Source organism: Sander vitreus, chromosome 8, assembly GCF_031162955.1.
Source record: "Sander vitreus isolate 19-12246 chromosome 8, sanVit1, whole genome shotgun sequence".
Taxonomy (NCBI): Eukaryota; Metazoa; Chordata; class Actinopteri; order Perciformes; family Percidae; genus Sander; species Sander vitreus.
Window position 1 is genome coordinate 12,315,916 of NC_135862.1, and position 144,179 is coordinate 12,460,094.

Genomic DNA, 144,179 nt, shown 5'->3' on the forward strand with positions numbered 1-144,179 from the left:
GGCCACCAGTCACACTTAGATCTCTGCATGCAATCATCAGCCAACTGTGGCTGCATGTGAGAGTACCCTGCTACTTTGTTTAAATTTCAATCAACAGCCAGTCAGAGTTTTAGTTTGAAATTTATCAGGAAATGCCACATTTATCCATTACAACAACTCAGTCTGAGTTCACTGTTCGCTGTTAATGCACCCTTATATGAACAGAGGAGCTTGCGAGTTTTTGGGTACAAGCTGCACCTTGCCCCACTGTGTAGCAAACAACCATTCACCATACTAACAATTCATAGCTGTGATGCTACACATCTGTACCTGTCTCCCTTTAATCCTCAACCTGTCATATTACAGCACTGCAAATTAATTTATTTCTTGATTTTGTCTTTGCAAAATTTCCTTTTAACAGTTATGAGGAAGAAATTGCTTTTTGGAAATTGATTATTGTTCTAAATCATAACATAGGCTACCTAATTACTTTATTTTGGGACCACCAACAATGATACATCTGAAGAGGTTCATCGTGATATAAAATAATTTAGTATTTACAGTTTGACTTATTAACACACAATATAATTGTAAACACATTTGCAATTAAGTCACTTTGGTAAATTGGACTACACACCAAAAGACAGCCTTTTGGTTCATGAGTTAATGTGCATCTCAGTCTGTTCTCTTTTTATCACTCTCTTGCACACATACATACACACACACACACACACACACACACACACAAAATGCTTTCTTGACAACCTGAACAGACCTGACACAAGCAATGTTCTCTGGATCATTAGCCTCATGTATGCTGTAGATCTCACGGTGCACTGAGCCAGGGTCAAGTCAGCCACTCTGTGTGTGTGTGTGTGTGTGTGTGTGTGTGTGTGTGTGTGTGTGTGTGTCTGTGTGTGTGTGCAGTTGTCCTTCCATCTGTCTTCTTGTTTATGTCTACATTTTCTGTCCATCCAGCAGATGAAAGCAAACTTCTTACACTTCATCTCCCTTTGATGCTTCTACAGTATCTGTTATCACAGAGTGCTCTATTCGTGTGCCGGTGTGTGTGTGTGTGTGTGTGTGTGTGTGTGTGTGTGTGTGTGTGTGTGTGTGTGTGTAGCCCACTGCATATGTGCGGGTTGTGTCAGCATCAGTGCAAACAGTGTGCATAGCAACAGAAAATGTCGATCTCCATGTATTTTCTGCTTGCTCCAGAAGTTCCTTAATACAGCATCAATGGATTCACAATTAATCTCCAGTTCTCAGTCCCCCGCTCTTCTGCACTCTTTTACCTTCACTCACTCTGCTTTTCACCCCCCTCACACACACTTACACAAACTCACACATACACTCTTGTGCCCAGTCATATCTATCTTTCACTCCATTTTTATTAAAACGCTGAATAGAGTGAGAGCAGAATACTGCCATTCTGTTGTAGTATTTGATCAAGGACAGCTTCAAGGCTGAATGGGTGGTATGTGTAGGTATGTGTGCCTGTGTGCATGTAAATGGATTAGAGTGTGACTAAAGATGTGGAAATGTGTGTGTGTGTGTGTGTGTGTGTGTGTGTGTGTGTGTGTGTGTGTGTGTGAGAGAGAGAGAGAGAGAGAGAGAGAGAGAGAGAGAGAGAGAGAGAGAGAGAGAGATTAAGATTACCAAAATGTCTTTATAGTCTCTGTGCTACTGTGGTGCCATCTTCTGGTAGGGAAGCACAACAGCTTTGACTTAACTATACAGCAAGCAGGAGAAATGGCTGAGACAGTGCACATTTTGCATTCAGAACAATCAACAGGGCGTTCAAAGAATGCAACATTTAAAACATGAAGTGAAAACAATACCCATAGATTAAAAAAACATTTAATATAGTGACAGGCATCATAAAACATTTCAAATACAGTAATTGCTGAAATTGGGTTTAACATTTAACATATTGGATATGATGACATGAGATTTATAGTGAATGTACATTATACAGAGAGAACAGGACAGTATTGTACAACCTGTAGAATATAGCAGCTTGCAGCATATTTCAGTGCACACACATACACACAGAAACATTTTCTCGATCTTACACAAACATAATGCAGTTGTTCTATAAAGCCATCTCAATCATTTACACTGCTAAAAGAGATGTGTTAATTTGTTTCAAGGGCCATTTCAGTCATCTCAGTGAAGCATCCATTACAGACAATGCAGTTACAAAGAGCATCCCTTAATTTCCATGACAAAGTTTGAAGTGACAGACTTTGTGACTCTAATATCCAGAGTGGATTGAAATTGGAGGTCTGCCAAGGTCTGAATGTGGGGAGAGGATAATTCATTCAGCTCAGGCTCAAACACACACATGCACACACACACACACACACACACACACACACACACACACTCCATCTGCAGTTTTATTTTTGCATACTGACACTGCTGCAGAAAAACTTACAAAAACTGATGCACACACTTGCACGATGAATTAACACAACAGGAAATATTCGATTTTGTATAGAAAGAACTTGTGTGTACACGTGAATGTGACATTTTCTGCTTTTTTTCAAATCCTATAAAGCTGACCAACCATGCATTCCTTTCATCTACACAGAATGCAAAGAGCATAATCATATACACAGCCAGTGGCTTTGTGGTAAACATTAAAATACTGAAAATGGTGTTCATTTTGGTGTTTCTCTACAGCTGATATGATTATGAGACAGACACTTGGCTGAAAGCTGAAATGTATGTAACGCTGTACATCATTTATCTGCCTACCACAACATTGATTTCTCTTGTCATAGATCTATAAGACCCAAATAACCTTTGGAGTGTCACAAATACACTCATTAAAATACTATGTACAGTAAGGACCACTTTGTCTAAGCCCTCTGGAGATGCATGGAGCTTGACAAGAGTGCCCTTAGCATTGCCCTACCACTGGATAGTTTTCTAAGTGGCCCATTGATGTACTCTACAAAAGGAGCTGCTGAACCACTGCACTTTGGTGTTAAAACATTCAAGTAATGCCAGGAATCAAGAGTATTCACATACACACATACCACTCTGGTGGATTTACTACCAAAAGAAAACCATAAAGAAATGGAAGAAACCAAATGTTTGCCTGGTCTGCTCCCAACTCAATCAAATAATCAGTATGGTATCTGTTTATGATGTGTTTAAATCACAGTGTTTACATTCATATATTAAGAGTGCTCAGATCAGTTTCTTGTTGATCTGTTGGCTATGCAGGTATGAACAACAGAAAAACCAGGTTTCCTGAGTGCACAGCTGGATTTACAGAAGTAGAGGATCCAGGTTTGAGTTGGTTGTTTCATTCTCTATTGGGTCTCAGGGTTGGGGTAATATTTGAAGACCTTGTAGATCCACTGTGTGTAGAAGGGCACATTGATGAAGATGCCAGGCTGGTTGGCGCGAGCACAGCCTCTGCCATGGACGCTCACTCCCACAATAACCCTGAGCTCACCATCTTGACACACAAGAGGGCCGCCGTAATCCCTCTGCAAAAGAAGAAATAGATAGCACATTTTTCTACGTTGCTGGTTGAGAAATGGTTAAATGGAAGCGAAATGCATTTTAAGCTCTCAGTGACAGACAGCATCACCAGTATTTGTGAACATGGACAGCTCTCCTCCAAAGCTAGAAACCACAAAACCAAGGCTTTGATCGCTGATGAAATATAGTGAAACAGTCTCCAGCTGCTCTATTTACAACAGATTGAATACTAAGCCTATAGATTTAAAGAACATTTATTTGAGATGTGGATCAAACTGAGCTTTGAAAGCTCTATGTTTAACCAAGGCGCTAATATACTCATAGATTCACACTGGGAACAATTACTTTATCCAATATTCTAAAGGCCTTTACCAACAAGGACTAAATGCAACATATGAATTCTTATATAGTTTTCCTTCTGATCACTGAAACAGTTATTTCGGCTCAATTTAAATGGTAAAACAACTCACTGGGAAAAGAATATGAATAAGTAACAGTTTACCTCACAAACTCCCTCATTCCTCCTGCCTCCTGCACAGATCTTGGTGTTGGTGATGTGGAGGTTTCCTCTGTGCATCTCTCTACACCTCACATTACTGACAATGGGCAGGTCGACTGCCTTCAATACGTCATCATGGCCAGTGCCTGAAAGAGTTGAAGGTTGCACTCGTTATGCCTCTGTTCTGTTGTAGCATATGCAGTACAAATTCCACCATTGTATTGTAGAACGCCTACACTTTTGGCATGGTCTTATATAATATTGATTTTGTTATTATAAGTATGAATGGCTTATACAGAAATCATGGCACATTTGAACTTTTATTAAAAAATATCAATCTTCCGTGGTCCCGTCTGTATATCAAGCCACCCAACAAGCAGTTCTGACCCAGAGTTAAAGAAACTTATGGCTTAAGCTAGACAGTAACCAATTATTTGAGTGTTACAATATACTCTGGCACCTCCATAATTTATAAAATAACCCAGGACTGCTGCAGTAGAAATGCAATATTTATGTAATATAGTGCAGACCTGGAGAGTAGATACAGCAGCTGTAGTGAATATAGAATATCAGTACCTTTGGTCTCCCCCCATCCATACATTTTACATATTGTTCCCTCTGGGATGGAGCACCCAGCCACGGGTAGCTGAAGTGTATGGACATTGTCTGCAGGAAGAGCAGGCCTAGACGTATTGTAATGAACACAGAAAGTACAAAGCATGATTAACATCACACACACAAAAGTATATCAATATATCTTTGAGATTATTTTTCCAGGAACTCACTTAGACAGTCTTATGAGTGCTAAACTGGAGCCCTCAGGACCACATATCACATGAGCTATGTTCACTTCCTGTCTCCTGGACCAGTCAGGAGCACCCTCTTGAATATCTGAGACTCCCAGCCACACCCGATACTCACTTAGGTCTGGAACACTGAAGAAGAGTTAATACTTAATGAAAATATTCCACATTTATTACTCTCTACAAACTCAGACCAACCAGGACAGACATGAGCGAGTGAAGAGAGTCAGTTAGGTACTTAATAAAGAGAAATACATACTGAACAAATAAATCTTACATTTAATACACTGAGGGTAAAAAAAAATGCAAAATGCACTCACAGTCCAAGGTTCAAACAAAAGGAAAGAAATGACATTAACAGACAGCGAGCATTGAAGTTACCATGAGGAGAAGCACTGTCTGTCAGTGAGTACCCAGTCATCTCGTATTAGTGAACCCCCACACCAGTGCTGTGACCTGAGAAGAGCACAAGACACAAATAAGACATCAAGGAAAGCTGTGAAATATCGTAAACAAGTCAAGAAGTTACAGAAATCCAGTTGTTCCCCAAGTATGTAAAATTTGAGGAGAGGGACATCCAGTAGTACAATAAAAACATTGCAATACAATGTTAGTCCATATGATCTCTATATAATATCTAAACTAACTAAAATATCCAGTGAATGTGGAACTCAAAATTCATCTTTAGAACAGGTAATTGGCTTCTTACAATTAGGCGAGTTCTGCTGCTCTTTGAAGCTACTGATGAATAAATAAATGTTTGGAATGAAGGAAACTACTCTATCTAAAAATATTTGCCTGCACGTGTTTCTATCTAGGCATGGTGGGAGGGCCTCTGAAACAGCATTTTAACCCTCCACAGAAAACAAAGAGAAAAACTATTCCAGTGAATTGTGTTATGAATTCAAAGGTGGTCTGGGTAGGATGACCTACTGTTCTTCAGTGGTAGAGGAAAATGTGTAGAATATGAAATGCAGCACCGTACCCTCTCTGTATGCTGACCATCCAGCTGCCGTCTGATATGCCCACCGGACCTCCTCCCACGATCCTTGTTCTTTTATGGATAAAACACGCCACAATGGACAGCTCACCTGGAAAAGCAGAGAGACACAAACACACACAGATAGTTTTATATATCTCATGTCATATAATACGCATATTATTTAAGACATAAATATGCATTCACAGGCACAGACATACTGTAGTTAGTGGTGAAATATTGTTTACACAGTCACAATAGAAGAGGCACTTGAGCAGCCTAATGATCCGCCATAATTGTTCATATAACACATGGGTGTCATTTAAACTCTATATGTCAAGAGATTGAGGGGTTCATCCTCTGTTTTTGAGTTATTATGTTCAGAAGAGAAACAGAAGCCACCATGACAACATAATATCCTGCATTCTGTACCTTAATAGCTGGACATAAAAAGGAGGTTTTGAAAACACCACTACTTGTCTAGGCTATCAAATACAGATCAGCAGCTGAGCCACAGGCAAACACAGACAGACATAGACACTCACCCAGTGGAATGGTGTTCTGCAAAGCCTCACCTGCAGAAAGAAGAGGAGACAAACAAGGGATCAGGGAGTAATAACCGATGCAAGATAAGACTCCACCTCACACAGTGATGCATACATAACGGTGACCACCAGGACACTTTTGTTTGTCTGCCACGACACGGTCAGCATTGTTTTTGAATATGGAGGGCTTTAATTGAATGTAACAAGCGGACCATGCCACAGTATGTGTTTTTTAATTCCACACCGACAATTGGTTCATTTCTGTACAATCTGAATCCGTAAATTTAAACATCAAGGTTCCACTAATTTGTTGTCAACGTCATATTATTCTTGCATGTTTATGCAGTTTAAATGACTGTATTTCGTCCACGCAGTATTAGTGGAACTTTGAACAGATGTCAGTAGACAGCATATATTAAAATGTCTTAAACACAGCAGCACTGTTTGCTAAATGAATAGCTGTGATGTAAAGACACACACACACACACACACACACACACACACACACACACACACACACACACACACACACAGTCATGATGCCTCTGGCTCTTGGTCCATGTGGTAATAGTTAGAAGAAGCCCTCCCCTGTCTTCCTGATGAGTTGTGAATCTCCTCTGACACACACTGACCTGCGAGTGTAGACAGATCTACACACTGCAAATAAAGTGTGTGTGTGTGTGTGTGTGTGTGTGTGTGTGTGTGTGTGTGTGTGTGTGTGTGTAAGTGTGTAAGTGTAAGTAAGACAGACAACCAGACAGAGTGCAAACACATCTACACTAGCTCTTAAACCAAGAAGAATGAAAAACTTTCATAATTTCACACAGTCTCACAGATTGTTTTCCCCTAACTGTGTGCCTCTATGTGTGATTGTGTGTGACTGGTATGTACACACTCTTGTCCACTCACATGGTTTTACATTGCAGTAGTCCCAGGGAATGGCAGTATTGTTGGTGTAACACCAGGGACCATGTTTGTCTTTATCAGGGTTTCTGCAGTAGCTTCCCTCCAGGCCAGCCATCAGCATGCCCCTCTCGCCACTGGACAAACACACACACAAAAGATCCAATAACTTATCTTTCATCAACATTCCGTAAGCCCAAAAGACAATTTTCAAAACAAAAGGAAGTTTTTTTCCCCCTTTAAGCAGATAATCCTGCTGTTGATGAAAGTTAAAGGATTTGCTAGTGATTTATAACCATTAGTAAAAGCTGAACAAATTTTGCCAGATAGGATCTGGACAGTCAAACTACACAGCTGTGTAGGCGCTGTCCCTCTGGACAAGATAAGGAGGTGATTTGCAGAGGAATTACTCACTGAGACAGTATGCACCCACCTACACTCACACATCTAATACATGCTCATGCAGACATATCCCACACATGAGGGTATTCTCGTAAGAATTTTAAAACCACGAACAGAACTCTTTCCCACAATGAATTCCTTGACCGATAAGGTGGACAATTGTTAAGGAAAAGGGAGACATAGGAGAGGGATGCTGGGTACCAAATCAAAGTAATCCAGAGTGTGTTGTGTTTCTAGCAGCTAGCATAACAGCCAGCTCTCACTGGGACTCCCTAACCCTGACTTTTGACCCTTGGGCAGGAGCCAAGCAATGGAGCTGACTGGCTTTGAAGTGTTGCTACAAAGGAGAGGTTTGGGGTCAAAGCTGAGGAGTGAAGTGTATATCCCCCAGCCAAGTTATCACTCTGAGTCATTCCTGCTGAGTTAGGTCATCTTCAAGGAAACACTTCTCTAGTCGTTAGGAGATGCTGGAGAGGCCAGTCACGGCACCCGCAGGAGCCATTTTCTCCTCTGAGGAACAAGAGGCCTGACTTGATCCGCTAACAACAATAAGAAGTAACTAGAGGTCAATAATAGGGCGCCTCCCCACACTAACCACCACGTCTCAGGTTCGCACACATGGTTCTCGAAAACACAGACACATTTCCCTGCACACTGAGGCTGTCATGCACAAGTAATTTCTCAAGAATTATTCCACCTGTTGAATGCATCAAATTAGCATATTTTCTGCTGATAATGATTTCCTTTGATCGCATTGAGCTTTTTAAAAAAAAAAAAACTACACTATGTTAGACTACCTGTGTGACCTCTTGATCTCTGTTTTAGGCAGATCCGCTTGTCTGCAGTATAGTGATGGTGCAGGTCTGTTTTGCACATCATTGGAGGAGTTTGGGAAAGTTATTAGGTTAGAAAGTAGCAGGGATCCAGTGTGCTGACCTGTTGTTGTGGTCTCTCCAGGGAGCACAAGGCAGGTTTGATCTAGTCCTTGACTGCTCTCCTTGGTAGTTCTCTCCAAAGCCTTTGTAGCAGTCTGTATTTGGACAAAAGATTAGACAGTCATACTTCATGTCTGTATGAACAAACAGCTTTGAACAAAAAACATGCATAACAGGCAGTGCTCAACATCACAAAACCACAACAATAGTTTTAGTTGTTGTACATTCTTTGTATTGTTGTACTACAAACTACTAAAAAACAAAACGAGTAAATTATACGCAGAATAATAAAAACAACCCTGAGTTTCTGAGATATCGTGGTTGTCATTGGATCTAGAATATACAGAGCTGGGAACACAAAAAAAGTCGTCCACAATGATGCCTAGAAAAACAGGGGTCATAAAAAAAGGTTTTGAAACTGTCTGTCACCCTGCATCTCATTTCTATATGGGAACGTATTCAACACTCAAGGGTAGACCACAACACAACCTCAAAGGGGGTTTATATTCCCAATGCAAGGGCACATACTCTAAAAGACATGTCCCTAAGATCCCTTGGGAAATTTGCATTTGTGTACTCAGCCATAGATCTACATCTTTTACTTCCAAATCTCTTGCTACCCCAGTAAGACTCCCATTCAGCAATAATCCTTCTACTCCATCTTTCACTGTCCAGTGAGACCTGACAATCCTGAGCTGCTGTCAGAGTTTGTTTATTTGAGGCGAGGTGGTCAGTCCTTCCCACAGTCCTATAGGGCTATAGTATCCCGCAGGGACGGAGAATACGTGGTTACAAGCCAATGTCACAGGGTCTCATGTGAACTCGTCCACAAAATATAAAAATGTAGGCTATTTCTCTGCTTGGGATGTAGTGAAGATCAGCTTTCTCATTGCTGTTTTGAGTGTGAAATAAAGCTGTCGAGTCTCTCACCACTGACAGGCTTGTTTTGGGTGCCACACTGGGGAATGTTGGTGCAGAACATTGTGCGGACTCTTGGGTCCGTAGTGAAGCACCACGGGAATTCTTGGCCATCTGGATTCCGACAGTAGTTTTCTCTCAGGTCTCTGGAAAACACAGAGCAAGTCATTCTGTAATCTGATTGGATATCAATGCATGCAGGTGGGTGAGTAAGTTGTGTATGACTCACTTGCAGGGGTAGGCTTGTGGTATGAATGTGTGGTTATGGGGATACTGAGAGTCCCAGCGTTGACAGATGAGTCCATTGGGCATCACGTCTACTGTCCCTCTATAACCCTCTCCTCTGCCCTGGTAACACTCGGTTGTTTCCACCACATTACTTTTAGGAGATGTTTCTGTGAATGTGCAAAATATATGAAGGGGTGGGTGACCGGTCAAGGTAACATACAGCATGTTTATATTCACCCAAATTACTTGTGTGAATATCCAGATGAAGGAAATAGTTTGAATAAGCGTTGAACAACATAAGAGCGAGGCGGACTTCAGATTAACTGTGGCACTGCACTGAAACCTTGATGAACGATAGATTATAGAATAATATGCTGCAAGCATAGCACACCACACATTTCTATCTGCCTGCCCTTCTATTGTTATTTCTCCCACTCACGCACAAAATGTAGTAAAAATTAGTAGTAAAAATCACAAAATGCTGAATTTTGTCTCCCAACTGTTAACACCAAATGGTCCATACTGTAACAATTTGCTCCAGTCCAGAGTGATGCCCAAATGAATTGTCCAAAACATTTCTAGCGTGTCCGCACCCTTGGGTTATAAAGTGTTTACATGAGAATGGCAAATACTTCCCTTTATCCAGTTATAATCAAGTTATTGTAGAACAAGTACGAACAATTACAAGCAATGATGAATAGTAAATCATTTAGCTCTGAGAAAGTAGAGAGTGTGACAGTGCTTTTGACATGATGGATGGCTAAACAGGCTCAATGTATTGGCCACCTGCTTTCCACGAAACAGCTCACTCTATGGGTTTAAAACACTCACAGTATAATGAGGCTAATATGGCCAAAATAAAAAAAAGGCAGGAAATCTTATCTGCTCTACTTTTCTTTATAGAAGGGCTGCTCATTACACAATGAACACAAGTTCATTAGCCTGAACAATGTGCGTCATTGTATCCAACAATGTGCAAAGCTGCAGATCTTCAAGACTCTAAAACAGAAATTTTCTGTCCATACAATATGTCTAAAAATAGATATGCACTAGTTGTGACAGTAAACAAAAGAGCAGGTCTTGACAAAAGAACACTTTGTCTCTCTCCTCTCTGCCTTGTTTTGATTAAGACTAACTGGGTCATAAACTTGGTCTGCTCCCAACAAACTCCCATATCAGAGAGAGAGACAGAGAGAGAGAGTGGGGGAACAGTGAATCACTGGGTCCACATGGAGGAGTGCCATCTAGTAAACATGGTGCCAGGAGTGCTGATGATTCTAACAGGCAAACAGGCCAGTCACAGACCCAGAAGAAAGAAGCTAAGCCCAACAATAACACCAGCGCTCTCTCTGTTTTATGTTCTTGAGGACCACAGTGGTGTTCTCAGTGATTATAGGTCAACTACAGTAAGAGTTTGCATTATTTGCTGATGTTCTACTAAGTATAGACACCCAAAACACAAAGTCAGACGTGCACCTAGCTCTTACACACCAATCACACTGCTTACGCTAAGTGTATGAGATGTAATGAAAGCAATCTGCGTGTATTGTGTGCGACCCTCGTGTTGTGTCTGTATGTGTAACAGGAGGTTAATGTGGAGCAGTAACTGAGCCCAGTGCAGTTTCACCACCACACATAAGAGCTGGCATAGAACAATAAACAGCAGTCCAGTGGCGCAGGGGAAAAATAAACATTCTGGCTATTAAGGAAGACATAACAGAGAGTCAAACCAAAGAGTGTGTGTGTGTGTGTGTGTGTGTGTGTGTGTGTGTGTGTGTGTGTGTGTGTGTGTGTGTGTGTGTGTGTCTTCCATAGTATAAGCCAATGAGAGTGAGAGGAGTGGTAAAATAGAAGGTACAGGAAGTTGTACATTTTGGTGCCGTCAATCACACTTACCCGTACAGAACACACCCATACACAGACATGCATAGACTTGATGCATACGATGCAGAAACTTGACATTCAAACAAACATGTATGCATGCTTACCACAAACTTTGATGTTGCAGTACTCCCAGGGTGTGTTTGGGTCCGTGGTAAAGCACCAGGGTCTGTGGCGTCCATCTGGGTTCCTACAATAGTTATCATTCAGGCCCTTGTCAGGGTACCTAATACAAAACATGCAGTACAACCTTAGTGTATAGACAAAAGCGATATAAGAGTAAAAATAAAAGCACAAAACAACTAACATAGTGTTGCATCACCGGTAGCACAATCATATTTTAATTTTCTTTCAAATTCCTTAGGAGAACTGTGTAGAAGTGGAGAGATAATTCACTCTTGCATGCAACTAAAGCATTAATAACTGGAATGGTGCAAGGACTCCATCTGTGAATCTGTTCAGAGCTCAGGGGAGTGAGGAGGATAATAAGCTGCACCACTACAGGTGTTCTACAGTAAGTCATCCCAAATTCCAACATCCCTTCAAGCCTCCAGCCTCCAGGCGTGCAGTATCAAGCTGTGGGACCCTCTCATTACATTAGTGCTATGAGCAGTCTGGGACCTCGTTTACACAAACACTGGGATGATTAAGGATGTGTTAACGAGTCCCCACTAATCCAGACCACCTGCCATCCAACTTGCTGGAACACTCTCCTGACACAGAGGCACACAGCAGACATACACATACACAAACAAGGATCATGTAAGGAATACTAATACAGACTAAAATATATGTCCTCCCTATAATAGGTATAAGCTTATCTCATGGCTGGACACCAGTCTGCTTCTTAATCTATTGAGAGCTTAAAGGAATTTGGGCCAATTAAGTGAGAATGAAGAGTATTCCCAGCTTACTGTAGTGCTGCTAAAAACATACAATTACACACTGGATTCTGATGGTATTCCTTCAGGGAAAGGCACACTGGCTGACTCCAAATCACTCCAGAGTTAGTGCACCACAACCATAGGAAATGATTATGTGAACGTGTTATTACATCAAGCATTCTCATGCTTTTTTGCTATAAAATGATGTGTGTCCATGTGTGTGGGCCTAAGTGTGATCGAGCATGCACAATTTAGTGTGATGCTAAGTGATGCAGATGCATGTGTGTGTGTGTGTGTGTGTGTGTGTGTGTGTGTGTTACCTCTTGGGGTGGTACAGGTGTTTGTGTGGATCATCCAGGTCCCAGCGCTGGCATTCCTTTCCACTTTCTGTGTGGTCCATGGGTCCTCTGTAATCTTCCCCATTACAGTTCATACACTCAACTATGCAGCAAAGAAACGCACAGACACACACACACACACACACACACACACACACACACACACACACACACACACACACACACAACCACAAACACAAACACAAAGAGCAACAACTTAGAGAAACACAAAATCAAAAATTCACTTAAAAAAAAAGAATCTCCCAAAATATTTAGACCATGGAATGAATGTAAATCATGATACTTTTAGTAATATAGCTGTGAGTTGACACATTTTAAGTCATGATATTTTGCTATATCTCCGTTAAGTTCACACGTTATACACATACACTTAATGTATGGACGCACATATTATGTATCACCCTAACTGCAATGTTCTCTTTGATGTAGAGAAGGCATCATGTTTTGCATAGTGACTAGTACACACTGTCAGTGTAAACAACAGAGAGTGATTCAGATTAGAAACAGATGGTTATGAGTCCACTGCTGTCATGACACTTGTAATACCACTAGCTGCATGAGTATGTGTGTTTGCACACGCCATGTTTGCGTGACTGTGTATATGTTTCCTATTAGGATAAGCTAATTTGGAGAAACCCTTCCAGTCATTATTTTCTGAATGAACGCAGGCTCTCTATCAAAATAAAAAGTAATTATCTCTGTTGTACAACTTGTGATAACCCAGTGGGACACCATATGTGAGTTGGAGAGCAAGAAGGATTCCCATACTGTCTTATCGAGCCACAGCCTGGTTCCTCATTAAGGTGATCCAGTGTCATACATGCAGAAGAAACAACCTCTCTGACAGCATGACTCCCCAGGGATTAGATAACAGAGGTCATTATCATCCCTTCCTTTAGGAAGACACCAGTGCCTGACAGTAATATTGTGTGATATAACATAGAGGTTGAAACATTGGTGGGAAAGTGTTTTTCTTTCATCACAAGTTTTACTTTTACAGACCCATCACTCAAACTCAGCAGTTACCTTCTACGTGTGCCACAGGGATGAATGAAATAGCTAACAATTTATCTATAGGAGACGACAGGGGATTAAGATCCTCTAACATTCCAACACCATCCTCTTTAGGTACAAACCATTTACAAAAGCTGAACCTGATGGAATAAGAGAGGACAGCATAAACTGAACCTCACACCTGGAAACGGCTGCAGCTGGCCTCAGCAAATAAATGTCTGTGCCCCATACACATATGCACACACATGTAAAGTAGAGCACAGTTAGAGCCAGCGTTGCTTAGTCCAAGGCACTATGTGATTGCCTACTTTGCTGCAGCTCATTTAAGACTATCAAGCCTCAATTGGTGAGGCAATTTGCAACGTGGAATGGGCATTACAGTATTTAAGATAAATGTCTGCTAAGATACACACAGACATATACACGTGTGTGTGTGTGTGTGTGTGTGTGTGTGTGTGTGTGTGTGTGTGTGTGTGTGTGTGTGTGTGTGTGTGTGTGTGTGGCCTACCCTGTGAACACTGTGGTATGCCACACTCCTGGTGTCTGAGGTGTGGCCGGGGGTCGGTGGTAAAGCACCATGGGCCAACAGTGGAGTTGTCTGGATTGCGACAAAAGTTTTCTCTGAGGTCCTTCTTCCTAAACCTCTTAGACATGAATCTGTCAGGAGCAGAGCTGCAGTTACACAAACAGGCACATGCACTCTATCAAGACTGGTTGCCAAATATTTCACTGTCATACAGAGCAACTTCTTTTTGAAAAACACCCAAGGTCACAGTTTCTGTTGTCGTTTTATATATCTCTTTGACAGAATGATGAATCCTCTACTAATTTATGAGACAGCTGCTGCTTCACTTTGAGGGCCAAAACCTGCCTGTAAACATGACCAGTGAAAATTAGAAAGTAATTGATGGCAAAGCTAAAGGGTTAAACCATTGATGACATGATGTTATTAATGAGAGGAATCACATTAATATGTTGAAGCAATGTTAGTTTTCCATGAGGCAGGTTCTGTGTAAACACACAAATGACTCATAACTTCTACATCAGGCAAGCATATGGCTGTGGTCACCAGTTGCGATGTTAGACAAAGTGTAGTCTTTGAGTCAGGCTGTGTTTTTTCACATAATGATGAAAAGATAGCGTTCTGAAGCAGTCTTTCTGTCTGCCGTAATGACAGGTACAGAAACGAGAAGGACTTTGCTGGGCAATCATAAATGAGGAGGAACCTTTCACGGATAAGAATGCAATTTGTTCTTGTGTGTGTGTGTGTATGTGTGTGTGAGAGAGAGAGTTTCCCATGCCTGTAAGCTAACTGATAAAACAACACAAAGCGCCTGGGTTTAATTACCCGATCTGCCGAGACATTAATAGCAGTCTGATAAAGCAGGTTCACTGGAGGTACAAACGTATACTGCCCTCTTTGATTCGTCTGCTGCAGCAATATCTCACTACAAAGCCTTTCAAAGTCATTAAATACCTCTATGTAGAGGGGAGTGAAGAAGGAAGGAGGTAGCATGTAGTTCAAATATAATAAGACAAGGTGTATGTGTTATTTCTGTGGTTCTCTGATGGTTATTAAAATATCTGGCAAGTGATAAACTTTGTTCTTATTGTACTCGTATTTTCTCCTCAGTTCTCCTGACTTTTTTCTAACATTGTCCTCCCTTGACACAAAATATTGCAGTATTTTTTTATTTTAACAAAGCTGATGGGATGTGTCATATTGACATGTTTCAGAAACCTAAACTACATCTACAGTAGACTGAATATGAGACTGAATACTTTGTTAGATATTTTGTAAAGGATAAATTCAGTTATCTTGTTTCTTACCAGTTAATTACTAAAGATCAGTGCTGATTTAACTTCCATAATCCTACAGAAGAAAATGCTTCACTTGAATCCTTCTTCTTTAAATTCCACTTAATTGGCCCTTTTTTCTATTGGGAGCTACATTGCATCAGAAAGTATGCCTGCATATTGAACAATTAGCTTTATCTGGGAATTTAGCAGGGGGATGTACCTAAAGCTTAACCATATTAGATATGATCCTAATCCCAGTAAAACACACACACACACACACACACACACACACACACACACACACACACACACACACACACACACACACACACACACACACACGCACACACACACACACACACCTAGATTAACAGTAGGGCCACAGCAGGAAATGATCTGTGACTCTGTAACGCGTTACAATGAGGTCAGTTCTGATAAATGACTGCTCCCAGGAGCCTAATCAACCTCTAATATATCATACTCATATACACACACAGACACATACAGACTAGCCCCTAGCTATTAGCTAATTTCATCACTAACATACCACCAACACTAACACTAAGAAGCAGCTTTAACACTACTTTGTTTGACATTGTGGTGAAAAAGTTCATCGGATTCTTACTTGTGTTCATGAGGTACAGGAGAGGCCCAGGCCTGGCACAGGATGCCGCTCACCGTCACCGTCCTCCGCCCCCTGTAGCTCTGACCTGTACCCACAATGCACTCCCTCACATAGTCTAAACGAGAGACAGAGAGAGTAAGGATGAGGAGAGACAGAGAGACAAGATTACAGCAAAAGAGAGTGTGTGAGTGGGATGAGCCAACAAACTGATCACAGTGTTGTGTACACAGAGCCAGTATGGATGATGAAGAAAACAGACAGAAGGATATGTTCAGCTAAAATGCAGAGCTTCACAAAGACACCAAAAGCCGAATCTGTTTTCCTAATCTTCTGCAAAACATTTGGATCCAGTAAAATAGGTTACACAGCTTGCAAGATCACTGTTGTGGTCAGTCAGAGTCAAGTTGGGTGGGGGTTTCCATCGTTTACACAAACTTAATGACAGAAAATGAACCATAATGTGCTGCGACACAATAAACACGACAATGGTCTTCGCCCTTCCTTGTCTTGCTCATGAGAGATTACAAAGCTACAATCACTCTGAAAATAGGTATTCACAGTACAGGGTTATAAAACATATATGCATACAAAAGAACATGCATATATAACAACAACAAGGAGTATGCTGCTGATTAGAAGTGAGACTACATGTAGGGACATTTTTTGTCAGATGGAAAGGTCTGGTGACTTTAGTATCAGCTGGTTGAATGAAAAGTTGGAACAGTAGAGGGCACCTTTCTTTTGATAGAGTTGGTAGTTGAAGTCCTGTTGGCTCTGAGCTCCTGGTGAGTTCCTGTCGAACGACAGCCACTGGCATTTCCTGTTTTTATGATCATAGAGGAATGCTCTAGAGAATAAGAAGGACAGGAAAGGACCAAGAAAGAACAAGGGAAGAGTGAAGTGTATAATGTCAGGGCAATTAACACAGCTGTGACATGAGTATGTAAAGCAGCTAGAAGGCCTACAGTGAACCAGACAGGCAGCATTATACATGTGGAATGTGTTATTAAGGAACCTCAGGAACCACCACTTTGCTCTTTGTGTGTATTGACAGCCATGCACTCACAGTGTGGGTGAGTTACTTTAACAGGTTACATTAAAAGAAAATCCTGCAGTTAAAAGGATGAAGCCATAAGAGCAGACATACCTGCAGCTGAAGGGGAGTCGTCTGTTGCGGCTGCAGGCTTTGGCACACTTGGCCATGCTCAGCTTCTTGCTTTTGGTCAGGTGGGAGGAATCGGGAGACACGACAACCAGCTGTATACCATCAGTCTTCTGGTAGTCCTGGAGCGCATTTCTTTTGCCCTCTGATACACACATCACATAACATGACCATTCAGCAGTATTTATGTCTAGTTTGCCATCATCTCAAGGCCTATGGCTCTGATGAGAATAATGTTTACTAGCCTCACCATTGCAGCAGTCTGCCTACTTTATGGATTGTTTTATTTAACCTTTATCCTTACTATGTTCTCATATAATGAACATTGAATTGCGCTTGAAAGGTAAACAAGCTTAATAAGGCCTATTATTATTATTGTTATTATTATGAATAATTAACATCCACACCAACCAACACACAAGCAAACCCTTCTCTGTGGTCTGGGAAGCAATCCCTAATAATAATCTGCTAATGAGCCCAGCTAGACTGAGAACACTGTGCAACAGCAAACAATGTGTGAATTAGTCTGATTTAACTGTTATTAATCTGCAGGACATAATAGGATGCACATGTCATTTATCACTGCCCCTAATGAAACCACACACACACACACACACACACACACACACACACACACACACACAGTGGGGAAGCAGGGTTGTGTCTGTATGTTGCTTCATTTGTTGGCAGGTTCTCTTTGCAAAATCGACATTAGACATGTCTAATGTCAAATAGACATTTACATTTATCATGAAAAGCTGCCCGACAATCTTTCGATTCTTGGAATCACGTAAGCAACATGAAGACATCTTCAAGAGCTTCAGATTCAGTATTTGGGTGTTTGGGGATGCGGTGAGCAACCTGAGGATCGCGGAGGCATATTATGTTAGTCCGATCCTCAACTTGAGTTCACCGTCTCGTTTCTCTGCCTGAGTGCCGGAGCAATGAGCCGCAAAAACGCACTCTGTCAGGACAACAGGATGACTCACGCACTTATTTGATTTTAATATAGGTCATTTTTGGGACAATGGGTTGTAGGTATCGGTTCACTTTATCATAGAATGTATTTATCTCGTGATCCATTCAGATAATGTCTTAATGCGGTGCAATGCGCTCTTGCAATTGCAATTGCGTTGCAATAATAGCCTACTACAGCAAGAGTTTAGATTAAAAAGTCTCTGCTAGATCGTCATTAATGATAAAAACATCGTTTTCATATTTCTTCCAGGAATGACCAACTTAAGAAATGTTCTCATGACTAACAATCACTTTTACTACTCTATCTTGTTAGAATTACAACGAAAATAACTGAAATAGGCATATCACAATTAACAAAACACGAGGCTACACATAATAAAGACAAGATAGGGATTGTATGAATATTCGGCTACAACATAACATAATAAAGGTATGTGAATAAAGCATTGGTTAACTGTCTGTTTACACGGAGCGCAAACCAACGCGTTGTGACACCAGCTCCAGCCCAGTGGCAGACGTACGGGAGCAATATGCTTTTATCCAAAACTTACCCGAACAAGAAATGACGAAGAGTCCGAAAATGAGCTTGTAAATCCACATCGCCGCTTAAAAGAACACAAGTTTCAGAAACAAATCGGCAAATGCTGCTTGCTGTGCTGTCAGTCTGCGACCAGGAGATGTTGCTTCCACCACTGCACAGATGATGCGTCTCCTCTCTAAGTACTTCCTCGCCTCCCTCCTCTCCCTCCCTCTCCGTGCGTGCGTGTGTATGACTTTATCTCTCGCTCCCTCTGTCGCCTTTTTCTCTCTCTCTTTTCAATTAAGTGTTCTTTATTGGCCTGAATGTGACACACACTATTGCCAGAATTTTCCTGTATGATCTTTATGTCACTGTGTATGTTTATGCGTTTGTGTGTGTGTGTGTGTGTGTGTGTGTGTGTGTGTGTGTGTGTGTGTGTGTGTGTGTGTGTGTCATTAGGCTACTGTGTTACTATAACTTCCCACTCCATACCAAAATACTTCCTATTAAACAAAATATATTACATAATAAGCAGATTGTGGTCCTTTCTCTCTTCTTTCTTAATTTCTTTGTCTAACCTTTTCCTCCGCCTAATTTCTTCCCATCTATACTATTCAAACCCTACAGAAAACCTATACAACAGCATGCTGTACAAATATACAAGTTATAAGCCCTCCTCACAATGTACATAAATATATATATACATATATATATATATATATATAGTTCTTCAATGAATTAACAGAGATGCATAAAACACAAAAACTTCTGACAGAGGCACACTATAAATCTCTGTGCAAAAACTAGAGGAATATAATAATAATTGTATTTATTCAACAAATTGTGTCCATCCCTCCCTGTCACACAGCATCATCCCACTCAATCATCTTCTTGAACCTTTTTTTTTCACTCCCCCAAATCACCAAGCCGCACAGTGTGCACAATGAAACAGATATTGGCAGGCACTTGTCAGTGCCGGGAAACTCAGTGGGGATGTAAAAGAGGAGGGGGAGGATTGTGTGGCATTGTTTATGCTACTTTACTTCTTCCCCCCTGTCTCAGATAAGAAGTGAAGTTGGGGGGGAGGGGATGAGGACAAGACATCCCAATCCATCTCCTGGGTGTCATCTCTATTTTCAGCGATGACAGCATGAGATAGGAGATGTGACACTTAGCTGGCCTTAGCATTTTCTCTAAACATCTCTGATGCAGCAGTCACCAAACAGCGCTCCGATGGGGTGCACACTAAATAAAAAAAATCCCATTAGTTATCACGGCGCAGATTGGCACTTAATGCACTGTGGGGATTCCCGGTATTTTCTTTAAACAGAGGAATAGATGGATAAATATGTTGGAGGAGACAGACTCCATCTCTATCTCCTCTCTGGTTCAATGAGTAATGCTCCCGTGGCTTCCTGAAAGGACCACAGATTCATTCGCAATAATAAACAATCAGCCATGAGTCAGATACTTTCACTGGAGTGGAGCACAAGCCTCTTTCTCTCTCTCTCTCTTTCTCTCTGTTTCTCTCTCTCTCTCTATCTCTCTACCTTCCTTTACGTACATACACATGCAATGCAACCACACACACTGTCTCATGCAGAAAAACATGTATTCAGACTCTCTTTCTTCTGTCTCATTCAAAAACACGCATGCTCATACGTAATGAGCAGCAGATGAGGGCTCCAACCTTCACCAGTTTTAGCCCTCATCACCACAATCTCATTACTGACTCTCCTAGCAAGAATCCAGTGGGTGTTTTTTCTGCGTCTGAGAGCCACAGCTTCTGCTAAAAGATGGAAATTAGAGAGACCTGGTAGCCCACTACTCGCTCAACCACTCAAGTCCTACTCCTCACATCTGTGGCTAGTTATTGCCAGAAACTTCATATCTTCATGCAGCTTGTAATTGAGGGAGGAAGTTCGGTGGGAGATGGAGATGATATGGAGAATGAAGAAGTTGATACAGAGAGAGTGTAGATGAAGAGCAAAGTAAGTAAAATGGATAGACTGTTGCAGGGAGGCACAATACAGACCAGTGTGCTGAAGGCTGGGCTGTCTGAGTGCACATTTGGGGAGTGCGTGGCGTATTAATAGACTTCCTGCAGATTTGTTTGGAAGTTTTTTGTGCATTGTGTGAGTCATGTGAGGTATACTGTTATTTCTCTGTGCATGTGTATGTATGCATCCACATGTGTTTTCATCTGCAGCAAATTAGTTAGACCTCCTTGTGACCTCTAATCGTTGCAGCCTCTCATCCAGATGTTAGCCATATGACCTTTGGAGTGTGATGTAAAATTGAAAGAAGGGATGACAGCGATAGGGGACAGAAGAGTGTGATCATTTGAGTGATATGGGAGAGATAAGGAAAGTGGAAAGGGACTCAGATTGAGGAAGTGTGGGAGTGAGAAACAAAATCCATTTAGGTGTGTGTGTGTGTGTGTGTGTGTGTGTGTGTGTGTGTGTGTGTGTGTGTGTGTGTGTGGATTTGTTGGGGTTAGTGATGACAGTGGTAGGACTAGATGCTGTAAACACAGATACTCTGTCAAGAGGTCCTCCGTTAAACAAACACACACTTCCTGTTGTCAGTGCATGCGATTGTAGTCACTGCTCGTAATTGAGATGTGCTGACATTTACGGCTAACAAAAATAAACTACGCACACGCACTATCTGTCCACACAAACAGTTAAAAATGCGGCTTCTCGGATAAAACGTGTTTAAAAAAAAAAGAAGACTGTTTGGTTTTCTTTTAGCCCGGTTGTCTGCCTTCATGTCACATTTCCATTTGATTTTCCAGAATGGTGAAAAAGGGCTGGAGAGTACAAAACTGGAGTTTTAACACATCAGTTTATTATCATTCACATTATAGCAGACTCAGTCACCAACACATCACCAAAAATAGGCAGCTTCTATAGCGGCAGAGCGGTTCATTTCATTCCCTATGAGAACAGTGGTATAACGAAATAACGTTGTAGGTGCCCGGATCAGCTCCCTCAGAGAGACTGAGGGAGGGAAGGAGCACCCCCCCCCCCCCATTTGAAGTTTCCTGAAATAAATAAATGTTTACTTATGAAATGAAAGTCCCCTGAAATAAATAAATGTGTACTTATGACATAAAATGTCCTATAATATAATCATTTGAAAAAAAAAAGTTGCCTGTGACATCCCAGCGTTAGACTGCAACTTTTTAAACTCAAACTTTAACAAGATAATTGATAATTGAGTCTTAACACACTAACCATTTCAACTCAACAGAACATATCCGGTTCACAGGCCACAGACCTTATTCAGCCTTTTGTCTGTACCTCCTCCTGTGTTTATGGGTGTTGATGTGAACGTTTGAGGCAGAACCTTGGAACAATTCATCAACAACATGGCCTGGTGAGTTTGTATATCCACACAAGCCATAACTGTTTAAATGACACATCCTTTAGCATGGTACACATGAAGTCACATCAACCTCCCACACGCACTCTATTGTGCTGGCCCTTTGACAGTAAATGTCAGTCACTCAAAAGCGCCCAACACTGAAACAAACTGGAAAACACACACAAATAGGTCATGTTTACATACCCAAGCTATGTTGTAAAGGAGGGTTTTATTTTGTACTATTGTCTATCTTTCAAATACAAATGTTTATTTTTGAAACAACCTTCCTGGACACAGTGGTTTAACATATACTACCTGGTCATTAAAGCTTAAAATTTGATCAGAATTACTCAAAATAACATCTGTTCCGCACAATGAATTGAACTCCATAACAATCCAGTGTAACCACCATAGATATTTAATACAGTAAAGTGTTTAAACATTTTATAATTTCAATTTCTCAACTACCACATGGACACAAAATACAGCCAAGTTAAGAAACCAAACACTGTCTGAGGACAAGTCGAAAAGGGGAGAGGGGGTCTAAAAATAGTGCCCAAACCTGTGTTCCCTCATTTCTTACACATCTGCTAACAGTCAGCTTGTCTTGTCTGCTGCTTACTGCTAATTTACCCCCACATGACTTAGAACTGAGACACACAGGGGAGGGAGGGTGGTCGGTAAAATTAGAAAAGAACAGAGGGGGAAAAACTGCTCTGGGGCAGCAGGTACATTTCATCCCACATGTGTCGGTGTCAGACCTCATACATGTAATTAACATGTTGATAGTGAACACGGCGTAGGGCAAGCGGGACAGTGTGCAACCTGGTCTAGAGCCCACCTGAGTGATTCGCCAGGCACTCACACAGGTAACTTGATGCATTTCAACAAACAAACATGTTCTGTGGGGTCTTTAGGATCCAGCTGCAAAAGTTTTACCAGTCCACCCACTCATAGTGGAGGGCTGGCACAGCAAAGATGCCGCCTCCCCCGGCCTCCTCGCTCTCTCTTTCTCTGTAGATCTATCTTGTTTCCATGTGTATCTAATTTTCTCTTTTGGGAGAAGTCTTGTGAGTACATTTTTGTCGCACATGGCAAAAAAAACAAGACAAACAAGCACTAGTTTCTGGCCCAAGTATCTTTTTTTTTATAGCTGAATAATGTCTTTATTAATCAATCAATCAATCAACCAATTTGTATAGCACCTAACCAGTAGGTTAGTGCAATTCAAAGTGCTTTACAGATGACTCACACACTGATATTTATTTTAATAAATATTTTTGTAATACTAATTCAGTAATAAGCCATTACGAGCAACAACATTTGAGTTGGCAGGTTGTCAAAAAAAGCTTTGGCTGGCGTAATCTTATTCCAGTATCTTATACTTTATCTTTTGAGCCAGCAATTTAACTTGATGAATTATTGTAGTGAAATATCTCGACATCTACTAGAAGGACAGCGACAAAGTTGGGACATTCATTATCCCAAGATGATGAATCTCAATAACTTTGGGGATTCTCTGACTTTTCCTCTAGCACCACCATCATCATCATCATCATCATCATCATCATCATCATTATCATCATCATCATCTTCATTGCTGATCCCATGAAGACTGAATGACAAATACTCTTTAACCTTGGTGAATGTGCGTGGCCCCCACAAATCGAACACCTAATGTTACCAGTTAATGTTAGGCGCCACTCTAAACACAGACAAAATCCACAAATCAATCCCCAATCTGGGCTGGAATGGAATGTGTCCCGTGGAGACTGTTCACCTGGACGGAGTTTTCTAGCATTACGCCTGCCAATCACACAGAGCACACACACTCAGACCCACGTGCAGCATGTTTACAATCTGAGACGAGAGGAGAGAGAAAAACCAAGGTAGTGAGAACAGACAAGTGTGTGGTCATGTTTATGTGTTTGGAAAAAAACCTGTGGCATTTCCTGATAATCCATGCCAAGTGTGTGTTTGGTGTTCTTTCCAACCCTCAGTTTGTCTAACACCAATCTTTCTTGCTCTCCCCATTTTGCAAATATAATTTAAGGGTTTCTTTGGCTTACGTTGTTGCCAGATTGAGTGGGGGTTTGTAAGGTGCCAAAAAATTTGAACAATTGCAGGAAAATATCTGAAGCCTATTTAGGTTCCTTTTCTGTGATTAAGAACTTATTTGACGCCATCTGTATTTTCCTTTTGCAGCAAACAAAACCCATTAAGAGTTCCATAATGGTTAGCAAAAACATTACGATTTATCTACAAATACTTTTTGATCCAAGTCTAGGGAGAAAGACTGTGTCTCATACAGGAAAACCCACTGCAGATCAGCCAGGGAGCAGTCACTGGCAATACTGAATGACTTCAATGCACAGTAAAGAATCGGTTTAGGTTTTCTACGGGATGTCAGAGCTACACCACAGAACCTCAGTGACCCTGATGCCCTTGCCCGGCTGTCTTTTATGGTGATGGAAAAACGGTGACCTCTTTGTTGCTGCTTACAGGAAGTGTACACTTATTTCAGTATTAGAAAAATAACAAATGGTGCCAATTAAAAATCTTGCAGCTAGTGTAAACCACACTATATTTACCAGATTGAGGGAAGTTTATACTGACTTGGGTTGATTGGCCCGGGGTGTCATGACCCAGAGGCTGCTGAGAGTGTTGGGACTAAATTTAGGGCTAATGGTACAATCAAAGTGTCCTTAATCTGCAATACTGTTCCAAAAATAGCCTTCACTGGTAAAACTACGCAAATGGATGTTACTTTATTACTATCAAATGAACTTTAGAGGGATTTATAATGACATGTTGATCCTTGGAGTTCCAGTCACGGGTCATGTTGTTGATGCAGCATCAACCTCATGTGTCACTTCCTGCAATTAGTGGAAAAAACTCAAAAAGGCGCTCTCCGACTTTAACTTCCAGCTTTGAGGGCTTTATATTGGGTGGAATGTTCTGTCTTGGGGAACATAACACTAATGGTGTTCTGCAAAAATGCGTGTGTTGGATCAGTGGGTAAACAGAAGTTGATGTGCAGAAAAAAACATCAGGACATCACATGTTTGAAAAGTGGGACTTTTCCATTGTTCTGTTTTACATCACAACAGTGGAACAGCTGCATCAACATCTTGATGGAAGTCAGAATGGAGTTTTCCAATCAGACAAGTTTGAAACAAATCCCTAATTTCATGCAGTTTTCTAAACCATTTATTTGGATAGAAAAATGAGGGTGAACCAAAAGTCCATTAATCATCATGTGCACGTTTGCTATACTGTAAGTACTGTACTGTATGATACATCAAAGGTACACCAGAAAATAAAATGTTTGACAGATAAGGTAATTATTTTAATGTTCAACTTTATTTAAATACCATGGTAAAAATATGGACTTGTTTTGTGTTTGGCCAGCGGTCTAAGACACATGCCATAACTGTGATCCCACGGTTTGATTCTGGCCTGCAAGCTTTATTGCATTTCACCCCCCCCCCTTTCTCTTTTACCATGACTCCATGTTGACTTGACTGTCAACTGTCCAGTAAAGGAAAAATAAGAAGACAGAATAGAACAGAGAAAAATGGGAAGCTGTTGCATGTCCTTAATTGAGTCAGTTTAGCCGTGATTAGCACAGTCACTTTGGTCCCTTATGTCAGCATTGAAGTTGCTAAGTTTTCGCAATTAAAGTGATCCATGCCATGACCTACAACAATAAAAACCAAATGCAATTATTCTCTTATTGTGGGTTTTTGACTTTGACTATTCCAAATTCCAAATTGAAAAGAGATGTAGAACTTGCTTTTCCTGCGTCTGTAACTTCTTAAGCCAGGCATGTTAAAGGGTATGACCTCGTCCCCATTTACAAGAGTATCCTGTTACAACCTCCCTTCTAAATAGTGCTATATAGCACACATACGAAGACCTCCCAGTCTGAAACATTTCCAAGAAAAACAAACGCCTTTATACTCTCCACTTCAACTGTGGCCATTGATTCTTAGATTACCATCAGATAAACACAAATACCATCAAGTTAAGCACTTGTAATGTGCAACTGTATCTGTGGTGTTAGCATCTGGCTTTCTACTGCTGCTCTGAGCAGGAGATGGCTGAGTTGTCTCTGTTAATAATGTTGCCAGATGTGTCACAAAATAAGAAACATGGATAAGACCTCAGTCAGAGCTCACTGGGACAAACATGTGTGTGTGTGTGTGTGTGTGTGTGTGTGTGTGTGTGTGTGTGTGTGTGTGTGTGTGTGTGTGTGTGTGTGTGAGTTTGTATACTCCAGGCTGGAGGAGGAAAAACTCAACAGGAAATAACTAATTCATGGATTATTAAAAAAGAGCAATTACAGGGTAGATATTCTCCGGGTTGGCCATTTCTAATGTATATTAATGTGTGTATGTAGTATATGCATTTTCATTTTTGGCCAAATGTGTTTTTATGCTGACATGAATTGTTTTAAATAGGAGGTAACTTAACAACCCCCTGAATATTTTGTTTTTGCTGACTGCCATTGGCTTAACATCTCACCTTCCTGCAGTGACGTAGAAGTCTACTTTAGGGTGTGTTAGTACTCTGTGACATTACTGTTTGTTGGCCTTTAATAATGGCATAAACATAACAAAAAGAAAAAAAGGAAGTTACATTTATTTGATAATTTATTTAAAAAGAAAAAAAGGGGCTGTCAGCATTAACGCCTTGATCGCGATGCGTCGTGCATAACAGGCTACTATTTTGACCCTTTGCTGCACTTTGCCATACTTCCTTGTAACAGAAAAACAGCAGCAACGCAATTCTGAATGGCGCTTTTTATTTTCCAAAATTCCTGGATGGGTCAAAAGCCATGTGCACATTGTGTAAAGCCAAATTAAAATATCACCGAAGCACGTCAAGCTTGAGCTACCACCTACGAGCTAAGCATAGTAGTACAGTTAACGTGACTCAGGTTGATACTAGCGGGCTCAGGCAAAGCACTATTATGGAGAGTGGTACTTGCCGACCTGTGGATGAAACCAACTCCAAAAAAATGACTATCGCTTTTGTCACATCCCCGCTCTTATTGTGTTTTCTGTTTGTTTCATGGACTTCCTGTTTTATTTTGAAATGTACTATCTGTCTGTATACCAGTTCACTTGTCTTCCTGTCTTTGTTTGTTTCCTGCCTTTTGTGATTACCTGTCTCCTCCCTAATGTGATTCACCTGTGTGTTGTTGTCTTCCCATCCCCCGTGTATATATACTCACCTTGTGTCACTTACCCTTTGCCAGATTGTTGTAGCTCCTCGTGTGTCTCTCTTTCCAGTGTTTCCTTGTGTATGTATCCAATGTTACCAGACCTACCGCTTGTATCCCTGACTACGTCTTTTGCCTGTTGTTTCTGTACCGTTGCCTGCATTGTTCGTCGAACAATAAATCCTCTTACCTTTTACCTCTGTATACCTCCACAGTAGTTTCACGCATGTATACACAGCCTGTACGACACGGAGAAAGCAGCCCAAATGGAACTGCTGCAAAGTGATGCAAGGTAATCACTGGACGTCAGTGAGTAATCAAAATTATTTAGGAGTTACTGCACACTATATTGACTCTAGATTCAAATGTGTGACTAGATTCACACATTTTTCTTTTGTTTAAAGTAAATAAATAAATAATAAACAAATACAAACCTTAAAATCAAGTTCATAAAGTCACTTTCTTTGCATTCATTTGATTCCCAATCAAGATACACTGGTAAAAATTGCTTTCCATTGTTAATATGTACTTAAAAACTGTTCTGAAATGCAAAATAATAGAATTTTAATCGTGATAAAACATGCGATTAATCGTGATTAACTATAGAAATTCAGCGATTAATTGCGATTTAAAAAAAAAAATATAATTGTTTGATAATTCAACAGTTTCCTAAGGGAACACATGTAAATACAATACAGGAAAGAAATAATTTTGGCTGTAAATCATTCACACAAATAATTAGTTACATTTCACAAAGGTAAAACCAGTGGTGGATTGTAACAGCTTTACTTACTAGTGTTGCATTGAGTATTTTTACTTTTAAACTACTGAATGCTAAGCTCTTTGACAATATGTGCATCTTATCAACTTTATACGTTTTTACTCACTTGGGCTTCACAGAAGAGTGCAGGCCATCTTTATTTAAGTTCAGCAATGGGAGGAGCTGGATTCACAATTTCTTCACGCCTGAGTGCAAAGGTGCGCTGCATGAGTTGATGGACAATAATCATGTCCCTTTCTATCAACGTCTTCTTGAACTGCTCCACCATCTCAAGCCTCTGGGTCTCTTGTGTGTCCTTATTTTCACCTTGGGGATAATTGCGAAGGAAGTTGATTTCCCCTATTCTGGGTCTTTTGATGTTGGCCTTGGATGCTACACCCTATGGATAGGTCCTGCTGCGCTTTCCTGCATTCACAGCCACAACCTTTATGCTAGCCCTGCTCAGTGTTGTCCTGTAGTTGCCCATCTTGAAGTCAAGGCTGTTCTTCCAACCTTCATACCCTGTTTCTGAACCTTGCTCTGCGGCCTTGATTATATTTTTGGTACTAGAATATGCTGTGCTTATATATTTCAGCAGCCATTCCTTCCAGTGTTTTTGATCCCTCGTCAAGCTTACAGTTTTCCCCTCTTTCGCAAAGGCAGAGTTGCCCTCTCTTAATTAAAGCATACTCCATCTCGTATGAGAATGTTGGAATAACAAAGATCTTTGGCCATCGGCAAAAGCGCTCTGGTGAATCTGTGTTTTCAGACAGTAATACTGTCGTCTGTGCTGGTTGAACTCAGATCTAGTTCAACACATCTATCTTAAAGGTTGCCTTGGATGGTAGGTCGTCAATGTTGACCAAATTGCAGAGGGCACTGTCAAACTCTTGGTCTTGAAACTGAAGATGAAAGTCATAGGCTAGGTTCAAGTTATTTCTGATCTCTAATATGAGTGCATTTACAGTCTCAGGACGAGAGGGCAAAATAAACCTCTCAGCTTTAACATCATCAAGGATGACCCTTAGTTTCAGGACATCTGTCGCTTCCATTTACACTGTGTTAAGGAAACCTGTAATATGAAACAGACAGAGCTACTCCAGGTGCCGCTGCTATGTTTTTCACTAGCCTCCTAGACCACCCACACATTATCTATCTGAAGCTTAATATACCATACAGCGTGACATTGGTAGCAATATAAACGTCAGATTCTCCCAAAATGTCATAACAGGTAATGGTTAAACATTTTAGAACATAGTATGGTATAATTGGGATAGCCCAGTCCAAAGTGTATTCTAATTATTACTCACAGACAAATAACCACCTCCTTGCATGTATTTACCTTTGTGATGACACATGGGTCAAAGTGGGAAATAGACATTACCTTTAATTATTTTGTCCAGTGTGCCCATGAAGATGATTACTGGTGTTCCAGACAGATATTTAGCCTCCCTCAGGTCACTGGGAAACAGGCTGGGGATGTGCTGCTCTGTTACTCAGACATTGGAATGAAATGTTTAGTTGTTAGAATTAGCTTACTTGAAACCCTGTAGGCAAACGGTGGCATTTGGTCAGTTAGCTTACATACATATTTCACTTTATGGCCCTTGCTTTTATGATCTGTTAGCTCATACGACCGCAAATGCTGAATATACCAGGCCTCATAGTCTTTCAGTAGAAAGTCATTTCCGATAAGTAATGTTTCTGATCTCTTTAAACTCAGGCAAGGCATCATGTGCCCCAGTGCAAACAAGCATGCCCACCACAAAAGTTGTGCCTTCAATGGTTACCTGTTTTGTGCCATATACATGGTGCTGTCTGTTATGCTAGATATTAATGCATTTATATCAGTAGGCAATGACTCAACAAAGAGAGACTCCACTTTTGAAGTCTGTACTGATGGCTTGAAAAATCTTTGTGATGATAAATCGAATATCATGTTTTGGTGTCTCTCTCGCCAAAGTTTAACATATTTTTGTAGTTATGACTGCCATGGGCAACTGTCTTGAAAACTTTGTACTTCCCCTCAAATCGCATGGTCCACAGATGCCCCAGAGGAACAAAGCACTTAATGAGATGAGGATAATGCTCAATTGAATGATGCTTTGGTCGGAATTGTAAGTTGGGAAAGACTTCCTGAAGCAACTGCTTGTGATCTGAAGTCTTACAGTCCATGTACTGAATGGTATCATCTGTGAAAGTATGACACATAGCAAGCTCAACTATGTCTTTTACAGGGTATATACAGAAATCCTGGAGGTAAATTCAATACCTTTTAATACCTTCTCAGTATTTTTTAAAACCAACACGCAATTGAGTTGCAGCTTTATACGGCAACACGTTTCTAACCATTAAACTACATTCTCTTGGCCAATAGAACAATGCAGATAGGGAAAGTCAACAGAATAGATTGAGACTCACTGACTTTGGAAACATCTTGCATTTATTCCACCTTTAGAATTAAAATTAATACCTCGTAAAATGGCGATTAATACCCTTTAATACCTTTTAATGGCCTTAATTTTTAGTAATTTGATTTACTACCTTTTAATACTTTTTAAAACCCCGCGGACACCCTGTTTTAAGTCCATTTGCACCTCCAAGAATTTGTCCCCTTCAGGGACTCTGAAGCCAAAGTTGCAGTCTAAGCAGAATGTGGTTCTCATGCCCATTCCCGACAATTGTTCCCCGACTGGCAAAACTTTGAGGAATCGGGTGAGGGCGGTTACCTTAATAGAATGTTGGAAGGGAAAAGACAGTATGACCCTATTCAGCTCTTCCAAAGTAAAATATTTCCTTGCAATCAAACCTTTCAAAGAATGTACAACTCGACAGAAACCACACCTTCAAACAGGTCATGCAGGATGTCAGGTGGAAATCCTGTGATAGGATGGAAATAAGAGAGATGATCAGAGAGAACACAACTTTGTTTTACACTGTAATTCTCTACGTCATTGTTCTGCATTTCTCTAACGAGGTTATCATGCAGATTTTTGGTTCTCATCTCAAAACTACCAGTTACTGCATTTGATGTTTGCATTTCTGTCTGGGTGGAGAGACAAAATCTGCAGAAATATGTAGCTCTGAAACTCTCACTGAAACCAGCTAGCCCGTGGGCAGCAAGGTTAATAGCTGCAACAGAGTAGACTGTGCCTTTGAGACAGTGACCAAAAGTCTCAATGTAGACACCCACTTCTTCAAGAGTTGTTAGGTCACTCAAGAGAGTCGCGAAAACCTTTTCATATCCAAAGTGCAGTACATCATTTGAATTGCACAAAAGGGCCAGTTGAGAAGAGTGGAGGGCTGACCAATACTTTACTGGCAGGTTAGATAATGTCCAATACACTGCACATACTTTGTGTGATTTGCAATTTCAAAATCATCAACATAAAGAATTGATCATTTCTGAACCTCATCTGAGAGAAGCATATTTTCCTGGAAGTAGGAGCCATCACAGTATGAGGAATACTGTCCAGGCAACTGTGAAGTGATTTCTTGGACTTTCTCAAGTACATCTCTTTTTTTCAACAGCTGCAAAGATGTAAGAATAGGCACATACATAAAGGTATGCTGTGACGATTCAATAAGGTACTCTACAGGCTTTGCAAATGGAAACTTATCTTCATAATATGTTTTTCTCCTATTTGCTGTTGACAGTGGTCCTTCAGAGGTAACAGATTTATACAAAATATTACTCTCTGAAACTGCCTGGACAATCTCACTAACAAGTGTGTCAGTAAGTGTAAGTAAGTGTCAGTTGTGTTTTTCCAGTATCTTGATTAGATATCAGTGTTTCCCACAGAATTGGATTCTATTTGTGGTGGAAGCTGCCCCGGGGTGGGGGGTGCAAGCGCGGAAAGAGGTGCAGACTTGTTATATTAATTGTACTGCAAATATTTGTATACAAAATTCTGCAGGTAACGATTACATTTTTTATTTTTTATTTAATGGTATAATGCAGTAATGGAAGGGGGCTTTCACATCTGACTACACTTGACGACAAATTCAGGAGCATGTTTTGCTCCTCAGTTGAAAAATTTAGGAGTGACTTACATAAGGTAACTGCTATTACTGTTGTAGCTAATTTGTACAATAATACAATAGTGTTATGAATACAAAACATGAAGTGTAATGATTTCTATTTTGAAATATTGATAAATAAATTGTCCGTGATTAGTAGTAGTAGTTAGTTAGTGAGTAAAGCGTGTTTTACAGTAAGGGCAGCCCAGCTGGCGCGCGCATATGTGACATCATGAAATCGCTGTAACTATTTATACTTGCGCGTGGTGGTCGCGACACTAGTTGTAGCCTTCTCCTGAACAGAGGTGGCGCTAATGAGGAAAGGCTACCGACTTTGCATTTTCTCCGGAGTAGAAGAAGAAGAAAAAGAAACAATGGCAGAACTGGCAGCAGCATTGACGTCAATGCTTTGATTTGATTCGATGGCCTACTTCGTCGGATCAAGCCTTTCATTCGCCATAAAAGAACTCATCTTAACCCAGTAAGTTTACAAGAGAGACTTGCAGTCACTGTGAGAGCACCGCTAAAAAAAAAAAAAAAAGAGCCGTGCGCGACCTCTGCTCGCGCACCATAAATTGGGCGCGCCGGCAGGATATTACGTAATTTTGACATCACGATGGCGCGCGCCACCTTGAATGCGTCTAGTGTAAAAGAGCCTTGATGCGCTACCTCGGCTCGTGCGCTATAAATTTGGGTGCGCCGGCAAGATCAACGTCATTTTGACATCACGATGGCGCGCGCCAGGTTGGGAACGGCCATTATAATTCACCTTTAACAGACTGCCCTTACAGTTCAGCATGTATGCGAACTGCAGATTATTGCAAATGTAAACATATTAGTGTGAAATACAGTTTAACTGCTGCTGTTAAGTGAACGGGCCTCAGCAAAGAGGCATGTGTGATGCCTGAAAAACCCTGACTAAATACCGGTAATAACTTCATAATAGAGCAACAACTCAGTAAGGCAACGTTAGATTAGCTGTAATGTTACCTTAAAGTTAGAATTCAAACAGCAGGACAAACGATCAACGTTAATAAAATAACTGAACAACGTTACCTCTCACTTGGAAGACAAGAGTGTCCCATCACCTGTGGCAAATAAATTATGTCGCAACAAGAAACACACAGACAGCACGCTGGTGCAGGCAGTACAGGGGGTCGTTGCGAGCTTCTCCGTCAAGTGCTGAGTGCAAAGGGATACAAACTGGTCACGTGCTCTCTGTTTAGATCAAAGCGATGTCAAGATAAACTGTTCACTGAGCAGAATGCATCAAACTTGCCCAAAAGGAGTTTAGGTCTGCAACTAACTGATAAAACCGATAAATCTGCAGATTTTATTATCGATTTATTTTCTGGTCTAAAGACATCAGGAAGTTTCCGAGAGTCCAAAGCGATAGTCCTACCAACACTCCAAAACCAAAACAAATATTGAATTTACTAATGAGTCGAGCAAAAGTAACCCATTCTCACATTATAGAAACTGAAAACATAAAATGATAATCAGTTTTACTTGCAAATGTACTTAACACGCTCTTATGAAAATAGTTTGTATATGACTAACATCAAATATTTACGCTTAGGGGGATCATAAGGAATCATTGGGATTATGATATATGATTTATAAAATGAAATTGAAATGGAAAAATCCTAAACCACACTTGGCAGCAGGGCTTACATTTTTGTAATGATGATATGAAGTCAACTTAAAGAGAATAGCCTAAATTAATAGAACAAACTTGGAATCATATTACCATACTTAAAATATCCCACAAAGTTAGGTGCACTTAAACCAACTGAGTTATTAGTTCAACAATTCATTTTTGAGTGAAGTTAAATGTATGTGTATGAGTCACTCCAAATTCTGGGGAGGATAATGTTACGTTAACCCTCTGAACCCAAGCCATTGTTGAGCGTTTTTTTTGCTCCTGTCACATTATTACTCTCCCACATATATCCTCTACCACTGTACCTAAAGGAGGATTCGTCAGAGGTCTTCAAAACTTGCAAGGTACTTTTGTATTCTTCTTTTCCTGTTTCCATAGCCAAAATCACCATAAACCTGGTGTTTTTATTTTGAAATCCATTTTATTTTGTAAAGTACCCGGCCACCCTGGACATAAAGGCAAATTTAACAGATTATCTGATCCCATATTTGGAGCACAAGTTAAAAGTAAAAAAAAAAAAATAAACACCATAGACCTCCTACTCATTTCTTTTTGTATGTTGTTTGTGATTTTCTAAACTCAGAAAGCTTCTTCATTAAGTCCAGATCCTCACAGATATCAATAAAAAAAACAAAAAAACTTTAAGATGATCAGTTTATCAGCAATTCTGAACTCAACATTGGTAACAAGTAATTTCCGATTAGAGCTCTCCACTTTTTATATGGAAGGTTAAATTGAGGGTATGAATCCACTTAAATAATCTTGCATCTTATGACAAAGTCACCATTTGTCATAAGATCAAGTACAGTAAAACACCAAATTGTTGAAATAATACATGGAACGATGGCAAAGCATCTTTTTGGTCAAGCTTACACCTTGGCCTTTTTTGAAATTGCTTCTACCTGCATCTAAAACTGCATCTGAAACCAGTGGTGTAATGATGTTTTCTTTTACATCATTAGGCTTTTTGTAACTTGATGATTTAGTTACAGTTAAATTCACACACACTAAACATGTATCTCCTTTTCAGGATGATTTGGAGGCAATCCAGGAGAGAGCAGTGGCTCTTTTGGCAGCGCTCAATGAAGAGGAGGTGCCTGCAGGAGTGCCCTTCGAAACTCACCATCAGTCGTCCTCGAAGATCAGGTTGTAATGACTCACAGATCTTGGACAGATTTACTGGTGATTTTGTTTGTTTGTCTCTCCATTTGAGCTATCCGGAGAAGCTAAGTGCCTTCTTTGAATTCATCCAGGTTGTCCTCTTAACCATTGATGATGGGAAAAAGCAGCTTAAACCTAAGTTACAGGCCTTGAAATGAGCTAGAATAAAGGTGTCACCAGCTTGTGTTGTTAAAAGGGCAGCAGTGATCTGAAAATTATCCTTTGGCTTGCATGCCAAAAACTGCTTTCAGTTTTGATTTTTGGGTTGAAACAGCTACTTCTCTACAACAACTGGGTCAACTGGGTTAGTTGGCTGTCTATTTCAGATATAGTGAGAAACACAAGCACAAATGAATAGTGTTGTAATGCTTTCAGTTTAAAGGTATTTTTGTGCCAGTACAAACATTATGTACCATTATTGAACAATCAATATTTGTTCTGGCATGACATTTTGACACTACAGAGTGTTTAATGAGTCTAGCTATGTATACTGATGTCGTAATCTTAGTATTAAAACTCACTTCACACATACAACAAATATACTGTTAAAAGTTTCTCTAAATTTACTTTAACTGTTGTGAGGTTAATTTTTATTTCTTGTGTTGCCTCACAAATTACAAATTGTTAATTGGTACAACAACTTTGCCAGAACAGTGTAATACAGTTGTTGTGAAACATTGTGAGATGGTGCACTCTCATCACTGAGCTAAAATAACTGCATTTTTTGTTGAACAATCTTGAATTGCAACTTTTTGTTAATGGATATTTCAAACTTTGCAATTTGAAACATACTAGTACAGTATACAGTAGCACACTTGATCTTATGACAAACAATACAGTTACAAATAACTTGATAGGGATCAAGTTTATTTTTTGTCTTATACTAATGCATATCTGATAGATAGATAGATAGATAGATATATTTTTATTGATCCCAAAAAATCTGCACTGTTTCTGCACAATTTCTGCATTAAATCATGGGAATAACAATATGCAACTCTTATTTTCATAGTTTTTCCAACATATACACTTTCTTACTTTTGAGAACTGTGGACATTAAATTGTGTTAACATTAATATGTTATATATTTAGTCATGAGTAATCAGCATTCAACTAAATAAATAGTTTAAGTTGTGTCAGTCATGTGTGTTTCTATTACGTCAATGCAACTTAAAAGGTTTAAGGCAATTGGTTTCCTCAAATGAGTAGCCATAACAGAGTGTAAAGTTGTCACACCTGAAATGTTTTGCAACAATTTGCTTAAGTGGAAATGAACTGAGTAAATAAAACTTAAGTGGTAATATTTGTGTAAAGAAGATGGATTTAAGTTTGTCTTACTTAAATGAAATAAATGAACATGGTTGTAGGCAGGACAATGATCCTAAACACACCAGCAAGTCCACCACCGAATGGCTGAAGAAAAAACTAAATGAAGACTTTGGAGTGGCCTAGCCAAAGTCCTGACCTGAATCCTATTGAGATGTTGTGGTATGACCTTAAAAAGGCCGTTCATGCTCGAAAACCCTCTAATGTAACTGAATTAGGACAATTCTGCAAAGATGAGTGGGCCAAAATTCCTCCAGGACGCTGTAAAAGCCTCATTGCACGTTATCGCAAACGCTTGGTTGCAGTTGTTGCTGCTAAGGGTGGCCCAACCAGTTATTAGGTTTAGGGGGCAATCACTTTTTTCACACAGGGCCATGATGGTTTGGATTTTTTTTCACCTTTAATAATTAACACCTTCATTTACAAATTGCATTTTGTGTTTACTTGTGTTGTCCTTGACTATTGTTTAAATTGGTTTGATGTTCCGAAACACTTAAGTGTGACAAACATGCAAAGGAACAGGAAATGAGGAAGGGGGGCAAACACTTTTTCACACCACTGTACTTCTACAACAACTGGGTCAACTGGGTTAGTTGGCTGTCTATTTCAGATATAGTGAGAAACACAAGCACAAATTAATAGTGTTGTAATGCTTTCAGTTTAAAGGTATTTTTTGTGCCAGTACAAACATTATGTACCATTATTGAACAATCAATATTTGTTCTGGCATGACATTTTGACACTACAGAGTGTTTAATGAGTCTAGCTATGTATACTGATGTCGTAATCTTAGTATTAAAACTCACTTCACACATACAACAAATATACTGTTAAAAGTTTCTCTAAATTTACTTTAACTGTTGTGAGGTTAATTTTTTATTTCTTGTGTTGCCTCACAAATTACAAATTGTTAATTGGTACAACAACTTTGCCAGAACAGTGTAATACAGTTGTTGTGAAACATTGTGAGATGGTGCACTGTCATCACTGAGCTAAAATAACTGCATTTTTTGTTGAACAATCTTGAATTGCAACTTTTTGTTAATGGATATTTCAAACTTTGCAATTTGAAACATACTAGTACAGTATACAGTAGCACACTTGATCTTATGACAAACAATACAGTTACAAATAACTTGATAGGGATCAAGTTTATTTTTTGTCTTATACTAATGCATATCTGATAGATAGATAGATATATTTTTATTGATCCCAAAAAAATCTGCACTGTTTCTGCACAATTTCTGCATTAAATCATGGGAATAACAATATGCAACTCTTATTTTCATAGTTTTTCCAACATATACACTTTCTTACTTTTGAGAACTGTGGACATTAAATTGTGTTAACATTAATATGTTATATATTTAGTCATGAGTAATCAGCATTCAACTAAATAAATAGTTTAAGTTGTGTCAGTCATGTGTGTTTCTATTACGTCAATGCAACTTAAAAGGTTTAAGGCAATTGGTTTCCTCAAATGAGTAGCCATAACAGAGTGTAAAGTTGTCACACCTGAAATGTTTTGCAACAATTTGCTTAAGTGGAAATGAACTGAGTAAATAAAACTTAAGTGGTAATATTTGTGTAAAGAAGATGGATTTAAGTTTGTCTTACTTAAATGAAATAAATGAACATGGTTGTAGTAAGTTTGGAGAAATACATTTGAGTGAAAAAGAATGTATAGGTTTAAGTTCAATTAACTGAATGGAATTGATACTAATAACTTTATTTACCTACGTTACCTTAACAATAAGTACTTGAGTTACTTAGACACAAATCAAATATTTATTTATGCTTAAACTTAAATGGTTCAAGGAAATCGGTTTCCTCAAAGAGCCAAAGCAACTGGCCAGATGTGATAATAAAAACAAGCATCTCAGGTCATAACAATACAACACTTTTATTGTGAATATATTATATTTACACAATAATCAACACCATATTATAAACGTTTTTCTTTTCTTTCATTTTCTCTTTTATACAGTAAATAGTATTAGTGTACAAATGTATACAAAATGTATTCAGGCTAGTCAAGTTCCACAAAAGAGTAATTCATGTACAGTATTAAAGCACAATCAGATATCAGAGGGGCACACACATGCCTGCACATAGACACGGGACGCCCTTGGTAAAACACAAGTCAACACGCGACTTTGATAGACAGGCATAACCTGAACACTCAACAAGGTCACCATGAAGACGAGGTGGAGAGAACTCAACTTTAATTGTTAAAATAGCTAAAAAAATTAAACACTTAAGCGTGATTTGTATGACTTATGGTAATGTAAGGCAATGCAAAATTACCACTGGTAGTAGTATATTCTCAAAGTTCTCTCCAACAGGCCTTAATGCTGACCATAGGCATAGACAGCGTTCAAACACAGAAGAAGCTCATCCCATGACATTGCAGCGTTTCGACACTGAGCCCTCAGCGTCTGCGTCACAGCACTAAAACAAAGAGGAAACAAGCAAAAGGAGGAGAACAGCAAGAAGAAGAATACAAAGAAACAGTCATTTTGATATGCTGATCTCATTCACAAATCATCAAGTCACAAGGCGATCCAGAAAGGGAACAGAAACAGGTCTAAAAGAGAGGTGTTGGAACGCAAAGCTCAAGTCTGGTTTAGGTTTGTTTTGACCATGGAGGAACATGATATTCCTCTACTACAATCAAAACCACTGGTTGTTTCTACTGATGTCTTGACCAAATACATTAGAATAACTGCAGCAGTTTTGGCCCAATTCAAAACATATTACTACTACCCGCTCTGCTATACTGTAGAAAGTATTAGCATACACGCATACAGTACATGGTAAGAATACAACTCTGATTCATTGTTTCATTCAGATAACTACTATGTAGGCACTGGGAATTTGATGCATCAAATTGAAGACAACCAAAGCTGTCAGACCACGTACAAACATATTTGAAATTGTAATATCCTAATAGATTTTGATTCACATAATGTCACTTATTTCTGAGCGAGGTATCTAAGCTATCCGTCTAGCTATCTAGTTAATGTTGTAATATTAATGCTGGAGTACATCTGAGGAAGTGAGGAATCACTTAAAATAAACTAGCCTGAAGTAGGTTTGTATCTGTGGTCCTTGGTACTGTGTGAGCTTTGGTGTCAGAGTACTGGTGTTGTCTTTAGCGCTGTACTGAGCACATGCTGCTACAATACAACACCTCGCTTGTCATGTAATGCTAGTTGATTTTGAGTACAAAAGATTTAAATAGATAGGTACAGTACATTTAAAAAACATTTAAACAAAAGGGATATTCTTCATAGTTGCACTGGTTGGCAAAAATAAACAATCATTAAAGCATAATGATTCATACGCAATAAGTATAATAAGCAACAAACAATATCGACAACTACACAAATCAATGCTGTCAGTGAACATACAGTCTTTGAATATTTAGTTGGCATAGTGGGACTCTTCAACCTCCGCTTAATAAATCAGAGAAACAAATGAGGCAGAATTAAAGGGTTTGGTTAGCTCTTACTCTTGCACCATAAGAGAGTATAAAGGAGTATATCATGGAACTGAGTGCAGCTGAGCACAGTAAATGTGTCTCTATTTTTGAAGATGATAAGGAGGAAATGAATGAGCAACCTTTGGCACTGGAAAATGGAAATGCTCATACTGTCGTCAGAAAACGAAACGTCTTGTTGCAAATACTTTGCATACATCCTGGATGGCATAACTGGAGTGTCTTCTGGCCTCTTGTTTGATGAGATGATGATCAGTGTGTTTGTGTGTGTGTGTGTGTGTGTGTGTGTGTGTGTGTGTGTGTCTATGTGTAGGGTCATGAGTGTTGTAAAGATGTGACAAGCCACAGCAGCAGTAGTTGGAGCCCAAGCATTGGCCAAAGACACGGGCTTAGGCAGGTCCCACCTCCACAGTCAGAATCATCCTCCTGTTGGACAAATCAGTTGTCAATCAATCGGATAAACTACATCCAGTAGCTCTACTACGACTACCACCATTATCGCTACTTTTGCTACTAACAATAATGAGCAGTTCATGATTGTATTGTATCTTATCCTATGGTATTCTATCATATTATATCCTGTTGTGTTATATAATTTACCTAAGCCTACCTGTCATTTTTAAGGCACAGTTCTACATTTTGAGGAAACATGCTTATTCACTTTCTTGCCAAGAGTTAGATGAGAAGATTGATATTGATCTAACTCTTGACAGGAAAGAAAATTTATTTAAATTTGAATGCTCTGCTGCAGTTATAGAGGTATTCAGGACCTCATTCTGCTTTTCGTATATGTGTGTGTATGTGCATGCCCCTGCCTATGACAGTGTGTGGCTTTTTTTCGTATTTGATGGGAGTATTCAGGATATCCGTGCATGCCAAAGGCCTAGGGGAAGAAGGTGGGAGCCTTCTGTATTCAAAGGGCAGGAAAGCCACATGGAGTTTCCTCTGTTTACTCCAGTTACAAAATGGACTGGACTCAGACTGTCTTCCTATGAGGAGCTGAGCCAAAAGTAAAGGGACAGATGGGAAGAGGAAAAGGGACGCGGCCTACTTTTACTCTGTTCATCTACTTCCTCAGCCATTCCTCCCCTTGCCTTCGCTTCCAAGCACAGCCTCTCCACAATATAAACATGCAGGCACATGAATAAATGTCCCGTTATGTATGTGATCTACGCCTTTAGAACACAATGAATGGCTGAGTTCTCAAAGATATGGGAAATAATTTTTCCAAATATTTAGAAGTCTTGTAAACTGTTCAAAGTTGGGTGGTGATGCAATGAGCTCACACAGGAGTTATCCACCTTCCTCCTTTGTTTTAATGATTTACCTCAAATGGTACAATACATGAACTTCCATCCAATCTCTGCAAGGGAATCTACTTACATGTAAACACATCTGCTACTGTATCAGGTCTAAATATTGCATTGCAATCCCTAAAACCCGAAACTTCTCAGTTTGAGGCAAAATACATCAAAATGTACTTACATATTTGGTTGACAATGCATTTAACAACAATTATTGATTGGTGGTGGTGGAATGCTATATACAATTGATGTAACACTTTTAACGTAACTGCCAAGATTCAATCTGCTCTCCATCCAAACTGAAAAAAACTAAAGCCAAACAAGATGCCAAAGAAAAATGTAGCATTCTGTTAGGGATATAAGCATGCAACAAAGAAATGAATACCAGCTGCTTGTTATTACAGTGGGTTGTTCACTTAATTCTAGTGGGCCATTTCCATCTCAAATTATTTTAATGCTTATGAAAAAAATGGTAAAATGCATAGAAATAATGTGTAAATGTAAATAAATCGATGTGTTTGAGAGAGTTATTCAGGTGAACCAGTCTGAATAAACAAACATAACATCATAATTTTTTAGGTTGGTAAGAGTCTGTTGTTACTTGGATGGGGGGTGCTTGAATGTTCGTAAAATGAGTTAAATGAGTAATGATGACCCAGCAAATTTAAAAGAAATATTAATAAATAAATAAAATGTACATTACATTAAACAAACCATTGTAGTGCCTGATTTACCCTTGCCAAGCACATTGCGATGGCCGGAAAAAAAAAATCCTTGTGTTAATAAGTCTACATGGAGCTGTGTGAGGACACTGACCCTGAACTCAGCGCCAGAAACAATAAGAGACGTGTCGGGCTCAATGTAGAACCTCTGCTGATTGGACACAAGGGCTCATCCTACCAGACAAGAGCAGCAGCCATTGGGATGCAGAATAATAAAACAAAAATGACAGATGATGAGTGAAAAGGTCATTCAAAGCAAAATAAATAAAAACAATTGAGTGATAATTGCATGCGAAATTCATGAAATAAAAATAGTGAATATAAAAAGAATAAACTCAATGAATAAATAAAGTAGTTAAAGATCAAGCAGTGCTTCGAATCTCTGCAGAACGCTGATGAAAACCAGACAGAATTGACAGAGGCCAACTGTGAAGCCTCACTAATTGAGCTGTTTCCAGCAATGTTCTCTGCACGGAGGCATGTGTGGTTGTCTCTTACGTTTTCATTGTTGTCGAAACACACGTCCGGCCCTTTGCGGTATCTGGGATTCTGAGCCAGTTCGCATGGATCTGGACCTTCAGCTGCACAGACACTCTCAGGAAAAAGCGATTTACTGTCAGCAGTGCACATTTAATACTTTAAACAGCAACTATTAAATGATGTGCTGGCTTAATTTCCCTGCCAAAAAGCCTTATGTAGTTCTAATTCATCAGCCTTGCCTGGCGATGCCCTGATTTCTTTTCTTTTTTTTCTTATCTTCTATTAACATCTAAGAGAGATCAAAATAAAGGAATTCAGAAAGGCAGTCCTAGAAATAATTATACATGATACTTGTGGTCAAGCAGATTGCAACGCTGTATTCTTATGAAGACATTTAAATGAATCTTCATCATTAAACCATGCATGCCGTATGTTCAGTATGTGTGTATATATAGTGTGCTACAGCAGCATGTGTCATGCGCATATATGTTAGTGTTTGAGCGGGTTGAGTGGTGTCCTTATTAGCAACTGGAGGCACTTGTTGTGACCCTACGGTAGTGACCTCTGATGATGACATCTGTATTGTAAGAAGCCACACATCTGTCAAACAGATCCTGAGTATATATATACTGTACATGTATATAAACACACTTCTGCTCTTAACCTTAAATCATCCTGATGGCAGCACGCAGCCCAGATGAATTAAAACTACGACATCTAATCTGGGAGTAATGTCAGACAAGCTTTCATATGCCGTGCATCTGGTTTACTGTTCACCTGTGAACATTCAGGAGGGACCTACTGCAAACTCCTAAGGTGTGTGTCCTTGTATTGAGATTTTAAAGCCCCCCTGTCATAAGCGTGATGGATGGAGGGCTGGAGAGTAAAAAGGAAGTGTAACTCTATGTTCGATTTTTACGAGTTGAGTGAAAGGATACAGGGTTGTTCAGCCTGTCGAAGCGGCCTTGGGTCACACGACAAACACGTTGCCTTGGCATCAGTGATCAGGAACACTAGGTTGGTGTTTGGCAGCTTCTCGGCACGATACATCCTAGAAAGCATACATGGCCATAGGAACAAACTGGTAAACAGTGTATACAGTATTCATACACTGATATACCTGTGGTGTAAGGATATCATGCATCTCCAATTTACATGCAATAACAATCTACAATATATTACATTTGCATATATAGTATACAGTATATACTGCATACACACAGGTATATGTGCAGTTGTGCACATATATACACATTCATACCTCTTCTCTCCTCTTGGAATTGGCTTTTTATGGTGGTCATGAAAGTTTCTGTGTCTATAGTCGTTAACATCGGGGGGTAAAGCACCAGACACGTGGGACACTAATTACAGCCATATTTAACCCCCACTGACAAAAACGCAGGTTAAAGCAAAGTGGATGTGCAGTGGTCCGTGAATGTGTGTATTAGTGAGTTTGAAGTATAGCCAGAGAGCTAAGGAAGAAAAACAGATAAAAGAGCTTTTGTGCTTCCCTCTGCAATTCCGGTCACTGACAGATCAAGGTAATCTGCATCTGGTCAGAACTCATCAGAAAACAGCTGCCTGAAATCAGGCTGGAAAACAGAAAGAGGCCAGGAAACGAACAGTATTCTGGACCCATCCCTGCAGACCATTAAACACAAGGATGTCCAGGAAGAGAGGTGGAAAATCCTAAATAAAGTAAACCTTTTGCAGTACGAGTGAACAGAGCCATGGAAATGGAAGCGCATGCAGATTTGTACACATATGAAGAAACACCCATACCTGGAACAGTTTCCACAGTCCAGGACACCTGAGTAGGATCTTTCATCATTGTCAAAGAAGTACTGAGTCTGCTCTGTGATGCAGCTTTCCTTAAACATGGCATCTGGTATGTCATCATCTGCTGACTCAGCTGGAAAAAAGAGACAGCTTTAATAAAGAAAAACACAGTGGAATTAAAAATGCCCAATACTGTTTTCTCATCTAAATAAGGCTGATGGTTACAATGAATGAATGAATGAATTTTTTTATTTCCGTGTCTGCCTGCTTACACGACCTATCCATTATAGGATTATTCACACATTTTAAATAAACACTTTCCTAGTGCTGAGACAAACAAAATATATACATAAAGGTTACAGGTATAAAACAAAATAAACAAACAAACAAACAGATAAATAAAGAGTAAATACAGGTAGGGTACTCACATAAAGTTAACATTTCAACATAAAACCCTTTCAGACCAAAATAAATTATAGTAGAAGTTAGGGCTGCACAATATATCGTGTTATTTATTTATTTTTTGTGTGTTTTTTATACATTTTTTATATCATCGTCGAAATATCAACTGGCGCACCAAACACATTGCGAAAGCTGCGACACACCGCAACATTTTTACACAATCACAGCTTTTGTTGCTCACCTGCCTCTAGAAGGTTGGGGAACATGAGACCAAAGAAGAGCTGCTGGAGTATCGACCTAGACACAGAGAATGGAAAACAAAACTAAAATGATTCACATGAATGAGTCAATAGGCCATCTTTAACTTATTTACAACAAAACACTGTTTAATAACAGCCACACATCTGTTCAAGGCCATAGTCTGTGGTGATGAGAATGTCAAGGAAAGTATCAGTCATTCTACCTTAAAAAGCTGGTTGGATTGCAGTTGGACAGTCATACAGATATTGATGCAGTATAATGTTGTGTAACTGCCCTTGTCCTACACTGACCCAGCCAGCTGCATCCCCCAACAACATACAAGCCCACTCCCATACAAACTTCTACCCTAAATTACAAATGTACTCCCACTCTAAAACGCACATGCAAACAAACACAAAAAGTGCAAGACACAAAACACAAACACACAACCTGTACACTCACCAGGCAGCACTGGAGGCCCACCAGCCAATACTGAGCAGGTCTGCAATGGTAGGCTGGAGAGGTAAAAAGTCATGTAGAGTAAATTCCAAAATGAGGCAAATAGTAATGGTAAAAAATACAATTGAGTTAGGAACCCTAATTTCTTTCATTTGGCCATTTTTATATTACTATTATAAATCTAGAAATCCAAAAAACAAATGTATAGCAATCACAATGTTTGAAACTATAATAATCAAGAGTCAACAGTTTTGCCCTACCAGCATGTAGAATAAAGACAACATTACTGTAACTGCCTAAATGTGTAAATTATAGTTATTTGAAAGAGAGTGACTGCTGTCTGACAGCTTGTGTGAGTGAGTATCTAACCACATAGACGGAGCGGGGTCCTGCTGCGGCCTTGCTGTCTTTCTCTGGGTCGCAGACAGACTGGTAGTCATAGGTCTTGTTGAAGGAGTACAGGGAGGTGTTGACCAGGTTGATCATCAGCACAGGGTCCACCTCGCCAAAGAACTGACCTATCTAGACGAGTTCACACACACACACACACACACACACACACACACACACACACACACACACACACACACACACACACACACACACACACACACACAACAAAAACAGTCAATAAAAGCAGTGTAAGACTGCTTGTACAAACAGGAAATACAGCTGTGTACTATCTCCTCTGAAGGGGCTTTGTAGTCTTAGCCATTCACCGCTTCGCATCAGTGCACTGAAAATTGGCATTTACCTGCTTAGCCAATTAGGATGAGCCCATTGAAAGGTTCTGTGGCAGCCCAGATAAACAGACGCCAATCAACCTGTCACTCTTCCACTTTGCTTCTACAGTACTGCCATGCCCTTTCAACCTCTGATAAAGCAGTCTGCATAGGTGGAGAGTGGCAGTGTGCTCCAGTGTCACTGTTACATGTGTTGATGTTATTTTGCTGTCAGTGTCACAGCAGGTTTTGAGCAACAGTGGTTAGACTTTGCTCGCTGAACCAAAAGACCAGTTTAAAGGTGAAGCCTCTGTAACATCGAATGAAGGTTGCATATTTATAATCCTATGATTACAGTCAGAACAAGTAACTCTGTAAATGTATAAGTAGCTGAACACCTGTTGGATGACCAATTGGGTGATTGGTCTTTTGGTCTTTTGATCTTTTTTGTATAGTAGCATCCTTCATTGGGATGAAAAGCATATATATCACTGATAAAAGGGCTCTAGAACTATGGTTACTATACGTAACTGTTGTTCTACAATGGCACAAAGACAGTCAAAAAAGTCAGCATGATCCCAACGGACACCAAATGTATCATAAGATGCACAATGCTGAAGACCATGATCTGTATGCCAGACATTGCGATGGTAGAGTGGATCAAAGACAGCAGATGTCCTGTCTTTACTGACATGTAATGTTTCCAGACCCACTGCATGTCCTACTACTAATACACAGGGGCCTATAGCAGCCTGAAAGGAGTGGAGTTGACTTCTTGCATACACAGGGGACTCAACTATAGCGTCCATGATTGACTAAAACCCATCAGAACCTTCCCTTTGATCCTCCTCCAGTGGCTAGTGCTTTCCTGTCCTGGAGACATGAATGTACTGCTGTCCTACAGAAGCTTTCAAACAGCTCACAGGCTATTCTCATAACTGAGTCATAAGCCCTTTATCTGATCTCTATATGAGATTGATGGATCCCTGGGACAAAGAGGAGCTAGGTATGTAGAAAGTAGTGAAACGTAAGAAATATGAATGTTGGCAAAGTCTTTGATTTAAACCTTTCTGACTACATGTACATATGTGACTACATATGCTTTATTGTGTGATGGTTTGTCACGTACTGATCATCTGGAGAAAGACAGCCGATAAGTGAAGGATACATGGTCATGATAAGGTGAAGAAAACAGTTGCCAGTAACTCACCAGGGAGATATACTCATCCTGGTTGGACATGAGAAGAAATCCCCCATCATCCAGGATCACACAGTCTACATGCTGTAGGGCAAAAATATAAACAGTTTCAAACTATAGTGTGTAGTTTCTGTCTCCCCCATGAGGAATTCTAAGTAATGACAACAAAACTGTCGGCGCATCCACATGATACAAGCCTTCCATGATCGTGCATTGCTGTACCTTGTCATTCCTCAGACAGCCACAGATCTCATCCTTGCACTAAAAGGTAAAAAAAAAAAAAAATGAGCCTGACAAGAAATTAGTATTGTACACCAATAGATAGACGTGTCACAGATTGTATATACAACACAATGAAACTTATTTACACGACTTACATTCAGTTTCATTGTAGCATTCATGAAACTGTTCATCCAGAATGAAATATTGAGTTTCACTCCCACCACTACAGAACAAACCACAAAACAGGCAGATGCACAACTATTGAGTGTTTTCACTTGTGTTGCATCACAAGAAGCAATCAATCCTTGGATTAGCAAGACTGACCAGCTGGTTTGAGCGTGACTTCGTCAATCATGATGTCCACTGCTTTGCTCACTAGAATACCTGAGTCAGAAACAGGGTCCCTGCTTTCTGCTGCAATTGAGAAGGGATAATCAAAGAAAAGGGAGAAAAAAATGAATGATGGAAGTTTAACTTAAATCATGTCCAAAAAATCTTGGCCGAGAACATTTCAGGATGGCAATCACAGTAAAATGGGAATAATCGCTATCCAATGTGGGGAATTCCATACATTTTTAGCTGCTCGTAATTTATGTGAGTCGAGTGGAGACTGTGAGGCCTGTACATGTGTTAATCCAGTCAAGTGTAGCTGAAAGCGCAGCTACATTACACTGACATTTGCCTGTCCTGATGTCTGTTAGAGAGATCAGTGGAGATAACAGGATGTATACAGGGTGGGAGGGAGGGAGGGAGGGAGGGGATGAGTGCTGAAAGACACTGCGGGAAAAGGAGAAGGATAAAGAGAGTGATATCAGAGGCCTAAGAGTGTGATCTTTGACCATAGGATTGGGATGACGTCCAAAGGCAGAGAGCAGTATGGGCTCAGTGCCAGACCACACTGAAGATCCTCATACATACAAAAGTGCACACTCACACACATATATATTTGAACCTTTCAGAAAACTTACGGTTGAAAGACGGAGCTGTGAAAATATAAATTTCATTGTCCAGGGTCCTTTTGTAGAAGCTGGACTCATATGTCTCAGGATTCTCAGTCCACTCTTCCCCAGCACTGAAAACATTAATATAGTCACATAATAATTTACAATAAATGGACCATTATATCCATAAATCACCAAATATGTTTGAGCTATCTGGACAATTTATATTTTAATCTATAGCCAAATGTTAGTCATTGGAGTAAGAGTCACAAACAATGCACTTGATATATGTCAAGGCCATGATTCAATAAAAGCAATATCTGATTGTATTTCATGTTTTATAGGATTCATTCATCTTTAGTTGGAATATTTTCTGACCAAGTGGAGCCCCCAAATTTAGTTCAGACAAAAGTAGCAGCAAGGAAATTGAGGAAAATGAGCTGCATTTGGCTGCTGGATGTGTGGATTTGACCCATGTCCTGTACTGGCTTGGCAAGCTCTGGGAGTTCAGCTGAAAGTGTCTAATCCTCTATGTTCTGGAAAACAACCCAGTGGCGCAGGTGAGTAAAGCAGCCAAAAATGCTCAACCTAAGAGCATTACAGTCTGTATCCATTTTCATCTCACACATTTACACCACCAGACATTTGGACAAAGCTTGCCGTGCTGTTTCGCAACGCCAGCGCTAACGCTAGAAGTGAAACTGAGTAGAGAGAAAGGAGAGAGCACCTTCTTGGATAGACTCTTGTGATTCCTCCATCTGTGGCTACAAACCTGGCCACTATCCCATCCCTGAGAACATGGAAACAACAACCATCAGAGCCAATCACACTGACAAATATTAATATATAGTATAGTATAGTATTTGTGATCTGTGAGACCAAGCTGCAGACATGAGACAAATTGTTTTATGCACACATTCGCTTGCCTCTATATGTCCTAATGTTAAACAGATACCCTGCAGTGTGTAAGTGTGTTAAGATTATTTCAGACAAGTGGGCAAACCATGAAAGAAAACACAATGATGTAATTATTTTATTTTCCACTGAACACAGCATGTCTTGGCAGAACTTAGTACAGTTGGGTGTGATATGCATTTTGTGCTTTGCTTTCATCATGTTTCACTAGTGATCAAAGAGTAGAGTTGAAATAAATACAATTCTGGCTTGGTTAGTCAGTAAATTGTGCATGAAATAAGCATCAGCTATGCCAGTACAGAGCAATAGTGTGCACATGCAACATAAGTTTCCTTATAAGAAGACATACTTATTTTTAACAAGCACAGATACATATTGCAAGGTAAAAAGAGCAAAAAGTTTTGGTACTCACACTGTCTGCTCGTTCCAAAGTTTAACCAGTTCAGCTGTCAGACCTGCATCCAGGATTAGTCGATTCACCAGGGAAACATTACCTGTGGATTAAAGACAAGATACATTTTACATCTGCGGACATTACAGCACCATAGTAACAGTGCAGGGGAAATATGGCAATGGAAGCAAGGCCAGCCTATTGCGAACAAATCTTGGCAGGGAAGAAGAATATGTTACGCTTTTGGCTCACACAATAGTCACTACTGATGTGCCACTGAGCAATACTCTTAGCCCAGCATTTTTTTCAGCAGATCTGTTTCACTGTCTAGCAGTAGGAATACTGAAGAGACAAGTGATGTAGTGTCTCAAGGAAAAAGTCAGGCGGAAAAATAGAAGGTGTGTTCAGCAAAAACCTCTCCCCGGATAAATGAGGGATACATCATTGATCTCATGTCACTTGTTAGGAAATCATCCAACAGGTAGACATGCTATGGTAGGTCTTCTAGACTCTGAGTGACTATTAGACTGTCAGACAGCAGGAATTACTTTGTGAAGGATTGGCTGTTGCAGCTTTAGGAGAGAGATGATGCCATGGTATTGAGTTTGAACCCCATTGACAAGAAAAATTACTTTACAAAGAAATGTAAGCACACAGTTTCAAGACAGCTTCCCTTGACTGTTGTTTTAAATCATGTCAATAACTTTCTTTCTTCTGTCTTTTTATAAAGACTTAAGACTCAAGAACCTTGACCTTTTGTTAAAATGGATCAAGGATACCTAGATCCATTAGCTGGATGATGGTGCTAAGCGAGGGCGATCCATTAGATGATGACAAATCACACATCATGAGTCATTGAGTAGCATGACAACATCAGGTTTCTAGGAAACTCAGTCGATGGAGCTGATGTCACTCTGCTTAGACCATACTAATCTAATGACCAAAGTAATGCTCTGACCATCGTGATATCAGAGTGGAAAATCTCGCGGTGACTAACGGTAACACATACCATGCACATATACATTCACACAAACGCCATCTCTCATTATTGAAAATGGCGATGCGACACACTGTATATTGATTTCGGTGACATTGTGTGGGTCAGTGGTACTATAATACTCATATGAATACAAACAGGGCAGCAGACTGACATCACAACCTGTGCAAATGTGGAAAGTAAAAAACATTGCATGACTCACATGCTTCTGGAGTGTTCCTATCAATGTACTGGCTGAAGTCGAGGAGAAACTGGGTGTTGTTGAGTGACAACTTCAGCTCTTTGCAGTATGCCCTGAAGGAACAGTATTAATCAGTTTCAATCTCAGCCCTTTGTTTGTTCCTGTACAGTGAAAGCGGGTTGTACGACGTTGTGTTGGGATTTCTCACCTGGGAGCGATGTAGGTGTAACCAAACTCATCAAACCTCTCCTGCTGTATGGTTTCCATTGCTTTAAAAAAAAGGGTTTAGGCTGATAAGATTGTGAATATTAGATTAGGTCCTTAAAAGTGTGATCTCTGTTTATGAAATGATTTAAAAGCACTGGTATTTGTGCTGTGAGATGACTACATGAATCCAGGAACACTTGACAAGTGGATGGTCATATCACATGGAAATGGACACACACGCAAAGACACATGCAATATTGTACAGATATGAGGTGATGGATTAAGGTAGAGAGTGTGGATGGAGGTGCAGTGGGGGGGCATGAAAGAATAACTGAGTGAAAAACACTTGCCTTCTTGCCCTGTAGTGACCCCAGAGAGACAGAGATGAGGAGAGGAGACAGTAGGGAAGACAAAGCGTTATACAAATGCATTCATCATCTAACGTCATACCTTGGAAAATATGCTGAAAATTGTAAACATTTCCCACAGTAGGTAATAAAACAATATGCTGCAGTGAAAGAAGAGTAGCTATAATAGACAAACTTCACATAGATTAGGTGCACTTTCAAGAAATGCAGAGCAGGAAATGATCGAATGGGGGACTGCAGCATATGCTTTCTAAGGGGACAACATGTAAACACACAGTAGTAATAAAGAAAATTCCTTCCACTCTATGCTTTGTCTGCCCTGCCTCTGGATTTCATTTAAAATAGTGTCTGGTAATTCTTATCTCATAAATGACATGACAGGCATGGATGGCCATCATTCACCAGTCTCTTAAAATCAAGACATTTTGGACATTGCCTTTAAAATATATGAAGTCGTGTGGTGCAGTCTGCGAAAAAAATTACTGAGCGCTGAGTTTCCTCGGGGTCATGGAAATCTGGTGCAGGATGAAACAATGTCCTTCACATAAAACATAACGGGCAGATTAATTTTCCCTCTGTCTCTATAGACTGGGCAGGGTGTCTCTATGTCCAATTGCTTTCCACACCATACATTATTTCTCTTCTTTCTTGCTTTTTACTTCTCTGTCACCATCTCTTCAACCCCAGTATTAGGTCATTTATTCAATGCATGCAGCATTTCTGCTACATAGATGCAAAAAAATATATCCATCATACCCTTGACTAGGGACTCTCCATAATGTATTAGGAGGACAAGTGGCTGCAGGAGCACCTACTGCAGGAACGTGGTATGATGGATTGAGGTATTGGTGGTCTGGCTCCAGTGTGAAACTCTATATGACTGTACAGAGTCCCAAACTCCCTATCGGAGCAGTCTGTGGCAGCAAGGCATGGTGTGTTACTTGCTTTAACAGGCCTGTAAACGTTCTGGCAGTCTTTATGGCACAGTGACAGACTTGTTATGGCAGAGAGGGAGTGATACAGAGGCCGATATACTCAGTCAAAATCTCATCTGTTGGAATAACTGCACCATTAGCCGTTTATGCATTGTGGTGTCACATCAAAGTTATGAAAAATCCACTAAAGCCAGATGGTTATGTGCTGATTCCGTTGTTTTTTTCTTCATATTATATCCCGTGATCAAAGCGACTATTCACCCATGCGTCTAAAAAATCATAATAAAGCATTTATACTTCAGAGTCCATCCATCCATCTATTCATCCATCCGTATGTAATCATGCACATATATAGAAGACAAACATGCTTATGCAGTGTAAGCGCATCACATGGCAAGAGGAAGACACAGGATAAGGAGTACTTGCCCCAAGAAGAAGCTGTACGATTCCAGTGTGAAAGCACGACAGGGGAGAATAGCTTGGATCAGAATCAAAATGCAAAGAAATGTACAAAGAGTGACGGTTGCACAGTATGTGTGTGTATGAAAGAGTTTTGTCGTTGTGATTATTAGCTATGTTCTGAGCTGTTAGGAGAAGCAGACAGAGTGTGTCATACAGCGAGACAGCCTTGAGAGCACAAACACAGCAAAAAAAAATAAGCCAAAGAAAAATAAAAATGAGCGGAGGGGAGAGGGATAGTAGGGGGAATAAAGAGAACGAGGTGAGGACAGGTTTACAGATAGAGAGAGAGACAGGAAAACAGAGACAGAAAGAGAAAACGATCCAGAGTAAAGTCTGACTGATTCGTGTAGTCTGTAACCCCATGAAACATATAGGAAAGAAAAGACAGACTTAATGAGAGGGAGATAAAGAGATGTAATTGACCACTGAAACATTGCGTAAAGGGTGGAGTGCAAAAGAAGGGAAAAAAAGTTTGGTAGGAGACGTGATAATGAGCAGGGTGAGGAGGTGAGGGAGGTCTTCTCCTAAGCCAGAACGAGGGCCAGAAGAGGGGAAATGAAGAAGAGAAGAGCAAAATGTAGACAAGATCAAAAGAGTTAGTTCTTGAGCAGGGTGTGGGAGAAGAAAAGCAGGGGCGAGCAGTGCGGGGCGACTGACCAGTGGGTTACACTACAAAAGAAATGCACCGTGGGGATCCGCTGATCTGAGCAGCAAATACAAAGGAGTGGTTGTGGTTCCAGCTAGGAGCGAGTTATACAAAGCAAGAGGAGATACTTAAGAATACGGACCAAAGAAAGCATGCATGGGAGTTGGTTGTGAGGCACCAGCTAAATTAAATCTGATTGATTTGTTTGCACGCTGTTTATCATGAGGGTGTATGCTATACTTACACATAGCTTTTTTCATGTTGTCCCCCAGTTTAGCTTGAATAAAGTGTTCACTGTATGGAGGCAGAGCAAGAGCCAGGCTGCAGAAAAGACAATCACAGTCACACTGATGATGGCATTTTGTGGTTGGAGGTTATTTGAGTGAATCATTTGTTTTAGGAAGCTGAAACTAAAAGGTAATTCAAGGCATGACAATGTTTTTCAAAATGCTCTTTGAAGTGCTTTTACATACCCATTAGCATATGGTTATAGGGAATTTATATCAATCGAGGGAAACAATACACAGCTAATTAGGTTTTCATGTCTTTCAAGACAAGCACGCTTTTCTGCATGTTCAGTTAAAAGCAAAACACAATCTCCTAAATGTACTTCCCATTAACCACACAGAGCCTACTGTTAGAAACAAGACAGTGACCCCTGTTGGCTTACGTAGTGTCCTCCATCAGCTGGAGTGCTCTCAGTAGTTAGTGGCAGTGAATTGTCTTACATAGAGACAGCTCAGTGAACCATAAAGAAATATTACAAAATTGCTGAGATGGCTCACCTGTAATCTGTTCCATTGACCGGGGCAAATGTGTAGGTCCTGACTCCTCTATCGATGTACCTCTGCCAAAGATGATATGCACAGGAACTGGCACTCAGAATTGCTTTGTAATGGTGATGTATGAAGTAGTGCTCATTTTTGTATTGTTTATTGTTCAAAAACATATGAAGACATAATCCTTTTTTTTTTTATTTAAAAAAAATACAAATATGTGAAAACATTTGTAAAAATGAGATTATAAAAAGACAATTTTCAACTCAAACAAGGAAGTCTGGCACATACATGGGCAGCTCCTTTGTTTTCTATCTGTTATTTACTGCAAACAACAGTGAACAATGTATTATTGTAGGAAACATGACATCTATGAATATGTGGGGGCATAAAATGCAAGTGGAAAGTATAAGCTTTGCATTTTTTTTTTTAAATGTCTGTGAAAAGAAATCTGATAATAAATATTCAAACAAACTGCTGCTAATGATGTTAATGAAATAGCGGAATTACTTATAGTGCTGACAACAATTTATTTATATACTGTAACAGATGTTTTTCCTTTGTGCAATGGAAAATACTGCACTGAAAATATATTGTTATTCAGCCCCAGTTTGTTGATTTTACAATGTCTGAGAACATATCTGCAGCATTACTACAGAATATGAAGTTTCATAGCATATCATGATGAGAAACCTCTACAAAAGCATCCAAACAAGTTTAAAGTTCCTCAACATACTCCTGTGTAACATGTTAAGCACTTCCCAGTATTTTCTCTTACCTCATCCTGAGTTTTAACCAGAGTGTTAATGGTGCGTTCACCTGTCTCACCATCGATCATCATTCTTCTGATCTATAGGGAGAGACGAAGAAACAGACAGCACACATGTAGTTCAAGCCTTACTGGACCTGATTCACTGAGTATCAGCTGATTTGAAAACATTCTGTCTCCTAACCTCATGCTAATGAGTTAGGGACACTAAGTAAATCACTTACAGCAACTGGTCATGATAGCTTTATGAGGAGGTACCTGAATATCTGCCTGGATGTATATCCACCTCTGTACCTTTGAGTGTGTGTGTGTGTGTGTGTGTGTGTGTGTGTGTGTGTGTGTGTGTGTGTGTGTGTGTGTGTGTGTGTGTGTGGGCTTGTTTAACTATATTCGTGGGGTCCCACGAGTTAAAAGGGCTGTTTGAGGGTTAAGACTTGGTTGAAGGATTAGGGATAAAATTGGGTTATGGTTAGGGTGAGGGTAAGGGTTAAGGTTAAGCATTTAGTTGTAATGGTTAAGGTTAGGATAAGGGACTAGGGAATGCATTATGTCAATGACAGGTCCCCACAAAGAAACCTGTGTGTGTGTGTGTGCGTGTGTGTGTGTGTGTGTGTGTGTGTGTGTGTGTGTGTGTGTGTGTGTGTGTGTGTGTGTGTCTGTGTGTGTCTGTCTGTGTGTATGGCGGGCAGATTTCTATGTATCTGCACACTCTACCTCCACTTTGATGTCATTCTCCAGCTCAGCATCCAGGAAGTCTAGGGTAACAGGTTCCTGGAATTTAGGATTCTGTGGAAAGGATAATATTTCAGTCTGAAATGTGACAATTTAAGAATCCTACACACAAAGAAACCTAATGACAGACTTACAGTATTGATGTGAACAAGAACCCTTTACTTTAGGCTTATCCTGAGTCATTTGGCTGAAAGAAAAGTTGATTATGTAATAACCTACTTTCATATAACTTCATCTAAAGTCTGCTGAGTTGGTAGAGTAAAATGTCATAAAATTAAGTAGACCATTTTACAATTGTTATTCAGAGATTGGTTCTTACTATGGCAATCAGCCACAGAGAAGACAATATTGCTGCATCTCAGTACTGTCACCGAATGGAATAATATATAGTCAACTTTAATTATTAAAGCCACAATGTTCTTTTGTATTCAATTCAGGAGCAATGCCAATCATTTACCCAAACATATGAATCCAATCAAATCCATGGTATAAAAAATAAAGGGTACCATGTGGCAGCATTTTGACAACATATCTGTGACACCAGAGACAGCTGAATCAGATTTGATACAAAGTGACACTGGACCCTATTAATGTCCCCTCTTAAAAACCCTATACGTCTGAGTGGCTTTATGGTGGTATAAAATGGTAGCAGTAATCTAGTGCTTCTCTATAAAACAGCAGTACATGGAATCTGATCCCAGTCTGTCCTCCACAGCGTTTGTTCACTCGGTGACCCAAAATGTGGGGTGATGCGGTGAGAGCACATTAGTGTTTTCTGTAGTTTCTTGTTTTTTATCTTGACATGCAGTAAGTCCACAAATCCACAAATATGCATTTCAACTTTAAAGGAAGGAAGATAATTAGTAATAGACATTTAATGTAAAAATAAAATAAAGTGTGAATCAGTACATGGACAAGAAGAGCAAAAAGCAAAATACTCAAGCAATTAAAAAGCATGAGTTGGGTTCCTTACTTTTGATGGTACAGACAGTTAAATGAAATGAAGCAGCAAAGGAAGATGAAGCATCTCAACATGAAAATGAGAAAAGAAAAAATAAAAGATCAAGAGGTACAACACTGGGCGGTACTAAATGAAACATCAAACATACACAAGAAAAACAGGAGAAAATATTAAAAGAGCAAAATTGGAAACACTGGATGGAGTGAACAGCAAAATGAGAAAGATCAAATGAGAAATAATGAGTAAGAAGAGAAGAGCAACAAGATTAAAAACAAAGAATGAGAGAGTGAGAGAATACTGTATGTCAGGTGAGCTCCGGTGTGAGATCAAAATGAAAACGCTACTGCAACTGGGGAGATTTGTGTAATGAATATGAAATATGTACACACATAATCAAATACAGAAAGTGCCACTGCTGAGAAAGAGAGAGAGAGAGACAAGGGAAATGTTGAAAGGGCCGAAGGTCATCATCACTATTCAATGAGACAGTGAGTGATTGACAGGCAGTCCTCTCAGCCTTACACACGCACACACACACACACACACACACACACACACACACACGCGCACGGACACACGCAGAGACACACGCACGGACACACAGTACAAAGGGTTGATGCGAAAAAAATAACAATGCTACAAAGGCAAAAGGACAAGATTTTGGTATCACAAGCGTTCTGGTTTCCATTTGTAGTCTGAGTAGTATTGACCAATCATGTTTGAGCAGGCTTTGGTTGTATGTAGGTAAACAGTCCATATGAATGCAGACATCTGTTTATAGAGATTAGTCACCCCTTAACTCCAGCTTGATTCTCGTGTCTCAAGTTTCTAATTGGACCTGGCCCACGGAAGAGAGGCTAAATCGTCATCAGAGCGATGTGTTCTGAGATTGCATTATTAGTGATATCGACTACAACGCATGATCTCAATACAATCTGGTAACAACCCTGTCCTCTTTCAACTAGTGATAAGAAGACAGGTTCCTTTTAGTAACCCAGTTTTTGTCGTTCACCTGCCACTAGCGAACCAACTATTGCACAACTCTTCTGGTTAACCTACAACCACCATAATAAACAACTCCGTGACATGCCACAATTATATAAACATGAGCAAAATAGAGGTCAACCTGACAGACGTTTGGCTCAGTGTGTCTCTCAGTCTCAGTGTCTTCACAGCTCAGTTTGTGTTTGTAAAATGTTTCCATGACCAGAGCGATCATTACATGCAAATTAATTATGTACCAATTCTTCAGTTTGGGGGAATTCAGACATAGGGTTTTAGATCACATAATATATGACAATATCTAGCAAAATGTAATTATTAATGACTGCTACTAAATATTGAAAAAAAGCTATCTATGAGACTACAACACAGAAAACTCTACAGTGCTACGTTTAGGAACTTATTCTGCAATCTACACTACTTCTACTTTGTCTCACCTCATGAAAAGTGACAGCATACTTATTATTTAGCCTGAGCTTCCTGTTACGAATTCTTTCCTAGGAAAGTTATAAAAAAGATACACAGTGATGTATTTTGGTGTATCAAAAATGTCACTGTGGGGGTTTCAAAGTCCGTCAAAAAACAAACATACATACAACCATTTTGAGAAGTTACACACACACACACACACACACACACACACACACACACACACACACACACACACACACACACACACAGCTTTGAGCAGCATTACATGTTTCACTCTGGGTGAAAAGATTGTGAGGGGACAAAAAAGAAGAGACAAATACCAGTTATTCAAGAGAGAGAGAGAGAGAGAGAAAGATGCTATGCTATGCAATATTTCTTACCACTGCATTAAAAAGGTAAACCAGAAGGACGTAAACATATAGACATTTTTAAATAGCCTGCATGCCTATTTGCCATAAACTACTTAACAATACCAACACCTTACTTTTAGTGACATCTCTTTTCATTTAACTACCAAGAGCATAGTTGTAGTTATACAGTATATTATTAATATAATATTATAATATATATATTAATATGTGGTACCACTTCAAGTTTTAGTGAAATTGCTGAATATTACCTTTATATTTCAACTTTGAGCCTTGTTGTAAACATACTTAAAATTGTTATAAAAACAACAATGTTTAATAAATTGAATTGGATAAAAGTAAGTTAGTACAGTAAAGGCTCCACTACAAAAACATCTTACTCTTTTTATTTTACAAAACTTAATACAGTAAATAAGAAAATACAAACAGCAGTAGCATAATATATATGTGAATATATTATGCTACTGCTGTTTGTATTGTCTTATTTACTGTATGGTGGAGCATATTAAATTATATTCTGGGGTGTACTACTTTTACTTTAAAACACATTATATCTACTATATGCGACACAGCCTCTCTTCATCCTTAATTCTTAAACATATATGCCAGTTCGCTGCCAAGTCTAAATATCTATTTTATCTCACATGGTAATGAGTGACCTTCTAGCCGACATCTGAGGACTGATAATATGAAGTAATACTCTAACTGGAGAATTAATTATTTTTATGAAGATTGATGAAGTGACGGCACGTGGAAAAGTTTGAAAAGAACCTGCACCATCTGTTAGCCTGCATATTATTCACACAGCGCAAGCAGTTATTGTGTAATCATGTGGAATAACCAGATATGTAATGCAATGCTTCAAGACATGGACCTTCTGAGCCACATGAAGTGATGCATAGGGCCAGATGCCATACCTTTGGCTGGAGATTGGGGTGCAGCAGGACGTATCCATTGGGATCAATGGCAAAGTAGTATCCATTTGGACCAATCTGAAGCAAAAAATGACAGAGGAGAGGGAAATTAAATATTTGTGTCCAGAAAACCAAATGGTGACTGTACATATTATGTAGAGTGTAATGGAAAAAACAACTGGTAATGGTAATTTAAAAGTCTGTAAAAGAGGGGCCTCAGTTGTCCCCAAAAACAGGAGTAAAACATGCAACATAAGGGCTGTAATTAACGACAAGGACATTTTTTATTTGCGATGATTTTATATAGAAGCTCGAAAAGAACAACGAATCTAATGCAATCACATCACTCACACATTGCAACGGAGGGAAAAGTCTCAAGAGTTTTGGTTTGATGAATGTATTTGTCGCATGCATGTGATCAAATATGGGTGTTAAACTCACTGTGAAGCGCGGTGTGAGCTTCTTGATGTCATCCAGAGACACGTCAATCCCCATCACGCCAAGAATCAACTGATTCTGGTGCTGAGAGACAGTATGAGAGAAAAAAAATGAGGAAAACTTTATTCATCAGGACCTGCTACTGCTGTCTCCACTCATCATGTGTTCAAGCATTTATTTACTGCACCTCGCCATTCCTGTCATCTTTGGTCTTCGTTTTATTGAAGACAGGTAGTGTCCCAGTGATGACCAGACCCAGTTGCTGATGGAGAGACAAGCAAACGCACTATTCAACTCAGGAACTTTATCACATTAGAATTAACATGGCAGGAACAATATTTCTGTAATTGTGAATAGGGCTGCACAATATATTGTTTTCGTAATCACGATATCAACTGGTGCAATAAAAACATTGCGAAAGGCTGTGACATATCGCGAAAGACACTACGAGATTTTGTGTTCATTGAAAGAAAATATCAGTAGAAAACTGCACTTTAAAATGTAACTGTCATTCTTTTTTGTGGTGCCTTTTAGACTCAATTCAATGTTCACTTTGTTCAATAACATAATGTTGGAAATAATTTCCTTTCATTTGTTTTAAATTCAACAAGCAATTTGTTGTATTTTAGCAGGATACTTAAAGCAGAACTGAGCACATTTAATATCTGTTTATTTATTGCAAGTTATATATAATATATATAGCGATAATACAAGCCATATAACAATGTTATCGCACATCGCATATTTTCCTCATATTACTACATTACATGTCATTTAGCTGACACTTTTATCCAAAGTGACTGACAATTGCTATATGTGTCAGAAGTTGCACGCCCCTGGAGCAACTAGGGGTTAAGTGTCTTGCTTGTGGGAATCAAACCCAAATCTCCCACCTCAAAGGCATGTGTCATATCCACTGCGCCAACCCCCATATCATGCAGCCCTACACAAGTAGAAATATAGGACACAAAAAGTGTCATACCAAAGCATCAAGGTAAACATTAGTCCACTGGACTTGTTTGGCCTGCTTGTCTGCCAAAACCATTGGTCTGCCTAGGACATCCAGGTACTCCTAAATTGGACAAACAACACATTTTCCAAATGAATGCTTTCATGAAGGTTAATACTTAATAAATGTGACAAACAATATATCATGGTCTAACCTGTGTGTTTATTCTGATGGCTCCGATGGAAGGAATCTCATAGAAGTAACCTGGATAAATGATCAGACACAATCATTTAACCAAAAAATAAAGGAACACGCCGACTTATTGGGACTTTAGCTTATTCACGTATCCCCCAGAGTTAGATAAGTCCATACATATCCTTCTCATCTCCGTGCGTGTCGTGACTGTGTCTGGGCCTAATTTAGCACAGATCCTGGAGGTAACCGGCTCCAACTAGCCTACTGCTCCCAATAAGTGACAAAATAACGCCATCATTTTCCTATTTACATGTGGTGATTTGTATAGTCACAGCGTGTACAAATAACAAGGTCATATGAGACACAGCCACCTTCTAACCGTATACAAACTGGGAACTATATTCTCAGAAGATGAAGCACTGCTACTTGGGTGGTTGAGTGATTTGCTCGCAGCACACGAGAAGCCCCGTGGTGAGGAGCAGAGAGTAACAACGGTGCTTTTCAGGTGTTGTGCTAATCACTCCGCCCAAAGCTTCACCTTCTGAGAATATAGTTCCCAGTTTGTATACGGTTAGAAGATGGCTGTGTCTCATGTGATTTGTACACGCTGTGACTATACAAATCACAACATGTAAATAGGAAAATGTTGGGGTTATTTTGTCACTTATTGGGAGCAGTAGGCTAGATGGAGCTGGTTACCTCCAGGATCTGTGCTAAACTGGGTGGGTGGGTGCGCAGGCAGAGCTACAACACGCACGGAGATGAGAAGGGTATGTATGGACTTATCTAACTCTGAGAGATACGGTGAATAAGCTAAAGTCCCAATAAGGTGGCATGTTCCTTTAATGCCACGGTCACACATAGCAACAGGAGGAAATTGCACATCACAAAAACCCCAAGTGGTCTACTGCATTATGACACATGACACACAACAAAGTAAATTAACATCCAGACTTTTTGCTTCACTGTTGTGTAAGGAATTATTTACTGTTTCACATATAAAGAAAGTCCATCCAGTTGCATTGAGGTTCTTTGCATTGAGTTGCCCATGAAGGTTCTTTTATTTCTAAAATGATGTTACTTATCACTTCACCACCCGTCTTCTTTAAACAAATCGCTACCAAAATCTAGTCTTCTGTTTAGTACAACCTAATCTTATGCAAGGATTGTAACAAACTGATCACAATATTCAGTACGGATGTGTGTGAATAATCTGTGATATACCTTTGTTGGAACAGGCCATCCACTGAATGGGTCCTTTATCATAGTTGTGCTGTCCTACTGAGAAGGTGAAGATCCTCACCTGATGCACAAGATTCAATTCAACCATATTTATCATAACATAACCTCTTACAATGTAAAGCATATTCTTTATCATGTTGGTCAGTTAACTGATATGCTTTTGTCATTCCTCTTCATTAAATGTACTGTAAATCTTTAATTTAATTGATGATTGTCTTGTCTTACAATGTAATTATATTCAACAGACAGGTCCATTTACTGTAAATGTATTCAATTATGATTCACATAAAAATATTAAAAAAAACTATATAGAAAACAATCTATTTTCTTACACAATATTCTAACATGTTTTAACATATTGTGGTGCCCTAATAATATTTCAGATCAATTCGAATTAATATTCACACGATTTTCAGTCTATAAAAAGCACGTTCAATTGTATGTGCTGTTTTGACGGTGAAGTTGAAATATGTGTGCAACCTGCTCACATGTGTGGGTGTTCATGTTCATTAGTCTGCCTGTGAGTAGGTCTTTACACAAGATGCAGAAAAACTCATCTGCCGTTTGCATAAACCTTTGGGTAGGAAGGATATGCACACGGAAGTCTCAACCCAAAGGGAGCTCCAAAAAGCTGAGTCTAATAAAAACTACAACAGGAGCACATTCACATAGATAAAAACAAACAATTCACAGTGCGGTATCATACTCCCCAGTCTGTGTGTGTGTGTGTCACCAGTGTACCTTTTTGTCAGCATTGTACTTCTCCAGTATGGCCTGAGCTCTTTCCTCTCCTCCGTCAGTAAACAGCATGATGATCTTGTTGCAGTTTGCTCTACTCACATTGGTCTATTTAAAAAATAAAAGATTTTGTAATTAATCATTTATTTATACCCAGGTAGTGGCAAGGTTTTCACTTATTAATACCCAATGTATCTAAAAAATAATGATTCACAGCAATATTTTACTGTGAACATGCAAGGTCCCTAGAGGATAAAGCCAATAATATTTGCTGACCTCCAGACGTTTGCTTTTTTTTATCTTAAACACATTCACCCTCTCAAGGAATACAACCTTTCAATTTGGATGAGCCAATGTTCTTTCTTCTAGTGCCTCCCTTGTTCGTTCAATCCAAAACAATTAAACTTTGGAGTGTTATGAATGTTGCAGATCTTAGGAACTGCTGACAAAGGCCTCAGGCTTGTTAACAGTTCTTATCAAACCATAACATAATGTAATGAATACACATATCTTAAAGTATCAGTATAATTATGCGGAAGACCAAGTTCAGAGTTTATCAAAAATATTAGTCTTAGCAGTTTTGTTATATAACAACGTGAGGATGGTGCTTTGCCATTCCAGGGTTGTCATGCATCTGTAACAATATGTTTCCTTCCTTGTCTGGACAGTTGAGTTGAGGTAACATTGCCAACCAGCAGATGGCAGTGAGAGACAATGCTCTAGTAAATATGGAGGCATCAGACATAACATTCATTCAAAACTTGTTATAAGCCTCTCATCTTCTTAGTTACACTTAAGTGAGACAAAATGACATGTCTTTTTAAACAAAAATAGAAAAAAACTGGAAAATCTTACTGTTGAGAGCTGCTCAAAAGCAAACTCAAAGCCTTTTGTGTAGTTTGTAATTCCTTTAGCTGTGATGTTCTGAACAGCATCCTTCAGCAGCTTCTTGTTCCTCACATTGGCTTGAACCAGATGGTCGAAACACGCCGTCTTCTTCACCCTGGTGTTAAACTAGGAAAAAGAGGCAAGGAGTTACGACCTACAAAGTAATCATACAATTACAACATATGTAAAAAAAAACAATACAAATGCAGCACACACACACACACACACACACACACACACACACACACACACACACACACACACACACACACACACACACACACACACACACAAACACTTCCACCTGGCCTTGGCTGTTATCAGGCAGTGGTAAACAGATACATTCATCAAGCCGCACTAATTGCTTCACATCCTTTGAGCTCAAGGATTTGGTACCCATGGAAACAAGATTCTGCTATATAAGAACAAGGTTAGGCAGTAACACCATCTTTTTTTAAAGGTGAGACCTTCTCATTTCCACCCCACAGCACACATATGCACACACACTGCACCCAACATGAACCAAAAGCTAGTCTCCTTCTGTACTGAGCTGTGCTCCAAGTGTAACTGGTCGTCCATATTTTCATTGTTAAATACTGTATGAGTATGTGATATAAGTGTGTGTGTGTGTGTGTGTGTGTGTGTGTGTGTGTGTGTGTGTGTGTGTGTGTGTGTATTGCCAATGAGCCTGACAGCATTGAAGTTAATTTTAGATTAACAATAAAATACATACACATCTCCACTGAACTGAAAGGCAATACCACAGCGGCTGGGGTTTGACAAAAAGACTGAATCAAGGCGACAGCACATAAACACTGGAAACACGCACGCAAACACAATGGAAGTTCACATAATTGCCCCATAGAGCAGACAGGGATCGTTTATCACATAATCTATTAAAAGTAGAAGTGAGGAAGGTGAGGACATAAAAATAGAAGGGGGAGGGTGTGACTACAGGATTTAGAAGCAGTTAAGTGAGATGGTGTTTCTCTTATAAAAAACAATGAGCTCACATAGTGTATGTGAGGCATTAATCATAGGCTGATTAGAACTATTTTTGTTTTACCTTTTATACATTCTAGGGTAATTACTAAAAAACACATTCTTGCTTTGTAAAATAGTGTTACTGGTTTGCACAAAATGTGAATACAATCTTCTACAAATTCCACTGCTCCCTTGTGATCCTATTACAACAGCTCTTGTGTGTTGTTGTGATATGTCTAAGACATGTATAATGTGTAGTGCGCAGCGCGGAGTTATACGTGAATAAGTCGTAGTAAAGATAAAGATTCAGTTCTACTCTACGCTGTCTGCATTGTCATCAGTAATACTTTGCGTGTGTGTTATGGTGCAGGCCTTAGGAATGGATTAGTGATGACACAAGAGAGAAGGCTAATCTTCAAGCCCTAATCCCGCTGGACTGTCTGCTACTCTGGTTTGGTACTCTGGCTTGCCCACTGGACTGACACTGGCTAACAGTACTGACACCGGCTAACACGGCTGAACAGGCTGGATGAAAGAGACGGGGGGAGGGTGAGGGAAAGTGAGAACACAAGTGCGAAAAATAAATAAATAGAGAGGAAAAGGGCGGAAAGGGAAAGAATGAGCGGAAAGGAACAGCCATCAGCATTCTCCTGACCTACCGCAGCTGTTGAGGAAGTGTGTGAGCATCTTCCATGACCAAATGCCAATTTAGTCCCTGGGCTACTGTTACTGAGTAGAAATGTATGGGTAATATCAGAGATTAATGATTTAGTGTCAGGTTACAACACCCTCAGGGCCAGACATAGGACGCTGAGTGTGTGTGTGTGTGTGTGTGTGTCTGTGAGTAAGTGAGTCATTGACAGAAAGTAACAGATAGAAAGAGAGAGGGTGACAAAGAGAAAGAATATTGAGTTTTGGCAAATCAATTAAAGGATGATTCTGGTTTATTATAACTTATTGTCTTATTTTTGTAGCTTTGGAAACCCTTCCTACTGGTAATAATAACATTGTACTCACCACGTTACATTTCTGGGATCTGAAAATGTGCTAACACTGTTAAAAAAGAGTTCCAAGATGGAACTAGAATCAAAAGCGATCACTTGATCATACAGGTTGTAAAAAGACATCCCAGGATCAACTTTGACCTAATGTACTTGCCGTAGTTGTGCACACCTAGTTTTATTGTGCAGTAACGGATTAGTACCAACATTTCAGGTGCACTCGCTTAAAAAAGTGGTTTGGATAATATGGCTAAACTGTTGGCATGGGCAAAACCTGTGTGATAGTTTGACTGCTCATGTTTTTTACTCTGTTGAACTTCATTGCAGCAAGGTCTACGTATTCCCAGATTTCATAAATTACTTTGGTAAGGACAATGTTACTGTAAACCATCATTACACTATATCATCCTTTTAGTGCTTTCAACACATCCATGGGTGCCTTGCATCGTCCTCGGACCACTGACAGAAGTGGGTGTGATGCAGTTTTAGAGGATTAGCAGGAAAACAATTTAAAAACAAAGTTCTAAGTCAAAACTGAGTTGGACTCTTTGATTTAATCTCTCTCATTCTGTCTCACTTTCTAAGACACACTGGGCTCCCCGACAGATTCTGATAATTGCAATTCTTTGCAGAATCACAAGTTCGCCATGAAACAGAATACATTGTGTTCAAGACAAAGGGTCCCCAGAGAGAGGAAACAGAGTCTGAATGGCTGTCTGTGTGCAAGGAGAAAGAAGACAGCTTCAATCTCTATAAAGACACATCTCAATAAACACCTCCACGGGAACCCATCTAAGCATCACACGGTCTTCTGATTGGCCTGGAAGGCCTAGAATAGATTGTCAAAGAATGAAAAGGGGGAGAGATATGGAAGTGATTGTTTGGTGAGAAAACTAAAAATGAAGGGAAAAAAGTGGAGGGAGTAAAGGGAAGAAAGTTGGGGTATTGTATATAGAAGACGAGGAGCATACATTGTATGGGGATCATTCATTGACATAAAGAGATATACCTGGAGCTATACTGTATGGCAAAATGCTGAGAGGAATTGCATGACTCAATGATGAAAGGAAAGAGTGATGGAGAGATCAAGAGGGTGATGAATGAGTGTTTCCTGGGGTTCACTCCTTAGAAGTGGGAATGTGCACACACACACACACACACACACACACACACACACACACACACACACACACACACACACACACACACACACACACACACACACACACACACACGTAAGGAGGTTGGGCGGTGACATGTAGTGCAGTTTTAATCCTGTACACCAAATAGACCAGTGGGTATTTCATTAAAGGTCTGTTTCAGGGTAGCTAGACCTGAGAGAAATCCATATTTCATTACACTTCATCCATCTCTCTGTCTCCCTTGTGTTGTGTATGTGTGTGTATGTATGGGGATGTGTAGTTTATGTGTATGGACATGTGCACAATGTCTTCATGTGTGTATCTCCACTGAAATGTACATAAGCTTATTCATGTGCACGCTCTGAATCTGTGTGTGACTCTGCCCCTTTTCTCAGCATGCAACGCACTCCCCACCACTTCGCACAAACAGACCACCCAACATTCTGCAAGTGATGGGTTTAATAATACTCACATAAACTACGTTGACATAGTCGTCATCAGACAGAGTCTCCAGCATCTCACTAACAGAGGTCCTGATCAGTTTGAGAGTCAAGCCAGACACACTCCCGCTTCTGCAACAACAACAAAATACCTGACAGCTTCTTGCTGCAATCTGTCTGCTCGGTTCTTGTGCTGTGATATTTGACTCAATATAATTAGAAAAGCTTCTGCCTTGGGAAATGCATTACATTATGAAGCAAATCTAGGAAGGCATGTATTATAATCAGGGGAAATCATGACTGATGTGAGGAGGTTATGGATCAATGAGGTTATAAGGTAACTCACGCATCCACAAGGATTAGCATATCTTTGGGTGAGGCAGCTCCTTGAATGTACCTAGATGGACATTAATGAATGAAAAACAAACTGGTCTGAGACACACACACACACACACATACTCTGAGCCGTTTTCAAATATGTTGAAGGCCAAAAAGGTATAATTTATAATAATTTACTATGAACACAATATTACTTTAATACTTTGAGTTATATGAGATTTACATATATTTAGGGCTAGGGAATATTGCCGAAATGAATATTACAAAGTTAATAAGAATACTTTTCAGATATCGATATATATATATATATATATATATATATCGATATATATATATATATATATATATGGGAATATATTGTCACAATGCAATTACACTGTAAGTAAACAAGGAAATAGACAATAATGTTTAATTATCACCCAGCTTTCATATAAAGCCATATTTATTCATACGAACCTACAACCAAACAACCATACAAGCAAAGTAAACAAAACCTGAATATGTACAATATGCCATTTTAGACTTGAATTCTGACCAACATTGAATAAATGTTATGCTTATTGTAGTTTTTCTAGCAGTGTTCTTACCATGGCCTCCTGCGGACATCATACAGGTCAATTTTACTTGGGGTCTTGCGAGCATCCATCCAGGGAGAAGCTTTGCAGAGAAGATTAGATATGTGTTGGTCATACATTTTTCACAATTAAAGGAAATAAAACACATATTCCGATTTCTGACACCTCTGTCAGACGAAAGTGTGTATCTGCAAATATCTGGCAATATGCAGTGTCATATTCAGCCCAACAGTATCTAGTTGCTGTCAGTCATATTTGAAGTATATAAAAAAAGCTTACATTTTTGCCATAATGGCAGTTGGCTTGTTGGATGGAATCCCACATTTTGACACTATCTACTTTATGACATATTTCATGCTCTGTAAAATTGTTCTTGGTGAGATAAACAGCAGGGGAATATTCATCTATTCTTCTGAGATGCAAAGCACAAGAGCCCTGGATTCACTTACTATTCACTTACACTAATCAGCTGCTTTCTATGTGTATGCTATTAGTGAGGAGCACCATGAAAACAAGCCAGTAAGAGAGTGTGTGGCTGCCTATCATGCATGATAAGAGGTACAACATGGAACAAAGAGCAATAAATTCAGGGCCAGTGAAAATTCATGAATATTAGACATAAACTGTTCCCATAAAGCTATATAGTGTCTATGATGACAGGGAATCTCATGAATAGAAATAGCTTGGCAGAGAAAACACTCACGATAGCGATCAGCACTAGACTAATGCAGTTAATGATAGTATGACACTATCTATGTCACCACATATAAAATGAATGTACATTGAAATATGGGGGTTATTTATTGAATTTATTTGTTCAGTGATGTGTGAACAAAAGCAAACTCATGAGTATGTTCCCTGGCTGTTTGTAGTTATGATTCAAAGCCACATGCTGCATCTTATTGTAGGTCAACCAAATAATAATCGGCTGACAAGTGCACCTCAGCTCACCTTTGATATGGAAGGAAAAACACACACACACACACACACACACACACACACACACACACACACACACACACACACAAACACACAAACAATTTAGGAGGCGAAATAATCTACCAGGTTTTTTTGTCAATGTTAAATGTCAGGCAAAGACAACCACTTACCTGGGTAGTAGCGAGCCAGGCCCGTAGCGCTACCATACACCTGCCAAAGAAGGGTCGGGTCATCCTCGCTGTTCTTTCTAAACACGTCCTCCAGTGCCTCCGACCAGTTCAGTTCATTCAGCACAATGGTGGCTAGAAATCCACACACATACACAAACACATAGATTTCAAATAACAGCATAAATACTAGAAAGACAGACATACTGGCACAAAAAATACATTATTGTAATCAGATTTTTTGTGCATGTCTCTGTGTGTGTTCTGCAATAATGATCCATCGACATAGCGCTCCAGGTGAGTAGGCCAGTGTAGACTGTCCAAGACATGTGGACATCTCAGATTAACACATTCATTAAGATTCACACACAGGCCAACTCAGTGTCTGCCCACTCGCCCAGCATGATGCATGAACAAATATTAGGCCAGCACATCCAGCCAATCCTGGTATTTAGTAACAGATACTGAGGAGTGGTTTTCTGGCAAAAATGGGTTTGCAGTGAACTTTATTTAATTTTACCTGAAATACTCGATAACCAGTGTGTGCATGTGATTGAGTGTGTGATGTGAAGGCAACAGGCATTATGGATGTAATGACACAGCTGTGACACAACACATCCTGCCCTAACTCTATGTTTGCTCTGTCTGTCTCTCTACTGCTTTTCTTTTTTCCTTCATTCCTTCCTTTCTCTTTTTTCTACTATTGTAGTACTGCACATATGCTCTGTACATATATGTGTGCATGTGTGTGAGATAGATTGGTATCCTGTATTGAGTGTGACGTGGCTCATTGATGTGCAAAGCAAACACTGTTCATTTGCATGCATACCTCTAGAGGGGAGAGTTAATGAAGCCTTGGTTGCCAGGAGTGCATGTTTTTTATTATAGAAAGAGAGAGAGAGAGAGAAAGAGAGAGAGAGAGAGAGAGAGAGAGAGAGAGAGAATGCAGTGTGTGTGTGTGTGTGTGTGTGTTCTCAGTAATGTATTTCCCTCATTAAGGGTAGAATTTTAAAAGGGAAAGGGATAGAAATACCACAGCCCTTGTTAGATAATGATAAATTTACAAACTTTGTCATTTTTGAGTGAAGACTGATAATGACAAAGAGGTTGGTAGATAGCTATCAATACACAGGCCTGCTCATAGCTCTTTAGATAGCCAAATAGCTGGATAGTTAGATACACACACACAGAGGATATACACATACATACACCTCTATGCAAACAAACCAAAATACAGTCCTAAAAAAGCAACCAAAACATCTAACCTAGTGATAATATCCTGCTTTTTAATGTTTCCATTGGTTTTGAGTACTCCTGAGTTAGTAATAATTTTTAAGAAGCTAAACTCCACTTCTGCTTCATAAGTGATACGGTATCCTCTAGTTGCCCATATTGCCACTGACACTAATGAATTCCCTGGCTGCAGTTTGCATGGCTTTGATGTCACACTGAATCTGCACCCTATAATGACTTCATCTCAATGGGATATCAGGGGTGCAATAAACTTCACTAACATAACATGGATTAGTTTATTTTGAACATTAAAGAGTACATGATTTCTCACTGATAAGGTAGTCCATCCCTACACTCATCATATACTTTATGTCTAGAAAAGAATGCTAACTCCACTAAAGAACAACTCACTATGATACAGTTCTGTGTTTCATCCCATAGTGGGTTCAACAGCGTGTCAGTTACTAGATCATCAACATGTCATAAATGTTTAAAGGAATAGCTTGACATTTTGGGAAATATCTTTATTCACTTTTTTTTCTGGAGAGTTAGATGAGATACCACTCTTATGTCTGTACACAAACTCGAGACAGCGCCTGTTAGCTTAGCTTAGCACAAAGACTGTAAACAGGGGGAAACAGGTAGCCTGGCTCTGTCCAAACATAACAAAATCTGCCTAACAGCACCTATTAAATTCACAGTTAATATGTTACATGTTGTTTGTTAAATGTTTACAAAGGCTGAAGTTTAACCTGACTGTGATGGGAAGATCACAATGGGAAACCAAAGAGGAGTGGAGCCTGGGCAGGGTGATGTTGCAGGCAAGGCAGTGGCGTTTATAAAAGTTTTATAAATGGTATCCACAGCACTGTGGAATAAGGTCTGGCTACACCACATATATATTCTATAATAGGAGAAAAAACGCTCCGGGTTGTTTGCATTTTATTTTAAACCAATCACATTTGTCTTGGGCGGCGCTAAGTTCCAGAAGTAGCGATGTTGCCTCTGCAAAATGGTCTCGGGAAGGAACTTGTTTTGGTGGAACATTTGCACCCCGCAAAAGAAAAAGACGAAAAATATAAAGAAGAAAAATATTAAATGAAGTTAACTGTTCACATAATACAGTAATGTGAGCTATATAAATTACCTAAATGCAACCATAAACCTCCATAAACACATATACTACGCAGATACACATAAACGTAATTTGCTCTTACCAGTGTATCGCTGTTATGACCTTACTTCGTCCATAGCAATCGCGGCCAGATGCCGTAAACATCTTTACAACATAAATCTTTACAATGGTTCACCAAAAGAACCAAGCAGGCCTGCCTTATTGCACTTTTTTGAAACTTTCTAGCGTGTGGCTTGCTAGCTCGAAGGTTGTTGTTTCCTGTATAGAAGAGATTTTGAAAACAACAACACACAGAGAGCAGAAGCGGAGGTGCGTTGATCCAGACTATAACAACTGTAACTATTTGGGAATTAACATACTGTATCAGCCTGAATAAAATACTATAATATTTATTCTGTGAAATTTGAATGTTGCTGTATTTTTTGTCCACTGTTTTGTTCTGTTCTTCTGAAAAAGAAAAACATCATGCTATCCTGATGTTAATCATATATGCTCCTCACAATGTTGTCATATAGATTAAAATAAATAAATTAAATGGTTTTTTTAACTAGCCCTGGAGTATCATATAAATTGTATGCATACATTTTCAGCAAAAGCAACACCATTTCCTTTTCTTCTCTGTCACACGTGACCATGTCCTTCACTGGACAAAACAGATCTTTCTGTCAACCGAACGTCTGCTCCCTAACCTACACTCGTCTCACACACGTGACATGCTGCTGCCTATAGAAGGTGATTTCATAAACTTGCCTCCCACTTTACCCAGAAAATCTAATTTACTCCAGCTGAGCAAAAGCTATTCCTGGAACATTTATAGGGTGGAGATCAAATTGGAGAGTTGAAACCTCAACGTAGGGATCCTCTGTTTCTTTTCAGGCATAAAAAATACTCCTGCATGTGTGCCCATATCTGACACAGTACATGAGGTAGTGCACACTCAAAGACACATAATTATCTTGCTATATTAATGTGGGGACTCTTCTAATACCATTCATTCCCTATCGCATTTTCATCAGCACTACATGCTCAAACTTAACCCTTATTCTAACTCTAGCCTAATCCTTAAACCTAGTCTCAACCTTAAAATAAATGTATAGGGAATGAAAAGCCAGTCACCATAACAAAGATTGTTCCCCACTGTAAGTGTGCTATCAACTTTGGGTCCCTACACACACATATAGTTTTTTTATCTCGCTAAGATCAGACTTCACCTCTGGATATGTCCCAGCAGCTCAGCGTATCTATGCATACTCATTACAGGCTAGCAATAAACAGCATCCTTGAGAGAAAGGCAGTGTGAGGAATCATGGCACCCAGCCCAGATTATGGCCAGAGAGGCGTCTCAGGAAAAGTCACAATGAGTTGAAAAGCATGCTAATAAACCAGGCTTGCACTTTCTCAGATAACACACACTGACAACAGTGTGTGCCCATCCCTATCCCTCATTTATGCCCCTGTGTTTGGGGTCAACAGAAGTGTTTAACCTTGGAGCCAGACGGTTCCCCAGCAGGCTGAGGGCCATGCTGGGGAAGTCACTCCATTCTGCTTTCCCTCCCAGTCACTGCTGACGCACCACATTCTACTGTACACTAATTACTGAACATCTAAACACATACATACACACAGATACTCAGTGTCACACAGCCACAGATAACAAATACACAAACAAAGCAGCAACCAGCACAACCTGATGGTTAGAGAAACTATCCTGTAATTGGACTCATGTTCAAACTTACATGAAATAGGGCTGCATAATTAATCACAATTTTATCGAAAATGCAATATGGACTAGTGCAATATCCAGGGCGCAGCATTTGTTAAAGGCAACATGTGTCAAACCATTCTAATTTGAGTATTGTGGTGCTGCAGAGATGTCCAAGCCTACAAATCGTATCCTACAGACTAAAGAAAAAATGTTTGTTACGTAGGTACAGATCCTCGCAGGAATCATACGTTAATCATTTACATTTTTTAATTGTAATATTTTTCAGTGAAAATAAGAATAATGATACAACATGATCATTACCTCCAATATCATGAATCATATCGCAATCGCAATATCAGTCAAAAACAGTTAGATATTTTCTTCATATTGTGCAGCCCTAACGTAGTATCCTTGAGCAAGGCACTTTATTGCTCATTGAAAGTCACACTATGATAAGAGCACCACCCAAGTGCTTAAAATGTAAAAATAGAAAGGAAAAAAAACTGCTCAAATATAATACATAAATTAGTCCAATGTTAAAATATTCAACAGAGCATCCTTAAGTCATTGACATTCAACTTGAGCTGTGCTAATGTCACAGAGACTCTAGAGAATCAAATTACTGCAAACCACTGAATGTAAATGTTGCCACATGACGATGAAATGATCAGAAATGTACTTTTTTGACAAACAGGGCAAATACACTCTGTAACAGATGCACATATGTTTCATTATAGTCTTAAATTGTTTTGCAGACATGAACTTCAATGCCAGACAGTTCAAATACAACTGACAACATAAAGCATACACAAGGCAATCAAACAGATACTGGCCTATGATTTACAGTACAGAGAAATGATCCTTTCTTGTCTCTAACAATGCTAATAGAGCTAACACACTGATTGCTTTCAGCATTGATATTACCGTTTTATAATGACACCTAAGGATGTAGTGTAGGGAACACGTTTTTTTATTTTACGTTAGGTAAAAAATACTAAATTATCATACTGTGAAGAAAGACACATTTCCAAATAAAACCTTCCACTATGGGAAAATATAGAAAACTGACAGGATTATGTAGATAATATATGTTTAGTAGAAATGAAGTTGGATCACTGGCTAGAATTCATATCAATCAAACCTTTTATTTACAAATATGCTTCAAAGCTAATAATGTAAATCCTGAACAGGTTGAATAAAAATACTTATTACCAAAACCTTGATAGGTTTTTCTCGGACAAAGGCCAAAAAGCATCAGTTCATTTCATTCAGAGGATCCTCTATTTATTTATATCCCACAGACACATAGCTTAGCCACGAGGCAGAAGAGTACAGGAGAAGATCCTGTTGTGCTGTATTATTATTTTTTTTTTTAAACCATCATGTAACCATGGGCAAATTTGCCAGGGGCAAAATCTGTAAATAACATTTCCTAATGGGTTGGTGTGTCACTTGTATCCATGGTTACCACTTGGGTGTTTGTGTGTGTGTGTGTGTGTGTGTGTGTGTGTGTGTGTGTGTGTGTGTGTGTGTGTGTACTCACAGCCATCATAGATGTCAGTGGGGATGTGGACAGCCGTGTGGTTGTGATCAGTCAAACGTTTAAATGATGGATCCTCTATAAAGTCTGGTCGAATCCTGTTTTTTCTTCCCTCTGTCTCATTTGCATCCAGCTGAGGGGGGAAAAGAAAATCAAGATGCAGACAGTAATGCTGACCGTAGGTTTAAGATATCATACAAAGCCTCATTATTGTATTTGCTGAAGCACCTTTGCATGTTTGTGGGTTTATTAAAAGCACAAGACTGATTATACATCCTTATCAATGTCATCGCGGCACTTTTTACACCCTCCCAGCTCGTTTATGAATAGTTATCATCATTGACTGTATTCTTGATGATATCCTGCATTTTCGCCTTATAATCATATTTACTTGGGAGGAGTAGCAGGAGACAGCCAGATTGTCTAGGCCCCTTGTGGAGCTTTATAACTCCTTGTGTGCATTCACCAATTTACATCAATGAGAGCTGTACAGACAGGGAGATATATGAAGAAAAGCATGATGAGATATGAAGGAAAGAATGCAGAGTAGAGAGGGAGTGAGGTGGTGAGGTGGAGGGAGAGAGAAAATGCAAGAGGGGGGAGGGAGAGTGCGAGCAGTTGCTTCCTAATAAAGCAACAGTGTAGCCAGCTCATACATCTCATCTGTCAATTAGAGGAGAAACATGGCAGAAACCTCTGCACCTGAGAGAGGGTGGAGGGAGGACGGGGAGGAAGCGACACGCGGAGAAAAGCCTGGAGAAGAGGCAAAAGAGGGAGGGCTTGCAGTAAAAGGCTGAGGCAATGATATAAATTGAGGTAGAAAAAAAATATGATATGGATGTGGTGAAAAGGAGAAGCAAAACGTACGAGAGCAGGGAAGATGAGGAGGAGAAAGGGAGGACAAGAGAGAAAAAGTGGGTGCTGTGTAGTAAAACTATGTTACTGGCCCATGTCCGAGTGTGACCTGTGTGTTTGCCGGGGCAGAACAGCAAATAGGCGGAAGGAAAACAAAAAGCACACTCACATTGTCCTTTGCATTGTAGTAGGAGATTTCATCACCCTATAAACAAGTCACACAGAAGCACAAATATCACTTTGTGGCTGCTTTAGGGTGTTGTACAAAGAAGAGTAACATTTATGCAATCATGAAATGCTTAATCCATTTCTAAACAGTTCTTTATTTTGTTGGTAGCAAACTCCATTAGTAAATTCTCCAGTTTTATGTTAATGAATTCACTAGTCTGTGCTACCAATCAAATGAATACTTTATGAGTTAAGCTGAGTGTTCCTCTTTTTACATCTGTGTCTGTGTGCCTACAGCCATTTGCAAAGCTTCAGGGAAGCATATTCCTGCCATTGAGAATGCAATATGGTCATTCACAGATTAGACACATTTTTATCTGTCTCTGTGACAAGTATTTTTTCCTGACTACTGCTTTATAATTGCATGCCAGAGAAAGCACAGTATCTGTCATCTGAAATGAGGGGCATCACGCGTCATAACCCAGTGTATAATGTGCAATAAACCAATTTAGTAATGGACACACTACAGTATATAATACACACATTAAACTTACACATATGTAATATACTTATGCAGGTATTCCTGTATGCGTGTGTGTCTGTATTTTTGTGTCCCTCCGTTACCTCAAACTCGTCTTTCCAATTATGCTGCATCTGGAAATTCTCAGCAGCTGTGGCTAGTTTCTGGGGAGTGAAATATGACAGGGATTTAGATTTGAAACTGCACAAGGTATGCCTCCTTCACAGCGTCAGTCTAATTATAGAAAACCTGAGCAAACGAGAGTATGTTAAAAAGCATGATGGAGACCATCCGGGAGACTGTGAAGTAATGATCTCACGGTCTTACTGCACTGTCCGCTAAGGCCACACCACAGGGTGTCGTACTGTCAGAATGAAAAGGTTGTACTGTTGCCAGAGAGTAGTATTTGTGTGTGTATGTGCGAGTGAGAGAAAGAGAGCATGAAAGAAAATATAGAGAAAAGGGGGGTCAGCAGTGTAAGAAATATCAGATCACTGAATAAAGTCAAAATGGATTACCAACACAGAGGCTGTCAATCAATTTACATTCTACTAAATAACAGGGGGATATAAATGTATTTAACCTCACCTTTGCTCTCCACATCTCGCTAACATGCACACACACTCACACTGAGAAGTAATAGAGAAAATAGTGGTAAGAGTAATATATTTATCGCACAAACATTTCTTGCACACTGCAAGCAATAAAAAGGGCAAGCACAAACTAACCAGTGCGTATTTATCACACTGGGAACCAATGACTGCCTTAAGTGCTATGTAGACATCCAGGGTAGTGTTTGTTCATAAATGAACATCAATGAACAGTGGAATTGCATTTAAAAACAGTTTCCAATGACAGCTTTTAAGATGGTTCTGTGTTAACAAACCATCTGGCGCCTCAGGTTACTAGCAGTTCAAAGTTTGGACATATACTTTGAACTATTTCAACATATACTGCATGGATTGGGACTACATTTGGTACATTGTACTTGGGGACATTCATGGCCCCCAGAGGATACATTTCAATTACTTTACTGTTTCCCTGAATTTCCCCTAGTGCCATCAGCTGGCCAAACCTTTTACTTATCTACTGAACATCTCAACATGTACTAACTACGTAGATGGACTGGGACAAAATCTGGTACAGACATCTATGATCCCCAGAGGATTCATGTCATTGTACTTTGGTGATTTTCGTCTAACACCATAAGGTCAAAATTTCAATTCACTTCAATGTTCACCGAGGCAAATCCACACAGATCAAACCTTAGCCTGGCCCTTGCCTGCCCTTCTCCTACAAGATAATGACAACCCTGTGGAGGAAATCCTTTAAATGAACCCCCCTGTCTGAAACACTGACTTCCTTCACAACAGCAAAGTTACCATAGCCTCAGAGAAACTCAGGGATGTGTTTTTAATTAATCGATGCAATTAGAATGGATGACGTTAAAGTGTATTTATAGCTGAATCTCCGTCTGATACCCATCTGTTGAACTGCGCAAGTAAGGAAGTATAAAAAAGGCCATGTCAGATCTGTCCATGAGCAATAACTGGATGAGATGCTTATAGTATATGTCATTCTGTGCTTTTACTGTGTGTGGGTCTGAATGTGTATATGTGTGTCTATTGCCATGTGTCTGCTGTAGGCAATGATTCCATTCTTGATCAACAGTCCCATCCCTTTGGCCTCCAGTCCTGGGCTCTGTTCCAGACCTGTCTCCTCCTCCTCTGCTGCTGTCAGCAGCTAAATATACACCCCATTCGAGCCATAACACACACATACACATACCAACACAAAATAGTGATCATTAGGTTATTACGCTCCAAAAAAGTTCTGTCACTGCACATCTGTTTTCCATGTATAAATTGCGTCAATCATATGCTCGACGATGACGCTTGCTTTCACTAGACATTAGGGGAGGTTAGACTATTTTAGTGATTTCTTCTGGAGATTAACATCTGTATCAATAGCTCTAATTAAAGTAGAACAATTTAATGAGTAGTATGAAAACACGTCTGATTCAGACTCGTATAATGCCAACAGATATTTAGTGTCTCGTTATCCACTCTAAGAATCTGTACATGATACCAGAGCAGTAGATTCTACTTGAAATCATGTGCTGGTCATAAAAGCCACTGTGCGGCTGGTGACTTTGCACGAACAAGATCTAACTCACTGCCTACTTACTGCTTTACCAGAGCTTACTGTGAATTCAGAGGTAAGGAAACTGGGTGGTCGTATAAAATCCCATTTGTTTCTCATTAATAGTTAAATTCAGTGACACCTACGCTGCAAATCCAAAAACGCAAAAACGCTCAAAACAAAAAACCTGGTTCCTTATATTTGTGTTCCATTAGAAAAAAAAAAGGAAAACGATTTAAGAATGTCTTAATGTGCCACCTGAGGGAAAGTGGGAGCAGCAGTTCATATCCATGCTGAAAATGCCAAATGCAGAAGGTCTTGTCATTAGGTTAATGTCAACTAATGTCAATGTAACATGACATCACGTTAATGTCACACCATTGAACTAACTGCGTGTTATCACTTGTGCAGAAACCCAGACCATCTTTCAAAATATGTTCAATTTGCTAAATCTATAAAGTACCGTACCACCGTAAATGCATGCGGAAACACACACACATACAGCCATGCATGGACATGGATGTTGATTACAAATCTCTCCATGATGATGTATGTGATATGAGACAGGAGTATAAGCCCTTGATACATAATGCGTGATGCTGTAGCAATTTGTTAGACATTAATGGAGCATATAGGACTACAAGGATTTCGGGTCAACATACCCTTTTCCCTTACACACTTACTGTATATGAACAAATGCGCACACACACACACACACACACACACACACACTCACACACCGCCTAAGAGTGCAGACCGACAGGGTTGTTAAAAATTCATGACAGGGCTTTGACGAGGCTCCTCTCCCCTCTGGGAGATATGGAGGGGGGTGAGGAGGGTGTGTGTGAGGAAAGATACCTAATTACCCTTCTCTTTTTTCTCTATTTTTCTCTGTATCCCTTTATATCTCTCTCTTTGTCACCATAATCAAATCCACTCTAAACTATAGAGCCTTCATTTAATGAGACCACTCCCTGAGTGACAGCTAACCTCTCTAAACTAGCATAACAGTTCATTACAGAGCCACTGTAAGTTGCCCTCTCTGCCAATTGATTAGACGCCAGAGTTTCTCAATTGAAACAACAAATTTAGCACTACAACGGTTTAGTTATTAAGAGTGCATAACACAATCCCCATGCTTGATCGAACCGCTCATTAGTCTCTCTCTCTCTTATTGTGGTATAGATATCCCAGTTCCACACCATAATGAGTCAACTCTGTCACTGGATGACCACTGGAGACCTGAGGGTAGCCACCACCTCCCTGCAACCTTAATGGGGTCTAGATGGATACGAAGAGACTGGGAATTGGATCAATGGCGATGGTAAGTGGAGTGGTTTAAGGAATGAGGTGTTTTAGTGAGAAACAGGGAACTTATAAGAATCATGTTATCTAATACTAGGAGGAAGAAACGTCCAATACTATCTGCAGGCAGAATTGCTGATAGATGTTGGTTGGCTATATCTTACTCCCATTTGAACATGAGCACAGTCTAATGATGGCTGCAACAACAGTTGTGCCTATCAATATTCCAACAGCCAAATAGGGCCCATAATATAATATTTCTAATTTCATGCAACTTTCATCGTTCAAGAACACTGATGTATGAGATTATTACACAGCACCCATAGAGAGCACAGAAACATTTGGAGCTGGCACGAGTGTTGGATGGCTATTGGACTCGTACCTGCTTGCCCCACAGAGAGATATTTCTGCCCGGCTCTCACCAGTCTTAGTTGTCATTCTGCCAGGACAGCCCAGTAGCCCACCATGCATTTAGTGAGAAAGCAGAGCACAGCTTAAAGGATAGACAGGGAAGATGAGACAGGCTCTGCTAAACCTCACAGAGCCTCCCGGACTCCCTGTGTGTGTGTGTGTGTGTGTGTGTGTGTGTGTGTGTGTGTGTGTGTGTGTGTGTGTGTGTGTGTGTGTGTGTGTGTGTGTGTGTGTATGTGTGTCTAAAGTCTCCACACAACTAAAATCAATGGGCCATTCAGAGCACACTGCCTTCTCCCCTAGACAACAAAGCAATACTCACAAGAGTAGTGACGGTCTAAAAGATCATTAACACCTACATCCAGTCTCATCTTTCCCATCCTTGTTTCTGACAACGTGTCCACATTCATGAACGCTGGTTATCTATTCACCATAATGAGTCCCAACTCAAAGGGATGACATGAAAGTAAAAATGTGTGAGATGTGAAGGGTCAATATGAGAAGCAGAAAAGAAAAGAGTCTGAAAAGGGAAGAGGAAAATGCATAAATTATGAGCAGATGGATTAACGGAAAGGACAGTCCAGAGAGAGAAAAACAATACTCTGACTCAGCATGATCACAGTGTTCACACTTCTCATTAAAATGTAGCTTATAAGAATGAACAGTGAGATGATGACGATAGATATATACAAGGGTAGGTGGGGGTTGTTTAGTAAAGAATGATGGGAGCTTCAACCAGCAATGCATTAGTTTGTTTCATGTATGTAAGGAGTTATAACAGATTGAGAGTGGGAGATAAAAAGAGTAAGAAACAACAGGAGACTTGGGAGAAACAAGAAATGCAGAATAGGGAAGATGGACAAACAGAGTCAAATGGAGAAACAGATGACACAGGAAGTGTAAGAGAGGAGTGATACAAAAGGGGAGTTGAAGGGAGAGGGAAGAGACATGCAGTAGGAGAAAGGAGGGAGCATGATAATAGAGAGACAGAGGTCAGAAGAGATAAAGAAGGTTGATTTTAAATTCCAGTTTGACAGAGAACTGTGGCAAAAGGCCAGGAGCTGGACACAGGAGAGATACAGTAGACTGGAGAAGGAAGGTGACAGAAAGAGAGGGATACAAGGATCGAAGGAAAAGGAAGGGAGATGAGAAAAGGGAGAAAGGAAGCGTGAGACAGAGAGAAAGAGCAGATGAATCTGCAGCTGTGAGAGCCCATGGGGAGTGCCATACTGCTTCACATGACTTCATCCAGAGGCCAAAGCCTCCAATGGGAGCAGTAAATCCACAGCTGCTTCAAGTCGTATTCGCTTTCTTTGGCTCTTTTGCTCTCATCTCTGTGTATCTCTACTGTCCACTTCAGATATTGTATATTGTTTGTTCCCTGATAATATTTCACAGGGAATATGTTGGATTTCTTTACAACACAAATCGTGTTATGAAGCTATAAATGTTGGTAATTCATTGATCAGTCCTTTTTTTTTTTAACCTTTGACATTTTTCTATCTATGAATCATTATTAAAACCATTAGTAATAATGTATAACTCATTTACTTGGGTGCCCTTTCACAAAGTGGCATGAAGACAAATTGAGGGCAAAAGCAAAACTAAACAAATCTAAAAAGCTGTGATTTCCTGCAAGGCAAAAGGTAAAAAAACAAACGTGGAAAGACATGATGGAAATGTAACAGCAGCAGTGTCAGAAAGCAACAACGTTCATGTGGATTGTGACTGAGAAACAGTACCTCAAACTGGTGTAAGACAAAGGCCACTAATTATCTCATCACATCTCGATTACTGTAATTACAACAAAGTATCACAATATTGATTCTGAAAAAACTACATGTCACATTTAATTAATGTAGATTATTATTATATATGAAACAACTGCATCTCTTGACAGTGAAAGATTGAAACTGTCTCAAGTATTCCATTGTTATCTTTAGCATGTTGTTAGCCACCAACACAGTTTGGATCTCTTCGCGAAGAATGTATTAGATACTTGTCCCTGGCCTACCATGAGTCTAGTTAGAATTCTCCATCTGCACTGCTCCCTCCCACTCTCTCTCTCTCTCTCTCCCTCTCTTTCTGTCCATCACACACACATAAACAGGAATGCAAGCACACAGACAGACACATGCAGACACCTCTTGTCTGCTTAATATGATCAGCGCAGAGTGGAGATGGGAGGTTAAGTAACATCTGCTCAGGAGACTGCAATATCTCTGATCGTATCATGGTCTCTGTTCATTACTGCATTACGTTGGCACACACACATACACACACATGAAAACCGCCTAATGTCACATCTTGTGCTCATTATTATAACATTGTGACAGCAGGCAACAGATTAATAAAAATATGGTCCAACACCTGGGGCCCAAAGACTCTATCAAACACACCAAACACTTAACTCACTGATAACTGAACTGCACAACGTAGACATCAAGGTGAAATCAGGAAGGGAAAGCTACTTTGTACAATCCAAATTGGCAAAACAATAGAAAAAAAATGCTTTGTTTTTGAAGAGCTTTTTGATGACTATGACACTTAAAAGACATAGTTTGTGGGCACCTGGGTAGCTCACCTGGTAGAGCGGGCGCCCATATATAGGGGTTTACTCCTCGACGCAGCGGTCGCGGCTTCGACTCGGATCTGCTGCCCTTTGCTGCACATCATTCCCCTTCTCTCTCCCCTTTCAAGTCTAAACTGTCCTATACAAATAAAGGCCTGAAAAAATGCCCCAAAAAATAATCTTAAAAAAAAAAAGGATAAAAGAAAGACACAGTTTGCAAGATCCAGTAAGCCTAAATTATTTACACAAAATGTTTAATATCGCTGAGGAGAGAAAATATTTCAGAAAATGAAATATGATCAAAGTGTTAAAGTTGTAAAATTAAAAGTTATCACACAGAATTAAGTGTGCCAAACATACTGACCTTTTAAATAGCATAGAAATTGAGAGATGTAAATTGAAAGAAATATTCAATGTACAAGGGAAATATGCTGTGTCTATGGTATTATTCTGGAATATCTTATAGTGGCACCTGAAGCCTTTTAGAAATGTAAAAACAAAGTGTATAATTTTAAAGAACATGTGGCTGAACTAGACACTGCAGCAAAAGCCTGGATATTGTGGGTTGGACAAATGAGACAAGGGGCCTTGTCTGAGCGTAAAAATGTACCAGTGCAATGTTTAAATATGCTCCCTTTGATTTCAACAAAAGCAGAGAAGTGGATTCTTGGTTCTTGGTCAGGTTTGAGAATTTCAGTGGACATTTTGAAATATTTATCCTGCAGTGAAAATGGATCATCCTTGGAGGCAACTGTAGCTGGATTCTGAATTCAAGCTAACCACGATGCAAACTGGTAAGGTACATATTTAACAGTAACAATTGCCAAGAAGATACCTATTGCTAACGTCTGGCATATTTAATAATAGTAATCACTTCATGTCTATTTCTAATATTCAGATGATTGCATCCAGTAAAAATGTTCCTCGTTCATAAATGATAACTTTACTGAAGCCCATCATTCCAAGGGTTTTCAATAATGAACGTAACTTGCATGCCAGCAATCGTGATGCCGTCATTGGAAAAGAAAGATTAAATTTTTTTGTAAACACAAACATTAACCTACACACATATACAAGTTCACTCACTCACTCACACACACACACACACACACACACACACACACACACACACACACACACACACACACACACACACACACACACACACACACACACACACACACACACACTGGGCCACCTGTGTCCTGTAGAGTTTTAGTGGTGCTGGTTGAGGTATTACTCTAAGTAATGTTGTAGACTGGCTCATTAGTCACTGGACAGAGCCCTTCACCCCAGGAGAAGAGTGGAAATTGAACTCACACACACACAGACACACACACAGACACACACACACACACACACACACACACACACACACACACACACTCACTCACCTCATGCAGATTGTTCAAACAAAAGCAAACACCACACGGCTGCTGGTTGTTAGTAAGAGAGAGAGGTGGACTGTCGACAATACCTTGATGTGTGTGTGAGCGTGTGTGGATGTCTGTCTTCAGTGTTTTATCAGTTTGCCTTTTGCCATAACAGTTCTGCACCATCAATTATTAAGTGTTTACAGTAATTGCAGTGTACGTAGACAGCAAGACCAAGAGAGAACAGGCTGTGGATGGGGGCAAATTAAGTAAATGGATCTGGCATCCGGCACATCACACATTTTCACTATGTGGTCAATTGCTTTTTACAATCTCTCTCTCTCTCACACACACACACACACACACACACACACACACACACACACACACACACACACACACACACACACACACACACAACCACACACAGTTGTCTCTCTCTTTAAGTAGTAGAAGTATTTTCTGACTCAAATTAACACTGTTCATCCCAGTACTTTTTTAGGACAAGTAAACATGTCTATGTTAAAGTATGAATGTATATGTGTGTACTATAGAAGTGTGTCTTTTGTCATTGCCTACTGACATGACATGTTTCTTTACAGTAATAACAATGGCAACAAGGGTCCTCTGGAAATGTAGAGTGGCTGCTCTGTGTTGACATATACTGTATGAATGTGACTCTGAACTAAGAGGACACTCAACAGAAGTAAATATGCATATACCATGTGTAGCCTACAATAAAAACTAATGAATATGTGAATTAAGCTAATAGGTGTAGCAATAGACCTATTTGAAGCCTTATACCATTAGGCCACCCTACGTATCTTTACTTTACTTAGTTAACATAAAGCCACTTTAACCTTAGCTTACCACAAGGGAAACATGTGACAGGTGATTGTAATGTTCATTATTTGGTGAGAAAATGCAAGCCAGAAAGGGAAAAGAGGAATTGGCTTAGTAGGTGTGTGAGTGCTCCTTGTTGCGATCAAGCCCCAGTATACATTGTAAAACCTTTGATAAAGGAATCTTTCCTAACAGTGTGCAGCCAAGTACTCATTCATAATGCATGTTACACTCTGCCACACACCTATTTATGGAAGCATGTGTGGACACACATACACACACACCTGTGGCTCGGTAAACTGTGGCCTTTCAGAGGTCATCCATCATGCAGAGTTAGAGATCAGAGACGGAAAGACAGAGAGGACGAGAGAGAAAGAGAGAGAGAGAGAGAGAAAGAGAGAGAGAGAGAGAGAGGCAAAAGGAGGATTAAAGTTTTAAAGCAGTCAACAACTAAGAGAAAGTGGCTCAAGTGCCTTGGGCTATCTCCAATTATATTGACATTGAGAGTCACTCCCAACTTCATATCAAAGGCACTCAACAAGAAAGGATCTCCCAACTGCAATAAAGATTCTCTGTCTGTATTCTGTCTGATAAACAGCCAAATTTCTTCATTTAACTAAGATGATGATTGGTCAGCAAAAATCACGTCAAAGCACTAGTATAAAATCTACAGGGACAGTGTATGTAGTTCAGGTTTGAGTTTGCTGGTGTTTAGTGTCACTACTATGTGTTGTACCCTATAAGTCTTAAAAAGACCCCAAATAAATAGACTGTGCAGTCAATCTATCAATCACTCTATGTATTCATCACGTTCATGCATTTGCTCTTCTTTCACATCATCCCTTCATCCATTTATCTCCCCATCCATACATCTCAGAACAGAGAATTTAATATCAGTGTGCCTTGAGGTTACTCTTAGGAGAGGATGAGACGCAAAGAAACAATAAAGAGTAACAAGTTATGGATGTCCGGAGGTTGGATGGACTGTTAGCATCAGGCGAGATGACCCACCACCTACAATGTACCCTAACACACACACACACACACACACACACACACACACACACACACACACACACACACACACACACACACACACACACACACACACACCTGACCTATCACGTGGATAATGTGCCGTAGCCAATTTTCTCCTTGCTGCTTACGCATCTTATGGCACCAGTACTCGGAAAAATGATAAGAACACCAGGGTGTTTACTTAACATACACAAGACAGACACTTGGCAGGAGATGTGTTTATGGACATTCATAAATACTCCCTCTCCATTACTAATAAGACAACAATGGTGATGCCTTATAAAGGCAGAATAATGGGTGCTGTGAACTCTCTCTGAATGTATAAAAAGAGTTCAAACTCCTGATATAGATTAGAATCTCTGACCCACTTCTATGTTTAAAAAAGGGGAGGGAAAAGAGGGGGAGAAAGAGAGAACACCCTCAGGGTCAATGCTCTCATTATCACATTGGATACTGTAGAAGAAAGATCTCAGTCTTCGCTCTCTACTCTTTTGTGTGCATGCTTCACCCACCGTTGTTATCATCCAACAAGTCACACAATTAAGTGATCTGTTCTACACATATCACCTCACCACTGAAATATTAGTGTGCTTTTACAAAATAACCACAACGTTGGGACAACGCCCTCCAGAATTTTGAAGGTTGTTGAGTGATTTCTTCCTAATATTTGTTTCACTCACAGCAAGCCTTTTGATATGGAAAAGCCCCAAGGATGTTGTTGCCAGGTGATTATTACAGTAACATGTTTTGAACGTGACTTTAACGCAATTTAAAGGATAATTTCAACCAAACCCACAGCAATCCCACTTGGAAAACGAGTGTGAAACCTCAGCCAGATAAATAATGAATTAAATAAATACATTGCCAGATGGTGGTGCAATGGAATGCTTTGTGTTTTGAGCAATATCTTATAATCAGATTATTTAAAATCTAAATGTATTGCTTACATCATTTCACTATTAGGATTATAAACAATCATTTCCATTTACAACTATTATTCAATTTGGCCAAAAGGGGGATAATGTAGGCCTATAATGTATGCCCCAAATATGAATTTTTTGTTGATGCACGAGCTTCAAAGATCATTAAATATATATAAACAGATATTCAACTTCAACATTCATATCTTAATATAGCAATGATTAGTCCAAATGTGTGGTAAATCTGCCTTTCAAGTGCAAAATATAAAAAGACAAAAATAAAAAATAGAGGTATGAAATTTAAAAGATGTATTCAATCCTAATGCTTTGACTAGATTTCAGGATTACAACATTTCTCCCGTTAAATCTTCTCCAACACTAAACTATCACAGTTGTGGTTCTCTGCAGCTGAAGCCCTCAGGCCCTGTGTTGTAGTTTCATACCAGGTCTGTCCTTGTTTGAAGCCAAACTGCCATGAAGGCACATTTTCCATTGGAAAGTTTGAGCAATTAAATATCTTTTCTTAGTCTGTCCAGGAGTCTGGTAGGTGTCTGTCGGTCCACCAAAATCCACATGTAAATGCACTTAACTTGTTCATTTAAATAAGAATAACAATTAATTAATTCAATTATTAAATGGTGGATTAAACACTAGTTTGATCCACTTTTTTCTTTGGTTATTGAATATACTAGTCTACAATGTCTTTAAAAGAAGCAGATGGAAAACTTATTTTCGTCGCCATGGTTAAATAAGATCTTATCCTGTATACAGCTTTATAACCAAAGTAAAATTGCAAACTGACAGTTGGTTCCTCTAAGTGGAGTGAGTCTTACCTCCAAGGCAGCAGATCTCTTCCGCAGCAGCTGTTCAATTTTTGTGGCTGCTCTGGCCACCAGCTCCTCTGCGTCGTTTTGCTCAACACTGTACAGGTGCCGGTTTTTCTGAAAAATCTAGACACAAAGAGTAAAATCACGTATGTAATTGATGATTTACCAAATACCCATGTGTCAGAAATGTTTTTGTTTTATTCAACAAAAGAAGAATATAACTTTTAAACAAAAAAAAGTGCAACTTCTGTGATGCTATGGTATATGTGGTAGGGCCATAGCTATCTCTTGATGCATGTGTGTGCAGCGTGTGGGTGTTTACCTGAGTGAGGCTCTTCCCAGCTGTGGCTGTGTCTGCCAGGTTGACAAGCTCTTTCTGTATCTGATCAACCCATTCTTTAATCCTATGGGACAAAGCAATGCACACAACCAATCTTAAGGTAACTCAGATGTAACCGGTCTAGAAGAGACATCACAAACATTTCACAGTGCAATTAAACTGTCCATCATGTTACCTTAGATCTATCATCTAACAAGACCATCTGGACAGACAGTGTAAACACAAACAAGGCCCAAGAGAATCACTCTGATAGGTCAAGCAAAATGTCAACCAATCAAACTTCAATCACCGGGAACAAATACAATGTCATCTAATCAAACATGTGTCATTGAGTGTCAGCCAATACGATTACTTTCTAAGAGTTCAAACATGAAGTCAACCAATCAGATAAGTGTCAGCCAGTGTTGTGACCGGTGACAGTGATGTGAGTGGACAGGCAAGAGGTGGGAGGTGGCCAGGAGTCAGGCGACGTGCTCCTCTGTATAGCAAAGAGCTCTGGAGACATCAGGTCCAGCCTGCTGGTGCCACACATTTTTTTTACCTTCCTCTCATCCTCCTCCAATCATGTTGTCAAACCATAATAAACTCACAGCATGCATTATAATTAGGGATGCACCGAATCCAGATTTTTGGGGTTCGGCCAAATACCGAATCCACTGGTTAAGACTCAAAATACTTTTGTGCATGTGGATGCATTACTGTAATTCACCATGTATACTGCGATGCGTGCACACGCACACAGGCACATTGAGACAGTTCCATTAATATTGTATGAGAATGATCACAGGTTGGACATGGGATACAGATGCTCTCATTGCTATGCATTCATACAACACTCAGTTGCGATCCTCCCCAATGGCAAATAGACATATTATACTCACATATACACACTGAGATAAACATAGAAAACAGATATGCATACCCACAAAATATTCCTCAAAAATTGGTATTGCAGCAGTGTAATAAGTGGCATGCAAGTTACAATATGTGTGCAAAACATCAACCCTCAATACAGCTGAGAAAGGTGATAAGATGCAAACAAAGAAAGAAAGGTGCAAAAGATCAAGAAGCCAGACGAGATGTGGGAAAGATGCATCAGGGACACAAAATCCACAGTGTGTATGGAAAAATCTGAGCAGGCACGCTTGTGGAGAAATAGGAAACACTTCGCAAGAGCAAGAAAACTATTGGGGATAGCGTAGTTTAAAACAGTTTAGGAAAAGAGAGGGTAGGTGGAGATATTAGAGCAGGGTCAGCCATAATTCATGCTATACCTTAATTACCAAAGTCAGATGGTTTAGCGGTTGTGGACAACACTGTAGACTGAGGCTTGGCAGAGCTGTATGGCTATGTGAAGGAAAACTGACATAGATGTCCAGCTACTGTACTGTATGTTAGGATGATTTAGAGCCACCAACTGGTGTTTGGGTAATCATGTTTCATCTGCAAACAGGTTCAAAGGGATCAGTGGTGCTGGATGTAACAACAAATCCTTCAAACAAGATGACCATATAGGTTGTTTATTGCTACTACTGTATCTAATATGACCGTGACCGTGAGTGTGTTGTAAATGGTGATGTCCATAATGGAAAATTATATCTGCTGATGAAGATTGTGATATGATCAAAACCTCCAAAATAACTACGAAACAGACCTTGTGGTGAGATTGTTTTTATTTTATTTTTTCATATTTATATATATATATATATATATATATATATAAACCTGTATATTAACCCAATGCATAATCTGCTTAATATGCTTAAAATGATTTAATTTACTTTTTTTCTTATTCTACTGGGGATACAGGTACTGTATGTGCATTTGAGAGCAACACAGCCAGTCAGATTCCTCATATGTGAACATAGTTACAATTAGTCAAATTCTTTATGATTCTTGCTATATATTAGTTATACAAACTACAACTATGCATGAGATGTTGAGAAACTGACACTCTTCTCGTCTCCTCTTCTAAACTCTTTTTCACTCTCTTTGCTCCTCTTAAATTCTCTTCTCTTCATCATCTCTCCTCCTACCCTTTGTTGTCCCCAAATCTACGGACAGAAAACAGATTGTAAGGTATTTTAGTGCACCTTGGACCCCTAAACTCTCAAAGCCTGAAGCATGGACAGGTCAATTGTGAGTTAGAGTTGTACAGTGTATGTGTATATATACGTATTTTTGTGTGTGTGTGTGTGTGTGTGTGTGTGTGTGTGTGTGTGTGTGTGTGTGTGTGCGTGTGTGCGTGCGTGCGTGTGTGTGTGATTCCAGGGACTTGACATTGAGAGAAGAGGGCCTTTTCTCCAGAGTTTAGCTTCTGTGAAATCTACTGCTACCAGTGCAAATCTCTATAACAAAAACTCCCAGGTGCTGACAAATGGATGAGACAACCCTGGCTATGGTGCAGTATGTGGGCAATGTGTTTTTCTGCACATCCAATATGGATGACATAGACATTTTTTTATCTCCAAGATTTATTTCGAATATTTTGGCTTCATGAGAGTGTGATGCAGAATAGCTCATCCCCATTAGCACAACATTGAATCACTTGTATGTGCATTTGCTTTGTCTGTGTGCGTGTGTGTGTGTGTGTGTGTGTGTGTGTGTGTGTGTGTGTGTGTGTGTGTGTGTGTGTGTGTGTGTGTGTGTGTCTGTGTGCGTAAATACCAAACACTGCAATGTGCAGACAAAGAATTCTTGACTGCAAAGCACTCACTTGGCTCATTATATACAGTAATGGACCATAAAATAAAAGCTGTACACCTGTAGCTTTATATTAATATTCACAGTCAAGCTCCCAGCCTCTCATGGTTGGTCTACTGTATGTGATGTCACATCACCTGCTTCATGTAATGTATCTCATTTCACCTTTTTCCATACGTACACAAATAGGGGAAGTTCAACAATTATTATTTTATCATCATCACACTGTTATCACACGTATAATGTAAGCTGTTTGCAATGACTAAAATAACAGTGATTCAGTAATGAAGTCAGTTATTGAGCTGAGGTAGCTAATTTTTTCTGCTCTGGTTGCTGGGCTCTGATTACTGCAGCCTCTGGTACAACGCTGGATAATTAAACACACACACAAATGTACATGCAAATGGCAACTGGGTCAGACACTGCCCTACATTGTTTTTCAGACACAGGAAGAGCAAATGAGAGCCAAACAGAAAGAGAGGCAGAGAGAAAATACAAGAAAAATAGAGACAGATGATGCTATTACTTTGGCACTAGATAGAGTAATGAGCTGGCCATTAGTGTGTATTTGAGTGGGCCGCTGTGTTAAACTACAATCTAATTACACATCATTACAGAGGCTTGGACTGAAGTCCAGACAGCAAAGCGGAATGAGGCATGGAAACACCAACTGTGATGCACCAACACAACCTTTGGTGCTCTGCTCACTCTCTAAGCCTATTCTGTACACTCACACCCAAGTGACCAATTTAGACATTCTTCAGCCTAAAAAGTACCTTGATCTGAAGTGGAAGGTTTTTGGATCAAGGTCTGACCAGACCAGCACCCTTTGTCTTTTTTCACAACAATTGTCACCTTAGAATTGTAATTTTATTAGGCTTGGTGATCTGATTCTGAAATATTCCTGGCACAGCCAACATGAGTTGCAGTTTGCAAACCCCTTTTGCATTATGAATATTTTTCTGTCCATCCATGTAATCAGTATGATCCAGAAGAATGCGCTTGATGAAAGCCACTTTATTTTAATTGCTTTTGGCTCATTTTGTCTATGCCCAAACACTCTATTGTATCTAATCATCATCATGCCGTGCAGATAGACATGCATGGTCAGTAACTTACAGTTACAATCATGTATACTTTCTGATTACATTTATATACAGTATACTTACCAATAATTGCTTCTTATTTCACATTGATGTGCTTGTGAGGCAAGAAGCATTATCTTTTATCTTATTATCTTTATTTTGGAAAAAGGACTTGAAGATCAGTGTTTCTCGATTGGGGGTACGCATACCACAAGGAGTACTTTGGAATACTGCAGGGGGTATTTTTTGTAAATGTTAATTTAAAAAATATCATTCATGCATGGTTTCTAAAATACTTATACACTAATAATGAATGAATGTAGTGATTCTAAACATTTCAAATGTAGCATTTCAGTGTTTTTTTGTTACAATATTGTTGTTTTCTACATCGGACACTGATAGCGAAGCGTTGTGTTGTGCCTCTTTATATATAGGCTTTTTTTTCTACCAAAAATGTTTTGTGCTGGTCAGGAGGTACTTATGTAAGATATAAAACAGTATTTCAAAGTGGGTATATTATTGAAACAAGTTTGAGAACCACTGTAGATGAACCAGGCTGCACATTTTCTTCTCTGCAAATGTTTTAAAAAAGGAACCCTCCACAACCTCTAATAGAAATGAAATTCAGCAACCATTCAAAAAACAGTGAAGGCCATAGAAATATAAAGAAAGTGCTACTGAATGTTCACCATCACCATAGAAAACCCAAGGCAGACTGTCAGCTTCCAGTGTAAAGTGCATTTAGAATGCATGCTAGGGGAGCCTGCAAGTTTTTTAGCACTTGAATCCACAATATGCATTTGAGATTTCCATGCTACAACCTGGAGAACATGACATTAGACAGGAGCAATGTAGGTGAAAGGAACAGTCAAATGGTGTTTTGTGAACTAATTTAACCTGCAAGATGATGGAGGCCTTTTGTAAATACGAAGCACCGAACAGAATTAACTTTAAAACTAGGGCTGTCAATCAATAAAAAAATGTAATCTAATTAATTACGGGTAGTTTACCAGTTTCATTGAACGCACCGTCTGTGTTGTTTCTCCGACGGCAGCTGCAGATTGTTACATCCCGGTGTTGAATCCTCTACAGTAAAACACAGTCACACTTTACACCGTTTAGCGTTAGCTGTCAGCATTGTAACCGTGTTTAATCCAGTTACTAGCTAGCGGTAGGCTAACGTTAGCTGCTGTCGAGTATAGTGTTAACTAGCTAGCGGTAGGCTAACGTTAGCTTCTGTTGAGTATAGTGTTAACTAGCGTCACATGCAGCGGGGTTTGTGTTTCCTGTAACGTCTGTTTCAGAGCAGCAGAGAGAAGCGCAGACATATCAGTGGCACCAGATTTTCGTCTGTATGCAGACGTCAATGTGGAATGGATTAATCTGCGTTAATTTTTTTAACACGTTATTTTTTCTCAGATTAATTAATCGAAATTAATGCGTTATTTTGACAGCCCTATTTAAAACATATTCATACACATACTCACTCACTTATTCACAAATTCACAATGAGCATCCAGCAGATTGAGACTGTTATGTAGTTGAGTCCAATCTGCAGCGGTAGCTCTTTGACTTGAATTGGTGACATGTAGTCTCGCTCAGGGTTCGAATTACGTGGGAGCTGAGCTCCCATAGAGAGAGGATGAGGTCCCACGAAAGCAGTAAAATCATACACCTGTGGGGGTATCATCAGCACCATTATTTAAATCACAAATAAAGCACTTTTCCCAAACACACGGAGATCTGAAGCAGACCTGTGCGTCGCTTGGTGTCCACTCTCGCATAGTCTCAAACGGGGCTCTGAGTCTGTCAGAAGGTCTGAGATCTACCGTATCAGCAGAGCAATCACGTAATGCACAGCAGGCTATGGTGCAGGTAGATTATTTTCTGAAATATGACTTTATTCTTGTAATAGCCTATTACCATTTTATTTTTCTCAAAATATCACAACTCCTCCAAATCACAGCGAGCACAGATTAAATATATTTTGAATGTGCACAAAATTTTGAACATGAGCAGTAATCTTGCTCAAACACATCTGAAATATTACAGTCCAGGGCTTTATTAATCCATTAAAATGAATTAATGTATCATTGAGGTGAATAATTGTCATATGCACATTTAAGGAGGTTACTTCCTCAACAAAAGACGCAAAAGAGGAGGGAGGAGTACATGATGCCTCTAGGCTACATGTATGCTGACTCAGATATAATTAGAAAAGTCGATCTACAGGAGAATAAATAGCAATACAGAATGTCTGAGAGCCTTATTGTAATATATTCCATTATGTTTTTATATTTGGACTGTAATCTATGTTTCCCTTTACATAAAGATATTTCCAGCATACATTGATTCAGAAAAAGGTAAATAGGTGCATAAAAATTCACCAGAATGCAGGAAATGAAATGTTTAATGCTCAAAATTTGCTTCTTTTTTTTTTAAGAGACCCCCACAAAGATGAAATCATAATTCAAACCCTGATCTCGCTTTGCCAGACCATCCACATTTGCGGAGCGGAGCAGGGTCTGGCTAGTCGACATAGCATTTCGTGATGGGAGAAAAACGTGCTCTGGTTTATTGGCATTTCTTTAACCCAATCACAATCGTCTTGGGTGGCTCTAAGCTCCGCATGGACTGCTGTAAAATAGTTGTGCTAGAGAAAACTCAGATTGGACAGATAGTCTAGCTAGCTGTCTCAATTTACCATGCAGAGAACTGAGGAGCAGTTAACCTTAGTCCTCATACCATGGAGTTTAAAATTCCAACACAAAGAAAGTAGAAGGAAACAGACATCGGTGAAAAGACTTGCATCCGGCGGAATTTCCTGTGGCACCGGAGCAATCCCGGAAGTGGAACATCAAAGATATAGACTAGGTGACATGTAACTTCGGAGTTCGAATATCAGCAAAAGTGCTGGTGCTGTTGAATCGTATTGCATTATACTAAGAGGCTTTTGTAATATTTAGTCTACCTTGATATAAATGACAATACATTCGAAATGTCTGACATTCCAATGTCCGGGTCTGGTCCAGTGACCAAACTTTTCAAGTAAAAATCGAAGCAAAGCTGTGGCCGGGTTAGATTCGGTGGGTAGAGCAGGCGAACATATAATTAGAGGTTTATGCCTCGACGCAGAGGTCCAGGGTTCGAATCCGACCTGTGACTGTTTCCTGCATGTCTTCCCCCTCTCTCTCCCCTTTCTCACCTAGCTGTCCTGTCGAGTAAAGGTGGAAAAGCTCAAAAAAACAATCTAAGTAAAGCGACTAACAGATATATATGTGATAGCATGCAGACTTAGTAGGTAACTGAATAAATATGTGAGTATTTTCACTATTTTATTCTACGCTGCCACTTTGGGTATGTCTCTCTTGTAAAAGGGATAATGTATCTTAAAATGTCCTGGCTAGATAAATAAAAATAAAACAACTATTTATTTGTGCTTACCTGTAAATGTCAATAAAGGCCCCATTAAAATTATAAACACTAAAATCTGCAATTTTCCCCAAACATATTAATGCATTTTTAACACTTAAATAACCAACACATCCTCATACCTAACAACTGAATAGTTTGATTGCCCATGACTCCCAAAATGGCATATTTGTTATTTGTTGTTATTTACTGCTGCACGATAGCCGTGTTTAACACGTGACAGTAACACGTGACCATAACGAGTGGCCACGGTGGCTGTTACCAGTGTTGCCAACTTAGCGACTTTGTTGCTAGATTTAGCGACTTTTCAGACCCCCTTAGCGACTTTATTTCACAAAAGCGACTAGCAACAAATCTGGCAACTTTCTGTAGAAAAAACAGCGACTTTCTGTAAAAAAAGTCGCCAGTATTGTCCAGCGAGCACGCAAGGTATTTCTCTCCTGTGGCCGCCAACACAGCGGTTCTGTGACTGAGGAGCAGAGGAGCAGCCCCTCCCCTCTGTGCTCTCTCCTCATGTGCAGCAGCACTGCGCGCAGGCAGGTACAAAGGGGAGAAGTATATCAGCAACTGTAGGCCTACCATAATTATAAATAATGATATGATATATATATGTATTTATTTGTGTGGTCTAACTAATAGAACTCCTACCTGATGTCATCACTGGTCTCATCTCTACTTGATGCCATTGCCGACCTCATGTCTGTCTCATTCACTCCTTGCCTGTGTTCTTCTCCACTAAGACATATTGTCAAACAAACATTATGTAATAGATTTTCCATATTAGTTTTTCTATATTAATAACATTAAGAAATGAATCTGTTGGTATCAAGTGGCTCCCCCTACACTTCCACCTAATGTTAGACCTACCTGTTGCCTTCCCCTGTCTTTCCTGATCCACCATTCTCACACTTGAATGAAATGAACTCACTGTTAAATATAGCAGCCTAAATTCAATTCTTAAATCAGCCTAGTGATGGCATCAGATAAGACAACTATTATGCAGTAAGGTTGTACTGCTGTTGAAATTACATTCACATTTTGGATTTTAAAAGGTACAAATACGGACAGCCACTTAGCACAGACCTTTAAAGAGAGAGAGAGAGAGAGAGAGAGATGTAACCCTGTAATTACAGCTTCCATGTCACCCAACAGATGTAACTATAGTCTGTATGTCTGACAGCAAAGCTAACATGAACAGCTAATGGTAAAACAAAATATATTAATGATTCCATGGTAAACCAGAGTTATTGCATAAGTTATGTTTTCCAGCTTCTTGTCATTAATTGTGCATGCTACCTTATATTTACCAGTTGTTATTTTACATTAATAAAATTGCGATATGTCATGCATGGGATTGGTACCATAGGGGTTAACCCAGCAACAATGGTTTGCATTAAGCTAGCCGTAAACCCCACTTTAGCTGCTAGTGTTAGCAAATACTAGCTAGTCTGAGTACAGTCTGCTAACATGAATATTTGCAAGCCTCCAAGTTTGGTAACAAATCTATGCATGGTTCCATGGTAAACCAGAGTTATTGCATTAGTTATGTTTTCCAGATTCTTGTCATTTATTATACATGCTACCTTATATTTTCCAGTTTTCAGCTCAGCAACCTCGGTTTTACATATAACCTTGGTTTTACATATTCTAAGCTAGCCGTAAACCCCCATTTGGCTGCTACGTTCCCAGTGTTAGCAAACGCTAGCTAGTCTGTTAACATGAATATTTGCAAGCTTCCAAGCACAGACGTCACACTTTAAATCCTACCTGTTGCCTTTCACCATCCACTTATTTAACTGCTGTCACATCCCTTGACATGCCATCTCCTTTTCCCTCTTTCTTTTTATATGTTTAGCTCCTGACAGCTTTTTTGCTTTATCCATCTTTTTCCATAGACGACAACTCACTACTCGTACCTGCTCGTTCAGCGCTCACTGCGCCCCCCAACCCACACCCGCTCCCTCTTCTATGTAAAAATTCTATGATGGAATCTTATGAGATATGGCGCCTACTCTAGCCTATTAGTCCTCTAAAATGTTATATAACATGGAGCGAATGCAGAAATGATTTAGAAACGCACAACAGCAGCTACATAGAAAATACCAAAAAAATATTTTTTTATTATTTTTTTTTTTTACCATCGCTTTGGCGCCCCCATGATGCGGCGCCCTTATGCACCGCATATAGCGCATACCCACTTTTTGCGCCACTGGTAGGAGAGACAGCGGAACGCGATGAAGAAAGACGCCGCTGACCTGGCCTGCCCTGTGCAAGCCAGCTTTCTTTGAGAATTATTTATAGATCTTTTTCCCTCCCTTTGTAGAATTTCTTTTTTTACTTCAAAGATAGGCTACCTAAGTAATACTTATAACGTCGTATAACTTTTAGCGACTTTTGGAGCTGGTGCTAGCTACTACTAAGAGTTGGCATTCTATTTAACATAACGGGCACAGTTGCAAACACATAATTAATGTTGTGAAATGGAACAAGTTTTGGCAACAAAAATACTTTTTTTTAGGAAAATCATCAGTGATTGGCTTAAAATTAGTCACGTAAAACTACTAAAATGAGGACGTAACTGCGCCATGGAGGTCATTGCTATTGGTTGCCTTTTAGTTTTACATGGAACACGAACCCCGGACTCCTGAGTGAAAGTCCTGTGTTTACTTGTTTGCCACTCTGATGGTATGTGTCCACATAGGCATTTTTTGACAGCAATGATTGCCCAGCTTTCAAGTAGTGGATGCCTGGGGGTTAGCAGTTATCAATTTCTCTTCAATAACCAATGAAAAGCGAAGAAAACAGACAACACTCTCTGGACGAACTGATTGGGCTGTCTGCTCCCAGATTTCAAAACAGACCACCATGGTGGCTCGTTTAGATTTTCTCTTATTTTATGAAAATTGTTCACCGAAGTGTGTTTCTGAAAACATTTTATGTGAGAAATAGGCTATGCAGTTGCTAAATCTGTCTTAATTTTAGATCGACAACGCTCAGTTTAAAAGATTTTCATGAGTTTCGGAGAGGCGGTGAGTTGAGCTGGACGCTTGCCAGTGGACACATACCACAACACTTAGTCATCTAACTTACTTCTTTGCTCCTGTGATAATTACTACTGCCGTGAGATGTTGCCACCTAACAGAAAACATAAATATGGGTCGTTGCTTGTACAATCGACCTATAGACCCTTTGCACGTGACGTCACGCTCCACTTGCGCGAATTATGAACGCCATGACGGACGGCGGAAGAGTTATGCTGTAGACGGCAAGCTAAACGCGTTCGTTTTCTTTCGTGTTTATGTTCTCACATTCACAATCTGCAGAGTAATCATCACCAACACAAGCATGTGTATGTATTGCCTTTCTGTTTTAAATGAGTGATAAATAAAATGATCCTCAACCAGCTAGCTAGCTGCCGTGCTAACCAGCTGTTCCTGCTAATAGGTCCAACCCGATGATGACCCACATAACTAACATCGGTTATTCACTGACCAAGCTACATATCCAAAAAAGAAAGCCGTTCTCTTGATCATTTAACTTAACACACATACAAAAAATATCGGTTAAGTTAAAGATGGCATGGCACGGAAACTAGCTTCAAAAAGGCCAAAAAAACGGAGCACCTACCCACGGCTATAGCTGCAACTAGCTTTGGACTGCTCGCTAGCTGCTGCCCATCACGTCGTAATATCCACCGGTCAAGTCTTAACATAGGCTACAGCGAATATAAGCACAGATAAGAAGATGGCTAGATGTTACAATTATGTGTGGTTACTACTGATCATAGACACTACGTGATTTACTGCATGGATTAACGTGTGATAGATAATTAATAACTGCACTTCCCAGAGTTGGGATGCGTTCAGGCATCCATTAAGAAGTTGCATTGGCACACCCAGTGAACAACGGTATGTGGGTAGCCACGATCGACCATGTCCTCCAAAAACATGGGCTACATGTTATATAAATCTTTACTTAAGTAAAAAATATATATGAATACAAAATAAACCCTAGTTTGATGCCTCCACCCGCTGTTAGCGTAGCATCGCGTACCTGTAACCCAGCCAGCTACAAAGAACTGGTAAGCATCCAGACTTTTAAATGCTTTGAGATCAGCACCAGTATATGGGGATACCCTGTTTACCACATAGTGGTACAGAACATGTGGACTGAAGTCGGGCAGACTCGGCGATTTAATGAGGTCAGTGAAAACGGAGGGAGGAAGAATTAAGGGTCAGTATCCAATCCTGCTATCTCCAACTTCTCCAAATACCACTCTTTATGAGCACCTACCAGATGTCCTACCTTGACCGATAACGGCACGATAACTTGTTGTTCAATAGAAGAAGCCATAAAGCCATAAATACAATTTATTTAGTGTTATGTATTTCAAACTGATGGTGGTTCACGTGTTTGCAAAGGGTCTATACTGCCGTTTTCTGGGTGAGGACGGCCTGCAAATAACAGTTAAATCTATTATGATGTTGTTAACGTTTATAGTTGTAAACACAAGATGCTAATTTTTCATCTGACCCAAACTCTTGAATTAAATGTGAATATACTTTCACTTTATATTGTTAAAACATTGCTGTGCTGTTGGGTGGCTCTAACTATAAAAAGGTGTTCAGGTGAATAAGGCAGACATCCTAAATGTGAATTGGATTTTAAGATAACTTTGAATGGAATTACCCTTCTGAATGTAAGGGAACATATACAAGTCCTATAACTATGATTTTGCAAATGAATAATAGGATTGTTCTGTCGAATTTGGGCGGAACATTACAGGGGAAATAATAACCAAGACTTGACAAGATCGTTTCAACCAATCAGGGTAAGGGCCACAGACAAGGGCCAACTTTAGTCATTTTACATAAAGGAACAGGACCAGACGAAGCCACTGGAACTCCTCAACTTCATAGAGGAGCTGTCACGGAGCTCCGTGGCCACAGACATCCACCGACGAGAAAACCGATTACGGTAACCAAAATGAATCACCGCCTTAAGGCGAGCAGTCAGGAAAGCTGAAATATTGTATAGGCTACCTTCAAGATGACCACTGGTGCACGAATGAAATTACTTGCCCAGCCCTCTCTCACACCCCCAAGCGCCAATACACCGTGAGTGGCTCATTAATGTAGCCCAATACTTGTCTCCAAACGACGAGCACTTGAAACAAGGAGTCTGCAAACCAGAACATTAACTGCTCGAAATAGGATTATAGAGGCTATAGCCTACTTACATGAGCTGTGTGGGAAACTGCGATGCCAAAGTCCCGTTCTGCCATAATAGGACCAGAAACACCCAGGCATGTACCCTGCAGGTATTCATTGTAAAAAGAGGGGGGAAATTCCCCGACGCGCGTCAACACCAAATGTGCTCCGCTCCCCTTCGCTGCCGATGAATGGGAGCGGTGTGCAAGAAGCAGCGTGAGTAGCAGTCTGTCTCCCTCACAGATTAACGAACCCTGACACCTCTAATCTGAGCACCCGGCCATCCCGCGCTCTAACAGGTACTGAAGCTGGATATCCAGTCTCTCTCTCTCTCTCTCTCTCTCTCTCTCTCTCTCTCTCTCTCTCTCTCTCTGTCTGTCTGTCTGTCTGTCTCTCTGTCTTTCTGTCTCCCTGTTTGTCTCTCTGTCTTTCTCTCTCCCTGTTTGTCTCTCTGTCTTTCTCTCTCTCTCTCTCTCTCTCTCTCTCTCTCTCTCTCTCTCTCTCTCTCACACACACACACACACACACACACACACACCCGCCCCCCCTCCTTTTCAATTCAAAATAGTGAAAAAAATCACATATGATCCTTTTATCTTGCTATATGACTTTTGTCAGTGATACTCGTTAGTGACATGACCTAATGCAATTAAGAATATCCCCATATTATAAAACCTAATAATGGTAGTGTTAATAAATATAGCCTTACCACAACATTACTGTAAAATGTAATTAAATGTATTACATTTTAAAGAGATTTGTTTTGATCCAAAAAGCGTCACTCTAAATTAGTCATCCTTCCTTCAAGGTGTAGGCTACATCATTCCTTATTTGGAGCCACACATTTTTTTCTTACCTCCCTATAAAGAAACACTTGCTAAAAGGAGGGTCTGACCACAGGTACCACACACACACAAGGGCACGCACACTGAATACAGATGCAGGTTTGGCTCTAATGCCCTACAACCTTTCAATTCCTACAACCTGAAAGGATAGGAGAATATGAGCTTTGATAGCACAATCTTTGCCAGTCGCTGTCAGTCATCCTGGTAGCATGAGTGGCAGCGAGCAGAGAAACTGCCCCACATGGGAATCAGTGCTAGGGTGACATATCTATTGATTTCACACATAGTGTAAAATCTTATCTGCCAAGTACAGTAAGAGCCCAATAAATCTTAGTGCTGCACATCCAAACGGGAATTTATAAATTATAGAATATATAGAATATATACAAGCTCCTGCACCACTGTAGAATATAAAATCACAGTTTCTGTCATGATTTGGAATTAAGAGCATCAACACTTTGACTGAATACAACCTACTGTGTGTGTGTGTGTGTGTGTGTGTGTGTGTGTGTGTGTGTGTGTGTGTGTGTGTGTGTGTGTGTGTGTGTGTGTGTGTGTATGTGTGTAAGTAATTCAGGCCTGGAGGGAGGGCAGGGCAGCACAAGCAAGATGCTTGGGGATTTGGTTATCAATCGTTGCTTGGCAACCACACCATCACTTGTGTCTTCTCACCCTCCACTCCTTCCTTTCTCCCATTTCACTCTTTGTTTCTCCCATCCCCACCTCTCCCCCTGCTCTCACTGTACGGCACTGTTGTTCTTCCACGCTTACTTTCTCCACTATTCTCATCCCTTCACTCACTGTCACATCACCCTTTCCACATTCTCTCTCACTACACCTTTATCACACTCATTTCCCCAAGCAGCGGAACAGATGCACCTGCTGATGGGATGGAATAAAGTAAGTGAATAGTGAGGAGGAGGAACATAATAGCAAAGAGCAGTATGGAGAGGATAGAGGCTTCCTCTGCAGACATCCCCATTTAATGTTTTTTTTAAATCAATTGGGAAAAAGATCTCACACTCCCGAATAGGAAGAGGTGTCAGAAATGCCCTGTGCTGCTATACCTTTCCTTATGTATAATCTAAGATATGGATATAAGTAAAAGACCAGAATAAAAACTACTGACATCTGGCAGACAGACCCTGGCAGACTGTGTATCTCTGTCTAAAGCCTGAGACACTTGACAACACCAACATATTCCATAGACTTCATAGGTTACATGACCCTATTATAAAATTAATTTCACTTGTATAAAAACAATTTCATAATGCAACAGTTTTGATTTACATATAAGACTAAAAACCTGGTTTGCCCTATACTCTTACATTTGTCACTCCACACAAACTGGGAATTCCCAAATAATATAAACATAACTATTAAAAAAACAAAAACAAAAAAAAAACATATGAATGGGCCCAAAAATAATAAGCACATAATATCATTTTTAATATCAGCCAAATGGGCTAATCCTGACTTCAGAAGCGAAAACCACCTGTAGAAATGAATTTGAAATATCTGGTAACGATACTGATGTTAAAAATAAAACACTGGTTAAGGGTCAGTTATACTGTACAGTGAAGGTTGGGGTTATTTGATAGAGGATACTGCCATCTGCAGGTAATTCATTAAAATCACAAGAATCAGTTTCTGTTAAAGAATTATGATTTACATAAACTAGTTGCACTATGACCGCAACCTGGAATATAATAGTTTTACCTTTATGTTCAAGATGTTTGTTATGTTTTTTTTTCCTCTCTCTCTCTCTCTCTCTCTCTCTCTCTCTCTCTCTCTCTCTCTCTCTCTCTCTCTCTCTCTCTCTCTCTCTCTCTCTCTCTCTCTCTCTCTCTCTCTCTCTCTCTCTCACTCTCAATTCAATTCAATGTTGCTTTATTAGCATGACAGTGTTGCCAAAGCACAAGCAAAACAGCATAACATTGTTTTACAGTAACAATTAGAACATTAACAGCATTAAGGGAAACAGTAACATGTAACATGAAAATTGCATCTACACACACTTTCTCTGTCTTTCGCATACACACACACACACACACACACACACACACACACACACACACACACACACACACACACACACACACACACACACACACACACACACACACACACACACACACACACACACACACACATGCATACAATTTGGAATTTTGTTTGAGAATTGTAAAAAATATCCTTTTCTTATCTGTTCAAACTTTGGACAGTATAGGAGAAAGTGCATCTCTGTCTCAACCTCACCAGTCGTACAGTGACCACAGATCCGCTGCTCTTTTGGAAGCCATGCTTTTTTGTACCGGCCTTTCTCTATGGCAAGGCTGTGGTCACTTAGCTTGTACTTGGTAAGAATCTGTCTCTGCTTTGTATCTCTGACTGTGGAGAGGTATACTCTGCCAATTCATAATCTATTTTTAGTGACAAGTAGCATTCTAATTTGGATTGTGATTTTGTTTGATCATCCCAATGTTCCAGATATTTTTTTTTTACTTTGATTCATAATTTGTTTTAATTTGATCGGATTTTGGAAAGCAGTGCTGGTCTGAGATTGATGGGTTAGTATATTAGTTAACTTCAGAACCAACTGACAGAGGGGACTGGTTTCAGGGCTGACCTCTTGGGTTTTGATTGCTTGAAACTTTATGGTATTTTCTGCACTGGATTTCAGATGTATACAGAATTTTAATGATCAAAAAAGATCATTAAAATTCTGGAGTACATTTAAAGCCAATGGGAATCTGCCAAATTCTGTCCTGCGTGCATTTGTGGGTGTTTTCCTTTGGACCCTGAGAATATTTCTAATAAATTCTGCATGCAGGGATTCTATGGAGTGTTTATCCCATCTAGTGTAGTCGAGCTTACTGAGTGGACCCCATATCTCACATCCATACAGTGCAATTGGCATGATGAGACTGTCAAAAATGTTGCACCAGATGTTAATTGGAATTTGTATGTTACAAAAATTCCTTTTGATGGCATAGAGAGCTCTGCAAGCTTGCACTGGAAGGTCAAAGCTTCCTGAGGCACTGAGTTTCAGGCCTAGGTAATCATAACATTGTGAATGCTCTAGAACCATTTTTCCTAGAGTGAAACGGTGTCTGGTTGCCTGGGATCTGGCTTTCTTTTAGAAAATTACAATCTTGGTTTTTGCCAAGATATCTCTCTCTCTCTCGCTCTCTCTCTCTCTCTCTCTCTCTCTCTCTCTCTCTCTCTCTCTCTCTCACTCTCTCTCTCTCTGTATGTATATATATATATATAAATTTCACAAACATAAATACAATCTACTAAGTATGTCCATATCCATGCACACACATGTACATGTAGTACATATAGTACATATTCATATTTCAACACCTTATATATATATATACTCTTTTGAATCTCTCAAACCCCACCCACATGAGTCTTATTTGGAAACCCTTGTAAGCATGACCCACTATTGTAAACCATGTTTCAGTTCCTTCAGTTCCTCTGTTGATTCAACTGTTATACAAATATAAATCAATAAATACAATTTAGTCTAAAACAACTGCATCTATAGCCACCTTTAGATATCAAAGCCAGAAAAAATATATAATTTAAAATCAGAAATTACTTAACACCTGTGTGTTTATTGCTCTGCATTTATTTAAACATCATAGTGTAGTTGTTTGCCTTTACATAAAACAAGATGTCCAATATTTGATAGCAGAAAAGCAGGGTGTCCAGATGCAGGGTGTCCATATTAATTGGTGTGATCATTATAACAGATGATATACCGAGCATATCTGAATTCAATAAAAAATCAGCCAAGTATTGAGCTGTCAGCAGAAATTAAAAATGCCACCATATCTGACCAGCTTTCCACGATTCAATGATGTCCATGTTAACATATTATTGGGATTCTGTCATTGTGACTGTTTTTTGAATGAGTATTGTGCATCCATGTGCAGTATTTGTAACCACCAGCAGCATGAATCCAAATGGGGAGATCCTGTCCTACCTGTTATCGTGGGCCTGCATTTTATAATGGTTTAACTGTAAAATGCTTATGTTCCCATTTCAATTAAATTAGCTATTTATTTACAGTCAATCCCCATTTAAAGAAACACATCATAATAACATACACAGGGCAGAAGCTTTGGCTTTGTTTTCAGTGCTGACAAAAGTCACTGTGAAGTTCTTTATTGAAATGCAATGTCCTTTGCATCCTTCAGCAATGTTGTGTTTAAAACGTACATTTATTTGATCATAGTTAAATTCATCCAACTCTATAGAAACAGAAACACTAACGTTGGATTTCATTTCAAATGACGTGTTCGCCTTTGGCTCATCCTTTAAAATGTATCAATTCTTCATTTGTCATATCATGATCATCACAATCACAATTTAAAAAAGGAAAAATCCAACCATGATCAGTTATTTGCCTGCTTTGCTTGACCCTTGAACTCCTCCTTGCTTAGTAAATTGTTGTTGACTAATAGGTTGGGTTAAAACAGGGAAACGTTAACTACGTTATATCCGGGGATGGAAGAAATCATTAAATCCTTTACTTGAAAATAATAATACCACAGTGTAAAATATGCAAGTCCTGCACTCAAAACTCTTCTTAATTAAAAGTACAGTACATATAAGCTTCAATTTTATGTTACTTTATACCACTCCACCACATTTGGGGGAAAAGTTGTTCTTTTTACTCCACTACATTAATCTGACAGCTATAGTTAGGCCTACTTGTTACATATTTAGATTACTGATAGAAAATATAAGAAGTGTTATCTGAAGTGTAATCTGCAAATCATTTCAGATTTGTGGTGGTATTTCCAAATGAAATGTCATTTTTATTCTGGTACTTAAACACTGTCCACTTCTTTTAGAACCAGGATGCTCTTCACTACAGTCTCAGATGTTAGCTGGAGTCAACTCTGCCTCCGAGTGGCCATGTCTTCACATAACAGCTAAATAAAGCATCAAAGACATGACCAAGCATGGGAATGTTGTGTTCATTTAGTTCTAGGTTCTACTTTACAGTTGTAAATGCACTGCCTTTAAACTTAAAAAGAAAAGAAAAGTATGCAAGGTACAAAATGTTTTTTTTAAATTTTTTTATATATAGTTAAAGCTGATAGAGATTGTGATATGGATCATTAAAAGGGTAAATGGTAAATTTAATGAATGAAAAAAGACAAAACTCTCTTTTACCATATTACTGAGAATAAATCTTGAATGTTAAAAAGATGCAGATAAGCACCTATAAACTGCACCACAAAATGGCAGCAAGGCTAGGTAAATACATCCATATTTTGAAGTGTCACAGTGCATCACAAGTTGTTTGCACTTAATTGTCAACTTTTGCATTTGAATGGAGGCAGGGTCCATAAGGAGCAGATGGTAAAAAATGAAATGCACTTGCCCTTGAGAAGGTCTAATTAATAAATGGTGATTAAACTACTCCAAAAACAGTGTTGCAGAGGAGTTACTTTTTTAGTGCAAATGTGCCCTTTATAATCAAGCACACAATGTGCATCACTTTGACACCATCTTGTGGTAGTATCAAGAACGGCACTGTGAAAGGCAGTGCAGACTGCTATGTTTTTTTTTGTTTTTTTTACTATAACAAGTCCCTACTCTGACTAGTGAAAAAGCAGTATGGTCTTTATTTAGGAACAAAAAAATAGTTAGCCTTCAAAATTCAGTTTCATAATGCGAAACAAAACCAAGCCCAACTCTGCATGTGTAATATAGCTCTTCTTAATATTTATTCTTTTATTCTTTAGACTCAGGGGAAACAGCTGATCTTTTACAGCACAATTTGCATAATATCTCTACACATCCTGTGTACAACCACAAAACCATAACATTAGATTCTTTGTTTTTACACTGAGTGAAAAACAAGACCATTTTACAAGCATATTTCTTTACAGTCAGCATACGGATAAATCTATACATATTATTTCTCTTTTTAAACATAATCTGTAGGCAAAATATACAGACAAACCATCAACAAAACATGCAACATCCAAAACACAAAGTCTCAGACAACTATTGAAGTTGAATAGATTTTTTTTCCCTTTGTGTTGTTTCAGCCGTTTACGGGACGTGGTTGCACAGACAGTCATTGGTTGACAGCACATGTTTTGATTACACAGTCATCTCCCCTTATACAACTATAGACACGCATTGCTGTACAATTATAAGTCTTTTGTGATTTTTTTTTCGACACTCACATGCTCAAACTTCGGACGATATAAACATTCAATCTTTGTAGAAAATAAACACTTTATGTACACATGTCAAAGGACTTGAGTCACATCCACACCTCTCAGGACAACAACAAATGGATGGTTTCACAATTACAGGCAACAGCCAATCGGAACAAACAGTAATTAGCTTGAGGAAGGTCTAATGAAACACGAGGGGTTAAACAGTCATGACTGAGCATTGAGGGACTATGTCTCATTTACTGTACGTTGTACACAGACTGGTAAATAGACTATGAGCATGATGTACTGTAAGGGTCATTTCTCCCCAGATTGTGCATTGTGTTTAGAAACCCCAACGTGTTTGGATGTTTTTCTTTTGCCACATAGATACAAAATGCACACCACAATATTTTAAGCCACCCCATACACTGATTCAGTTCATTTCAGTGCAGAAACACAAAACACATAATCTTGCATGTCATGACAGTTAAAATAAGACAAGAAAATAAACAATGTAATAATAAAGTGCACACGCTCCGTGTATAAGTTAACAGCTGTTAACATCAATTTATATGAAAATCAGTAAAAAAAAAATCAATATATTTAATATTTTCTTTTAATGATGTACAAATTAAAGTAATTTTTCTACAAATTTCTTTTAGACAATATCTTCCCAGATATAACATTAAGTTCCAAAAAAAAAAAAGAAAAAAAAAAAAAATACATTCAAACACATCTATGTTGCATAGAATTAAGAACCAATGGGTCTGTAATTTTAAAAAAAAAAGTAAGGTTGGCACAGCAAATTAAATATCTGAAAAATTAACCACGATCCCTTCTTTATTATATTCTCATTTTTGTTATCCTTTGCTATATGATTTAAGTGACATCATGTTCTTAGTGTCTTTGTTGTTTCCTCTGTTATGTTTAATTCTTTAAAAAATTGCATCAGCCCAGTGATATGCTTAAATACACCGACAGTAGTTCTGAGGGTCATTTGTTAGTGTTTTTTTCTTTTTCTTTCTATAGATATGGAGGCATAACATTACAAGATGAATACATGGGTCACCTGCTCCAAATTAGTACTGAGACTTGGCCCTCATCTGACTGAACTCCAGTGGGCCTGAGTGAGTGTTTTGGTCACAGGCAGTGAAAAAGGCTGGTTTACTGTGTTGCGGGAGTCACTCACATAAAAACAGCATAGTGAGTTTTACAGCACAGCCGGACACACAGGGAAACCTTGACATTTGACTGGTAAGAACATTTTTTTTTTTTTTTCATTTGAAATTATTTTTAAGTAAAACTCAGACCAGGGGGTTTTACTAATACACAGAAAGCAAAGCTGTCATACTGAAGCGATGGCAGTTGCAGATCCACAGATGGTTTTGACACAACTTGTGTAAATTACATGTTCATTCCAACAGTGTAATTACATGATGAGCTACACAGAAGGAAATATTAGCATACTCTGAGCTACTCTGAGCTCTGAACTACAACAGCCTTAAAGTAAAATGTCGTACACATGACACAGATGTGATAAACTCTTGTCATCCTCTACAGTTGGCTTGTAACTTTCCACACAGCAAGTGTTTGGGATTTCGAAAACCAAAATGCTGTTCATTTTATTGGAATTCTAACCTGCCTTACACAATAGCATGGATCACTGGATGTTGACTTTGACCTTTAAAATGTGTATTCACAGCCCTGTTAAATATCTAATGGTGCATCAGTGTGATCAGAGGTCCACATTCACAAAACGGCTATTTAGACTGCCTACACCATAGACTAAAGTAGCCTACTGGATTGTCAGTGCGTCACCCACAACCTTAAACAGAGATCATATGTCTATATTTTTATTATAAATAATCTGGTGACAAGAGAACAACTCTTATACATGATATTGTATTTAGATATATTCTGCATCTGATATCTTTGTATATTATATAAACATCACACTGTACAATGTGGTTCTCTGATATGCTCTGTAATCTGCATGTGTGATATCTACAATCTGTAGTGCTGTACATTTTGTCTTCATCCCATAGCAAAAGTCAACTGCTGACTCATTTTTTTCGTCTTTTTACATGAAACTAAAAGACTATCATACAAAAGAACATTACACATTCCTTCATCATTAAGCATTTCAAGACCACTGGTTTTCACACACATCACAACCATCACTTGGGCATTTCAACAATGAAAACACAATGCTAATTCAATTAATGATCAAATTCAATTTTTTTTCTTCATCTTTCCTTCTGATAGATATGTTTGTTTAGTTGCACAACACCGAAACAACAAAGTCTCATGTGGATCATGGAGTGGAACTAAGGTAAGAAAGACAACCCTGCTCTAAAAGCCATATTGCTGCATGTTGCAGTGCCTGCTGTGGTATTTGCATGTTTGCATCCCACAAACAAGCACAGCCAGCACAAACTCGATATGAGGTGGACATGTGGGCTGGCAGTGTTGGACTGATAAAGTTGTTATGGTATTAGCACATAATTCCCTCCTTCCTAAAACTTCTGAACTGAACTGTTTCTCTAAATCATCTCTGAACTAGTACATTCTGGCTTCACCTTTCATCTATCTGGACGGCGCTCAGGGGTTGGTCTGAGTGGAGCTGACGAACAATTTGTGCCAGCTGACCACTCTCTTCCTCATGTCTACCTTGTCCAGCCAGATGTAGGCTTCCCCTATCAGGGTCTTCTTCATGAACTTGCCTCCGTTGGACACCAAGAAAAGCTGGAAATACATTGGAGAGAGAAACAGATTTGTCATGACTGACTCTGTTGTTATCAAATTGTTAGTGTTGTCAGCTTGAATAATGCAAGCACCATCGGGTGAAGTGGTTACAAGACGACAAAGTCTGATCTATCGATTATTTATACCTAGGTAGAAATAAAAAATGTGTAACCTTTAAATCAGGATGAAATGTGGACATGTTAGTATCCAAGACTATAAATGAATGTATTTGTTACACATTCCATTTCATTTTCCCTTAAGCAACGGCTGAAAAAGAGTCAATGAGCATGAGATTGTAAGACTTGCCAGTATTTCTTAGAATTTACCTTTTATAGAATTTACCAGCTACTTTTAGATCATAGAGATCTAAGATCATTAGATTAGGTCATATCCTGCAGCCCACCATGAGGTCCAATCTCCCAGCTGCTACATGAGGCAGTAGACCAGTTTACAAAACTCACCATAATGAGGTTTAAAACTTGTATTACCAAGCCTCCAGTTTTAATTAGCTGCAATGAACCATTATGGAGATGGTGGATGTATACTGAACTGAAACTATTGCATTATAACACCACACCTTACTGCAAATCTATGGAATTTATTTTCTGTGATTATTAGGCCAACCAGATATGCAAAAAACGTATCTAATAAAATCAAATTGGAGCAGCATTGTGTGACACATGCTTGAAAGGTAGACACAACCAGATCCATGTCTGTCTGCAACTGTTGTATTTGGTGGCCTGTTGTACCTGTATGGAGTGTCCAGTTGAGTTGAGGGGGAATCTGAAGGTCTCATTGAAAGAGGGCTCTCTGTCATGTCGACAAACTCTGGTCTTCTTCTTGATGATCCTCTTCTGAGTGGCTACATTTACCACATACAACTTCACGTACAGGTCTGAAGACAAATTAGATGCATCATGAATATGGATTAGTGAAGCTGCAAACTATTTAATCTTTCTCAAAACACATAACCATATACTTGCACTCATGCATGTGCACAGACACACACTACTTCCAGACCTGGCAGGTGGTCGGGGCTTTTGAATTTATAAGTGATATTTCTGCATTGAAGGATCTCCAAGACCAGTTGGTCGCCTTCTGTCTTCACCTCCTTCTTGAGAGCCACCTTGATCTCCCCCATTACTTGTGTTTTACCGCCTAAAAAATAAGAATGAAAAGAGGGTGATGGAGATTTCTATATTTCTTTATTCCCTGGCTGAGCCCTTGGCTAAGTACCTGCAGGCAGATTCCTACAGTTGCACAGAAAAATGTGTTCTTTTAGGATTATTTAAATTATTTATCAAATATGCATTTCTAAACCTGGACTCATAGCAGAACAAAAGCAGGTCAGGGAACATCGTTCCAGTTTCACAGGTTTTCTTTAGACCATGTCTATCATGTGCCTCTATTGATAATTAAGTGTAAGGATTTTACTAAGACAGGCTAAGTTAAATGAGTTGTTTGGCACCATGGAAATGACCGCCTGACCCTCATCTGTGTAACAGCTGCCAGCTACAGCCTATGACCTTGGGCTTTTTGTTGCAAATTGTAACTAGAGATGGAAGATAGGCACCATGACATCTGAGCTACATGAAACGTAGATACAGTTATGATAGCAGGTAGGATAGGGTGACACCCACTTCTCTTCCACCATCCCAAGCCATGCATTAAGTCATTAGGCTAGGCAAATAATGATTCTTGACAATACCCACTTAACTGAGCATTTGACTCCACAACAAAATAGAGTCAATATGAAAACACAGTTTAGAGGTGGTTAAAAGTGTGTCATTGTAATTAAATGTATTCTGTTGTTATACAAAGTATCCAGCAGGTGGAGACCAACAACCAAGTAACAACTAAAAAAACAGAAGACATTTCTGTAACTTGCCTTCATTTTCTGGGGTGCCTAGTTGGTTTTTATCGGTGCCATTAGGAATAGTCTTACCACTGTGAGAAGAAAACAAACATATGGGCATCATCAGATGTATGGAATAGCAATATAATTCTAGTCATTACTGTCAGCCTTGACCATTACTGGATGTGCTAAGAATGAGCTACAAATGGTCTTACATGCGTGGCACTTGAAATATGGCACTGTCCACTCCAGTCCCTGCCCCCTCTTCCCCATCCAGACCTCCGTAGGCGTCTCCCAAAAGACTCGGGGCAGACAGCACCACTGACCCTGAGACATCTCCCAGTCGGTGTCCTGGTCCTGAGGGTGGCAAGAGCAAACATGATGGTGAGGAAATCTATCTATCTATCTATCTATCTATCTATCTATCTATCTATCTATATATCTGTCTGTCTGTCTGTCTGTCTGTCTGTCTGTCTGTCTGTCTGTCTGTCTGTCTATCTCAATTATTTGTACACAGCAACGGACAAAGAGCGGCTTCACTGACTTTTACTGTACCACACATGCATGCATGTCCAACAGAAACACTTTGCATCCCCAGCTGTCACTCACTGACAGTGACGCATAACTTTGACTGAGCATCACATAACAGCATATCAGGGGAGGGACAGATCAGCATAGATGACAGCTTGTCCTTTAGCAGTGCAGTGAGAATTACCTCGGTTAACTTGTCAAGATCACAGCAAATCCCTTCACTAGGAATAAATCAAGGTCACTTCATAAATGAAAGTGAATATAGTGTGAGGACATGAATGTTCCTTCATAAACTTCTGTATTTTCTCTTGGGTCCTGGCTGCTGTTGAGTTATGCTCATATACAGTATGAAAGAGCGTGATTAGTTCAGGGAGTATGTGAAGTGTTTCTGTCTAGACTAAGGGTGGATACATTCTTTGCCTTCTTGATCTCAGTGTCCACTGCCTCCATTTGCTTTACAGTAACACAATAATTAATAATCTGTGGCACAAATAGTTGGATAGGCCATTTCTATAGCCATGAAAACACCATTATATCAATAACAAAAGAAACAAAAAGACACACACATGCACACTCAGACATTAACAGACTTACATGAAAAGAGATGGTTTGCTACTTCAATTATTTACACATTTAGTTATATGGCTTTTGTTTCTCATTCTTTTTTTTTTAAATTAATTTTTAGTGTTATTACCTTATGGTTAATAAGTTAGGATTAATAATATTTGGCATATTTCCCATGTTGCCTCACCTTCCCTTGACACTTCTGTTCCTCTCATGGTTAGCAGACCGCTTTACTCTCATTGGCCGGTGAGTGAGCCTCCTGTTGACTTTTGAACCTCTTGGTGTGTCTGTGTTTCCTGGTTTGACTGGTTCAGTCTCAGATTTGTGTCCCCTTTGTTTTAGGCGGCAGGTTTGGGAGAGAATTGGGTAGGGAGGGGAGCCTGTGTGCCATACCTGTGTGTGGCTATGTGTGTGTTTTGTGACTTATCTAAGGGTTCACATGCACACAGAGAGAGACTGCAGCATCACAAAGTCCTCAGTGGCCAGGGAACAGTAGCCAGGGAAGCTGCAACTGCATGCTTAGTAGTATAGTTCTGACACTGGGCTAACTTATCTTAAAAAGCTATGACAACAAAGTTCTTCAGTTTGAGGACATCACACTAAAGATTATGCATAATCATGAATAGATATTGTTTAAATCGTGTTAATATGGTACAAGACATGGGGGATTGCCATCCCTGTTTGGTTTCTATACCGGGGTTAAATATCTCCACACTTGGGTTCTGTAGAAACCATATGCTTGGGATTGGCACATGCACAATTCATGTAAAAACGCCCCAGACCCCTCGTCTGGGGCTCTTATTTTGGAACTAATTAAATATATACTGTTCATTAGTTGTGTTATAAATTGTTAAACTCTTCTGCTGTGTTAGTGTAATAACTCATAGTAATATATTAACTTTATGTCCTACTAAATATATATCGAAATAGGCAGCAAAATGTTAAACAGATGGGAAATGTCCAATACTGTATTTGGGATATTTACTGCACTGAATGTGCCAGATTTATGAATATTTAATTTTAGATTTAAAGACTGAATATAATGTTTTTTATAGCAAGTTTAGGTTTTGGTATATCTCAGTTGTTTAGTCTTTTTCTTCTGCCTTGGGTTTTGTTTAGTGACTATATTAGTAAGATTGATCTAACTTGGAGGAGTCAAAAATGTAACTAAAATTATTGATCAAAACAAATAACTCTGTGCTCACAGAAAAAAAAGTAAAACAAGGAGAGCAGAAGGCAAAGGTAAAATGTTAAGGAGGTGAACGCACAGCGGTTCAGGTTTTCATCAAACGTTCTCAACAAAGCGTGCATGCGCAGGAAAAAGGAAGCATGTCACAGGAAGTGTATCATGGGTAGGGGCAGGATTTACTTGGTTGCAGGCGGGACTGTTGCACGGCAGCCTCGGCAGCAGCAATGGCTATCCCAGCATCCTCAAGGTGGGCCTGAGTGACGCTACTCTTGCTTTGGCTCCGGGAGGGGCCATGGGAGCGCAGTTGGCCATCAGAGGAAGACTTGGAGCTGCCTGGGCTGCTGTGTGACTTTTCCAAAGGCATCATCTGCATGTCTGTAGGAAGAAGAAATGGAAGGTTATGAATGCTAGTGGGTCGAGATGATGTGCTGTAGATGAATCCACACTGTTAACAGTATTTATTTATACAGTACAGTCCTTATTGTGCCATCTACTGCAGCAGTTGACAAGCGCATGGAGTGTAATAACAGCTGTCAAGAAATGATTAGCATTTTTGTTTTTTATGGTAACAGCCTCTATTTCTATGACATCTGAGTGACCAGTTTTATGAATTATTACTTTTTGTCCCAAACGGAGACCTGCCAAGGATAATCAGTGTCATGACGTGTCATATAAACTGATTCATGGAAATGAGTATGTGTATGAGTAGTTCCCAGCCTAAAAACAAAAACTTATTGGGGATTATTTTACCTTTGGCTGGATCAGGGAAGATTCCATGGCTTCTGCTCTTTATTACAGAGGTTTTAGGTGAATCATGACTCCCATCTGGTCCATGACCCTGTCCCATACCATGCCCAGGCCCCATCCCAGAGCCTGACATATGGCCTAGGCTGTGTCCCTGACCATAACCCTGACCTGCGCCAGACCCCGGATGGCCTTGAGCAGCATGGTGGGCTTTGTTGTGCTCAATGCTCTCACTCTGCTCCTTCAGCGGCAGCCATCGAGGAGTGTTGTCGAGCTGGGCCGTGTTCGACAAGTCAATCAACACCTGAGACAAAATGAACATACACACGGCAGTGGCATTGAGAGAAAGAAAAAAGAAATTTAGAAACATTCTAAAACAAAGCCCTACCCTCTGGTGTAACAGGTAGAAAAAAACTCACTGAAACACAGAGAGGAATGTGTATGAAGGTAGATAACAGGACAGTGTGTGCAAACAGTCTATTTGCTAAAGAATTGTAATGCATACTGCATTAAAGGTGCTGTAGGTAGGTGGTGAAGATCCAGGACTTAGCCAAAACATTTGAAAATCAACAACTTCTCAGTCCCTCCCGCCTTTCAGGTAAAGCCCAAAACGGTCTCCTAAGCCCCTCCCCCCACAAGGGAGAATGAATGTGTATGCACAACATGTATAACACGCAGTTAGACACCCCCCCCTTGTTTCTGATTGGGGCATCTGAACAGGGAGCTGTGGATTTTTGCAAATCACACTACAGGCTGTAGGTGGTACCAGAGGAGCCAGATTTTTTTTTTTTAAATTACCTGCTTCATGTAGTTCATCTTGAACATAGGGTCAGTTTCAGCAAATATGACAGAAAGTTAGTTTTATAAGTCTTACCTACTGCATCTTTAAGCACAAGATGAATAGCACTGCTCATTAGACAGATGTACAGGCATGAAGCAAAGCTTGACTTGGGAGTTTGTAAGAGGAGGGAGTTCATTCTAGTATTATTAAGTTGTTTTAAGAAAACCTGGTCCTTCGAAAAATAGCTGAATCTTTTTTGTGTGATGTAAACACTAAATGCATTTGACATTTTCAGACATTTTTATTCAGATTCCAAAAGCACTCACTTCTCCAAGGAAGTCATTGGAGGAGGACCTGTCATAGTCCCAAACTGTCACCTCCAGCGTCTTTTTCTTTAACTGGATAGAAAGAGTGAAGAAGGAGAGAGGGGGCACATATTATGATGAGGGATTTTGTGTGCATATGTATGTGTGAGGGAAAGAAATGTGTATGTGTGATTGTGCCTGTGTTTGTATGCATGTTGGTGGAGGAAGCGCGAAATAAAACAGGCACGCTGTATGTGCAGTGCATGAATTAATGCAAATCTATAATAGGCGGGTCATTTACTGTAATAAGCAAAGAAGCAAGGACTTACATTAGATTTGGTCGGTTCCAATACATGAACACGCATGTGTGCATAAACTTGTGAACGTGTATCTGTATATGGGAATGTGTAGGAGGAGATGGAAACATATCTCAAGGGGTGAGTGGGCGAACAGTCAATGCAGCAGCATTTTTAAGGCCGGCAGGCTCCGGCCAGCAATGAGATGTGATTAACAGAAGAGAGCCCAACAGGAGCCAGTGAAGGCCTCTTTTCTCAGACCACTAAAGCTACCGGATCTGCACTCATCTCACTGTTGTAATTACAGTCTGGATGGTGTGTATCTGTCACAAACATGTCACAAACATGCAAAAAGAACATGCACCCATATACACAGTAACACCCGCACAGTAACAGACAAGCATACAGGCACATGATTATCAAGTTTATATAACTCTTTTTGTCAAAATGACACGTAGTTAGGCTGTCTGTGTTGTGACTGTGTTAGAGCAGAAATTATGGTTGTTAACTTGAGTCTTGGGAGTGCTGATAAGTACCCTAGAAATCTAGATGCACCCTGTCGGCAGCAAATGTAATTTGCAGCCAGGGGGTCTAGCAACTCTCCGTTGGCTTGCGAGCTGGAAAAGCCAAACTCTAGCTGGGCCAATCACATTGTGTATAGAGTCGGTGGGCGGGCTTAACATAATGACGGCAGAGTTACGACGGTTCAGCGTGAATTCCCTGCTACTTGAAAACAAAGACGATGGTTGCTGCTGCTGGCGAACAGCGGTCTTTCGAATCGACTGATAAGAGGTTGCAGAAGGATACGGAGAACAGCCCTGAGTCAGGGCTGAGGATAGAATCCTAATAAGAGTATAAGACATGCACTTCACCCAAAGTGGCCCACAGCACATACAGTAACTGCACAAGCAAGACAGGTTGAAGTGTGTGTGTGTGTGTGTGTGTGTGTGTGTGTGTGTGTGTGTGTGTGTGTGTGTGTGTGTGTGTGTGTGTGTGTGTGTGTGTGTGTGAATGTTAATGTCATTCTGCACAGTACCTGCTCCAGATGAATGTTTTTGTAGATGACAGTCTGGTTCCATTCTGGGTTCATGGTCTTCTGGGCATACTTGGTCCTTCTCTTGTTATCAGCACTGATAAGTCATGATATTCAGAATGATTGGTTGTCAATAATAAATGAAAATGTATCTTCCCTGCCTGACCCAATGGCAAACATTCACCAAACTATGATATACTCAATACATGTGGACTAAATAGATGCTTGTAAAATAGTCAGTCTCCTTCTTTAGAGACATCATAAACAAATTCAAATGTAAATGTTCTTTAAATTGTCTGTTTTGGCGAAGATGCTTTTACAAAATCACAATGACTTCAGAGAAAGAAGCTGGGGAGATCTAAAAGTGAGAGGCATGGAGAGAAAAAGCAATGACAGGAGTGTTCTTAAACACCATGAAATAGAGCAGATAATTGGACAAACAACAGAGGCCACAACAAAAGGATGGAAAACCACTTTAGAGACATAATTCACAGAAAGAAAAACATAACACCAACGAAAAGCAAAGATCAGCACCACACTACCTTGCATTCTGGACAACCATGACTTGGCTGAGGGAGTCCAGAAGAGGAAGAGGAGGGCAGATATCACAAACAAGAAAAGCAAAAACACAAAAAAACAGTCAGAGAAGCTCAGAGAGCTCAAAGAAAAGCCAGTAAAGGATAGAGAGCTGAGGCAATCAATATTCTCTGTAGTATTCTCTGTTTTAGTGCCCAAGCAATGTATGTGACAAGTCCAAAAAACATCACAATGATTACAACTGGCTAATTCACTATTCTGAACTGCTGTTGTCATACCATGACTGTGCACTCTACTGCTAATGTCTGTTAAACAGCAGAGGAACCAAAGTGCTCTCCTACAGAGCTTTTCTAACCTATAGAGTGTTTAGTAGAGAGGGCTCATAATCTCATAAACAGGTCTGATGGGGTCATTAACTCAGATCAGATACTGTTACAGAGCAGCAGATAGAGGATGTATCGATCCTTTCTCTTGCTATCCGCAGGCTCTCGGAAAGATGGTAAATCAGGGAAGAGGAGGAAGCCCTGGACATAATACTAGGGGACGATACTAAAATTCCCAATTCTGTCAAAAGTGGGCAGAGTAAGAGAGAATTTGTAAATTCAGCATAGAGTTTGTTTGCACAAATGTATGCTGTCTATGACCAAATAGTTGAACATATTACATATCTCCTCTCCAAGCTTTGTAAAAAGTCTAAAACACCCATCCATTGATTCATAGACATTAAATCAAATTGAAATTGCACTACAAATGACTGCCTCATATCATCATGTCCAGCCTCATTCTCTCATACAAACTCGGGTAGTTAGTCAATTCCGTACAGGACAGTCAATATAAAGACAGAAAGAAATAGGGGGAGAGAAAACAAGACAGACACAGAAGCAGAAAGGCAGACACAGACCAGACACCCATCACTTAAACACAGTCAGAGCTCACCCTCTCCCAGGTAAGAGGTAGACCTTGACAAAAGGGTCAGAGTAGCCGTCGTTGTCCCTCGGGGCCAGGTTTCTAGCCTGCAGGACGTGGACGATCAAGTTTCCCAGGTTCCTGTCATAGTTGATCTGGAGCTAAGGGCAAAAGAGTGGAGTGAAGGCTGTGTGAGAAAAACCAAACTACAGCTGAAAGAAAATCTCTAGTACTTTCTGTAAGTGTTTCTATACCTGAATTTCTCCAGTGATGGGGTGAGGTATCCTCATTACCTCTATTGGCTAGAAAAAAATATGGGGAAGAGCATACAATGGATGTAAAATGATTGTTTCATGAACTGACCCACAAAGAAAAGTACATACTAGACTTCAGCCACTATGCATCCATCTATCCATCAGACTCCTAAACAGCAGATAGGAGTTTATACTGATGGTCTACCTCAAAACTGTACTCAACTGTTTACATTTCTCCAGTTTGCACATTCATAACTTACACTATTTACATTTTCACTGTTTACTATTATTATTATTATTATTATTATTATTATATTTTCATATGCAGCCTATTCAAATTGTTTTAATTTGTATATCTGTAGTATATATTGTAGATTTTACATTTTGTGGCATTCGGTGGACAGCAAAGGAAGAATTTCATTGTACAGGGAAACATGTTTCCTTACTGTGCTTATGAGAATAAACCTTTGAAACTTGAGAAACTATGCTTGGATTATTTTGCAGTAAATGGTGCTCTGACTACACTCTTTGTCATCTTACAGATAAATGGGTTGTCCTTCTAGAAAAGATGTAGAGTAAAGATTTCTCACTGGATCTATACGCCTCAAGAGAGATTTGACTATCTGACCTGTGTACAGTAATTGACTGGAAAGTCCGCCAGTGAAGTTTGAGAAGGTTAATCTATTATTTGAGCTACTTAGACTTTAATATAAATTGTATGTTTCAGTTTAGACGGTTTCCAAAGTACAAATATATTTCTACTGTTTGTTTCATATTCTATGCTAGGTATTCATCCCCATTTGTTATTATATAATGTATCCTCTTTTTTCTATCAATGTGACATGCCTTTCAATAATCAAGCACATTGCTTATAATTAAGCACTTATGTATGCGTACCTAATGCATATTGCCTATTTGATGTGTAAGGAACACCCATACCCAGGGTTATGCACTGTACCACACTATTTTCTTGTTCCATTATAATTGGCCTCTCACTCTCTGATGAACACAGTCACACCATTTGACCTTCACATGCAACCTCCCGTTTGTAATGTAATGTATGTGTAATGTAATACTGATGGAGGATGCATGATGGATCACACAGGGTTCCACAGACTCCCACTTAAAAGAGATCCATACTATTATTCATTCAGACTAGATTTATGTATCAACCTCTGACATATGAACCAGTTGTTCAATATCAATATTCCTCCTCGTCATCACATTGTAAACTGAACTCTTCACAACTGAAGAGTTTGTTTGAGATGAGGCAGCAGAAAGCATGCTAACAAGTCAAATTCACAACCTTGTGTCGTTGTTTCTTGTTTATGGCAGGGGATGCGGGCTGACCGGGGCTTGGCACACCACTGGAGGCAGCTGATCCAGGACCCGAGTGGAGGAGGGCAGAGCGCTCCAGTGCAGAGAGGACCCCCAAACCCCCAGGCCCAAGCCCTGCTCCAGCAACACCAGGAGCCAGCTGCTGGGACACTTTCTGCAGTTCTGCAGCCAACTGCTTAGGATCCACACCAGGGGAACGCTGCCCACCCACTGAGACAAATGCATATAGTAACTCACCTTGTAATGTGAAATAGGTACACAGATACATGCAGGCATGCAGACATATCAACAAATGCTTGTACATACCAGCCTTAAGCTGGACATGGTGCTCCAGGGCTTGTGGGTGCTCAGGGTCAGACAGCATATTAAGGTCGCTGTTTGGATCCATACAGGAAATTTATAATGGGATATCAAACAGTGTATCTTAGCAGTAATCATAGAGTGATATTTGTCAGATGAAGGGGTGTGGAATGACGGGAAGGTAAATTAGGGAGGAGAGAAGGTGTACATGGGTGCAGAGTTAACATATTGCGACTAAACATGTTGGAGTTTCAGTGGGATAGAGGGGTAAATGATGGCAGATGTGACTCACAGTCTCACACAGAGCTCCGCCTCTGCACACGGCTGGCCCATGATGCACTGCACTTCTTCGTAAGTCTTTCCCGTCAGAGGGATTCCATTCCACTCCAACACCTGCATTCCTGTGGTGTGATAAAGGCAAGCAGGCGATTCAGAGTCAAAAGGGTAATATCAATTCCCACACAATATGTTATAGCCTAATGGCAAATTCATTTCACCGCATCTCTGTATAAAATGAAAGATGATTCAGTCTGGATAGTGCAGCCTACGTGTAGTGTGTAGTACACCCAAAGGGAAACTTTTATAATTTCATTTTTTTTTATTTGGCTTTTGTGTTGATTTTGACATCACATTATTATAGCATTACACACACAGCACAGCAACAGGAAACTAGAGTTTTGCACACAATCTTATTTGTTATTACTCAAATAAAGAATTGCATGTTAGAGGTAGAACAAGTGAGACAAAACAACACATCTGAAATAGAAAATCTATGTATTAATGCTATAATATACAAAAATCAGTGCACAGCAAACGTAAACTTCCAACCCAAGGCTAGAGCTGTATGAGGCCTCACTTACACAACTGAAACCTGGTCTTCAGATTAGACTTCTGCTTACGAAGCAACTCACCAGCTGCTGTGACAATAAAGGCTTGAATTAATATCTACATACCGTACTGCATGAGCCAGTGCTCATTTAGATTATTCCCTCTGCTCTCTCTATATATAATTCACTGTATCCCCCCCCCCCACTTTATTTCTCTTTGCACCTGAAGGCATGTTCCGCTGCCATTCTCTTTCAGTGAAACATAAACATCACATTTGCATAGTTACAATTCAGCATACGCTAGAAAGTAAACATGCCGGCCTGACCACTATTCCTATTTCTTTATTACAACTAATAATGCCATGAAAAGGAAACCCAGTCTAACCTTTTCTATTGTATTATTTCCAAAACAAAAATATGAATAAAATACATCAGACGAGAAGAAGAAATACATGATCTTCGTCCCTTGTGCAATAGCAAAGTCATGGCATTCCTTTTGGTGGAGTTACGTTAAAAGAGAGAAACTAGAAGCAATTGTGTTCTAAACATATCTTCAAACTGTGGGAATTACCATTGATATTCAGGCTCCCCCCTATCCAAACAATAAACATTAGAAGATCAATCATTTGAAAATTTGAATAAATGTAGTATGTAGAAATCAAGCAGGGATTTCTGAACATTCTTAAAGCTAATTATTGTGTATGTATGTTTGTCTATGCCTGCCTTTGTGTATTTGTGTGTCTATAATGACGCTAAATATAGCCTAATGACTAACGTAGCCCAGTGCTGTGGAGGGTGAGTTGACAGGCTTTTTCTGTTTGGATGTGATGTGTCGGGGAATGAGACATGACAGACCACAACACAGAAGGCTACAGCAGCCTCTCACATCTCCATCTGGAATTCACTAATTCAGGCAGAGACTTTTACTGAAGGCGTATACGCTGCCATGGAAATAATAACAGTTTAAAGATGTGCGTTTATACCATTAATCTCTCAGGCTTCAGAAATTATATTTCTTGTACAGCAAAGTCAAATGAATGCAGCTCCTAATTTGAACATCATGTTCTCTTGTGGAGTGATGGAAATATGTAGCATTTTTCCTACTATTCCAAACTTAGCTTTGTATTTTCCATTTTTCCATTTCAAAAAATTAATGTTGTATTTCCTGATTAAGAAATAATAATAAAAATGAAAAATATGTTGAAAAAAGCAAGCTGGGGCAGAAAAACAATAATTTATACCACCTCCTTTTCTCATTCACTTCTTACCCTCTACAACTTTTCCTGTTTGTTCTGCCACACCACCAGGGATAACTTTGGCAATGTAGGCTCCAATCTCTCCTCGGCTCCCTGGAATCTCCTTCCCACCTACCACACGGATCCCAAGTCCATTCCCTGAGGGACAAATAAACAAGCAAATCCTACTGAGCGTGATAGAAAAGTGATAGAAAATGATTGTGTGCATAATCGTAGTATGGCATGTCTGTGTGTTCTGTGTTTGCCTCGTACCTGACACACTGGTGTCCTTTGGGTCTCTCTTCAGCTTGATGCAAGTGTGAGGAAAGGCATAAGGGACCAGTTTCATCTGAGAGAGATTTTAAAGCATTTACAGCATGAAGAAAATAGGTTTCAGGCTCAGTGTTTGATATAACATTTAGGTAAGAAACAACATAGTGTGAAGTTGAATGTTGTTGGCTTGGAGCTCACCTGTCTCCTGTCTGACATGTTTCCGCTCTGCGGATGCCCTTCTCTTGGTTTATCAAACCAATCTGTGTCCTCTCTCCTGAGGTGGTAGGCTAGACATGGAGAGACAGTAGTTAACAGCCATGTACACATAAACACACACCTACAGTATCCCATAGTTTGATAAATCCCTCCTTTAAATATGGACATGACTACTTGGACAGTGTTCAATCTTGCAATTGAGCTTTGGAAACACAAAGTTTGTCACACATCCATCACCCTTAGTACAATTGCAGGAAAATCTCTGATCTGCCCTGACTGGATAGATGAATGCACAGAAATATAAACTCTGATCCACACTATCCATGCCAACTGTGAGATCCAATGATCACTGCAAGCACTAAATGAAGGATGAATACATTTTAACAGCATTTTAAGGTTTGCATGCTTCTCAGTGTGAGGGCTCCCTTCTGTCAACATTTTTAAAGCTGCTTGATATTGAAACATTGAAAGAAGTTCTTGGATAGACTTAGATGGACTAGACACAGTGGGTTTGAGTTGTCCTATTGTGTGTTTGTATTCCAATAATAATACTCATAATAATATAAAACTGTTTTTTATAATAATTTTACAAACAATTATTTGCGCTGTATAATTTCAGGAATTAAGGGGAGAAATATATGCACAGTAAGTCCTTACCTTCCACTGTAGCTTATAGTACACAATCAAAAACCACCAACTGTGAAGTGGTACTGTACTATTTTAATGTATTTATGATGTGTGCTGTGAAACCCCCCAAAGCTCATCATACAGAAATCTAACACCTTCAAAGCGATGTAATATCTAAAAGACATTGGATGTCTTGTGTTACATTTAGCATCATTATTGCAAAGCTCAAAAACCATATAAAGTCATGGTAACAAGGCAGATTAGTGGAGAATGGTCTACATTTGAAATGTGAGTCATCACTTTGGTGTTTGATGCAATTGATTGTCGCTAAGGATAGAATGTGCACAAGTCTGCCAAATGTATCTAATTCTAATTCCACCAAGGAGATGCACCCATGATGATGAAGAGAAATGGCCTGATGACTATACACACTGAGGGTAAATGTTGCCTGTTAGCTAAATGTCTTGGATTAGTAAGCACTTATCAGTTCTTATCAGCGTTTTCTGATCTAAAATCAGTAGAGTGGCAACATCGACCTTCAGAATTTGTAATAAAAAAATTAAAGTGGATAAAATACCTTAACATAGTATGCACTGCAACAGCAGTTTTGTGGTAATGCTTAGCATGATCACACAATAAAGGCATGATTTTTTTGCAAAAGTGCATGACATGAATACTAGAAATGGGTCTGATATGCTTACAGAAGCACTGTAATGTCAATCTAAAAAGAGAAACTGAAGTCACTTAAGTATAAAACACATAACATATATCTAGTGCCATTAAGATGGGGTTCATTACAGAATGGATCTGACATGTCAACTACTACTAGAGACTTGCTAAATGGCATGTATTATATACTATTGAGATGTGGGTCATTCCAGAATGAGTCTGGTGTGTTAACAAAACCAGTTGGTCATTCAGAACCATGATGTGCGGCATGGAGGCATACAGTCTCTATGTAACTACATGGAACTGGGATGCTGTCTCACCTTCTATATTCCAGTTTGGGCCTCCAGCTGGGGTACAAAGTTATATGTTTTTTTTTCAGAAATGCGTTCAACACATGTTCAGTAATCTAACAAACTACAGGAACTGTGCTTTATATTGTGAATATACTTTAGCACATGCACTGAAATCAGTAGTGAATATAAGATGCATGCTTGAAATTACTGCAAGTCTGACATTACTAGCCTGTCAGACAGTTACAATTTTAAGAAAAACCAAAAAAGAAAACACATTTTAGGGCAAAAAGTAATCTATCAATTAATGTAAGATTAATCTAATAGCAGTATCATGAAAGTAAGGGTTTTAACTAGTACTGTAAGATACTCTACCGTGTCTGATACTTTCATGAAAGATTCTGGCATCATCTCTGTTCAAAGCCAGCATGGACTCACTTAGTGCTGTAATCAAGGCAGATGGGACACTTTAACGTAGGGTCAGGACAAATATCACCTTCTTATCAAGAATTTAACCATACTGATCCTTCGCAAATTGTTCAGAAACTAAGTGAATGTTGCTAAACATTTTTTTTACTGTGATGCATTGTGATATGTATCTGATAATCAATTTGGATGTATGTGTATCTAATTAAATCTTACGAATACCTTTTCAAGTGGTATATTGACATCTACAGAAATGGACACTACCAATCTCCCACTTATGAAGATGGGCATAGTACAATATTTTCTGTCAATCACTAGGGGACCTGGACATCTCACATTGCAATGAGACATCCACAGCAACAACCAACAAGCAGAAAACATTCAGTTTATTAAAATGGAAATGTAAAACATGTATTGCACAACATGCAAGGATGCAAAATCAGATACAGATAGAAAATTAAAGACATAGAAACAAAGACACACAGTTACATTACAAGACAAATGAGACACAATAATATGGTGCAAAATGTAATTTGTAACAGTACACATAACTGCATGGTGGTTCTTGAGAGAAGTAATTGCATTGCAGTATGTTTTGACATGTACAAAACCCCCTGCAAATTGCATTACTCTTAAATTGTGTGTCACTGACTTGCAAGGAGTTACCACAGAATGATGCCCCAACTGCACTTGCAGAACACTTGAGTACATCTAATCACAATGATTCAGCATGTATTCCTTTAAACCTACTGCTGCTAGTTGAGTTCCAAAATAGCTGAAAGGGTGTGTAAGATGAGAAAATATACGTTGTTCTGAGGCGATGACCTACTTTTCACAAAGACACTATTTCGCTCTGCAGTTTGATGGGGGAGGGCTGGACAAAAGACTCCCTGGACACTCCTTGTCATACCTTTATGTAAAAGTCCTTTACTACAGGTTTCTGCAGCTTCCAGATGGTCTATACAGCATATCAGACACTCCAAATGCCATTAACCAAACATCTTGAAACATGTTTATTCTATATATTTATATATATATATATACATACTGTATAAGTCATGTATATGTTATTTACGTTTGTACGCGATTTACGTTCATGAGGCACTTCACATATGAGAAAATGTTTAAATATTACATTGTTCTATTTTAACATAGTTTTTGTTATTTAGGAATGACTTACACATTAGACATTTTAGCAGTTTTTCATAACACAACGCCTAATCTTGTATGTAACTTCTACTAAAAATATTTTGTGTTAAATCACATCTAAAGATAAAAAAATACTCTCGCCCTATCAGTAAGTTTCTGAATAACCACTCATGTTAGCCTTTATGTGCCACAAACACATCATTCTTAACATAAATATTTATACAGGAGTAAATCCTCAATAACTATTTATTTATATCTACCATGCATTCACTGAGTGATATTTAGTTAAGGGTGACTGTTAAGTATGTATTGCTTAGTATAAACAATTAATAAATAAATGTTGGACTCTCACTAACAATAAGGCAGCCATATTGTGGACAACATGTATAAATAAATTCAAGCCCACAGATTTTGTGCATACCAGCTGTGTTACCACTGAAGTAGAAGTAAGGATGATCATTTAACTGTGAAGAGGTAAAGCCATTGTAAAAAAAAAAAAGCCAAAGCATGCTAATGAAATCACAGAAAGAAAACATGGATAGAACTGATTAGTGACATACATAAACTCAAGCCAAGAGTATTATGTATGAGTGAGTAAGATATGGAAAAGAAAGGAAACAGCATGCAAACATAATTAACCTTGACAGAGGAATATATAGTAACACACAACCAACAACAATTATCTGGAGCAATAATGATTAAGAAATGATCAGTTAATCCACAAACTCAGTAAGCCCACTCAGCATTAGCATGCATGAATAGCAAGTCCACACACTCGAGTTGCTGCAACAGTCTTAGGCTCCATTTACCTTCGCTGTCAGACATGGCACCTTGCAAGTCATCCATGATGAATGCGATGTCTCGATCATAGCCTCGCGTCCGAGATTCCTCCCTCATATGTTGCTGTGCCTCTGGCAGGGAATGGCTGGACCCAAATTGGTCCCTGGAGTCAGCAGAGATGGGAGGGAGAGGTCCAGCTGAGGCTCTAGCCATACCCATAGGCTGGCCCACTGGGCTCAAAGGGCTCTCCTCCTCAGAGTTCTGAGCCACAATGGGGATACGGCCTCTACTTTGGCTGATAGGTAAACTAGTGGGCTTTGCTCTGGCCACCCCAGGGGCAAATGCTGCATCCAGGACCTCTCCTTCTGTTTTAAGGCCAAGCGAGGAGCTGGATAGGTCCCGTTTGATAGATAGATCCAAGCCATAGACAGAAGAGGGGCGGGAGGAGGGGCGTGATGAGGGTCTGGAACGAGTGCCACTTGGGTAGGTGCCATCATCCTGGGCAATGGCCCTGATAGTGGATCCAAGTCCAAGGGACTGGCCAAGATTAAGAGAACCAGCTAAATTGGCCCCCATGGTGGAGCCCAAATATTTTTGTTGCTCAGACAAGTTCTTTCTTAGCCCAAATGTAATCTCATCCTGAAGCAACCTAGCTGTAGCAGCCAGATTGGTCACAGAAGAGGCCCCAGATCCCATGTAGCTTCCAAAGTTAGGCTCCAGGTCCCTACTCTCCTGAATTGGAGAACATTTTGTACTGGTCTTAGGGTCTATTAAGGCCTTTTTGTTCTTCATCTGTTTCTGGTAAAGCACAGCCGCTGGGAGCTGCTTTGCAGCCTGTTTTTCAAGGGTGAGCCTGCCGATGCTATATTTTTCTCCTTTAGGGAAGTGGCGAAAACTGCCATCACTGGGAAGATACTGAGGCAGGCCCAGGCCTGTTAAGTGTTCTAGTCCTTCAGTTCCTCGCCTGAACTCCTGCTTGATCTGCTGCTTTAGTAGCTTCAGCTCATAAGGCTCCTCCATAGTGTCATCTTCTCCTTTACCATAACCCTGAAGTCGAGATGAGCTTAAAAAATCTGCCACCTAAAGGGGAAAAATAATATGTCACACATTGAGTGTTTTCTCAACAGTAATGTGAATTAAAGTCACATAACAAATGCATTTTATGTGTGTTAGATATACTTTGAGAATAAGTGATCAATGACATATACACAGATATGGCCAGACTGATCCATTGTGTCTACATTTGTTTGTAATTGTTAGTTGCATATAGATCAGTATAGTTGCAGATACTGATCTAGTCTGTCTCTCACAAATGTGTTTGTATTGACATATGCAAAACGTGCAAAGGTTGAAGCTTTAGAAAGAGATGGATACTTTTCATAGAAATCAAGCTTTGTTTAGCTGCCATCCATTTTGTGGCATTCTGAACAAGCTATAATAACTGCATCATCGGAATGAAAAAGCAGTGTAGCAATGCTCACAAATTTTGAAATTTTGTATGTTCAGTGACAGCACCCTTGAAGCAAACTATATAAATATAGCTATAAACATGAGGATATGAGAGAGGTAAAAATAAGATTAATGTAACAGTACAGTATTTACCTCTGCTGTGCGCCTGACTTCTGCTGCCCTGAGTAGTCTGTCAGCCTTGGACAACTCCTTATCAGGTATGTTGAATCCAGAACCCAAGCCGGTGTTGCCCAGCCCCGTTGAGGCTTTGGTGAGCTCCCCTATGTCCTCTATCAGCACGTAGTTCCTGGAATTGTGGTGGTCAATATCGGCATAGAAGGAATCAGCAGAAATGCTAGACATGGGGCTAGAGGCCATGCTCCTCTCCCCTAGCCCTAGCCTCAAGTCCAAGCTGCCATACTTGCTCCCCAGGTGAGCAACCCCATAACCACTTTCTGTGGATGTTGGCACAATGAGCAGAGGCTGGTTATGTATTACTTCATAGTTGGTGGTAATTGTAGGCTCTAAATCAGACAGGGTAGATTGTCGCTGCTTTCCCTGTTGCAAAAGCAAGGCATGTTGGTAGCTGCTAGACTGAGCCTGGGCATGGGAGAGGGACAGGGTTGCGTAAGGAGACACCTGTTGATGGTAAAGAGAATGCTGCTGATATAGGTTCTGTTGGGTGTAATGGCTGGTTGTTTGGGTCTGGGGAACATACTGGGCATAGTGAGAGTAGGGACTAGTTAGTGTGTTGTACTGGGAATCAGCTTCTGTCTGAGGGGGAATGAATTGGTCAAACTCAGACTGGGGAGCTGTCCGTGGTCTCTCCAGGCCATCAGCCCTGGCCTCTCTGATGTTGCTAACCTCACTGTCTGACATGTAATCTCTTTCCTCTGCCACCCCCTGGAGATAGGCCCTTTCTCTCTTCTCTCTCTCCTTCAGCAAGGCCTCCTTACGTCGATTGATACCCATCTCCAGGTACCTACAGTAATAAGAAAAAGGGGGACATATTGTTTTACAATTTTAGCACTAACAATTATATTAACATTACAACCAAAGAGGCAAAAAAATGTTCCGGGTTCACACATTAGTACCTTTTGTATTAGTGTGACATGTGTGAGTGTGAAGAGGTCTCACTGAGTGATGTCAAGGCAGCCTTTTAGCCCATAAGCTATTAAGGTAAGAGGGGAATCATGCAGATTAATTAGGAATAATGATTGCATGTGAGGGTCAAACGCAATGCTATTAGTTGTAAACAATTTTGACATGAAGTAATGTCACAAGGTCTGAAAAAAGTAGAAGCCTACACCCTAAATTGTGTTGATGTTAAATCTGTGGTATCTCACCGTAGCTTGGCATCAATCTCCTTTTCCTCTTCATCTAGCTCTGCTTGTTTCTTGCGAAGTTTAGAAGACTCTCTCTCCACCAGATCAAGCTCCTTGTCAATGTCCTGCAGGATCTTTGCCCGGGCCATTGTTGTACTGCGGGCAAGACGACGACGAGCAGAGTTGGTGATGTAGCCTGACCGTCCTGACAGAGCGTCATCCTCAGGAGGCGGGTCTGGAAGTGTCCGCTTTACCTTCTTACCTGTACCAGAGGGAGAGCCTCGGCTCTAGAACATAAAAAAAAAAAGATAAATCTGTCAATTATTGAATGATTTAAAAAACATTTTAATTGCAATGCACTGCATACTTCACAATCATTTTTGTATTTAAAGTGCCCATATTATGAAAAGAAACACTTTTTCTGGGATTTGGGGTGTCTTTTTGTGATTTTGTGTCTCTGGTGCTTCCACACGCATACAAAACATCCATGCTGTTTTGAGTGAGATACGGGCTTCTGAATGTATGAAACCTGTCTCCGTCAGTCTCCGGGTGAGCTGGTCAAAATCGGCAGGGCCTTCCACGTCCTTGGCCAAAACATTTGGTGTGTGCTAACCACTTTGGCTAATACCACATCAGCTAGCTGTTTCTCCAACTTCGGTAAGTACAAGGCAGGATTAGCCGAGAGACTTCTTCTAAACGAGGGCGCACTTTGCGTGGAATACCTGCAGACGAGGGACATGTAAGTAGTTCTATAGTGTTGTAGCAGTGTTTTGCCATTGAGAACGAGGTGGCTAACCGCTAGCAGCGCTAGCTTCTAGCTAGTTGTCCTTACCTAGCTACTGCACAGGTGTGACTTCCAACAAAGATGGGATAGAAGTGTGATGCCTCACTCTGTAGCTAAAGCAGAGAGCTCAAAACACAGGGTCAAAAGAGGAGCTGCAGCAATGTGCAGTACAACAAAAATATGGTGTTTTTTTTTTTTAAATTAAACCATGTAAACCTATTCTGGTACAACCTCAAAATACGATTATGTACCTGAAAATGAGCATAATATGGGCGCTTTAAAGCATTTTCATCATTATGAAACAAGCATAAGCACAGTAATTATTGTAATCAATAACAATAAGACTTATTAAAATTCTTATTTTTTTTCATTTATTTTCTGCTAGGACTTACAGAATAGCTGTCTGCATAGTATCCACCCATCCTGTCGTCTGTGGCAGGACTAAGGGATTTAGGATCAGACAGAGACTTCTGACCAGCCTTTAATGTTCGAGGGCCAGAGGAAAATCTGGTTGGGTCAGCAGTCAGCATTCTCTGCCCTCCAAGTGACTTTTCCGGGGACATGGGGGAGACTGAAGTGTAGAAGACTTTAGACTTAGAGGGGACATCTGCTGTTAGGTGTGTGCTGTAGCCAACCTCAATGGGTGTGTGCCTTCTATCTGAGTCTGTCTGACAGCTCAGACTGCCACCTCTCTGAGAGTTCTCTGGAGCTGAGATATGCTTGATGATTTCCACCCTGGTGTCCATCTGGACATTCGGTCGTTTGATAGTTCCAGAGTGGTCAGTCTGGACAGATATCTCAGCCACTGTCTGGATAGCAATGCTAGAGACCTTGGAGCCATGTTTCCCATCACTGCTATGTTTTCGAGAGCGTCTTCGTGCTTTTGTGGGAGCATCCCATTCATCTTGGTCCTCATCATCAGTCTGAGCTGAGCTATCAACATTTCTCCTATTCTTCTTTCTCCTTCCTACGTGGTGCTTCTCTGCTGAGTCTTCATCATCTGTCTGCACTCCACTATCAATTATTTTTTTCCCTGTGTCCTGATCAGCTTGAAGCCTCTTTACTAGATTAAGCTGGTCCTGACTTTTCTCTAACTGTGTCCCAATAGTTGAAGTTGTAGACTCATCTTTGACAGGCCAGTACTGACCACTGTCCCCTACCCCTGCATATTTAGCATCTAGGAGGTTTCCTGTGGTACCAGTACTACCATAGTGCTCATCAAGCTGGCGCTGGAGTTGCAGTTGGAGTTGTTGGATTTGCTGCAACTGCTCTTTCTGCTGGGCATAGGTCTCCTGCTGGGCCACCATGTGGGCATGGTGCTCTTCCTCTTGTTGCATGAGAAGCTGCTGTTTAAGAGCCTGAAGCTCCTCAAGCTCCCTTTGGACCATAAGCTGCTCCTGTTCACGGTAACGCTGGATCTCCTGCCTCTCCCACTCAAGCTCCTCAGCGAGACAAAGCTGCTTAAGCTTTTCTAGCTCTAGAAACTCCCTCTCCATCTGATACTGGGCCATCTTGGTATTGTCTAAGCCAGGGAATATTGGAGAAGAGGCTAAGGCATCCAGAGAGGCAGCAATTGCTTCCAGGGTGGTGTCTGAGTACATGTCCGGATAGCCTGTTATGATGTCAGCCAAAGCTGTGGGTAGAAGCTCTTTTGGTAGTCCTGTGTCAAAAGGAATTATCTGTCCAGGGTCTGTACTGGGAATGAAGCCGTATGGATGCGGCAATGACTGGTTCTGGACTGTTGACATAGGTGTTAAGGTAGTGCTGAAGATAGAGCCTGGTTGAGTTGTAATTGCATATGTGGATGGAACTGGAGCAGCAACAGAGGTGTAAACTATTCCATCTGAGGTTCTTAGAACACCATTTACCCCAAACCCAGCTGTTGGAACCTGGGAATATGGAGCAGTAGTCATCCCAGGGTAGATTCCAGTAGCTTTGCTAGTGTAGTCTAGAGCTTTACCTGCCATAATAAGTCCAGAGATATGGATTTTACTTGATGAAATATATTATTATTTCAGAAACAAACTTTACTGTATATGAATTGAAGGTCATGCAATTTGGATTTAAAAATACTAATTTCACATGCATCTGGATAGCTGCAGTAATTTTGGCTAGCAGGATGCAAAACCAAAATATTGAGGAAGAACACTCAGGCACACACATGCATCTGTATGAAGACAAAAGAAAAACAAGATAAACAAGCAGGCATTCATATTTAATGAAAACATGCACATTACATTAAAGTAAATTAAACAGTTGCAAGCATGAATTAATACAATTAAAGGGGACACAACCACATATGCCTTAATTATGCAAAAATATTGAACTGTAACAATGTAAGTTAAAGAGTAAAGACACTTTGTAAATAAAAGTTTCAAGTCTATGAAAAATATTAAATGCAAGCCCATAAAGTAAGCACAGAGCATGGTAATAAAAACGTGCAAAAATGCAGAAATACTCCCATACTCACCAGCAGAAAGTTTAGCAGCAGTGAGATCTATAGCGCCATCTGAAGATCCGCTAAGATAGTCATAGTCATTCCTGGGATCATAGGAGAACAGTCCTGCCTCAGTCAGGTTGGTTTCAGACATTGAGGCTTTTATGCCATTCATGCCTTTGATACCATACAGTCCAGCATTATCATATTGGTAGTGGTCATCTCTGTAGCCAAAACGGTTGTCAGGCTGGGCTGTAACCGGGGGCTGTGTTCTGCAGCTTCCTGTAAATGGTAGCTTGTAAATGACATCACAGCATATACTCCTCCTACCAGCTGTAAGGTCAACTGGAGTCCCATCATCCTCTACAACAGTGGTCACCACTCCTGGGCTTGTGTCAGACAAAGCTACCATAGCTCTCACTGGTCTGTAGTTGGACAGATCCATGGCCCCTGTGGCCTCTAGAGAAAGGACAGGACCTCCATTGCTGATAGCTGCTGGGGAAGTCATTGGCTGTTTGCCTCCTGAGGAGACCAGAGCTCCGAAGGAAAGATTAATGGGTATGTCTTGAGCTGCGGATGCTACAGCACTGACTACGGGCTGGGAATTCACAGGTCTGTATACAATCTGAGCTAGTGGTTCGAATTGTTTGTATGTGGTGAGAGGCAGAGGCAATGATGTACCAGGGCCCTGCAAATCTAATGGTTTCTCTGCTGGAGTGTTGTTGTATGAGGCAATGGTGGCTGTGCATGTGACAATTGTGATGCTGTCAGTGACCACAGACAGTGTGGTTGCAGGGGTGATCTCTGTACTAAGATTGACTATCTCAGGCTGCACTGCTGTGATTTGACGTCCAGTAGAGTCACTTGAAAAAGACTGTCGACATGACTCAGGTGGTGTGAGGTCCATGCCTTGTTCAGTCATCTTTATGCCAATCTTCATGGTACGTAAATCAATAACATCACCAGGGTAGATTATCTTCCCATTCTGTTTCGGCAGAGGTTGGACTTTACTTATGTCTGGTTGTATAGTGATTGCTACACTGGGATGAGGGACTTGTGGAAGTCTTTCATGAACAACAGAAACAGTGGTCCTCTGGACCTCAGTGGTGACCACCTGAGTGACCAGGCTAGGCAGGCTTTCAGGAGGCTGGCCTAAGGTTGAAATTGAAGATGAATACCTGTGACTCATACTGGCGACCACTTTTTCTGGTCCTCGAATCTCTTGGCTCTCAATAGACTCTTGCTGAATTTTAGTGATTGTGACTGGAGCCACAGATACACCATGTGGAATGTCCTGTGCAGCAGGCATTGAGGTTCTCATGGTGTATGCCTCAGTGGTTATTATCTCCAGAGGGTGATCATATTCCGATGAATAAGTTAATACCTGTGGTCTTTGTTCTGTTGAAGGAATAGATCCTCTCCTGTAGGGGAACTGAACAGCATAACCATCAATAGGAAAATCTTTTTCAGCTTGCATGTTTACAATATGTGTCAATGGTAATGATTGCTGCATAGTTATGGATTCTCTCCTGGTAGCAGCAAAGGCATCAGTTGTAACCACCTGCGTTGGTGTTTCATACTCTACAGGATATGTAAAAATCTCACTTGTGGTGTATGTTGGTTGTACTATGGATGATATAGATGTCCTCCTACTGGTGGTTTCCCCAGTTGAAATAACTGACATCCCAGCCAACTCCTTGGCCTGCAACACTGATGATGGCATTGAAGCTTTTACATTATCATCCTTCGTTAAAATATCTGTGGTATCTCGTTCAGGCTGCAATGCTATGACCTCCATTGCTCCATAGACCTGTGGAATATAAGTAACATGAGGTACTTCTGGCCGTGCTGCCATTGGGTGTTCTTCTGTGACTACAGGTGATAGTGTTACTTCACCAATTGCAGGAGTTAATATCTCAGCAACTGCAGATGGTGGCATTAACTTAGCTACTTCCGGTGTTGGGGTAACATCAACAACTACAGGTAGAGAATAAGGTACTGCAGATACTGGTGCTGCTCCTGGTATTCTAACAGCAATGTCAGTTGAAATAATCTCTGTAGGTAATTCAAACTTTGTAGGGACGGTCAAACCTTCAGCTACAAGAAGTGGTTGTTGCGAAGATAGCTGCCCTGTCACTAGAGGCAGAACTTCTAAAGGCTGAATAATTTGTGGTACTGATGGGATTTTGGCAATAGTAGGAGGATTATTAAAAAATGTAGGCAATTCTTGCTCTATAGAGTGAGTCACTGCTTCAACTGCTGTAAATAGCTGTTGAGCTGGAATTTGCTGACTCACTCCTGGTATTGGTGATCTTACCATTACTGGCTCAGTGACTATGACATGTGTAGGCATATCCTGTTCTTTGCGTAGCATTTCTTGGGTTGAAACTTGTGGATAAACAGGTATATCTTGGGGAACTAGTGTAACTAGAGGTACCTCATGCTGCAGTGGTATAGTAACAACATCTGTCAGAGGCTGTAGCTGCACAGGTGCACTTGGTTTTGGGGCCTGAGGAACTAGTGCTTCAGCTGGAACCTCTGGCAGAATTGTTATGACCTCTGTGGCTATGTTTGGTTGTTGAGCAACAAGTGGTATAGACTGGGCTCTTGCTGTGGCTTGGACTGTTAAGGGTTGAATAAGAACCTTTGGTTCTGGGGGCATTGTGATTACCTCATACATTGTTTTAGGTGGTGGCAGTTGCTGAATGGATTGTTGCTGTTGCACATATGGTTTCTTAATTGGAAAAGGTACACTATGTGCCTGAATAGATGCGTCCTGACCTGATGACACTACCGTGACATCAGTGACAGATGTCTGTGGCACAAAGTCTCTCCTGGCTTGCACTGTATTAGCCACTTCTTCAGAGGGTGTCTCTTGCTGTACTGCCACTATTGGAGCTATGAATATTGGAGGTGGATACTTTACAGTTGGGACAGAGGCTCGCCTAACTGTAGCCTGTGCCGAGAATGCCTCAGTGGGTGTTTTCTGCTCTGAAGGTGTGGTCCGTACCCCTGACACTTTTGTAGATGGGATGGAGCCTTGTCTTACAGGTGCCTGGACTGTTATGCCCTCTGTAGGTGAGCCAGGCTCAGATGGAAGGGTTATCACCACATAGGTTTGCAAACATTTTGCGTGTCTAGGAGACAAAGGTGACTTAGGAGATGTTGCACCCAACTTAGATTCCACAGGTCGTGTCAGGCTTAGTGACAGAGCATTTGGAGGTTCTTTGGTCCTGGGTAGTGTTGCAGCCTTGGGGGCCACAGGAGGGGGAGGTGGCTTGACACTTTCTCCTGGCTTGTGGCTAAAAACCAGTCCAGCTGGAATTGATATAGGCTTAGGTGGTATGGGTGGAGGAGGCTTGGCGGTTTGACTAGGGCTAGTTGTTGTATCAGAAACTTGTGCTACTGTTGCTGTAGCAATCGTCACTGCAGTGGAAACCAACTGCTTTGGATAAACAGTTGGCTTGGATAAAGTGGTTGGAGGTGGTGGAGGTGTATCTGCCACAGGTATTTCTACTGTGTCCATAACTGTTGTCCCTGCCATAGGTTTAGGCGGAAGTGGTGGAGCAGAAGCTACTAACACTGCTGACACCTTAGTGGATAGTGCAGCTGTATCTGTGCTGGGTATATCTGAAGCTGTTTGACTACTTTGTGGCAGAGAAGCAGTGGCAGCTATTGTGCTAGATATATCGTGTTGAGTTTGGCCAAACAGAGATATGTTTTCTACACTTGGCACTATGATGACAACATGCCCCTGTCTGGTTGGGCTCACTACTTGAGGTACAGCCACACTATCTGATTGTATGTCTTCCATTCTTGGCTGTATATCCACAACTACAGACTGCATTGGATGGTTAGCCACTGTGGTTCCCCTATCTATGGTGTGGCTTATAGTAGGGGTGACATGCTGGACAGTCCTTACAAGTGGCAGCTTTGTGTTAGGCTCAGGTAATGTCACTGAAGTAGACCGAGGGGGAGGAGGGGGTGGTACCTTCTTTTTGATAATAGTAGTTGATGCTGGAGCTGGTGCAGACACCTGGGCTGATTGAGCTGGAGCTGGCATTACTACTGGGCTCATTAATGGGATGGCTGCTTGTAAAGGGACTGCATGTACCACTTTGGTTTGGGCTTGAGCTGGGGTAGTTATGAGTGGTAAAACTGGTAGTGGGGTTTGTGCAGAGATTGGAGATGTAGTTGAAACCAGGTCAGGCATCTGGACTATGACTGGCCCAGGGCATGAGGCCAGAGTGACAGAAGCAGAAACAACATTGGTTGAAGCTGGTGTGGAGACTGCAACAGGTGTAGCTGTAACTATGGTTGTAGGTTGAGCTGAGACAACGAAAGGTGCTGGACTCTGTGCTGAGACCTGCATAACAGCTGGAGCCTCCATAGGCACCTGAGATGGAGATGAAACCAAGTCTGGCATTTGGACCAAGACAGGTACAGGAGTTACCTTCCCCAATAGGGCTGGATTTCGGGCTTCAGCTGTAGAAGCCTTAACTTCAATTACTGCAGTTTCTTGAGCATTGGATGGATCAGACACCACATCTGGTACTGTAACTATACCTGTGGTTGGAGTGGGATGAGAGACTAAGCTCCCAATAGATGGTACTGCTGCAGTTGTAGCAGACAATGGTGGAGAGATCTCTGGAAGTGACTGGGTTACAAATGAAGTTGGAGGTGTTGGTGTAGATAGTGGAGTTGAATCTGATGAAATAGGTGTTTGAGCCTGGAATGAGGATGAAGATGTAGCATTTGAAGCCAAACTGGAATCTGGTGTGGCTGGTGAAGTTGGAGGTGACATTGGTGATACGGGGGAGGGTGTAGCTGTTAGTTCTGGGGCTGATATTGGAGTTGGAATAGGTTTTGGCTCTGGAATTTCACACACCACACAAACAGGCTCCATCTCAGCGGTTTCAGACAAAGGTGGGCTTATGGATGGATCTTCCTTAGTCTCAGAGTCATCACTGGGGGTAATGTCAGACGAAATACCAACACCATACTCATCTGCAAGACTGTCATCCTCTTCCTCCCCAGATGAACATTGTGTGATCTTGAGATCTGGTATGGGGAACAATGACTTTTTGAGTGCAGGATCTTGAGGAACCATCGGCCTAACAAAACCTATAGATCCAGTAGGAGTACTGGGAACAACAGTCACCTCAGACCGTTTAGGGGGTTCGGTGGGCCGTGGTGGAGCTGGTCTTTTCTTTTTCTTCACTGGCACTTCACTTGAAGTTTCAGTGGCTGTAAGAGGTATATCAATTTGTTCAGTGAGGGATGTCTCTTCCGTGGGTATGGTCACAACACAGGTCTCATCAAACGAGGGAGGCCCTGTGACTGAAGCCCCTGATGAGGAAGATTCCATGGCTGTCTGGGCCTGTTGAAACTCTTGCTCTATCATCATCAATTCTCTCTTTTTCTGTATCATCTCCTCATAAACCTCTTCTGGAGACCTCAGTTTTTTTAGACACTCAGAGCTAGTATCCTGTTTGAATTCTTCCTCTTGAGATTCACCAATCTTAATTTCAGGCTCCCGAACTAAAGATTCATAAAGATAGTCCTCTATTGCCATTCCTCCATAGAGTGGCTCAATATCAGGAGGACTCTCTCCTGGAATAGCTTTTGTTTTCTGAATAATTTCCTCATATGCTTCTTCGGCACTCTTCAATGATTTTTTCACAGAATTCATCTCTTTAAATGGATCAGGAGTATATGGGATCACTGTTAGTGAAGGCTTACGTCCTCTCTGTACAGCTTCTCTAGTCTCTGCTTCTGATTCTATACTGGCAGAGTACTCAGAGCCAGATGTTCTACTGCTTTCATCCATTACGGTGATTTGTCTCAGATTCTCTGTGGAGGAAACATATTCAGTTGGAGACAGTGGTTGGCCATTGGCTCTTAGTTCATATTTGTCTTTCCTAGATTTCTCTCCCTCCCTAGTCTTCTCTTCATCAGAGGAGTCTTCAATGGTGGGGAGAGGCTGGGTTGGCTGCCTGTGCCTACCTTTGCGATACTGTTTGTCCCCACTGACTTTCCTGTGACTGGGGCTGCCATCACTATCCTCCTCCAGAGATGAAGCTGACGTGGGTGAAGATCCTGGGGTAAAGCTAGATACATGAACACTAGATGATCCCTTTGACAGGGATTCTGTGATGCTCTCTACTTCTTCATCAGTGCTTTGTCTTTGTCTCATGACTGAAATAGCTTTCTTGAAAGTAGTGCTGGGTATTGTTTCAGGAACATCTTGGGTAGTTGCGGTGTCAGTTTTCGGGAGGGATTTTTTCCTGGCTGAGCTTTCTTCATTCTCTGTGCTACTTTTTCTTGACAGTGATTTGGCTGCCACTGAAGCATTATCAAGCTCAACCTCTTTGATAGCTTTCCCATCTGCTAAATTATTTTCTTTCTCATCTTCTGAAAGAGACATTTCTTCCTCATCACCCATACCCATTATCTGCTTGCGGATGAATTCTTCATCTTCCATAGAGGAGTCAGCACTTTCAGTTTTAATGTCCTCACTGCTGGATGAAACATTGCTGACCTTCAGCCTTCTCCTCTGGACTTGTGGTGAGGGTGTGAGCTCACTTTCACTGCTCTCAACCATTGCTTGGAAGCTTAGGCGCCTTCTCTCAGCTTTAACCTCCTCCTTTACTGGAATTGATGGCTCTGTATTTACATCATTTTGATGTGTATCACTAACCACCTCCCCATCCTTTAATTCCTGTGATATGGGTAAAATCTGGGGTTGGTCATCATCATGCTCCTTTGCTTTGAAATCAGGCTTTGTAGATGTCACAGGGACAACAGTTGTTTCCAATTTAACCTGCCCAGTAGGTAGGGAGACCTTTCCTTCTTTCGTTGGCTCTTTTTTGATTTCATCTTGCTCCTGAAAATGTAAAAAACAAGGTAACCGTAAATGAAGAACCAGACTTTCTGGATAAAACACAACCCAATATTTTACCTTGTTTTTTTACATTGTTGTTGTAACTGCAGCATGGAGTAAGAGTATGCCTGAAAATGGTCTAATGCAATGGGAAGATGCATCATTCACCCACACAAGTATTGTCAATATACAATAAGCAATACAAAATACTATACTGCAGTAGAAATGCAAACAAACTAAAGAGAATGTAGGCTGCTCTTGAGTTAATCAGTGTAATTGAAACCCCATAGTGTAGTTGTAGGACAGATCTTTCCACAGTCATACAAAGTCCATCATTAGCGTTTTGTGTAACATTAATCATAATAATGTCATCATATGGTGAACATGAGTGAGAAATAACTAACACAAATTATGGGTGAGCAAAATAATGAAGGTGAGTTCAATACAATGCAATAAGATAGTAATGACAACTTACTACCCTACTGTTAGAAAAAACACAACCTAGGCTACACATAGTTTGCCAGTTTTGCAGCCAAACATTTAAAGACAACATTGGTATTTAATCTTTACGTAAATTTTAAGTAATATAGGGAAGTATAGCCAGGATGGCAGCATCTCTTCATAGTATCTAATTATTTTCTTTTACACAATATTGACTGTATTATGTCAAATTGAACGATAACATTTTGTTTGAATAAAGAGGACACATTCTTACTTTTATGATGATGTTCATTGTAGATACTGGTTGTGTCCCTGGAGTTGAGGGGATGTCAATTATCTTTTCAACCAACGTATCGGCCATTTCCTTGCTGTCAGTTGCTATGACTGGTTCTACTTCCAATACCAGTTGCGGTTCTTGTGACTTTGGTTGCACCTCAACTTGCTGTAAAGATTTTGTTGGCTCTGTCAGTCTGATATAATCATCAGGCTGTACTACCTTAATAGTCTTCTCTGGAGCAGACAATTCTGGCTTTGTTTCAGGCAATGGGAAAACTCCAGCCATAGCAACCTCTGCAGCAATAAGGGAGGTAGGTACAACTGTAGCTTCAGTCACTGGGAACGAGGACGCTGCAGCTACAATTGCTTCAACTTTGACATTTGGAAGGTCAGGTTTAGACTCTTGAGCTTTGTGAAATTCTGTTTCACTGAGCTCCACTTTCACTGCCTTTTCTCTATTTTCCACTGTTACAGTCTTGGGAACATCTGTGTTTGGACCTTCAACCTTTGGTGTTACTGCTGTCTGTTGCACAGTGACCATAGTGGGTATAATGGGTCCTGCTGTGGATGCTGCTAAAGGTTGTTTTTCTGCTGTAACAGGTGAAACCTTTGCTGTTGTGGGTATGCGTGTGGTGTCGATCTCGATTTGTGCGGAATCTGCTGTAGACGTGGTTTCCATGGTGACAGATGTAGGTTCCACCTTTGCTTTTGGGGTTGGACCTGTTGGTACTGCCTTGATGGGGGCAGGTGTGGGCTGTGATTTTGTGGCCACAGGTGTAGGTTCTGACTTTGTAGGGGAAGTAGTAGGGTCTTTCTTCTTGGTTGCAGGTGTGGCCAGGGTCTCTGGCTTGGCAGAAACAAGTGAAAGCTGTGGCATTTTTCCTGAGTCTCCCAGCTGTCCAGACAAAGCCCTCTGAGTCTGGCAGTTCAGACACAGCCATTCCTTCTGTGATCAAACAAACAAACAAACACAACACATGATTAGGAAACACACTATATCAACATTTACATATAAACACCTTATAGGCCAACATATATGTATATTTTTTTACCTGTAGAATATCACATATACAATTGAAGACTTTAAGTTGTATATTCAGTTGATGTTAAAACAGTATTTTGCAGATTTCTCATCAGATCTCCACCAAATATAGGCCTAGATGGTTATTTCATAAAAGAGGATAAGAAAAGCAGGGCTTATTGTGAAATGTCTGACTTGAGTGGAACTAACTTACGGGTAAACAGCACAGCTGTGGCTTTTGTAACCTGCTACTTTTCCCTGTCACTAAGCTGATACACTCATGCCAGTGCGATTTTCTGCTGCAGCTCTCGCCACCACTACACCATCTTCTTTACATGCTAAACTTGTGGTATTGTTGACTTAACCATACTGTTCTGGTATGTGCTGGATAAGGATGGATTAGTTCTTCCATGCGGATGTTTTGTTGCTACTTCGAGATATTCTTTGCAAAAGCAGAGCCTTTTCATTGCATTTGTAATAAATGGTAATACGTATTCTTGATGTAAGGTCTGACTGAATTAGCATTTTCGAAAAACTAACAAAAGCATGCACATTTGCTATTTAGTTTTTAGTAGTGAACTTGTCCGAGTGGTGCAATTGTATAACATTTGTTTGTTAAATTGTTTATGAATATATATAAGAAATATATATGAAATGGACAGTGTATTTTCTCCAATGCATTAACTGTGTGTGTGTGTGTGTGTGTGTGTGTGTGTGTGTGTGCAGAGACATTGCATTAGTGCATGGCCAGCACTCTACTTTTCAAAAAGGTAATAAACAAAAGTATGAAAAGGTCACTTATCATTTTGATTGAATCCTATTTCTATCTTTATTCAGATTTATGGGCATAATAACAACGATAAGAGAGTAGAAACACTGAATCATAAGAGAAGCTGCATTTTATTTTTAATAAAATTGTTAAACTGATAAAGTATATCAGTGTATTTAACTCTGTTAAAGCAAAATTGGAAAAGTAGCCCGAACAGGAGCTCGATGTGAATGGAGTTGTAGTTCCATTGTAACATAGTTCCAGTTTTTTAAATGTGCTTTGTGGAGGAGAATTTGCTGAAAACAAGTCTCATTTACGAATATAAGATATCTATATATATATATATATATACATATATATATACATATACACTTTGTAAAAGACCTTTACATTTTACTCCAGTTTTTACAAAGACAAACAAAACAAACAAAAACATTTGTCTGGTGTCTAATCTTAGTATTAAAATACATGTCTTTGAACTTGTATAGTAAGTGATAGCTTAGCTATCTTAGCTTATAGCTTAGCTTATAGCTAGATAATTAGTTTTTTTAGGGGGCAAATTTAGGTGTTAGACCGTAACTTTAAAGGTGAAATGAGGTAAAACGAAGGAGGTAAAATACTAGTTAAAATAACACACTAACTACATAATGTCATGTTTGCCAAGGCAATGAGGTATTGCTGTGTTTTGCAGTGGCATAGTATATCTTTGACTTTTGACTTTGCTTATGCGGAGTAATACCATAGCACTCAAATTAATACAAATTCAATCTTCATCCTGCACTCGTTGCTGGACAATTCAAACAACTAGAGCATTTACACAGAAAATCAACAATAAATACTATTTTCAATAGAAGCTTGTGATCCCTAACATTAACATGCTTGCTGTCATTCCAGAACTTACAACACTTGTAAGATAGCATTAAAAATGCTTACCTTGCAAAAGAACTAATCACATTTTATAACCAATGCTGTTACTTTGAAAATGTAATCCTCTGAAGGCACATTTCTTATCACATCTTA

At 39.9% G+C, this 144,179-nt stretch overlaps 2 protein-coding genes across 3 annotated transcripts; both read right to left on the reverse strand.

The window, feature by feature from the left end:
- Positions 1–1,823: 1,823 nt before the first annotated feature.
- hgfb (hepatocyte growth factor b) lies at positions 1,824–19,099 on the reverse strand. 2 transcript variants are annotated; one of them, XM_078256847.1, is made up of 18 exons: positions 18,947–19,099; positions 17,403–17,562; positions 16,990–17,102; positions 16,256–16,370; positions 14,339–14,487; positions 12,778–12,898; positions 11,681–11,799; positions 9,694–9,859; positions 9,477–9,610; positions 8,548–8,641; positions 7,216–7,346; positions 6,307–6,336; positions 5,768–5,873; positions 5,164–5,238; positions 4,765–4,914; positions 4,556–4,662; positions 3,983–4,125; positions 1,824–3,485 (listed from the first exon to the last, which is right to left on the reverse strand). In XM_078256847.1, exons 1-18 carry the CDS (start codon positions 18,993–18,995, stop codon positions 3,306–3,308), a joined length of 2,142 nt encoding a protein of 713 aa, XP_078112973.1. In that variant the 5' UTR covers positions 18,996–19,099; the 3' UTR covers positions 1,824–3,305. The 2 variants fall into 2 exon arrangements, with proteins under 2 accessions (XP_078112973.1, XP_078112972.1); XM_078256846.1 differs by having other exon boundaries at positions 14,339–14,502.
- A 21,233-nt stretch (positions 19,100–40,332) lies between these two features.
- Positions 40,333–100,980, reverse strand: LOC144521512 (voltage-dependent calcium channel subunit alpha-2/delta-1). Its single transcript, XM_078256060.1, has 39 exons — positions 100,892–100,980; positions 88,415–88,496; positions 88,099–88,215; positions 76,766–76,825; positions 76,143–76,178; positions 75,122–75,251; positions 69,509–69,640; positions 68,412–68,481; positions 67,832–67,882; positions 67,518–67,617; positions 63,886–64,044; positions 63,034–63,138; positions 62,275–62,353; positions 61,070–61,119; positions 60,889–60,978; positions 60,094–60,168; positions 59,910–59,990; positions 59,472–59,546; positions 55,774–55,845; positions 55,069–55,140; positions 54,300–54,361; positions 53,750–53,835; positions 51,105–51,165; positions 50,918–51,009; positions 49,740–49,821; positions 49,140–49,202; positions 48,440–48,543; positions 47,796–47,885; positions 47,627–47,694; positions 47,472–47,510; positions 47,262–47,333; positions 45,699–45,851; positions 45,333–45,385; positions 44,872–44,927; positions 44,232–44,361; positions 43,388–43,500; positions 42,468–42,550; positions 42,064–42,143; positions 40,333–40,369 (listed from the first exon to the last, which is right to left on the reverse strand). Exons 1-39 carry the CDS (start codon positions 100,978–100,980, stop codon positions 40,333–40,335), a joined length of 3,249 nt encoding a protein of 1,082 aa, XP_078112186.1.
- Between the last annotated feature and the right edge of the window lie 43,199 nt (positions 100,981–144,179).

Coding starts and splice junctions, on each gene's coding strand:
- hgfb (XM_078256846.1), bottom strand. CDS start 18,995: ATGTGGATTTACAAGCTCATTTTCGGACTCTTCGTCATTTCTTGTTCG. Junction 14,503..16,255: donor CCTGTACCTCATGAACACAA/GTAAGAATCCGA, acceptor GTGTAACTGCAG/CTCTGCTCCTGACAGATTCA. Junction 5,874..6,306: donor GCAGAACACCATTCCACTGG/GTGAGTGTCTAT, acceptor CTGCTTTTCCAG/GTGAGCTGTCCATTGTGGCG.
- LOC144521512 (XM_078256060.1), bottom strand. CDS start 100,980: ATGAATACCTGCAGGGTACATGCCTGGGTGTTTCTGGTCCTATTATGG. Junction 44,362..44,871: donor CCCCAACCTTCTAGAGGCAG/GTGAGCAACAAA, acceptor TCTTTTTTCCAG/CTGAGTCAGCAGATGATGAC. Junction 42,551..43,387: donor TCGACAGGCTGAACAACCCT/GTATCCTTTCAC, acceptor GTGTCTGTGCAG/CTGAAGGTCCAGATCCATGC.